The 140,578-nt window shown below is 43.2% G+C and overlaps 1 long non-coding RNA gene across 1 annotated transcript; it reads right to left on the reverse strand.

Moving 5' to 3' along the window:
* Positions 1 to 13,631: 13,631 nt before the first annotated feature.
* LOC142140353 (uncharacterized) lies at positions 13,632 to 78,549 on the reverse strand. The gene is made up of 3 exons (XR_012688429.1): positions 78,326 to 78,549; positions 75,439 to 75,537; positions 13,632 to 13,715 (listed from the first exon to the last, which is right to left on the reverse strand). It is a non-coding gene; the product is annotated as an uncharacterized LOC142140353 (long non-coding RNA).
* Positions 78,550 to 140,578: the final 62,029 nt, after the last annotated feature.

Genomic DNA, 140,578 nt, shown 5'->3' on the forward strand with positions numbered 1-140,578 from the left:
TATATATATATATATATATATATATATGTAAAACTCAATAATAAAGTCCAAAGGCAGGAGCTGCCAGGCAAAGCAGCATGCAATGCAAAGGGCTTGCAGGCAGATCCTGATAGCTATTTTTAAAAGGGGCTTCTCACAGTACAGGCAGTAACCATTTTTTGATGGACTTCACTTTGTACACAGGAACATTGTCCTTCTGAAACAGGAAAGGGCTTTGCGGTGAACGTACATGTTGGCTATGGATACTGTACTGCAAGCTGCCATTTCACAAGTCCACATGTATACCGATGAGCTCCCTGTTGGATCCTGTGACAAACTTACCTGCTCCACGCTCCAACACCGTCCCATTTGTGCCAATCCCAGCATTTCCGGGTAACGGGTCAAATGACCTATTGGTCGGGGCGGGTGTTTTGAATTGCCTTCTCTATTTAGATGCTGCACTGACACTCAGCCTGTGTCAGTGCAATGGTTTTGCTGAGCATCTGACTCTATGCTTTGTTGCCCCCCTGGTTGTTCTCCTTGCTCCCTCTGAGTACCCTCTGTCGATTTCCTGTGTACCATCCCTCTGCCTGTCTGACCACGCATTGCTGTTCTCCTGTGTATAGGACTTGGCTTGTCTGACCAAGTTTCCCTGGATCTTCTGTGTACCGAACTAGGCTTGTCTGACCACGCATCCCTGGATCTCAAGTGTACCGAACTTGGCTTGTCAGACTACGCATTACTGGGACTCCTGTGTACCAAAGCTAACCTGTATGACCATTCTGTGCCTGACTACTCGTGTACCAGATACTAGCGTGTCTGACTACTCTGTGCCTATCCACTCGTGCACTAGATCCTTATCCACCCTGTGTTACACCCGGTGTTCCTGGCTTCAGCCGCTGCTATATCTCCTGTGCAAGCTTTCCACCTTTGGGCCTTGTGATACATCCTGAGACAGTTCAGGGGGCCACGACCTGAGAGTTGTCGGCAGTTATGTCCATCCGGCCTTGCAGTGTGTCACAATTATACACGAGGGATACCTGCTAACTTTGACGCAGCTTAAGTAAAATGTGCGTAGTCTAACGTGTCTCCTGGTCTTCTCCAGGAACCCCCACAAGGAGATATTTTTTTGTGCAGCAGGAGACGCGCAGGTCGCGGTCCTTTACTGAGCCGTATAGCAAGGTACCAGAGAGAGTAGTCAGGTGAGCCAGTTCGGTAACATGCTGGCAATAGAGGTACACGGGGAGGAATCCAGAAAAATGGTCAGGCAAGCCAGGTCGGTAACTTCCAAACAATATCCATGCACAGGAAGAATCCAAATAGAGTGGTCATACAAGCGGGGTCAATAGGAAACACAGAGGAACAGGAGAATGGTCAGGACAAGCCAAGAAACACACTGGAACACTGGAGCAGGGAAGACCCAATTACTCTGACAATAGCATGGTGACAGAGTCTGGTGTAAACAGAGCAGGAAGCCAATGAGAATGCCGGCGGCGGGAGGTCATCGGCCGCCGCTGCTGGAGATCCTGACAACGGGACGCGCATGCGCACCAGGGCCGGCGGTCCGACCAGAAGTATCGGCAACAAAATGCGAAGGGGATACTAACAGAAGGCCGTCCTGAAGGAGCAGTGGGACGGCGCCTGACACAGTGGTGAATACCACTGAATTCGTTTGACTCCGCGCTCCTGGTGTGCCAGCGCTAATTTGAATTAACCATCTGTCTTTCTGCTATCTCCCCATGGATGTCCCAACGCTACGTAAGGCTCATCACGTCCAAAACAGAACTTATTATCTTCCCTCCTGCCAGAGTCACCACATGCCCTCAAATCTCCTTCACTGTTAATAACACCACAATTTCCTCAGTCTCCCAAGCCCGCTGCCTTGGTGTCACACTTTACTCCGCCCTCTGCTTTTTTCCTAACATCCAGACTCCCTCCCAGTCCTGTAGACTTCATAAAACCATAAAAACCTTGTCCATTCTCTCATCATCTACCGTCTTGACTGTTGCAGCCTCCTAAAATAAATGATCAAAAAATAGTGTATAGGCGCTCCATTAGAACTGCAGAGGGTACTGTACACAGAGACTCCACTTAAAAATTCTAATGAATGGATATAATAAAGGAAACAGTATACTTACACCAAGCGCTGTATCTGTATCACAACTGGTACTGAAAGGTTCTCATATGTGGATCACATGGGATTCATATACTTAAGAGATGAATATTCCAATTTGATGAAAACTCATATGACATATATAAAAAAAGAAAAAAACACATATTACACATATAGTGTAATACATTCAACACTGAATAATCTAAAAGTCCATATATAATCCATCACCAATGCAGGACCAGAGGCTTATTCCACTGTAATGATAATCCAACACCAAGAAAACCTTCACTTATGTTCTGTCCCTTAGGACCTATGCTTACAGTGTATTAGAGATGGTCAGGCCTTCTAATCACAATCTCCTGCTAGCTCCTGGGTCCTTCATACAACCTTGGACTCCATCATCTACTGCATTATCTTTAATAAACATGCATGCTAAATTTCATAAAAACATGGTATGTTAAAACAAACATTGAGACTTGTACCGGATGAACAAAAAGCCAGGCATGGAAACAAGATGCTACTGCAATTACCGATCAGAAAAAACTTAAAGAACGGGTAAGTCCAACAATAGTCAATAACCAACGCGTTTCGACTCCTCCTAACAAAGTCTTTATCAAGGCTAATATCATACACAATCAGACTAAGATATATAGTCCCTTTCCGTGTATCTGAACCAATTGTGTGACGCCACACTTTCAAAACGAGGCTTGATGCGCTCCTGATTCATGCTTTCGGTATGGAGCTCCAAAATACTTCCTACTATCATACCAAGGCTTGATCACTATGAAGGTGTGCATCAAAATGGATCATTTCCTGATAACGTAGCGAGGCTTGACTCCTGATGGAAAATCACTTCCTCACTTCAGCTACGGTTTTGATAACATACATCAATATAAATTTACAAACATGAGCAAAAACAATATAAATAACATAAAAGGCTCGATGACATTAAAATGGTTATACAACTATATACTCCTTTCAACCGATATAATCCGGATCCTCGTTCCACATTGCTTTCTTCAGTGCACCTCAAGGGAAAAACATATGTCAATCATGTTAAAAATATAAAACATATACGGCATGACTTGTCTATCATACCAAACAAATATCTATCCTGACCTATATCATTCCATAAAATGAACATGGTTCTTACTATATAGATACATAAAATATATCTTGTAAGGAATAATTGTATTTGAAAAGCACAAGTTTCCAACAAGCCATAAGGAACCTGCCTTGGTGTCACACTTGACTCCGCCCTCTGCTTTATTCCTCACATCCAGACTCTCTCCCAGTCCTGTTGACTTCACCATAAAAACATTGTCCATTCTCTCATCATCTACCATCTTGACTGTTGCAACCTCCTGCTATCTGGCATTCCTGACACCCACAATTCAATCTATCCTAAACGCTGCTGCAAGACTGATCTTTCTCTCTCACCACTCCATATCTGCTGCAACACTTTGTAAATCCTTACACTGGCTCCCTGTATCCTCCAGAATCAAATTCAAATTACTCACCCTTACCTACAAAGCCCTCAACAACACTAGCCCTGCATACATCTCAAATCTCATATCAAAATACTCTCCCTCCTGCACTCTTAGATCTACCTCTGACCTGCACCTTGTCTTGTCTCTGGTAACCACCTGTCACTCCCGCCTGCAAGACTTCCCCGTGACGCTCCCCACTTATAACAATATAATTCCCTACCATGCTCAAGCAGACTTCCCCACAGCCTTCAAATCTTTAGATGCTCTTTGAAAACCCATCTCTTTTTTAGAGGTGACCCTAACCTCGATACCACTATTCACACTAACGCACCCTCACAACTATTCCTATCTCCACCCTGAGTCACATTTACTCCTCTTGTTTCAGTTGTGTCCTCTTCCACTTAGAATGTAAGTTCTCTAATGAGCAGGGTCCTTCATACCCTTTGTTTTCATGTCTGCATTTATTTTGTCTACCTTGTATGTCCCTGTTTTATGTATGTACTGTTTTCCCCACTGTACGGCGCTTCGGAGCACTGTGGCACCTTACAAATATGCAATAATAATAATTAGCACAGGTTCCTGTCCTACAGAGCGCAACATATCCTTCCCTGGCTTTACTTGGGCTTTTGTGATGGATATTAATGCAAAGGCATTTATCCATTTACTGACCCCACTGTCATCAAAGGATTGTGGAAATGTAATGATAATACTTTGAGATGGATGAGTGTTAGAAGCGGGACAACAGAAACTGCTCCTGAACCCTTTAAAAGCAAAATGTGGAGGCCGCAGACAGCTCTAACATTGAAGATGGGAATGCTTTATCATATTGTTAAAAATGTCTGAACTTTAATTACAGAAAAGAGGAATGTGATCTCAGACAGGTATTAAACTACAAGCATAGACTAAATACATGGGAGTTTTTATGCTTTCTTTATTAATCTTCTTCATCCTTCTCTTCACTTGGAGAGACTTCAGGTGAGGTTTAAATAAATTTTATAATTTGTATTAAAATGTCTCTGTCCTCAATGCCAAGCAAAGCTGAGGACTGAGTACAACAACCTTGGATTTTATGGTGTGCCAGTTACTTCTGTTACGAGTAGTTACTTCTGTTACGCGGCAGCTCGGCACCGGTGCGACTCTCTCTGGCCTCTCAGGCGCGTCCCGGTCGTCGTCATAACGACCCGGGCATCACTTCCGGTTTTCGTCACGGCCGTCACCATGACAATGGCTGCGACGCTCTGCACATACCGCCGCGACCTGGCCAGCTGGGCACATGCGCAATATAGGAGCAATTAGTCTCCACTTGGGGCTGATTGTCCTCATGTGCCCCTCCAGGTTCTATTGGCTCTTGCTTGTATTTAAGGCAGGGATGGCTTGGCCTCCCTGTCGGTTATATAGCGTGCAGTTCCTGGCTGCTGACCTGCTCTGTTCTCTGCTCCTGCATTGTTTGGGTTGACTCTTCTGTGTATGACCCTTGGCTTGCTTCCTGGACTCTGTTTGATTGATCGTGACCTTGACCTCTGCCTGTTCTCCTTATATTCTGTTCTTCTGTCGGCCCTGACCCCTGCCTGGACCTCACTCTGCTGCCTGCTTTTGCCCTCGGCCTGTTCTGGACTACGCTATCTTCTGTCATCAGGCCCTTGTCTGCGCTACGGTAAATTTATAAGCTTGTACTACTCTGAGATTAAGACATGGGGGCATCTGAGTACCTGTGAGCGTGTTTATCTCTACGGGAAAGGCGGCTGCTATAGGTGAAGACCTCTTCTGCCTGTTCTAATACTTTATGACATTTGCTGTTAACCCTAACAACTTCAAAGCCAGATTAAAGACCCAACCCTCTGTTCTTAGGGGTTTCAAGTGCTCAATGTCCTGATCTCCCATCTGTCCCCCGCATTGGAGTATCTATTCACTGTCCTGCATATCTGAGTGGCTGAGTGCACCTCCTCTGTGCTAAGCAAGGAACACCTTCAATCAGCCCAAGTACTCCCATTGGCTGGGCAAAGTTCTACAATTACTACCATTTGCTCTGCCAACCCATGCTCTTTGGTGGAAATTAAAAATAGCATTTTAGGCCGAATCTTGGCCATTTTATGCACCATAAATGATCTCCTATGGAGGCTGCCAAGTGTTTGGGTCATGGGTTTGATTCTAACAGAGAACTATCTCTGTGAAATTATTATGTTCTCCCTGCGGTTTGGGGGTTTCCTCCAGATGTTCCAATTTACCCCCACAGTCCTAAAAATATACTGGTATTTTAATTTGCTTAAATCAAATATGTTTGCTGTTATTTTGTATTTCAAAGTATTATGGTGTTGGCTTAACCATATACAAGCTCATAGAATGCACCTAAAGGCACTGGCCACGCCCCCTCTAGAAACATGTCGCTGCTTGCATTAGGCCCTTCATAATTTACAGCTCCAGTCCCATGTGGTCCTTAATCTGACACTGGCGTGAGGTCAGAAAATCCAGATACCACAAACGTAGACGTGCTTGTAAAAAACATTGCATTGATGCATTGTTTTTTCCATAGTAATTGTGAGGACACCGGGGTTATTACCAAAGCTCTCTAGATACCCGGTCCTCTAGGTTCACAGGTCACACAGGTAAGGAGACAGGAAAGAAATAATAATCCCTTTTATTAAACAAAGTGCACACACTTAGTAAAATACAACAGTGCTCCCCAAGGAGAAACTTGTTCCCCCCGCCAAATATATCAAGTGTCAGAAAATCACCAGTGCAAGTAAAACTCCCCAACAAAATCCCCAGCAGGTTACCTCCAAGCACAGAGTCCTAGCAGGCCCAAACTCCTGGTAATAAAATCCACAGCTGACAATCCAAGTGGGCCAGGGTTTCTGATCCTTAAGGTGGGTCTGTGTATCTTGCTGATCCCAGCCGCTCGGCCAACTCTCCACCAGCTTGGTGGGACCCTGGGTATCAGTCTCCCTACGGATGTAGGCTCACCAATTCCCCAGAATCTGCGAGTGTCTCCCGATGGAGTGGTAACAGAATCAGTCCTAGAGGTACACTGTCCGATCTCTGTCAAGAAGCTCCTGCCTCAAGCATTCCTTTAAGGCCCTGCGAGAATACGGTTACTCTCTAACAGGTACTTGCTGTCTCCAGATTCTCCAACAACACTCCCATCCCCCAGACAGCTCCTTTTTGGTCCCTTCTCACCACCCCCCCCCACTCACTGTCCTCTTGTGATTGGTGGTGTGAAGAGTTTGGGTGGTAACCGGGGTGGAAATAGTGCATGACATCAGTGGTCACCCCTTGCTGTGATGGTGCCATTCAGACTGTGTTGCAGACTTGCTAGAACAATAGTTAGCAAACAGGGAGAGACCCCCTACTGATTTTAGATAAGGTCCTGACCCTCCTTTTTTTAACCCGTTCCACTACTTTTTGATGTCACCGGGTCCACAGCTGATTCACACTTCCTGTGAGCTGCCTCTCCCCTCCCTCTCTGGACACCACAGTAATAACAGATCTGGCCACCGGGCGGCATTTAATAACAGAGTGGGCCATGGTTGTTCAATTGGCCCACTGAGGACAGACCGGGTTGGCACGATATTCTCAATATAAGGCCCGGGTCTGTCACATACCTCCCCCTTATTAAATCAAGGGGACAGTTGGAGTCTGGTGGTCGGGCTCCAGATGTTCTCCTTGGCACGGTGGGTTCCTTAATGAAGGGTTCTCCTCCTCTCTTCTGGAGAGTCCGTCCGCATTTGAGTGGTCTTTTCCCTTTTTGTGCGAGATAGTAAAGTTATAACCTTGTAATGCTAAACTCCACCGTAATAACCTCCCATTTTCCCCAGCAGATCTTTGTAACCAGTAAAGGGGGTTGTGGTCTGTAATTACTGTGAACTCTTGCCCATAAATGTAGGGTTGTAATTTCTTTAGGGCCCACACTATGGCCAGGCATTCTTTTTCAATGGTGGCATAGGCTACCTCTCTATCCACCAGCTTTCGGGATAAATAAACTACTGGGTGCTCATGCCCATCCTCCCCCACTTGGCTGAGCACAGCACCGAGTCCACACCCTGAAGCATCTGTCTGTACCAGAAATCGTTTCTTGAAGTCTGGGGCTGCTAACACTGGGACTGGGTCAATGCTGCCTTCAGAGCGTCAAAGGCTCCCTCGCACTCTGGGGTCCATTCTATACGTCTAGAGTATTTTTTCTTTGTCAAGTCAGTCAGGGGCCTGGCAACAGTGCTATACTGCGGCACAAATTTTCTGTAGTACCCTGCGATCCCGAGGAACGCTCGTACTTGCTTTTGGTTGGTGGGTCGGGGCCACTGAACAATGGCTTCTACTTTTGCCGGTTCAGGTCGTATGATTCCCCCACCAACACGGTGCCCCAAGTATTGCACTTCTGCCATGCCCATGAAGCATTTGTCTGGGCGAATGGTCAACCCTGCCTGCCTGATTCTCCTCAGGACCTCTGACACCTGCACTAAGTGATCCTCCCACGTCTGGCTGAAGATGGCAATGTCATCTAAGTAAGCCTGGGCAAATTCCTGACACCCCCCCAACAGGTCATCAACCATCCGTTGGAATGTGGCTGGAGCATTTTTCATCCCAAACGGCATTGTCGTACATTCAAACAATCCCAGTGGGGTTATAAAGGCTGACCGCTCCTGAGCCTCGGGGGTGAGGGGAATTTGCCAATAGCCCTTACTCAGATCCAAAGTTGACACAAACTTGGCTGCCCCTAGCCTGTCTAGTAGCTCATCTATTCGGGCCATGGGATAAGCATCAGTGGTGGTGACCTCATTTAGTTTACGGTAGTCCACGCAGAAGCGGGTGGTCCCATCCTTCTTCGGGACCAATACCACCCCTGCAGCCCATGGACTATTTGACTTCTTAATTACTCCTAAGGCCAGCATTTCCTCTATCTCCTTCCGTACTTGGGCCAGTACAGCGGGGGTCATGCGGTATGCTACCTGCCTTATGGGCTTCTCCTCCCCCGTGTCTACATGGTGGGTGGCTAGGTGGGTACGACCGGGCTTACAGGTAAATTGGGCCTGCTCCTTCTCCAGTACCTCCCTCATTTCCTGCCTCTGTCCCTCTCCTAGCTGCGTCCCCACTGTCACTGTCTCCACCCCCTTTTCCTCTCTCACCTCCCCTATCATCTCCAGTAGGGGGTCTACCTCTGTGGGACCCATGGGGGGACAACACACCACCATTGCTGCCACTTGCCGTTCCACATAACCTTTTAGTCGATTGATGTGGAAGGTTTTCAGCCAGGTTTCCTCATCATCCAGCGCTACTACATAGTTAACCGGCCCTACCTGCCTCACCACTTTGTATGGGCCATCCCAGGTGGCTTGAAGTTTATTCCGTCTCATTGGGATTAGCACCATCACCTTCTGTCCTGCGTTCAGCTTCCTATCCTGAGCGTGGGCATCGTACCACTCTTTTTGTCTTGCCTGGGCTCCTTTTAAATGGCCTTGCGCCAGCTGCGCTACTCTCTTCATCCTCTCCCTCATCTTCTCTACATATTTAAGGATAGGCTGCTCATTGGCCTGGAATGTTCCTTCCCAGCTCTCTCTAACCAGGTCTAGGGGGCCTCGTACCCTCCGGCCATACAGAAGTTCGAAAGGAGAGTATCCGGTGGACTCCTGGGGTACTTCCCTGTATGCAAACAGGAGCTGCTGCAGGGCCCTGTCCCAGTCTCTCCCTTCAGACTGTACATATGCCTTCAGGAGGTGTTTCAGCGTTCCATTGAAACGCTCACATAACCCATTGGTCTGGGGATGGTACGGGGTGGTTCGTAGGGGCTTAATGCCCCACTTTTCCCATAGGGTCTGGACTAGGTCCCCTTGGAATTGGGTCCCCTGGTCAGTAACCACTTCCCTGGGATATCCTACCCGGCTGAAAATGTCCACCAGAGCCTGGGCCACATGCTCTGCGTCTATGGACGACAGGGCTACTGCCTCTGGGTATCTGGTGGCAAAGTCCACCAGGGTGAGGATGAATCTTTTTCCGGTGTAACTGGGGATGGCTAATGGACCTACGATATCTATAGCCACCCGGGCAAAGGGCTCCTCAATTATAGGCAGGGATTGTAGTGGAACTTTCTTAGGGGCTCTCCCTATTCTCTGACAGGTGTCACAGGAGGCTTTGTAACGTTTCACATCCTGGGTGACTTGAGGCCAGAAAAAAGTCCGCAACAACCGGGCCAACGTTTTTCTGGTCCCAAAGTGCCCCGCTGCTGGAATGTCATGGGCCAGCGCTAATAAATGGGTCCGGTAAGCCCATGGTACTACCAACTGCTTCACTTCTGTCCCTGAGTCTTGATCTAGGGTGGGGGTGACTACCCTATATAACAGTCCTTTGTCCCACACTACTTTACTGCCTGCCACTTCCCCTCCCCCAGCGTCTGCTGCACTCCTCAGTTTGGCTAGGGATGGGTCAGTCTGTTGGGCCTTCCTAAATTCCCTTCTGTCCTCCTCCCCCAAATCAATTTCTGGTACAACATCAGATATTTCTGGGTTACTCACCAACGGTGCTGCCTCTGGCTCCTTGGTTCTGGTTGCCGGGGTTAATCTTGGTGGTCTCCTTGGCGTTGCGGCTTCTTGTGCTGCTGTGGCTTGTGCTCGGCTCTGGCTGCGGGTCACAGCTTGCACAAAGTGAGTGACCAATCCCTGGCCCAAATCATTCCCCAAAATCACTTTTGCTGGTAGTCCATCCAGAATGCCCACCTCCACCATTCCAAATCCCACCCCCCAATCCAAATGTACCCGGGCCACCTGAATATCTGCAAGATGGCCCCCCACCATGGAAATCCGGACCTGCTGTCCCTCCATAACTTGGGATCTTTTAATTATATCAGGCTCCACCAGGGTCAGGGATGCTCCTGAGTCTCTCAACCCCTGGACCTTGCAGTCCCCCACCCACACGTCCTGTAGATGACCCTGCATATTCCTAGGGCTCTGCCTCCCCTTCCCCAAAATCAGGTTCACCACATACACCCCGTCCCTTGCCTCTGGCACATCAGGACAGGGTGGCTCGGCCTCAATGCCGATTTCAAAATCTCCTGGGGCATACTGTACAGCGGCCACTGGTGCAGCTCTGGCTCCTGGGATCGGACTTCTGGTACGGGGGCAATCTCTCTGGAAGTGCCCCACCTGGTTGCACCGAAAGCACCTCTTTGGATTCAGGTCCCAGGGTCTGGATCGGGCTGGTTCATCTCTTGGATTCCGGGCAGAGTTCTCTCTAATAAAGGGGGCTCCCGGTGTCACTAGACCTGCTGGAATTGTTCGGCTCCCCCTCCCTGCAGCTGCTTGACTAGGCATACTAGGGGCTCTCCATCTTGGTCGACTCACCACATACTCATCAGCTAGCCCTGCTGCCTCCTCCAGGGTCTCGGGTTTTCTGTCCGCCAGCCATTCCCGGATCTCTGGGGCCATTTTTAGAGTCAGCTGCTCCAGCATAATGAGCTCTTTAATTTGCTTAGCGGAGCGGGCCCCTTTCCCTTCCATCCATTTCTCGCAGGCCCTCTGTAGCTGGCTGGCAAATTCCTGGTGCGACTGTGACCCTCCTTTATTCAAAGTCCTGAACTTGTATCTGTAGGTCTCTGCATTTAACTGGAATTTTACCATCAGTGCCTTTTTCACTGTACCATAATCCCCACATTCGTGAGGGCTTAGAGCCTGGTAAGCTTCCAGCGCTCTCCCAGTCAGGCTGGGTCCCAGATATTTGGACCACTCTTCCTCCTCAATCCCATGGACTCCCATCAAGTTTTCAAAAACCTGGAGATGGGTATCAATGTCTGTGTCTGCCTCTTTAAAAATTGGGACTCCACTATATCCCAGCTGAGGTCTCAACCGGGCCTCTCCCCGACCTTCTACTCTCTGAATCTGGGGTACCTCATATGCTACCCCCAACATTGCTTGGAGTACGGCTGCCCTTTCATGCAGGGTTGCCCTTTCCCCCAGTGCTGTCAGCCAATCTTGCAGCACTGCTGGAGTGCCGGACGGTGGTCTGGGTTGTGTCCCACTAGGGGGTCTCTGTGGCTGGTCTTTGGCCTCCTCCTCTTCCACCTCTGACTCTTCCATCTCCTCAGGGTGGGCCTTTTCCCATTCCATTAGTTTGGCCACCAGAACTTCACGCACGTCTGTGTCATCAAAGTCCACCCCTTTGGTTCTGCAGAACCCCTGCAAGTGTTGTTTCCTTGCTTTCATATAGAATCTCTCTGTGGCTTTTAAGCTGATCTGCTCTGCTTCTGTGGCCATTCCTGCTGACTTCCTAGCTAGGGTTTTTTTTTTTTTTTTTTTTTTTTTACTAACACTGGTGCTGACAGACTGTTGCCTTGTGTCCTTACAGAGCCTGACCGTATCTGGATACGAGTCCCTGCGCTCTACCCAAACGTTGGGACTGTGTGACCCCACTGCTTGCCACCAAAATTGTGAGGACACCGGGGTTATTACAAAAGCTCTCTAGATACCCGGTCCTCTAGGTTCACAGGTCACACAGGTAAGGAGACAGGAAAGAAATAATAATCCCTTTTATTAAACAAAGTGCACACACTTAGTAAAATACAACAGTGCTCCCCAAGGAGAAACTTGTTCCCCCCGCCAAATATATCAAGTGTCAGAAAATCACCAGTGCAAGTAAAACTCCCCAACAAAATCCCCAGCAGGTTACCTCCAAGCACAGAGTCCTAGCAGGCCCAAACTCCTGGTAATAAAATCCACAGCTGACAATCCAAGTGGGCCAGGGTTTCTGATCCTTAAGGTGGGTCTGTGTATCTTGCTGATCCCAGCCGCTCGGCCAACTCTCCACCAGCTTGGTGGGACCCTGGGTATCAGTCTCCCTACGGATGTAGGCTCACCAATTCCCCAGAATCTGCGAGTGTCTCCCGATGGAGTGGTAACAGAATCAGTCCTAGAGGTACACTGTCCGATCTCTGTCAAGAAGCTCCTGCCTCAAGCATTCCTTTAAGGCCCTGCGAGAATACGGTTACTCTCTAACAGGTCCTTGCTGTCTCCAGATTCTCCAACAACACTCCCATCCCCAAGACAGCTCCTTTTTGGTCCCTTCTCACCACCCCCCCCCCACTCACTGTCCTCTTGTGATTGGTGGTGTGAAGAGTTTGGGTGGTAACCGGGGTGGAAATAGTGCATGACATCAGTGGTCACCCCTTGCTGTGATGGTGCCATTCAGACTGTGTTGCAGACTTGCTAGAACAATAGTTAGCAAACAGGGAGAGACCCCCTACTGATTTTAGATAAGGTCCTGACCCTCCTTTTTTTAACCCGTTCCACTACTTTTTGATGTCACAGGGTCCACAGCTGATTCACACTTCCTGTGAGCTGCCTCTCCCCTCCCTCTCTGGACACCACAGTAATAACAGATCTGGCCACCGGGCGGCATTTAATAACAGAGTGGGCCATGGTTGTTCAATTGGCCCACTGAGGACAGACCGGGTTGGCACGATATTCTCAATATAAGGCCCGGGTCTGTCACAGTAATGTATGTAAACAATGTTGACACACATTGCACAATGATGGATTCATGTTTCTTGTTTACGTTAAAGTATGATGACTAAAAATGTCATAATTTAATATTAATGCAATGTCGGGTCCCTGCAGGGACACTGTTTAAACGGGGTCCCGCATTAAATTTAAAGGCATGAAGGGCGCACTGATGTCACACAGTACTGCCGGAGAGCTGGGCAGTCGGAAGGAGGTCCTGTCAGCCTTCTGTTGCCATCAGAGATGTGCACAGTCATTTTTAAGGTAAGTCTGTTAATATATCTGTCGTTTTTTCATTCAATCGTTTAAAGACCTCAAACTGATAACTAATGTCAGGAAGGAAGAACAACAGGCAATTAAAGTGTCACAAGATTGTAAGGATAACATAGTGAAGCCCTCAGATATTGATGGAAATTTCATTCTCTGGCAGATGGATTTTCAATCCCATTATGAATTTCCTAAACCGTACTGGTATCAATCATGACACTAGAGTAAAAACTACCAAGTACTTTTTAGATATGAATGTTAAGCAACAATTCAACATATTTTTGTTGCAACTGTTAGATTTTTTTATACTTACTAAACTCTTCTTCACATTTTATGAAATATTATTCCTTCAGGTTAGGGGATAGCCATGGAGACCCCTTGTGCGTCCATCTACACAAAAATATATTTGAGGTGGGGGAAACTAGAATATGTGTTTACTCATGCGAATGAGAGATATACTGACCACATATTTATGTAGCTCAAGTACATAGATGACATTTGTCATGAATCGGGGTCTTAGCCCTGTTTATGCCACTCAGCAGTATCATATCATCGTGCATCTCCCTCCTGTCAGAATACAGCATTCCAAATCCTGGTACAAAGTGTGACTTCTATCTGCTGCACTAGAGGCTACCATCTTGGGTGAAAACATTTTGATACATCTTGCCTATTCTGAGCACCTGACTTTATCCTCCGATTAGCTCCCTCTGCTCTCCTACTCTCAACAATTTACGTGGCTCAGGTATATAGATGATATGTTTATTATATGGGAAGTTGAGAAAGAGTCATTAGAACAAATCACAGGTATTTTAATCTCTAACACTTTAAATCTCAAGCTGACAATGGGTATGAGTCACAAATTTGTCTATTTCCTGAAAATTTTCATTAAAATTTTTAATAACTAACAGGAACTGTTCTAAAGAAGAGGTTTTTCAAGAAAAAGCAACTGTTTAAAGTCAAATACTAAATACCAGATGCTATAGTCAAAGGACCTAGTCGCTTATTTTTATGTTTAACAGAACCTAAGAAAAAGAGAACAAGAAGTTTAGATTTGTTGGAACTTTCTTGTAAGAGTGGAATGAAATGTAAAGCTCATTACAATATCATTGGCACATCCTTCAATCTGATGCTGACTTGTAATTGTTAATTGGTGTTAAAGTCCTCATGAGCTGGAGGAGATCACCTAATCTTAGAGATTGCCTGGAACATAGCCACTATACTCCTGAATGACTCAGCATGAACAAAAGTTTTAAGTAATAAAAGAAGGACTAGTAGCAAGGGAGCAAATCCTAACAATACCACATTAAAGGTATTGGCAAAATGCCTAAATTTGTGAGGGACAGAAGAGGGTAATAGTTTTGTTGTCAGAGGGAAACATTTGCATGTATGGTGTCATCACACTGTACATGGGTCAGGGAGGAAACTCAAACTTCCTGCATTGCTGCTATGTGCTATATTTGCTTTTTAAGAGTTAAGAAAGATGGGGAAGGGGATTTTTACAGTTCTTAGCTGATAGGGACTCAGCTAAAATATGTGAGGCTAGCTTCTTTAAAAATGTATCTAGTTCCTGGGGTGGGAAACATATGAGAAACAGACTCAAATAGGCTATTTATGAGTGTGTAGATTTGGTCCCATAAGGGGCTAATAATAGGGCATGACTGCCAGATATGGACTAGGGTTATTATTATTATTATTATCGTTTATTTGTTAGGCACCACAAGAGTTCCGCAGCGCCGTACAATGCACAAACAGTAGACAGTACAGGGTATTACATTACTGAACAGTAAACAAAAAATACTGACACTTCAGGAGCTCTAAGCAGGCTAATGCGGTAGAGATGGAGCAGAAGAGCTGGTAAGGACACAAGAGGGAGGAGGGCCCTGCTCAATGAGCTTACATCCTAAGGGAGGGTGAACAAAACACAAGTACAGAGGGAGTGAGTTGGCGTATAAAGGAGGGGAGGCAGGGTTAGGTAGAAGGTGGGTAGGCTTTGAGGAACAGGTGGGTTTTTAGTGCCCGTTTGAAGGAGCTAATAATGGGAGAGAGACGGATGGAGCGAGGCAGGTCATTCCAGTGAAGGGGGGCAGCGCGGGTTGCTTTAGGGTTGCTTTATTGCCACAATTTCTACAACTTATATATAGTACTACTATAGTATACTTTGTAGGAGGTTTCCTTGATCTTGGTAGAGATTGAACTTTTAGTGATTCCCACTCTCATGTCCTCTCAATCCTCCTCATCCAGCAGAGGACCAAGGTGTCTTTCCCATTCCGTCTCATGATAGCTCTGCAAAGGCAGTGTAGATTCAATCATTTCCTTGCATGTAGGATGACGTATGCAGATGAGTTTAAAAGGGGGGAGATCTGTAAGAGTATGAACTGGCATAAGGGGTGCAATAAATGATGTATCTGCAGATATTAGAACAGGTTTAGCGTGAGAGAAGGTTACCTCTGCTAGAGGCTAGAGGCCAGCAAGGGAAAGCCATTAGCCCTGTCTACTGAAATCAGGGTTGATTTTAAGATCAGCTTGTAGCCAGTTGGTAAATTTAGCTGTATATGCTTCCAGTGAGAAAGTTGGGTTTCCCCAGATATTCAATTTCAACACATCCTAGAGTTTGGTTGAGAATTTTAACGTTGGGGAAAGATTTGAAGTTGATGGTCTTTGCTGTTTACTTATGCCCCATAAGGTAACTAAACTCTGTATAGCCAGTAGAATGTATCTGCAGGTACATATGATGCAGCAACTTGAGAGAAGTGCAAAGCTAGATAATATAATTTTATGTCAGGAAGTCCCTTCCCTCTTCTAGGGATAGATATTTTTTTGAATATTAGTCGAGAGTCTCTGGGCTCTATTATTCCAGATAAAATTAACCAGAGCCTTCTGGGCATTGTTTAACAAAGAGAGAGGGACCGTTACCTGGAGAGTCTGGAAGCCACTTAATGATAATATTAATTTTGACTGCTATGATCCTGTCCGGAGCAACAGATTAGTAGGGTAATGGTAGTGGTTGGAGAGTGGTTTGTGGAAAATCAAATATAATAGTGCTTGTAAAGGGCTCACATAACAAACAATTACGAATGATGCAGTAAGGTAAAAAAAAATGTTGAACGTATCAGCCGTTAAATGCGCTTTCAGGTGACATCCCAGCATCAGATTGGGTAGGTGTAGTGCTAAGCCATCTCAAAGGAAATTTGGTAATCTGCATGTAATCTATGTATTTCATATAGTTATGCTGTCACTAAGGGAAAGAGTGTCGAAGTCAGCAAATTGGATAAAGGCATTTCAATTAAAGTCGAGCAAACTTGGTTGTCTTTGTCTGAAAAGATGCGTACGGTACGCTACGACGTACATGGGCACGCTACGGCGTGAAAGGGCGTACGCATCCACTACACGTGGCAGCAACAGTAAATTGGTCTTTTACCATACATTCGCACAAACACGCATACTTATAAAATAGTACACGTTAATGGTAGTTGCAACACATAGTCAGTTATGTTGAAATATATTAGTATTTATATGTTATATTAAAGTTACATGTATATTAGTGAAATACACAGAACAGGTTGAAGGAATCATATCATGAGTGGTATCATAATGAACCTCTTTACATATCCTACTGTTTGGTTCACTCTGCGAGGGAATCCCAGAGTGCATACACAAGTTATGAATGATAGGGAATTATGATCTACTTAAGACTAAGGAATCTTGGCGGGAAGAGCCGAGCATACCCCCTGGAGAGATGACCCCCTCCTTTGGATTCCTTAGGATGAACTAGCCAATGATTGACAACCCCTTGGACCTTCCTGAGACTTGGACCAATAGATGCAAGCTATACCATCTTCATTGTATTACTGTATTTCATTGTGTATATAAGCAGCAGCTTCACATCTAGTGTTCAGACATCTTGTCCCCAGACTTCAGGATTGAATGACTGCACACTGGATCCAGAGCGCCTGCGATAAGTAACGGCTGTATTTATTATTACTTCGCTTGAGCATTTTATTCTACTTATTGCGAATAAATCTTTGAGCATTGGAAACACAAATCGAGGTTCGACAATCGTTATTGGTTAGCGACAATACGCACATAACAAGAGGAAGAGGAGGATCCGGAACATTTAATGATCATATTCTGAAAATATTTCCAGGGCACAGGGTAAAGTTAGGATGTATGCGAGTAGGCTGTTGAAAAGCAGTATTGTACTCCTTCCCTATACTCACTGATGTAATGAAAAGTGTGGTATACTTAACCCTTTATTTGCAAGCATTCCAAGAAAATGTTTTAGGTACTTGTATTAAGTAAATGCAACTTCCAAAATGGTGTTACATGTTTTTAAAAATTTATTTTTATTACATATGGAAAATACACCACGTTAATTGTAAGCAATATTACTCATACAGGATCAACCTACAGCATTTTATATGGAAAGCCCTAAAAAAATTCCTGTTGGGAACAAAACACAGAACTAAATTGCATTTACTGAATCTTACAGTTGAATACACTTTTTATAAAATCGGCATCAGCCTTTAGACTTATTTTTCAGGTCATTTGTAAAAATGACATATCAAATACTCTGTACTGGAACTGGAACTGTTGCCTTCTTCTTTTTACCATCCATCCTTTTCTCTGCAGCCATCAAGTCACTGGCAATATTTGTCCTAAAATTTTTTAGACACATTTGCATGTATGCTGTCACCCACCGATGTAATTACCACACATTCACAGTACACAAAGCCAATACATATCCAAACAGCCATAGGTACCAATATTTGGATTTGAGTGGTGCACTATATAGCTCAGTCAGCGTGCCAGCCAAGTTGACTGCAATCATATGTTTATTCTACTATGTGACAATGTTAGGACAAGGCAGGTCAGTTTACTTTATCTCTGCACTAATCCATCGCTTTACTGTGGACATTGGCTCAATACCACAGAAGGAACTTGATAGGCAGACAACCATATTGTCTACCCATCTTACAAGAATAAGACCAGGGGCTAGATTAGAAGGGCAGTTTGATGGAATCGTGGGATTTTGGAACTGCCAGTAAAATGTCCAGAATGAACATATTTAAAACCCACCACTTTTCAGATTGCTATCCTGATTTTAACAATGTTGAACATACAACAATCAGATTGTAATGAACTTACCTGTTCCATGCTCCCGCGCTGCTCCATCCCGAACCCGGCACTTCTGGGTGGCAGGTCACATGATCCACCTGTCAGGGCGGGTATTTTGAATTGCCTTCAGTATTTAGACGCTGCACTGACACACTGATTGTGTCAGTGAAATGTAGTTGCTGAGCGTCTGACTCCTGGCTTCTGTTAGCCCTTCTCCATATGAGTGATTCTCTCTTTTTGGATCTCCTGTGTATAGTTCCATGCCTGTCTGACCACGTATTATTGGATCTCTTGTGTACTGTTTCTTGGCTGTCTGACTACACTTTGCTGGAACACCTGTGTACCGAACTTGGCTAGTCTGACAACGTATTGTCTCACTACCCGTGTACCTGATCCTAACTGGGAAACTTGTTAGATTCCGCACCCCTGGTCTGCCAGTGTCAATTAGGGTTAGCACAGGTCTTTCTACTGCAGAGCATAACACAGATTTACTAAGCTGGCGTTTGTAAAACCGCCATCATACCACCATCAAAACAGCCAAAAAAAAATAGGAGAGATTGAAGAAATCACATTGAATTGGCCTGCAGTTAATCGTGAAGCTTATAAAAAGGGCCAAACAAGTGTTTGTAGGTGTGGATTTGTTGGGGAAGGGCAATTTCAGGAAATTTAGTACATTCATGCTACTGCATGTATGCAGCATTGCATATGATGGAGATAAAAAGGAGGAATGAGGCGGAGGATGAACACCAGCCCCAGATTCCACGGAAGCCACGCAGACCAGGTGTTTTGGTGTTTGTTTGAACCTGGACTTCCTGCCTGATCAGGAGGTAATGCAAATGTTTTGCCTTAACCACACTAACCTCCTGAGCCTTTACAAAGCAGGTGAGAATTGATTTGGAGCCAGAAACGTCATGTTCCCATAAAGTGTCTGGGCTGCACAAATTCTTGTGTTCTCTTCACTTTATGGCCACACTCTTTTCAGTCTGTGATCTCAAGAGTTGTAGGCATAACACAGGCAACATTTTCCAGGCACTTTTCTTAGATATTAAGTGTCCTAGCGAGAGTGTCCCATACACCCATACATCTAGCTACTTCCCCAGCCTGGAGTCATAGTGGCATGATTTAAAGGTAGCTTTCTATAGACTCTCAGGACTACCTAATGTCTTGTGAGCTATAGTTTGCACACATATTAATCTGAAACCACCTCACCACAGGACAGAAGTGTTCATTAATTGCCACCACTATGACTCCCTGAATGTGCAGGTGATCTGTGATGCCAACATGCGTATAATTTTGGCTGGTTTTCCTAGGTCATGTCATGACACTGTCGAAGTCAGCAAATTGGATAAAGTCATTTCAATTAAAGTCTAGCAAACTTGGTTGTCGCTGTCTGAAGAGATGCGTATGGTACGCATCTACGTAGAAGGGCACGCTACGGCGTGAAAGGGCGTACGCATCCACTACACGTGGCAGCAACAGTAATTGATCTTTTACCATACATTCGCACAAACACGCATACTTATAAAATAGTACACATTAATGGTAGTTGCAACACATAGTCAGTTATGTCGAAATATAGTAGTATTTATATGTTATATCAGAGTTACATGCATATTAGTGAAATACACGGAACGGGTTGAAGGAATAACATCATGAGTGGTATCATAATGAACCTTGTTACATATCCTACTGTTTGGTTCACTCTGCGAGGGAATCGCAGAGTGCATACGCAAGTTATGAATGATAGGGAATTATGAACTACTTAAGACTAAGGAATCCTGGCGGGAAGAGCAGAGCATACCCCCTGCAGAGATGACCCCCTCCTTTGGATTCCTTAGGATGAACCAGCCAATGATTGACGACCCCTTGGACATTTCTGAGACCCGGACCAATAGATGCAAGCTATACCATCTTCATTGTATTACTGTATTTGATTGTGTATATAAGCAGCAGCTTGTGATCCAGAGTGCAGACATCTTGTCCCCAGACTTCACGATTGAATGACTGCACTGGATCCAGAGCGCCTGCGATAAGTAACGGCTGTATTTACTATTACTTCGCTTGAGCATATTATTCTACTTATTGCGAATAAATCTTTGTGCTTTGGAAACACAAATCGAGGTTCGACAATCGTTATTGGTTAGCGACAATACGCACATAACAATTTGGGGGCTCGTGAGCTTTGGAGGTTTCGTTGCCGATGATACGCAAGGCCAACGGATTTCGGTTCCTCAACAAAGGGTGGAGACGCGTCATAAACGGGTAAGAACGCATGGTGTTCCAAACCTGATTTTTACTCTGTGTTGCGAAACCGAATGTCCGTTTTGCATTATCTAGGGCACGCTAACTAGAACCTAGGGACAAAAGAGAAAACTGTTTCTTTTTTCTGTCATTGTGCGTTTTAACTGTATTGCATTGCTTAGCGTATGTGTATTTCCTGCTGTGCGTACGCGAACTTCCGGTAGATTTGCCACGTGGTTAAACAATCGTCTTGATAGTTATTACATGTGCATAATATAATTACTTGTGAAAACCTCTGGGACATTATTACTATTGTTGGGAATTCTTTTATTTTCTGCGCAGAAAAGGTGTATGTCGTGTGATTTGTTGACTTTAAATACACTAAGGTTTATCTATTGCAAAATAGAGTGTCAGTTGCTGTTTGACGAGGCAGGTGCCCAACTGGTGTACGGTATACAAGGCAGGTATACCGGGGGGCGGAAACTGAATAAGTTTTCGCGACGTGCACCCAAGGGTAATCGCATCGCTTACAGACTAGCTTTAAGCGTTGCGATTGCACCGCACGGAAAGCCGTGATTGCGACTTGGGGGTAACGGGGAGGAATTATGTTGGTAAGGCTGGTAATTGACTTTACCGGATGCTACCAGTTGTAATAAACTCAACAGATTTTGTTGGAGAGTCAGGGGTAATCGAGGAGCTGATAACCCTTTAGTCCGCATTGATATTTCTGTATTAGGGGTCCTTGTTTAATACAAGAGGAAGCGAGTGGACGCGGCTTGTTGCAAATACGTCCACAGGCCGGTAAAATATCTCTAGCGGTAGTGTTGAAAATTAGTGGCTGAATATTGTGTTATTTCTGGAAGCCTTTGTGGCAGGATATTGTGATATTTCTGGGACCCTATTGTTCAATATGGGTGCTAAGCAAACGCTAGAGAAGGCCAAGGTACTGCCTAAGGAAGGTCCTATTGGTTCAGCGAGATTTCTTATGTGTAAGAAATATGGTGCATACGCAACTGCGTATTGTGACACGTGGGTCAAGATGACCAAAGGTTGTGATAGGCCTTTCCCAACAATAGGGAGTTTTAATGCAGAGGTACTAAATACTGTAAAAGATAAAGTATGGTTGATTACCTCAACGAAAGTGAGGAATAAACATAATGATTGTTTAAAATTATGGCAAATGGAAGGTAACACGTGGCACAGCAGCGAATGCAAAGCGGAAGTAGGCGTGGCTAAAAGCGCGCGCACAACGGAAGTAACCGTCGAGAAGAGTGGCGAACTCAGCGCAAGCGCGCCCCCGCCACCTTATGTGGCGGGAGGGGTAAGTACAGCCGTTGTTAAAACTGAAAATAGAAAAATTGCTAAGTTGTATCCTGTTTTAAGCCAGTTTAAATCAAGTGTATCTGAAAATGAAGATGAAACCACTGTGATTTCGGCCATTGCCCATGCCGTTAGTGTACTAGAGGCTCAACGCAAGTATGAGAAAATGGCTGAGATAGGTGAGAGTAGCGTGATCACTAGGAGTGAAAGCGTTCTAAATCTAGAACCAGCAAATGCTGTAGTGTCCCCTGAAGTCAGTGTACCAGAGGGTGCGTTCCCAGTCCGCACAATATCAGTTCCCAATGGGAAACCGGATAAGGATGGTGTAGTTCCTTTAAGAAATGTTACAATGCATTGTCCCTGGACTAGATCAGAATTACGTTCCATTATGACTGAATTCCCAGATCCTAGAAAGGAGTTAGCTAAATGTCAGAAATTTTTTAAAGACTTAGGAAATGCCCACAAACCCACCAATAAGGATTGGCGTGTAGTGTTGAGGGCGTGTCTTCCTCCCAATACTAACATACAAAAATTTATTGAAGATTGTTTGTTGGAGGAAGATGACACCTTGACTGATGAGATTAACCAAAAGAATATAGAAAGAATAGTCAAACACTTAGCCATATATTTTCCAGTAGTGGTAAATTGGAGTAAGATTTTCACCATAAAACAAAAAGACAGTGAAACTGCAGCGGATTATTTTGGTAGAGCTCTTGCATCAATGACACAGTTTACGGGGATATCAGTTATAAGGGAGAACCCACATCATAGGGAAGTAGCGGTAACAGTACTGATGGATGGTTTAAAGAAAAATCTAAAAACAAGAGTACAAACCTCAACCCCTGGTTGGAGAGGCAGCACGGTAGATTCTCTTAGAGAAGTTGCTGTGGAACACGACAAAAATATCTTTAGGAAAAGGGAAGAGAAGAGTGACAAGTTGATGACGGTGAGTATACAGGCATTAGGGGAAATGCATACACGACCACCAGCATATAACCCACATAACGGGAAACGCAGAATGATCAGATGTTACAATTGCAAAGAAGAAGGACATATGAGAAAAGATTGTACAAAGGGAAGGTATAATCCTAATGAAGGGTCACATAGATATCCTCCAAGGAGGGATTCACATAGACTAGAAGACTCACATTTACCCGCGCTTATTACAGCAGCAAATGCTGCGCGGGAAATCAATGGTCAGCGCTAGGGGTCAGGTCATACCTGTAGTCTACAGCCAGTGAGGTTAACTGAGAGTCAGAGTGAAGAACCAACAATGATAGTTGACATAGCTGGTAGGAAACAAACCTTTCTTGTAGATACAGGGGCGGCCCGATCTGTGATAATCTCTCCTTTCAATCTACAGGTGACCAGTAAAACCATTCCAGCTATGGGGGTAACGGGAAAAGTGTTACATTATCCTCTAACTAAACCCGCCGAAGTTACTATCGGGCCTCTGCATACTAAGCATTCGTTTCTCTTGGCTGCAGCGGCTCCTACTAACTTGCTAGGGAGAGACTTGTTATGTAAAATGGGATGTGTCATATACTGTACTTCTGATGGTGTGTTCTTAGATATACCGGAGAAGGTCGCACATGAGGTACAGGATATATTGGACACCCCTCAAAGGTTAATGTTACACTCTCCTGTTATAGAACAAAGTCCATCTCAAGTAAAGGGGATGTTGCTGGAAATACCAGGTTCCCTATGGACCAGAGATGGACAGGACACTGGACTGATGGCAAACGTAGCCCCTGTCATGGTCAATCTAAAAAGTGGTAGGATAGCTCCAAAAATCCCACAGTATCCATTAAAACCGGAGGTGGAACTAGGGGTATATCCTGTTATTGAGAGGCTGTTACAACAAGGGATTCTAATTCGTACAGCTAGTACAGCAAATAGTCCCATTTTCCCTGTGAAGAAGAATGGGGGGAGGGGCTATAGATTAGTCCAGGACTTAAGGGGAATTAACAAAGTTGTTGAGAGCCAATTCCCCGTAGTGCCGAATCCAGCTGTCATCCTCATACAGATTCCACCGTCTGCCAGTCATTTTACTGTCATTGATCTATGTTCTGCTTTCTTCTCAGTCCCTCTTCACCCTGACTGCCAATACCTTTTTGCATTCTCCTACAGGGGAGTGCAATACACATGGACCAGACTACCCTAGGGGTTCATTGACAGCCCCAGTATTTTCTCCCAAGCCTTACATGACTGTTTGCAATCCTTTCAACCCCACAATGGGTCTGTTCTAATTCAATATGTGGACGATTTGTTGTTGTGCTCTGATTCTTTTATGTCATGTTTACATGATACTAAATTGTTGTTGCTTCATCTTTCACAAACAGGGCACAAGGTGGCAAAGGATAAATTACAGCCATGTCAGACTAAGGTCAAATACTTAGGACACTGCCTCACTAAGGGGCTAAGACACCTGACAACCGACAGAAATGAGGCCATACAACACATGACTCTGCCGCAGAGCCAGAAGCAGATTCGTACTTTCTTAGGTATGTGTGGATACTGTAGATCCTGGATCCCAGGTTTTTCTATTCTGGCATTACCATTGCAGGAGCTAGTCTCTTCCTCAAAACCAGAACGTGTTGTACACACAGAAGAGTCAGAGCAAGCGTTCTTTAATCTTAAAGATAGTCTGACTAGAGCACCTGCATTGGGAATACCTGATTATGAAAAGCCTTTTAAGCTATTTTGTACAGAAGCTGATGGTTGTGCAGCAGGTGTCCTCGCACAGAAACATGGTGATGCTAGCAGACCGGTAGCATACTACAGTGCACAATTAGACAATGTGGCAAGATCACTCCCAACATGTCTCAGAAGTGTAGCAGCAACGGCTCTTCTGGTGAGTAAGAGCGAGGACGTAGTATTAGGACATAATTCAACTATCTATACACCCCATGCTGTATCAGCTCTGTTAAATTCAGCCCAAACCAGACATGTTTCTTCAGCTAGATTCACAAAGTGGGAACTAGCCCTGATGGCACCCTCAAACATCACCATCAAACGATGTAGCACCTTAAATCCAGCTACATACCTTCCGTATGTGTCTCTAGAGACACAAAGGGTGGGAGGTGAGGAGACCCTGGTTGATGATGAGTTAGGCAAGAATACTGACACGCATGACTGTATGGAACACCTGAATCAGACCTTTACTGCAAGGCCCGACATACGTGACACCCCCTTAGAAAATGTAGATTTTATGTTTTATACAGACGGAAGTTGCCTTAGACAGACAGAGACAGGACAGCTATGTACTGGTTACGCTGTTGTAGACGATCAGGATGTGGTAGAAGCTGAACCCCTTGGCCCACCTCACTCAGCCCAGGTGGCGGAACTAGTAGCACTAAGGAGAGCGTGTGAATTGGCAGAGGGTAAATCAGCCAATATATATAATGACTCTAGGTACGCCATCGGGGTAGTGCACGATTTTGGGGCCCTTTGGCGTCTTAGGAACTTTACGACAGCAGCAGGTACACCAGTGGCACACTCACAACACATAAAAGGACTTCTGACAGCGATACAGTTACCCAGAACAGTAGCCGTCATAAAGTGCAAAGCCCATACCTTTGAAGAAGACCCAGTGTCATTGGGCAACAACAGGGCAGACGAAGCTGCTAAATGGGCAGCAGGGCAACCTATGACTGTATCGACCGAGACTATGATGGTTTTTCAGACATTAGACACACAGAAATTAATTGAAATGCAAGATTTGTGTTCCCTGCAGGAAAAGGCAGTCTGGAAGGCGAAGGGATGTGGTCAAGAGTCCTCAAGACTCTGGAGGGATGGACAAGGTAAGCCTGTAGCTCCCCGAACATACTATCCAAGCCTGGCTGAAGCAGCACACGGCCTGACTCACCTGGGTAAAGAAGGTATGTGCAAACTGGTGAGAGCATACTGGTGTGCTCCCGGATTTTCCTCTCAGGCTGGTAAGAAAGCAATGTCATGTCTTACTTGTTTGAGGAAAAATGTTGGGAAAACTATTCCAACTGAGCCATCCCACATCCCTCCTACAGACGGACCTTTCCAGGTAATACAAATTGACTATATCCAATTACTACCGTGCAGGAATCTAAAGTATGTGTTAGTGTGTATTGATGTGTTTTCCGGTTGGGTAGAAGCATATCCGGCAGCCACTAATACTGCTGTGTTCACTGCAAAGAAAATTGTACAAGACTTTGTGTGTAGGTTCGGTATCCCTAGAATCATTGAAAGTGATAGGGGTACCCATTTTACTGGTGATATCTTCCAAAATATGTGTTAACTCATGGGAATCGGTAGCAGACTTCACACCCCTTACCGACCACAAGCCAGTGGTAAGGTGGAGAGAGTAAACGGTACTATAAAGAACAAGCTGGGTAAGATAATGGCTGAAACTGGGTTGGCATGGCCTGAGGCTTTGCCGTTGGTCCTACATAGCATTCGAACCACTCCTAGACCTCCTCTTAATCTGTCCCCCTTTGAGATACTGTTCGGACGACAGCCTCATTTGATCGTGAGTCCACAAGACGACTTGAAGTGTAATAATGAAGTGACTGTACAATATCTTATAAGAATGAGTAGACAGCTAAAACAACAACAACAAAAACTAAAAATGCTGTCACCTGGTATGCCAGAGACGAACTGTCATGATGTTGAACCTGGAGACTATGTTATGATCCGCAATTTCTTACGTTTAGGTTGTTTAACAGACCGTTGGGAAGGCCCGTACCAAGTGCTGCTGACCAGTACTACATCACTGAAGGCTGCAGAGAGAGACACTTGGGTCCATTCCACCCACTGCAGGAGAGTCCATAATCCGAGGAAAGTGCAAGATAAAACTAAGACCGACGACATAGAGCTGTCACTTGTGAGCCTGTTCCGGGAGACCTAAAAGCCTGCAGTCGAGACACCTAAACCAGAGACGTTGCCTCAGAACTATCTTTCCAGCGATGGAGTGGCGGTTTTTGTTTTTCTTTTGTTTCAGGATTTTCCTTGTTTTTACTCTTTCTAGGACATTCTATTTTTGTGAAGGAGGATGGAGGACGGAGGAGAGTTCTGGGAGTGATACGGATGAAATGGAGGCCGAAGAAAAGTTAATAGGATACTCAGAGCAGCCCATTATCAAACTTGGTCCAGGGGTTATGAAAAGGTCTGCTAGCTCAGGAACTCGGAGGCAGTGTGAGGGGCTATTGTCTGATGAGTATTGTATCTGCAAATTCTGCGACTCCCTAGTTGAAGAGAGATGCATCCAACGATGCCAGTCCCCCAGTACTCTGAATATAGGCGGGCATCCTTTGGAGGATTATCACTCCCTGGTGGGTAAGGTGCTAAACCAAACCGAGTGTTGGGTGTGCTCTCACGTGCCTCAAGGGCAGCATAATATAGGACTAGTGCCATTCCCTCTAAACATATCTGAAGTACTCGAATTGAGGGGTGGGAGGCCCATAGAAGGGAGGTACAATAATACTAGGTTCCCTAGTCTGACGCTTCGACAATACTCCATAGGCAGATCTTTGCTGTGCCTAAACATATCTCATGCACAGCGCCTGGAGAATTGGGAGGCTGACCTATCAGATCAGACAATGGCTCGCCACACTCATTTTAGAGGGAGACTAACAAGGTCACTACTAGGCAGGAATGTTGATGGAGGTCACAAATTAGGGCGTATTAACAAACATAAGAAGGTATTCATTGGAAAAGTCTCTACAGATAAATGTAAAAATGTCATTAATGCCGACACGTGTCTAGAACAAATGGAGACACTAGACATGGGTAGTTTTATCAGAACTCTGTGTGATATAATTCATGGGCATACTGCTCCTTATGTTCTCCCTGATGATGTGTATTTTGTTTGTGGGAGGAAAGCTTATTCCTGGGTGACTCCGAGTTCCAAGGGCTTTTGTTTCTTAGCTAAACTGGTTCCTGAAATCATGACTATTACTCATGAAGAAATGGTTGATATTCACAAGACTACATCACCACCATACATACACACACAGTATGAACACCGTGGCAAGAGAAATATGATTCCTGGTGAGGAACCCATAGCTACAAAATCGATTAGTGAAACTGCTGGTTTCCAAGTTATGGTTGCTCTAGATCTCACCAGGACCGCTCGGGGAACATTAAACTTTAAATATATCCAAGACATGCATATTAGTGAAATACACGGAGCGGGTTGAAGGAATAACATCATGAGTGGTATCATAATGAACCTCTTTACATATCCTACTGTTTGGTTCAGTCTGCGAGGGAATCGCAGAGTGCATACGCAAGTTATGAATGATAGGGAATTATGAACTACTTAAGACTAAGGAATCCTGGCGGGAAGAGCAGAGCATACCCCCTGCAGAGATGACCCCCTCCTTTGGATTCCTTAGGATGAACCAGCCAATGATTGACGACCCCTTGGACATTCCTGAGACCCGGACCAATAGATGCAAGCTCTACCATCTTCATTGTATTACTGTATTTGATTGTGTATATAAGCAGCAGCTTGTGATCCAGAGTGCAGACATCTTGTCCCCAGACTTCAGGATTGAATGACTGCACTGGATCCAGAGCGCCTGCGTTAAGTAACGGCTGTATTTACTATTACTTCGCTTGAGCATATTATTCTACTTATTGCGAATAAATCTTTGTGCTTTGGAAACACAAATCGAGGTTCGACAATCGTTATTGGTTAGCGACAATATGCACATAACAACACCTATATCTTAAGGCAGTAAGCCTTTTAATCCTGTTTGAAAGGGTAGAAATTCAGGAGGGATGGCTTTTGGGTATGTAAAACGGAAATTTTGATGCAACCTCATCCTTGGTTAATATGCCTCACATGTGCTAACTGCTATAGATGTGCATTCAATGTTAGCTAACATATGTTTCTAGTTTCAGGTGATTGAGGATATGGGTGTCGCTCCTGATGGATGAATCCTCTGCTGCGTCTGTAGACTCCTGCCCAGCACAAATATAATGAGGCGCACATAGCCACTAGAGGTATGATAGAACGTACCTATGGACTATTGACCAGGTTCAGGTTCTTTGATAAATCAGGTTGGTGTGCTTCTCTATGCCCCTGTAAATGTCTCTGATATTATGCTGATTTGCTGTCTGCTACAGTGATCAAGTAGGTATCCGTGTAGCATCTGGTGATGTGCAGATTACAGAGGACGGGAGGCATATTAGAGACTGATTAATAGCACATTATATTACATGTAAGTTGTTAATAATAATAATAATAATAATAATAATAAAAATGAATGGAAATTTGTGTAATGTGTTAGCAATGCAATCTAATATAAGTCTATATTTTAGAGTAGGAATTGTTTGAGCAGAGGGTAGTGTGTCCTCTTCATGTGCACCCTTGAATATTGTTTGGCAAGTGACATAAACATTTACATTTTTTTTTAATTTTTTTTAAAAACACAGTTAATTATATTTGTCCACAATACAACTAATGTTAAGGTAACACAAACAAATGTTTGCAATTGGAAAAACTATTTTATTTTTTGGTTGGTAAGATCAATTATCAGATAAAAATTCCTCAGCACATGTTCACACTATATTGATGGCAACATAAATGTTAGCCTAACATAAGTAAATTTAAAAAACAGCATAAACATAAGAATCCCTAAGGAAGCCTGTAAAGGTGAGACACGTAGGAGATGAATGGAAACATACACATAATCAAGCAGAACATGCTAAAGACTATACAAGTTGTGATGGAAGGCAGAGACGTGCATGCGCAATCAAACCAATTGTCGAAACAGGAGGTTCGGTATTTGGAACGCAAGAAACCCAGAAGTGAGTACCGCATGTAGGAAGCGGTCTCCCGAGCTCGGCTACCAAACAGACAGCCAGCTAAGGATATCCAGTCCAGGGAGAAACACTGCACTACAGAAAGGATCATCTTTAATACCACAGGAGAAAGTCAACTAACCTAAGGTATACGTGAGTACTCACGCAACTGAGGATACGTTCATATGTTACGTGCACATTTTATACAAAGAATCACAGATTGTATCACTGATGAGTGTACAATGAACTAAGAACTGATTAGGAATTGTTATACTCAGGGGAGTTCCTCAGTCAGTATTAGCACCAGCTCAGCAGAGCGCGGAGACTAACTGCCTCTCAGGTTTTCACCAAGAACTGCCGCATGGCAGGATGGGCTTGGCTGCTGAGAAACTGCAGGTCATGGCCCCTACTAAGCTTACAGATGTGAGGGATAGGTAGACATGTGGAAAAATAATACTGGAAAGGTACCTGACAGAAGTTTGAAGTACAGTGGAGATTCCACCAAAGTTGGAGAGGTACAGCCGGGTCTGGTACAAAGTAGCAGATGTCTGTCATGCCAAGGGAGATCCAATAGTAATGAGAGCAAAGTTGGGTCTGGTACACAACAGCAGATGCATGTCATGCCAAAGGAGGATCCAAAAGGAGTAGTCTGTTCAATCTGGATCTGGTACAGTAGGAAATCTCAGGAGATGCAGGGAAGACTACAGGAAGAAAGTGTAACCTGTTGTTCTCACACAGGGCTTGTGTCAGAGTGCGATTTATATAGAGAGGACAGGTGGAGTTTTGAATTCCCCGCCGGAGGTCACATGAACGGCGCTGCCCGCAACCCGGCAGTTACAAGTGGCTGGCTGCACGAGGATCGTGGAGCGGTGAATATTATAGTACCCCCCCATTTTAGTGGTGGACTCTGGACACCCTAAACGGCTTATCGGGAAATCTCTTGTGGAAACGTTTTAGAAGAAGGGGTGTATGAATATCCTAAGCCGGATTGTAGCCCTTCCAATCAATTAAGGATTGCAGAGTCCCTTTGGAAATGTGAGAATTAATAATCTCTTTGACCTCGAATTCCTGATTTTGTACAGAGGTGGGACAATGAATCTAGGAGAGAACTTCCTAGAGGGTGCTCATAGTCGCAAATTTCATGTGGACAACCACGCCATATGTCCCGTTTTAAAAAGAGGTGCAGGCAATCTCCTCCTGTCAAAAATTTTTTACTCGAAAGGGAGGCTTTAGATAGATTTTGTTTAACTTGTGCCCAACGAGAGGAACAGTCTTCAAGTAAGGTATCTACTACAGGAACTCCGGAAGGTAGGAGATCAGCGAATGGAGGGATATGTGGGTGGAAGCCCTGGAGGGTGAAAAAGGGAGACACTGAAGACGATTTGTGAGATAAGTTGTTGTGGGCGAATTCGGCCCATGGTAATATATCGACCCAATTGTGTGCTGGTGATATTCAGCATCTTAGGAATTTCTCCAATTCTTGATTTGTTCTTTCCGTTATGCCGTTGGTCTGAGGATGGTAAGAGGAGGAGAAGTTTAGCTTAATTCTGCAAAGACGACAGAAGGCTCTCCAGAATTTGGTCACAAATTAAGTACCAGAGCTTGAAACGATCTCATAAGGACATCCATGTAAGCAGAAAATCTCTTTATTGAAGAGTTGAGCTAGGGAAGATGCAGATGGAAGAGCTTTTCGGGGTACAAAGTGGGCTGCTCGGGAAAGACGGTCAGTGACTACCCAAACCGCAGAATGTCCTTTAGATAATGGAAGATCAGTAATAAAATCCATAGACAAATTGCTCCAAGCTCAATCAGGCACAGGAAGGGGGTGAAGGAACCCGTACGGGCCATGTCTAGGAGTTTTATTCTGTGCACAGATGGTGCAGGATTAGACAAATAGTCGAACATCCGAGAGTAAGGATGGCCACCAATAGTTGCGAAGGATGAGCTCTTGGTTTTATTGATGCCAGCGTGACCAGAGAAACGTGAGGCCATTTAAGAAGGTTGTTCTGAAAAAATGAAGAAGCACAAATAGCCATTAGCTTGGCTGATGGGTGTAATAGCCAGAATACATTTAGGATCAAGAATGTGTTTTAATGTATCTGGATCATCCTGATCGTTGGCATCAAAGGAATTTGCAAGAGAGCGTCTGCCTTGGTGTTCTTAGCTCCTGGTCGAAAAGTGATCTGAATATCAAAGCGAGAGAAAAACAGAGACCATCTTGCTTGTCGTGGGTTTAATCAAGTAGCAGTGTCACTCACCGGACCGTGAGTGCCTCTACGCTGGTGCGTGGCTCCCTAGCCTTCCTGCCGGCACCTATCTTGAACCGCGGCCGTCCACCATCCTGATGGACTGTGCATGCGCAGCACCCAAGAACTCTTGTGACTGTTGCTTTTAATCTAATTGGTTGATCAGGCAACTCCCTATTTAAGGCACCTGTGCTCATTACCTCATTGCCTGTTCTTGAGTCTCATTCCCTGTGAGTCTCTGAAGGTGTCTCCTGTGTTCTACTAGTGTCTTCAGTTTTCTGCTGATTCCTCATGTTACTCATCGCTGGTTTCCATACCCGCTATTGTCTCCTGTGTACTACTAGTGTCTTCAGTTCCTGTGGATTCCCTGTGCTACTCATCGCTGGTTTCCATACCTGCTACAGTCTCCTGTTTCCTGCCTGTGTCCTCAGCTAGACTCTGATTACCGGATCTACTCACCCGTGGTTCCTACACTCGTCTCTGCCGTCCAGCGTCTCTGCAGTCCCTGCATCTCCCTGTGGACAGACTGTTCTACTGAATAGCGGTATGCCTATCTGTTATTGACTTTCTACGTTTACTCTGCATATCCGCTAGGACAAGTTTCCACTCTCAGCAGCTTTATCCATACCCGCTATAGACTGTTATTGTTACGCTGCATATCTGTTTGGAATTAACCGTACTACTCAGTCGTTATATGCATAATTGTGATTGACTATCCTTTATTGGCCTGCATATCTGTGCTGAGCAAGTCTCTACCAAGCAGCGCCACACATACCGTTATATAGACTTTGCTGGATACGCTGCATACCTATTGGGATCAAGTTCCTCTGTGCTCTCAGTGTCTGCATCCTATTATCCTTGTATGCCTCTACTCATCGACACCTGTACACATCCTCACCTATTAAGCAGTGGTACAACTTGCTGTACGCAGACCACTGACTTCCCCGCTACCTACTTGCACCTGGACAAGTCTTCTCACCATAAGCAGTGGTACAACTTGCTGTGCGCAGACCACTGATTTCCCCGCTACCTACCTGCACCTGGACAAGTCTTCTTATTATAAGCAGTGGTACAACTTGCTGTACGCAGACCACTGACTTCCCTGCTACCTCCCTGCATCTGCTCACGTCCATCCTGATCTCCGTGTTCAAATCTGCCTTTCCTCTATATCAGCTAGTCGCTGACTCATTGATCAAGATTGCTGCAAGTCACTGACTTTCCTATTCTTTATTGGCATTCTCTCTCCATCTGCTGTGATATATGTTCCGCTAGTCACCCTGCTACCAGAGGACCGTTGTATTAACTTCACCACTCTGGTAAGCCCAGTTATCTGGTGAATTCCTGGGCAAGACTCCTAGTGCCTGTGACAGTAAGATCAGGCCATGACAGACCCAGGATCGGAACCAACAGCTAAAGAGATGCTACAGTATCTGGTCACCCGAATCGAACAACAAGATGTTCGCCAACAACAGTTGTTGCAATATTGTCAGGCTTTAGCCTCCCAAGGAACCCCTGTGCAAAATGTAGCAGCTACCGTTGATCTTCCAGTATCTCCATCTCCTTCCCCAGTGCCATCCCAGGTGTCCATCGCTTCCACGCTACACCTGCCTACTCCTTCTAAATATGATGGAGATCCCAAAACCTGTAGGGGCTTTCTTAATCAATGCTCCGTTCATTTTGAACTTCAACCTCATAACTTCTCTACTCATCGTTCCAAAGTGGCCTACCTCATCTCTTTGTTTTCCGTACAGGCTCTCGCATGGGCCTCCCCTCTGTGGGAAAGAAATTACCCTTTATTGCAAGATAGTGCCATGTTTATTTCTACGTTTCAAAGTATTTTTGACGAACCTGGTCGTGTTATCTCTGCAGCTTCCAGTATCCTCCGACTACGCCAAGGATCTCGGACAGTAGCTCAGTATGTCATTCAATTTCGGATACTTGCCTCTGAACTTCAGTGGAACACTGAGGCATTGATTTCCGCCTTCTGGCAGGGGCTTTCCGATGAAATTAAAGACGCACTGACCTCTCAAGAATTACCCTCCTCCTTGGATGATTTGATTTCCCTTTGCCATCGTGTAGACATGAGATTTCGTGAGAGAGATTCCGAGAGAATAACTTCCTGCAAAGCGCCTCTTCGCTCAGTATCATAAGTTCGTCATTCTCCACCTCCAGTAGAACCTATGGAGGTAGGTCGCTCTAAACTAACATCAGAGGAGAGAGAACGAAGAGTGACAAATAGACTCTGTATCTATTGCGCTGACTCTACCCACATGCTGAACTCATGTCCTAGGAAGTCGGGAAATGCCAGGCCCTAACCAGTTCTGGATAGGTAAGGTTAGGGTCCCTGGAGTCCTCTCCATGTTCTACGAATGTAAAAGTTTGTGCTTTTGATGTCACCGTTTCCTTTGCTACCAAATCCTTTGTCTCTCAAGCACTTATAGATTCTGGAGCTGCCGGAAATTTTATCTCTAGTTCCCTAGTGAATCAATGGTCTCTACCAGCGATTTCCTTAAAGGTCCCCATTGCCGTTACTGCTATTGATGGATCACGTATAATTAATGGTCTCATTACTCAAAGTACGTCTCCACTGACTCTTCCAATTGGAGCCTTACACCAAGAAAAATTTTCTTTACTGATCCTTCCTGTTACTACCAGTCCCATCGTACTAGGCCTTCCATGGCTTCAACTTCATTCCCCTCAGATTGACTGGAACACTCCTTAAGTCACTTCCTGGGGTCCCGAATGTCGTCATCGTTGTCTCTCTCAAGTTGTTCCACTCAAAATACAGCAGTCTTTTATTTCACTGTGTCCACCGGGCCTCCCTCCACAGTATGCTTCCTTTGCGGATGTGTTCGATAAGGTTCAGTCAGAACGCCTTCCTCCTCATCGGGCATGGGATTGTCCGATTGACTTACAACCTGGCAAGAGTCCTCCTAGGGGCCGTGTGTATCCACTTTCATTACCTGAGACTCAAGCAACATCTGAGTATATTAAGGAGAACCTCCAGCGAGGATTTATAGGACCTTCTACCTCTCCCGCTGGAGCGGGGTTCTTTTTCGTAAAGAAGAAAGATGGATCATTACGTCCCTGTATAGATTTTCGTGGACTCAATGTCATTACCATCAAAAATCGGTATCCCATTCCGTTAATTACCAAGCTTTTCGATCGCATTAAGGGAGCCCGGATCTTTACCAAGTTGGATCTTCGAGGTGCCTATAATTTAATCCGGATCAAGTCCGGAGACGAATGGAAGACAGCTTTTAACACCAGGGATGGTCATTACGAATATCTAGGTATGCCCTTCGGGTTGTGTAACGCCCCCGCTGTCTTCCAGGGTTTCGTGAATGAGATCTTCCGGGACTTGCTGTATGTCTGTGTCGTCGTCTATCTGGACGACATATTAATTTTTTCCCAGGATCTGCCCACTCATCATCAACATGTGGCAGAGGTCCTTTCCAGACTCCGAAGAAATTCTTTATTTTGTAAATTAGAGAAATGTTCATTCGAGTTATCCCAGATTCCATTCCTGGGATATATTGTCTTCGGAGTCGGTCTTAAGATGGATCCAGAAAAGGTGAACGCTGTATTACGTTGACCCCAGCCAACTACTCTCCGAGCAATCCAACGTTTTTTAGGTTTTGCGAATTATTACAGACGCTTCATTCAAGATTTCTCGTCCATTGCCTCTCCTATAGTGGCCCTGACCCGCAAGGGGGCTAACACTAAGCTATGGTCCTCCGAGCCCCTTCAAGCTTTCCATTCTCTCAAACAGTCCTTCTCTTCTGCTCCTGTTCTTCGACAGCCTTATGTGACGCTTCCCTTCTTCCTAGAGGTAGACGCCTCTAATGTTGGCTTAGGGGCCATATTATCCCAAAAGTCGGAGCAACAAAAATTCCATCCTTGTGCCTTTTATTCCCGAGGTCTTCTACCTGCGGAGAGGAATTATACCATTGGGGACAAGGAGTTGTTGGCCATAAAAGCTGCATTGGAGGAGTGGAGATATCTACTGGACGGAGCTCGTCATCCTGTAACCATTTTTACGGATCACAAAAACCTGTCATATCTACAGTCAGCTCAATGTTTGAATCCCCGTAAAGCAAGATGGTCTCTTTTCTTTTCCCATTTTGAACTTATTATAACCTTCAAACCGGCTTCCAAAAATAAAAAAGCAGACGCGCTGTCTCGGGCATTCGTGACGTCCTCAGACGTTGAAGATGGTCCTAACCATTCTATATTAGACCCCAAATGTGTGTCTTTGGCCACTTCGTCCACCAAGGTGCTACCATTTGGGAGAACCCTCGTGCCTCCATCTCTTAGGAGGAAAATTCTGTCTTGGTTTCATTCTTCACGTTTTTCTGGACATTCGGGTGAACGCAAGACCTTAGAAATCCTTTCTCGAAGCTACTGGTGGCCCTCTATGAGGAAAGACGTCAAAGACTTTGTGGCCGCTTGTGAGCTGTGTTCCCAGTTTAAATCTCCCCGCAGAACACCAGCGGGATTACTGCAACCACTACCCATACCTTCCAAACCTTGGACCCATATTAGTATGGACTTTGTCACCGATCTTCCTCCAGGTAAAAAGTGTAATACCATCTGGGTAGTGGTGGATCGATTTTCGAAAATGGCACATTTTGTTCCTTTGACCGGTTTACCTTCTTTATCTACTCTGGCTGATCATTTCATCAAAGAGATTTTCCGAATTCATGGATGTCCTTCTGAGATTGTTTCGGATAGGGGAGTGCAATTCGTTTCCAGATTCTGGCGAGCCCTTTGTAAGACCTTGGGTATTCGATTATCACTCTCATCTTCCTACCATCCTCAATCAAACGGACAGACCGAGAGAGTCAATCAAGATCTTGAAACTTTCATTAGGATGTTCTCTTCAGCCAACCAAGACAACTGGGTAGATTTACTCCCATGGGCTGAATTCGCCCATAACAACAGGTATCACGAGTCATCTTCAAGAAGTCCATTCTTTGTGGTTTACGGTCACCATCCGTCTTTCCCGGAATTTCCTGCCCTCCCTCCCACCCAAGTTCCTGCTGTGGAGACTGTTTGTCAGACCTTCAAAGATATCTGGTCTCAGGTTAAGACCTGTTAAAAGAAGACATCGGCCAGATACAAGTCCTTTGCGGATAAAAAGAGGCGGGCTATTCCACCACTTAAGATTGGAGATCGTGTATGGCTTTCTACCAAAAATATTCGCTTGAAGGTTCCATCTATGAAGTTCGCTCCTCGTTTCATTGGTCTATATAGGATCACTCAAGTGATAAATCCAGTCTGCTTCAAACTTCAACTACCTAAGAACCTTCGTATCTCCAACGCCTTCCATGTGTCTTTACTCAAGCCTCTTATCATCAACCGTTTCTCTGTTCCTCCTTCAGCACCTCGGCCAGTTCAAGTTCATCAAGAGGAGGAGTTTGAGGTCACTCATATATTAGATGCAAACATTTCGCGAGGAGTTCTTCGTTTCCTTGTGCACTGGAAGGGCTTTGGTCCTGAGGAGCGTTCCTGGATCCGGGCTGATGATCTCAACGCCCCAGCTCTCGTGAAAAAATTATATTCCAAGAATCCGGGCAAACCCGGCTCCATGTGTTCTGTACCCACCTTTAAAAGGGGGCTACTGTCACTCACCGAACCGTAAGTGCCTCTACGCTGGTGCGTGGCTCCCTAGCCTTCCTGCCGGCACCTATCTTGAACCGCGGCCGTCCGCCATCCTGATGGACTGTGCATGCGCTGCACCCAAGAACTCTTGTGACTGTTGCTTTTAATCTAATTGGTTGATCAGGCAACTCCCTATTTAAGGCACCTGTGCTCATTACCTCATTTCCTGATCTTGAGTCTCATTCCCTGTGAGTCTCTGAAGGTGTCTCCTGTGTTCTACTAGTGTCTTCAGTTTCCTGCTGATTCCTCGTGTTACTCATCGCTGGTTTCCATACCCGCTATTGTCTCCTGTGTACTACTAGTGTCTTCAGTTCCTGTGGATTCCCGTTGCTACTCATCGCTGGTTTCCATACCTGCTACAGTCTCCTGTTTCCTGCCTGTGTCCTCAGCTAGACTCTGATTACCGGATCTACTCACCCGTGGTTCCTACACTCGTCTCTGCCGTCCAGCGTCTCTGCAGTCCCTGCATCTCCCTGTGGACAGACTGTTCTACTGAATAGCGGTATGCCTATCTGTTATTGACTTTCTACGTTTACTCTGCATATCCGCTAGGACAAGTTTCCACTCTCAGCAGCTTTATCCATACCCGCTATAGACTGTTATTGTTACGCTGCATATCTGTTTGGAATTAACCATACTACTCAGTCGTTATATGCATAATTGTGATTGACTATCCTTTATTGGTCTGCATATCTGTGCTGAGCAAGTCTCTACCAAGCAGCGCCACACATACCGTTATATAGACTTTGCTGGATACGCTGCATACCTATTGGGATCAAGTTCCTCTGTGCTCTCAGTGTCTGCATCCTATTATCCTTGTATGCCTCCACTCATCGACACTTGTTCACATCCTCACCTATTAAGCAGTGGTACAACTTGCTGTACGCAGACCACTGACTTCCCCGCTACCTACCTGCACCTGGACAAGTCTTCTCACCATAAGCAGTGGTACAACTTGCTGTACGCAGACCACTGATTTCCCCGCTACCTACCTGCACCTGGACAAGTCTTCTCACCATAAGCAGTGGTACAACTTGCTGTACGCAGACCACTGACTTTCCTGCTACCTCCCTGCATCTGCTCACGTCCATCCTGATCTCCGTGTTCAAATCTGCCTTTCCTCTATATCAGCTAGTCACTGACTCATTGATCAAGATTGCTGCAAGTCACTGACTTTCCTATTCTTTATTGGCATTCTCTCTCCATCTGCTGTGATATATGTTCTGCTAGTCACCCTGCTACCAGAGGACCGTTGTGTTAACTTCACCACTCTGGTAAGCCCAGTCATCTGGTGAATTCCTGGGCAAGACTCCTAGTGCCCGTGACAAGCAGATTCTTGTTTTCTGTGAAAATATTTATAGGAAAGGAAGCTTCTTCTAGTAGAAGTCTCCACTCCTCTAAGGCCAGTTTCATAGCAAGCAGCTCATGGTCACCTATTCGTAATTTTTCCCGGAGAGGATAGTTTCCGGGAGAAGAATCCACAGGGGAAAAGTATTCCAGTAGAAGATCTTTGGGACAGGACAACCCCGACCCCAACTGAAGAGGCATCTACCTCCAAAATAAAAGACCGAGAAGTATCTGGTTGTTGTAAAACACGGGCAGAGGTAAAGGCTTTTTAATCCGAAGGAAGGCTTCCACTGCTTCGCTTGGGCAAACCTTGAAGTTAGCAGTCCGATTGGTCAAAGCTGTAATAGGAGCTACCAGAGAAGAGAATCTCTGAATGAACACGGTCTATAATAATTGGTAAAACCTAAAAATCTTTGGGTTGCCTTTAGGCCACGAGGCTGAGGCCAGTCCAGGATAGCCTTGAGTTTTTCTGGATCCATTTGGAGTTCTGAACCGGAAGCAATTAGGGATGTGCACCGGCGACTTTTGAGGTCTCGTGTTTTGTGTTTTGGATCCGGATTTTCGTTATTTTTGAGGTTCGGATTTGTCTCGCAAAACACTTGACGAAAGGTCTCGGTTCGGATTTAAGGTATTGGATTCGGATTTTTTTTGAAAAAAACATAAAAAGTTTAAAAATCAAGTTTTTGGGCTTATTTTCACTCCTAGGCTATTATTAACCTCAATAACATTCAATAACAAGCATTTCCACTAATTTACAGTGTATTCTGAACACCTCACAATATAGTTATTAGTCCAAAACGTTGCAAAAAGGTATCTTTCTGGACTGCGTAGAGGAGTGGGTCACCACAATATATATTAAAAACCCTGAACTTTTATGATTCGCAACAATAATTGTACCTGGACTGCGTAGAGGAGTGGGTCACCACAATATCTTAAAAACCCTGAACTTTTATGATTCGCACCAATAATTGTACCTGGACTGCGTAGAGGAGTGGGTCACCACAATATCTTAAAAACCCTGAACTTTTATGATTCGCACCAATAATTGTACCTGGACTGCGTAGAGGAGTGGGTCACCACAATATATTAAAAACCCTGAACTTTTATGATTCGCACCAATAATTGTACCTGGACTGCGTAGAGGAGTGGGTCACCACAATATATTAAAAACCCTGAACTTTTATGATTCGCACCAATAATTGTACCTGGACTGCGTAGAGGAGTGGGTCACCACAATATCTTAAAAACCCTGAACTTTTATGATTCGCACCAATAATTGTACCTGGACTGCGTAGAGGAGTGGGTCACCACAATATCTTAAAAACCCTGAACTTTTATGATTCGCACCAATAATTGTACCTGGACTGCGTAGAGGAGTGGGTCACCACAATATATTAAAAACCCTGAACTTTTATGAATCGCACCAATAAATGTACCTGGACTGCGTAGAGGAGTGGGTCACCACAATATATATAATAAGAAAACCATCAACTTGTTTGATTCGCACCAATAAATGTACCTGGACTGCGTAGAGGAGTGGGTCACCACAATATATTAAAAACCCTGAACTTTTATGAATCGCACCAATAAATGTACCTGGACTGCGTAGAGGAGTGGGTCACCACAATATATATAATAAGAAAACCATCAACTTGTTTGATTCGCACCAATAAATGTACCTGGACTGCGTAGAGGAGTGGGTCACCACAATATATTAAAAACCCTGAACTTTTATGAATCGCACCAATAAATGTACCTGGACTGCGTAGAGGAGTGGGTCACCACAATATCTATTAAAAACCCTGAACTTTTATGAATCGCACCAATAAATGTACCTGGACTGCGTATAGGAGTGGGTCACCACAAGATATCTTAAAAACCCTGAACTTTTATGAATCGCACCAATAAATGTACCTGGACTGCCTAGAGGAGTGGGCACTGGGCACCACAATAAAATATATAAAAAACCTTCAACAGGTCTGCATTACACTACACATACGGCTGCTCCTCCATCCTCTCCATCATATACATGTTGGAGTTTTAGCGTGTGACAACCTCTTGTTTTTGATAATGTCAGTGCATTTTTAATATTTTTCAATTTGCCCCACACCACTGAATGTACTTTATCTATGATACGCATCTATCTATCTTGACTGCGTAGTGGGGTGGCCCCGGTACCCAATTTGATACCGGGGCCACAATAAAATAAATACACCCTCCACGTGTCAGAATTCCACCAAACAAGTATCTGGACTGCGTAGTGGGGTGGCCCCGGTACCCAATTTGATACCGGGGCCACAATAAAATAAATACACCCTCCACGTGTCAGAATTCCACCAAACAAGTATCTGGACTGCGTAGTGGGGTGGCCCCGGTACCCAACTTGATACCGGGGCCACAATACCTCCTCCAAACATGCTACAGACAATTCGTCATTGAGATCCCATCAAGTATGTTAAAGACAGACAGGGTCCAAGTGTTATTAGTTGACTTTGTAAAGAAAAAAACTGTCCCTGTTGCACATAGTCGTGCAATGAAGACTGACTTTTTCATTTAAAGGCACGATCTTTCAAGTGTAGTGTTTGTAAGTCTAAGTCATATTATACTTTTGGTAAAATTGGTTTTTTTTGTTCCTTTTTATGGTAATTAATTAGTAATAGAATTAAAGTAGGAAATAGAATTAAATAGAATTAAAGTAGGAAATAGAGTGGTATAGAGTTGTAGTGTGGTATAGATAGAGTGGTCCACACAATATAATAATAAAACCCTCAACTGGTCTGAATTCCACCAAACAAGTATCTTGACTGCGTAGTGTGGTGGCCCCGGTACACAATTTGGTACCGAGGCCACAATATAATTAAAAAACCCTCCACGTGTCGGAATTCCACCAAACAAGTATCTGGACTGCATAGTGGGGTGGCCCCGGTACCCAATTTGATACCGGGGCCACAATACCTCCTCAAAACATGCTCCAGACAATTCGTCATTGACAGACCCCAGACAGACAGGGTCGTAGTGTTATTGTTTGACTTTGTAAACCCAAAAAAATGTCCCTGTTGCACTTGCACATAGTCGTGCAATGAAGACTGACTTTTTCATTTAAAGGCACGATCTTTAAAGTGTCAGAAAGAGAGAGAAGACACAGGAGAGGAGAGTTGTAGCTGGGGACCTGGGGTGGAAGCTCCCAGGCTCCCCCAGCATTGCCTGGAAGTCTGAGCGTGGTGACTGAGCCAGGGCAAGGAATGTGTGCCCTGGATGAGGGGGAGAACTCCATGCCACTATAGTGAACCCAAGAGAGAGGGGGACACTGCACATGGAAGAGGCCCTGGAGTGAGGGCTGCTACAAGAGGCATGGTAGCTGTAGTGTCAGATCCTGAGGCTGAGAGTACACAGAGTGACGTGTCAGAGCACAGGAGACATTATCCCCGCAGAGGAGGGATGAGCTGCAGTTGAGAGGTCTGTTGTTGAAATAGGACATGCACACTTTAACAAACCAATCATTTCAGCGACAGGGCCTACCAAACAACTTTGACTGAAATGATTGGTTTGTTTGGGCCCCCACACCAAAAAAGCTATTCATCTCTCCCTGTACAGACTAAACAGGCTCTACTGAGGCAAGATGTCGTCCTCATCCTCAACCTCTGATTCCTCTCCCCCTACAGTGTGTACTTCCTCCTCATCACACATTATCAATTCGTCCCCGCTGGACTCCACAACCACAGGTCCCTCTGTAGTATCTGGAGGGCAGTGCTGTACTTCATTGAGGAATTGATTATTCATTTTTATAAACATCATTTTTTCAACGTTGTGAGGAAGCAACCTCCTTCGCCGCTCACTGACCAGGTTCCCCGCTGCACTAAAAACTCTTTCCGAGTACACACTGGAGGGGGGACAACTCAGGTAAAATAGAGCCAGTTTGTACAGGGGCTTCCAAACTGCCTTTTTTTCCTGCCAGTAACAATATGGACTGTCTGACATGTCTACTTGGATGGTGTCAGCAAAGTAATCATCCACAATTTTTTCTATTGTCACAGCATCCAATGCAGCGAGAGTAGACATGTCTGCAATGGTTGGCAGGTCCTTCAGTCCGGACCAGATGTTATCAGCATCCCGGCCAGTGCCTCTTTTGGGAAAACTGAGCTTTTTCCTCGCAGCCATAGATGTGGAAGAAAATGAGCTGTTGGCATGTCACGGTCCTCTTCAGAGGACAATCTCCTGACCAGCAGGTCTTTGCACCGCTGTAGATTTGTGTCCGCCGGAAACAGAGACACAACATACGCTTTAAACCGAGGATCGAGCACGGTGGCCAGAATGTATTCCTCTGACTTTAAAAGAGTGACCACCCTCGGATCCTGGCAAAGCGTACGAAGGGCTACATCCACAAGAGCTACATGCTTGCTGTAATCGCAATGGCTTACCAGCTCCTCCCTCACTTTCTCCAGCTGCTTCTGCAACAGCCTGATCAGGGGAATGACCTGACTCAAGCTGGCAGTGTCGGAACTGACTTCTCGTGTGGCAAGTTCAAATGGCTGCAGAACCTTGCACAACACGGAAATCAGTCTCCACTGCGCTTGACTCAGGCGCATCCCCACTCCTTTGCCTATGTCGTAGGTGGCTGTGTAGGCCTGAATGGCCTTTTGCTGCTCCTCCATCCTCTGCAGCATATAGAGGGTGGAGTTCCAGCGCGTCACAACCTCTTGTTTGAGGTGATGGCAGGGCAGGTTCAAGCTTTTTTGATGTGCCTCTAGTCTGCGGTAGGCACTGGCTGAATGCCGAAAGTGTCCAGCAATTTTGCGGGCCACCGCAAGCATCTCCTGCACACCCCTGTCACTCTTGAGGTAATGCTGCACCACCAAATTAATGGTGTGGGCAAAACATGGGACGTGCTGGAAATTGCCCATATTTAATGCCCGCACAATGTTACTGGCATTGTCTGACACCACAAATCCCCATGAGAGTCTAAGTGGGGTAAGCCACTGGGAGATAATTTCCCTCATTTTCTCTAATATGTTGTCAGCGTTGTGCCTCTTATTAAAGCCTGTAATGCACAATGTTGCCTGCCTTTGCATGAGCAGCCATTTTGTAGATGCTGCTACTGATGCAGCTGTTGCTGTTGCTGCGGAAGGGGATGCATCTACCCAGTGGGCTGTCACAGTCATATAGTCCTTCGTTTGCCCAGAACCACTTGTCCACATGTCCGTGGTTAAGTGGACAGTGGGTACAACCGCATTTTTAAGAGCACTGAGGACACTTGATCGTACTTCTCTGTACATTTTTGGTATCGCCTGCCTAGTGAAGTGGAATCTCGAGGGGATTTGGTACCGGGGACACAATACCTCCATCAACCCTCTAAATCCCACTCCACTGATGGCGGACACCGGGCGCACGTCTAACACCAACATTGCAGTTACAGCCGCAGTTATACGCTTTGCAATAGGGTGACTACTATCGTATTTGGTGGTCATGGCAAACGACTGTTGGACGGTCAATTGTTTGGTGAAAGACTTAGCGGTCTTACGACTTCCCCTCTGGGAAGATGACCGACTAACAGCAGCAACAGCAGCAGTGGCAGTAGTAGGCGTACCGCTGCAGGATTCCTCGGATGAATCCCGTATTGAGGAGGACTCAGTCTGGCTGGTGACTTGGGCTGCAGGACTGAATCTGATGGAGATTGTGGAGGAAGTTGACGAGGAGGGTGTTGCTGGTGTGTATCCAACTGGACCACGGGATTTAGGTGTCCCTGTACCGATGAGGGTCCTAGCCCCAGTTCCTGAACTAACCACTGAACTATGAAGGTTATTCAGGTGACGTATAAGGGAGGATGTTCCTAGGTGGGCAAGATCCTTACCCCTGCTTATTTGAGCTTTACATAAGCTACATATTGCCATACATTGGTTGTCTGGATTTGGATAAAAATAACTCCAGACCGAAGAGGTGCATTTTTTGGTCTTCTGACCAGGCATGACGATGGGCTTTTTCATCCCATGGACATCAGCTGTTTCCCCCCCTGGTGCCTCATTTACAATAACCACATCACCATCCTCATCATCAAGTTCCTCCACAGCGCCAGCTACATCATCAATAGCCTCCTCCCGAGCCACCTCTTCCCGTACAGTGATGGGAAGGTCAGGCTTGACAACCACCAACACCCTTGGACTCGCCTTGGGGATTTGTGATAATTTCTCTTTAGAAGGCAGAGTTGTTTGCTGTTTTGTTGCTGACAGCATAACTCTCTTCAATTTTTTGTAGGGGGGGGAGGAGGAGGAGGGCTAAGATCCGTGGGTGAAGCTGAACCACTAGTCATGAACACGGGCCAGGGCCTAAGCCGTTCCTTGCCACTCCGTGTCGTAAATGGCATATTGGCAACTTTACGTTTCTCCTCAGTTATCTTAACTTGGGCTTTTTGGATTTTACATGCCCGGTACTACGAGATTGGGCATCGGGCTTGGAAGACGACGTTGATGGCATTTCATCGTCTATGTCATGACTAGTGGCAGCAGCTTCAGCATTAGGAGGAAGTGGGTCTTGATCTTTCCCTACTTTATCCTCCAAATTTTTGGTCTCCATTATATGTAGCACAAGATACTGCAGAATGTGTGAACTTGGTAATATTGCAGTACCAATGGACTTATACTGCTGGATTGGTTTTGCAAATTTGGTTATAATTATTATATATTTTTTTTATTTTTTATTTTTTTTTACTTTTTTTTTATTTTTAAAAAACTTGGGAATAGTGGGGAAATAACTATGCCCTTAGAAGCACAGAGCACAGGACACAGCACCACTGGACTGAACAGGACACGGCACAGGACCCAGCAGCACTACGGAACTCAGCAGGACAGAGCACAGGACACAGCACCACTGGACTGATACTGCAGAATGTGTGAACTTGGTAATATTGCAGTACCAATGGACTTATAATGCTGGATTGGTTTTGCAAATTTGGTTATAATTATTATATATTTTTTTTTTTTTAAATTTTTTATTATTTTTTACTTTTTTTTTATTTTTTAAAAACTTGGGAATAATGGGGAAATAACTATGCCCTTAGAAGCACAGAGCACAGGACACAGCACCACTGGACTGAACAGGACACGGCACAGGACCCAGCAGCACTACGGAACTCAGCAGGACAGAGCACAGGACACAGCACCACTGGACTGATACTGCAGAATGTGTAAACTTTGTAATATTGCAGTACCACTGGACTTTTACTGCTGAATGTGTGAACTTGGTAATATTGCAGTACCAATGGGCTTATACTGCAGGATTGGTTGTGAAAATTTTGTGGTAATTAAAAAATATTAAAGTAGTTTTTGGTATTTTTTAAAAAAACTTTTTTTTATTTTTTTAAACACAGGGGAATATTGGGGAAATAACTATGCCCTTAGAAGCACAGAGCACAGGACACAGCACCACTGGACTGAACAGGACACAGCACAGGACCCAGCAGCACCACTGACCTCAGAAGGACAGAGCACAGCACACAGCACCACTGGACTGATACTGCAGAACACAGCACAGCACAGCACAGCACAGCACAGCACAGCACTAAACAGCACAGCACAGCACAGCACTAAACAGCACAGAACTAAACAGCACAGAACTAAACAGCACAGAACTAAACAGCACAGAGGACCACCTAACACACCCTCCCTCTACCCTGATCAATGCCCGAGTGAAGATGGCGGCGACTAGCGGGGAATTTATAGGATCCGAGTATCGCGAGATCCGACAACGGGATTATGAGTCAGAGCCTCAGTTTCACTTTTGAATTTGGCGCCAATACCCGGATCTGTCTCGGATCCGACTCGGATCCGCAACGTTCGGGTGGGCTCGGATTTCAGAAATCCGAGCGCGCTCATCCCTAGAAGCAATATAACCCAGGAAAGGAAGCTGACTGGATTCGAAAATATATTTCTCTACCTTCCAGAATAATTTATTCTGCCAAAGTAGTCTCAGGACAGTAGAAACATGTTCACGCTGGGTTCTTAGGTCAGGAGAAAAGATAAGGATGTCATCCAAATATATTACTATGGAGTGATAAAGTAGATCTCAAAAGATCTCCTTCATGAAATGTTGGAACACCCCTGGGACATTACACAACCCAAAAGGTATTACATTGTATTCAAAGTGAGCATCCTGCATATTAAAGGCCGTCTTCCATTCATCACCTTTCTTGATCCAAATTAAATTATATGCGCCTCGAAGGTCTTGTTTCGCAAACACAGAAACTTATTTAATTCTATTGAAGAGTTCAGAGATGAGAGGCAAGGGGTACCTATTTTTAACAGTAATTGCATTCTGACCCTGATAATCGATGCAGGGGCAAAGATCCCCATCTTTTTTTTAACGAAAAAGAGGCCGGCACCCTCAGGGGAAGTTGATTTTCGAATGAAACCTCTCTTCAGATTGTCATCAATATTGGTTGACATAGCCTGTGATTCAGACAAGGAAAGAGGATATACACGACCACGTTGGGGACACTTCTCAGGTAACAATTCTATAGCACAATCCCATGGACGGTGTGGAGGTAACTTGGAATCTTCTTGTTCACAAAATACATCTGAAAAAATGGCATATTGAGGCAGAATATCCCGAATGGAAATATTAGAACAATGGGAGTGGCTAAGCGGAAGGACCTTCTGGAGACACTGGTAGTGACAGGTGGAACCCCAGGATTGCACTTGGGCTGATATCCAGTCCAGGACAGGAGAGTGGGATTTAAGCCAGGGAAGACCTAACACCAGAGGATTGATAGCCTTAGGAATTACCTGGAAGGAGATGTTTCCAGAAATGAACTATAGTTCTGAAGGAGGGGATTATTGCGCTCCCATTATGGCGAGGCCCACGTCAGAGCTTGCCCAGACAATAGGGAAATAATATACCATTTTCTTCTCAGTGGGAAAGTAGGCCGCTTGCAACTCGAACTGAATCGCACATTGGTTTAAGAACCTCCTGCAAGGTTTAGGGTCACCATCAAACTTGGAGGGATTGGGTATGCGTAGTTGCAAGGAAGTAGAGGGAGAGACAGGAGCACCGGCCCCTGGAGGAGCGGAAGGTGGAGGGTTAATCTGAGTTGCCAGAGTGTTTTGCAGGGTATCCATATGAGTGGAAAGGCCTCTAAGGAATTATAAGAGCTGGGCCTGGATTTTCTCCTGTTCCGCCGCTTTGAATTTTTAGTGACAGACGTCGCAATGACGTCACCCTGCACTGCCAAACACTTCTTCAATCAGAAACACTTACTGTCATCATGCTGATCCAATCGGAGATCTCCAGCGTCAACTTGAAGGTAAGTCTTTGTATTTTCCATTCGGTTTTGCAGCTTTTTGGATTTGCTTTGTAGGGCTTATCCATGTCGGCATATTCACAATACTGTAGTTTAATCGTATCCAACTCATTAGACTAAAATTACACACTATACAATACCATTTCAGTGGCGCACGGAGGATTGTCGGGGAGGGGGTTTCTCCCCGCCGACCAAAATAACCCCCAAAAAACCCGAGAGAGAGCTGCTGCGCATGTGCCCGCACATGTGCAGCAGCTCCGTTTCGCCAGCGCTGTCCTATACAGCAGCCACGGCGCTGTCTAAGAAGCGTCTGCGGCGGTGCTGTATACAATACAGCACCGCCACGGACGCTTCTTTGACAGTGCCGCGGCTGCTGTATAAGACAGTGGCCACTTAGTTAGCGCAGGGGGGGGGTTTCTAGAGACTCAGAAACCACTTAATTGAAATTAAATACACTCAGTCATGTGTTCACCCTCTTCTAGACTGTTGCAGGTGTTTGTTTTCAAAAACTATTTTCGACAAAATATAGGAGACTTTTTTTGGCAAATTTGAGCAGACTGATCCCTATTGCTCGCCTCCTTCACATATGTGAAAACCTTGTTTTGTGTTTCAGAAAGAAAATGATGGAGGTTTTGTACAAATCAAAAGCCTTATGAAGCTTATGAGTCTGTAGATGGAGGAATTCCTTGGATTGGAGAACTCCTCGCATGCTCCAAGTCAACGGTTAATATAAGTTTGTACCTTATATATATATATATATATATATATATATATATATATATATATATATATATATCTATCACCATGCAACTAAAATTTTACTCTCCAAAATGGTGTACACATGCTATTCCTCCATTAATTAAAGTAACTGAAGACCTGAAGCAAAGGAGAGTTAAAGAGAACCAGAACATGTGGTCCTGGAGATAAACATGTGAGCTGAATGGTGGAATAATAAAAACTAATAACAGCAGAATACTAGCGCACTAGGAACCAGCGACGGAGGTATGACACCATGATGTCAGTACTTGGCAATGAATTGATAGGACTGACTGATTTTATGTTTATTAATATCAGCACAGGGACTGTCACAGTGCCCTCCCTGCCAATCCAACCAATTTCTCTTATGTAATAGGCCATTTGTGGCCTTGAGAGGTTTTGTTTGTAAGATGCGTTGGACTAAGGTCAGAGCACCTTTTTGTTATTAATCTTCATCTCCTGTGCCCTAAGTTTTGATGTGGGAAGGGATAAAACAACCTGTAGCTAATTCAAACATCGCAATGAGAGGAGTGTGTTGATCTTGTAGGACGTAGTCAACTATCCATTAGAGATTGAATTAATTAGGATAGGGCTGCATGTGACATGTGATGTGTCATGACGTGAGGTAGGAAATGGAGATAAGCCTGAAGCTACAGATAGTTAGATAGTGGAAGGAACATGGGCCTCTAACAGAGTATTGTTACGAGGTGCCTGAACTTGTGCAGGAAAACTGTGGTATTTAACACCCCTGTTTATAAAATAAAGTCCATGTATTAAGTTTATTGTAGTTCGGTGCTTTTTTTTAGCTATTCTAGTATTTGTGGAGATACCCTTTGTCTGGACCTATGGAAGCAAGCTACATCATTTGCATTGTTCTCTGTAACACTGAATGAATATATACGATCACAGCTGCAGCTGCTAGTCCAGTCTACTCTGACCACAGTTATCTAAAAGATATACTGTTCCATTGGGACCCATGGAAGCGCAGCGATTGCAGCGGTATGTATGTATTTATCTTTTGGTATTGGCTGTGCTGTACTGTACTTTATCATAATATAATAATGTATTGAATTGTTGACTATTTACATCTACTAAAAATAAACCACCATGTGCTTTGGATACACATACAATTGATTGGGCAATGCTTATTTGAAAACGATAGAATTACTTTAATAATTGGGGGCTCGTGAGTTTAGGAGTTACGTTATCGGCAGGTATGCAACGCTTACGATATTCGGTTCCTCAACAAAGGGTGGATTGACGGACGCGTCGCATAGCAGGAAAGAACGCATTGTGTTCAAGACCTGTGGTTCACTTTGTGTTGAGAGACCGAATGTCTGTTGTTGCATAGACTGAAGTAACGCTAATTGGAATCTAGGGACAAGAAAGAAAAATGTTTCTTTTTATTGTCGTTTTACGTTTTAAAGTGTATTGCATTGCCTAGTGTATGTGTGCTTCCTGTTTAGCGTGTATGTACTTCCGGTATTGTTGTCACGTGTGTAAACAGTCACGATCATAGTCTGTTAGCTATGCATAGTGTAATCACTTGGTAAAATCTCTGAAAAGATAGTGCCATTGTTTGGGAAATTTATTTTCTGTACAGAAAACAAAGGTTATGTGTGTGTATGTGAATAAATACATAAAGGCAAAAATATACTGGTAACTATAGGCAACTATAGGTTTTTGCACGTGCACCCAATACTAATCACGACATTCACTGATAAAGGGTATTGTTTGCTGGAAGGGACAGAGCATTACGGTGTTATCTGTGGTCCGCATAATGAATCATTGAGCTGTGCAAATCGACCGCATGGCAAGGCCGTGATTGAGTATTGAGAGGGCAGTGTGGTACTATTTAAAATTGATAGCGCTTTAGTTCAGGTGTGTCTGATGGGGCATGGTAAAAAAGGTGACCTGACAACAAAGGTTCTGTTCTAGGGCTGAGCAGGATATAAAGAAACCTTTGTGTGAGTGGTGTTCTGTTCTAATAAGAGCAGGTGATAAAGAGACACCAAAGAGTATGCATGGCATACTCGAAGCGAAAATAACAGGTTTTCGCGGCATTCCCAAATATTAATCGCAAAGCTTACTGATAGTTAGTATCCGTAAGCGGTGTGATTGGACCGCATGGTTGATTTAGTGCAGCCGTGATTGCGACTTGGAAGATGTGGGAGGAAATACGCTGCAACCACTGATATTCTTGATTGATATCGGGTGCTAACAGTGGTAAAGTACTGAAACTAGGAAGGGCATTGATATCTTTAAGGGGACGTGCCTGTTGAAAACGTCCACAAATAAAAATGTCTAGTAGGTTCTGTTTTGCGTAGCGTTGAGAAATAGGTTGTTTTTACAATGGATACGAAGCAAACGCTAGAGATAGTTCATGTTGTGCTGCCTAATGAATGGCCGGTTGGTTCGGCAAAATATGTTATGTAAAATATTGCGACAAATGGGTCAAGATGACCCGGGAGTGTGTGAAACCTTTCCCAAACATAGGTAGTCTTGATTCAGAGGTGTTAAATAATGTTAGAGATAAAGTGCAGTTGATTAAATCAACAAAAACGAGAATTGAACATGATGACTGTTTAAAATTGTGGCAACAAGAAGGGTACACGTGGCAAGGAAACGCGTGTTCAGCGGAAGTAAGTGTACCGGAAACAAGCATTCCGGAAGTGTGCATTCCGGAAGTGTGCGTTGCAAAGCGTGGCGAACTGAGCGCAAACACGCCCCCGACAAATTCGGTCGGGGCGAGAAGTACAGCCAATACCAAAAATTTAAAAACTGTAACTAGTAAGTTGTATGATGTCTTAAGTAATGTTTTAAAGGAAGAAGATGTACCCACAGTCATTTCAGCCATTGCCCATGCCAGTAACATATACAGACAAGGAAAGGGAATGGTTCCAACAGCAGGGGCAGTAGCTGAAATTGGTAAGAATAATGAAAAGGTTATCGAAGGGGGAAACATTCATTGTACTGCAACAGCGATTCCAGCAACTAGTTCAGAACATAGTGATTTGGTAGGCTTATATCCTGTCCGCACAACAGCAGTTCCCAATGGGAAAGCGGACAGAGATGGTGTAGTTCCCATGAAACAGGTAGCAATGTATTCTCCATGGACTAAGACGGAACTATTTACAATTATGTCTGATTTCCCTGATCCTAGAAAAGATTTGGCCAAGTGTCAGAAATTTATTAGACATTTAGGTAATGCACATGAACCTACTAATAAGATTGGCGAGTGTTGTTTAGAGCTTGTCTTCCTCTCGATACTGATATACAGTTCATTAAGGGTTGTAGTTTGGAGAAGGATAAACCCTTAACTGAGGATGACAATCAGGATAATATTGGACGTATAATCAAAGAGTTGGCCATATATTTTCCAGTGACTATGGAATGGGGCAAAATATACAACATCAAACAAAAAGGTAATGAGAATACAACTGATTATTTTTTAAGGGCTCTAGCGGCCATTATTAAGTACAGAGGAATATTGGATATAAGGGTAAATCCACATTACAGGGAGGTAGCTGTTGCAGTACTAATGGACGGCCTCCGGGAGGATCTAAGAACCTGGATACAAACCTCTTTTCCTAATTGGAGAGGTCTCACGGTAAATGAAATTAGAGAGCATGCTATAGAACATGATAAAAATATATGTAAAAAGGAAAAAGCGCAGAGTGATAGGTTAATGATGTTGAATATCCAGGCATTAGAAAAAATACATCCACAACCTCAGAATTAAAAAAAAACACTATAAGGGACGAAAGAAACAGAAATCTTTGAAGTGTTTTAACTGTCTTAAGAAGGGACATTTGAGGAAAGATTGTAAAGAAAATATTAGAGCCAAGGCTAGGAAATTAGGACCAGGCAAGGCAAATAATAATCTGTGGTAAGTAATAAGGTGCAAAATGTAGAAAGAAACTTATTTTAAAAGTAATCTTTGTTGAGTTTGTTTGTTTGTTTTATGTTGTCAAATGTTTGCTTTCCTAAATCGCTGGCCGCTGGAAAAGAATGGAAATGTTTGTTTTGCTTGCTGTTTTAAGATAACTATCTTGTTTTTCTTCTCACAGATAAGGGTACACAGAAGATATATGAACTTAGTGTTTAAAAGGGGTGAGATAGAGAAATAGAAGAATTACTCTTGAAAGACTAATTAACAATAGACAAATGGAACACTCTTTCTTTTAGGCTGCAGTGTCTCATGATAATTTGTTTGGCTGAGAATCAATATCCAACAATGAAGTATATACATACTTTGCTCCAAAATATCGTAGGTATCTCAGAGTAGTCATCAACAGTTAATTTTTACATTTCTCTATTATAAGTTAGGAAAGTCCGTTGAAAAGGTATGTAGTCAATGAGATACCGAGTTCTTAATGAACAAATGACGGACGACACTGGATTGCACGGTTAAGACCCCCTAGTCATTTTTGGGAGGCATCATAGTTAAATGAATACAGCCATTTCCCCATAGAGTCAGAGTCCAATCCAGCTGTCATTTTGTTGTAAAAATCTCCCTTTCTACATGTATGTTTGTATTGAAATCTTTATATTCCCATCATTCATTGCTTTCCTATTTCTCATTCTTTACACAAATGCTAGTACCTCTCTCTCTCTCTCTCTCCCTCTCTCTCTCTATCTCTCTCTGCTCTGGTAGAGATAAAATCAGGCACAGGGGTAAATGTATCTGTCACGGGCACTAGGAGTCTTTACCCAGGGATCACCAGGTGATAGGCTTACCAGAGCAGTATAGGTGGTAATATGGTACTCTGGTAGCAGGGTGATCACGGAACAGGAAATAGCAGATGATGAGATGCTCAGGAAAGTCTATGACTAGCAGCACTGGCAATATGGAGGTAGTAATACACGAGGAACTGTATGGACAAAGGACACGTGAAGGTAGTCAGTGGTCTGCGGTAGCAAGTTGTACCACTGCTATAGTGAGGAGGAATGTCCAACAGAAACGAGGAGGTGATGAGAGTCAGCGGTCTGCGGATAGCAAGTTGTACCGCTGTCTGAGTGAAGGAATGGAATCCAAGTGGAGGTATCCGGGGAGTCAGTGGTCTGCGTTAGCAAGTTGTACCACTGCTATGTGAGAGGATACTGGAACAGGTGAAACTGTAAACAGGAGTCAGTGGTCTGCCACTAGCAAGTTGTACTACTGAATATATATGTGAGGAGGTGCACGGGGAGAGACTGCAACACAATATATACACGGGCACCTTGACTTTGATCCACAGTAATATGCACAATATAAATGTATAAATGACTGAACAACACTGCCAATATAGAAAGTCTCTTGAAGTAATCCGGCATGAGATAACACAGTCAATGATGGCAGTAGAGTCAGCAGATAGTACACTCCAGAGGAGAACCAACACAGTCAATGATGGCAATAGACTCAGCGGATAGTACACTCCAGAGGAGAACCAACACAGTCCAGCAAGGTATGCAATACACAGCACAGTCAATGGGAAGTATGCATACCGTGGTTCAGGAGAAGGCAGTCAGACAGGAGTGCAGAGATACCTGAAGGGCAGGAGGCCAGCAGGATACAAGTCCCTGGATGGGTGAAGCAGGGGTCTAGCAGGTGCAGCGCACAGGTAGGTAGACCAGCAGGGAACACAGGAAGGCGTGGAGAGCGGATCAGCAGTAGATGGATGAGTAGCGCTGAGAAGTAACAGCAGCGGGTCTCTGCGGGAACACGGAGGTAACCAATAGCAACCGGCAGGTGCAGTAACGATGGGACACCGGAGCAGAGTTGAACTGGAACAGATGATCACGGAGAGTAGCGGGTAGCAATAGTGGCAGCAGACTCAAGGAAACACGGTAGAGTAGACAAGGACTGAAGACTGAAGCGCACAGAGGCAGCGGATAGGAATCAGCTAAACAGTCACGATGAAACACAGACGGGTTGCAGGTTGAAGACTGTAGTGCACGGAGGCAGCGGATAGGAATCAGCTGGCAGTCACAATCATGAACAGGTGAGTGGATGTGGTTGAAGCCTGTAATGCGCGGAGGCAGCGGATAGGCATCAGCTAACAGTCCCAATGATACATGGTAGAGTTGAAGTGATTAGAAGACTGTAGTGCACGGAGGCAGCGGATAGGAATCAGCTCACAGTCACGATGATACAGTAGATGGTAGAAGTGGTATGGGAACCACAGTAGCAGAAGTGGTTTGGAAACCACAGAGGTAGAAGTGGTTTGGAAACCACAGGAATCAGCAGGGCTGAATAAACAAGGAAACACAGGAACACCTTCAGAGACTCATGGGGAATGAGACTCCAAGATCAGGCAACGTGGTGTTGACCACAGGTGCTTAATATAGGGAGGTTGCCTGATCTGCCAATTAAGTTAAAGGAACATACACTGAAGGTTTGGAAAGGGCTGCGCATGCGCAGTCCCTCAGGATAGAGGACGTCCACGGTTCCTAATAGTCCGGGAAGAAGCACTCACAGTCCGGTGAGTGACAGTACCCCCCCTTTTAAAGGTGGGCACAGAACGCCTGGAACCGGGCTTGTCCGGATTTTTGGAATAAAACTTCTTCAGAAGGGCAGGAGCATTAAGATCTTCAGCTTTGATCCATGAACGCTCTTCAGGACCAAAGCCCTTCCAATGAACGAGGAAACGGAGGACTCCTCGCGAAATTTTTGCATCCAATACCTCAGTAATCTCGAAATCCTCCTCCTGATGAACTTGAACTGGCTGCGGTGCTGAGGGAGGAGTCGAGAAACGATTGATAATAAGAGGTTTGAGTAAGGACACATGGAAGGCATTGGAAATCCGAAGATTCTTAGGAAGAAGAAGTTTAACACATACTGGATTGATAACTTGAATGATCCTATATGGACCAATAAAACGAGGGGCGAATTTCATAGATGGAACCTTCAAACGAATATTTTTGGTAGATAACCAGACACGATCTCCAATTTTTAGTGGTGGAATAGCCCGCCTCTTCTTATCTGCGAAAGACTTATATTTGTTAGATGTCTTCTTTAAACAGGTTTTGACCTGAGACCAGATATTTTTGAAGGTCTGACAAGCAGTCTCCACAGCAGGAACTTGGGTGGGCGGGAGGGCAGGAAATTCCGGAAAAGACGGATGGTGACCGTAGACCACAAAGAATGGAGTTTTGGATGATGACTCATGGTACATGTTGTTATGGGCGAATTCAGCCCAAGGGAGCAATTCTACCCAGTTGTCTTGGTTGGCTGAAGAGAACATCCTAATAAAAGTCTCAAGATCTTGATTGACTCGTTCCGTTTGTCCGTTAGATTGCGGATGGTAAGACGATGAGAGTGCTAATCGTATGCCCAAGGTTTTACAAAGGGCCCGCCAGAATCTGGAAACGAATTGTACTCCTCTATCTGACACAATCTCAGACGGACATCCATGGATGCGGAAGATTTCTTTAATGAAATGTTCAGCCAGAGTAGACGAGGAAGGTAAACCGGACAGAGGGACGAAATGAGCCATCTTCGAAAATCTGTCTACCACTACCCAAATAGTATTGTGATTCTTACTTGGTGGCAAATCAGTAACGAAATCCATACTAATATGGGTCCAAGGCTTGGACGGAATGGGTAGTGGTCGCAGCAACCCTGCTGGAGTTCTGCGGGAGGATTTGAACTGAGAACATAAATCACAGGAAGCAATAAACTCTTTGACGTCTCTCCTCATTGAAGGCCACCAGTAACTACGAGAGAGAATCTCAAAGGTCTTATGTTCACCGGCGTGTCCAGAAAAACGAGAGGCATGGAACCACGAAAGGATTTTCCTCCTCAGAGTAGGAGGCACGGGGGTCTTCCCAAATGGTAGCATTTTGGTGGATGACGCAGCCAGAGAAATACATTTGGGGTCTAGAATAGCATGGTTGGGAACCTCTTCTACATCAGAGGACGTCACAAAAGCTCGAGATAGAGCGTCAGCTTTCTTGTTCTTAGCAGCTGGTTTGAAGGTTATAATTAATTCAAAACGGGAAAAGAAAAGAGACCATCTTGCTTGACGAGGGTTCAAGCATTGAGCAGATTGCAAATATGACAAGTTCTTATGATCCGTGAAGATCGTCACAGGATGGCGAGCTCCTTCCAACAAGTATCTCCATTCCTCTAATGCAGCTTTGATGGCCAGCAACTCCTTGTCCCCGATAGTATAGTTTTTCTCTGCGGGCAGAAGACCCCGAGAGTAGAAGGCACAAGGATGTAATTTTTGTTGCTCCGAGCGTTGGGAGAGAATAGCTCCTAAGCCCACATTAGAGGCATCTACTTCTAGGAAGAAGGGGAGTGTCACATCAGGTTGTCGCAGAATGGGAGCAGACGAGAAGGACTCTTTGAGGATTTGAAAGGCTTGGAGAGCCTCAGATGACCATTGCTTAGTATTAGCCCCTTTCCGAGTTAAGGCCACAATGGGAGATGCAATGGATGAGAAGTCTTGAATGAAGCGTCTATAGTAATTGGCAAAACCTAAAAAACGCTGGATGGCACGAAGAGTAGTTGGCTGAGGCCAATGTAGTACAGCATTTACTTTGTCTGGATCCATCTTCAGGCCAACTCCGGAAACTATATACCCCAAGAATGGAATCTGGGGTAACTCGAATGAACATTTTTCCAATTTACAGAACAATGAGTTTTTCCGTAGTCTGGAGAGGACCTCTGCCACATGTTGGTGATGAGAAGGCAGGTCCTGTGAGAAGATCAATATGTCGTCCAGGTAGACAACGACACATACATATAATAAGTCCCGAAAGATCTCATTGATGAAACCCTGGAAAACCGCGGGGGCATTACACAGCCCGAAGGGCATTACTAAATATTCGTAATGCCCATCTCTGGTGTTAAACGCGGTCTTCCATTCGTCACCGGAACGGATTCTAATTAAATTGTAGGCACCACGAAGATCCAACTTAGTAAATATCCGAGCTCCCTTGATGCGATCAAATAGCTCAGTGATCAGCGGAATGGGATACCGATTCTTGATAGTAATGGCATTGAGTCCACGAAAATCTATACAAGGGCGTAATGATCCATCCTTCTTTTTGACGAAGAAGAACCCAGCTCCAGCGGGAGAGGTGGAAGGTCGAATGAACCCACGCTGGAGATTCTCCTGTATGTACTCAGATGTGGCTTGAGTTTCAGGTAACGAGAGAGGATAGACCCGACCCCTGGGAGGAGTCTTGCCAGGTAGAAGGTCGATCGGACAATCCCAAGAACGATGAGGAGGAAGACGTTCAGACTGAGCTTTATCAAACACATCGGCAAATGAAGCATACTGAGGAGGGAGTCCCGGGGAGGACGATGAGATGGAAGATTGCTGTACTTTAAGAGGAATAACTTGAGAGAGACAACGATGGTGACATTCAGGCCCCCAAGACGTAACTTGAGGGGTGCGCCAGTCAATCTGGGGAGAGTGACATTGAAGCCATGGAAGGCCTAAGACAATCGGACTTGTCGTAACAGGAAGAATTAAAAACGAAATTTCTTCATGGTGTAGTACACCAATCTGAAGGGTTACTGGAGACGTACTCTGGGTGATGAGACCATTGATGAGACGTGATCCATCTATAGCCGTCACAGTAATGGGTGTTTTTAAAGTGATCACTGGTAGGGACCATTGATTCACTAGTGATTTAGAAATGAAATTTCCTGCTGCTCCGGAATCAATCAATGCCTGTGACTCAAAGGATTTGGTAGCAAAGGAAATCGTAACATCGAAAGCGCAGACTTTAGATTTCATAGACAATGGAGAGGACTCCAGGGACCCTAACTTCACCTCTCCAGAACTAGTTAGGGCCTGGCATTTCCCGATTTCTTAGGGCAAGAACTGAGCATATGTGTGGAATCAGCACAATAGATACAGAGTCTATTCTTTACTCTTCGTTTCCTCTCTTCTAAAGATAATTTGGAACGTCCTATCTCCATGGGAATCACAGAAGGTGAAACTGGACGAAATTGAGGGTTTAAACGAAGAGGTGCTTTAGCAGAAGTTGTTTTCTCAGATTCTCTTTCACGAAATCTCATGTCTACACGATGGCAAAGAGAGATCAAATCTTCTAGTGACGAAGGAAGCTCTTGGGTAGTCAGTGCATCTTTAATTTTATCGGAGAGCCCCTGCCAGAAGGCGGCAACTAATGCTTCAGTGTTCCACTGAAGTTCAGAGGCTAAGATCCTAAATTGAATGACATACTGTCCTACTGTATGGGAGCCTTGTCGCAAACGAAGAATGCTGGAAGCAGCGGAGGTCACACGACCTGGTTCATCGAACACACTTCGGAACGTGGAAATGAATTTGGCACTATCTTGTAGAATTGGATCGTTTCTTTCCCACAGAGGGGAGGCCCAAGCCAGGGCTTGTCCAGAAAACAATGAGATAAGATAGGCCACTCTGGAACGATGGGTAGAAAAATTTTGAGGTTGGAGTTCAAAATGGACTGAACATTGGTTAAGGAAACCTCTACAAGTTTTGGGGTCCCCGTCATATTTTGACGGAGTAGGCAGGTGAAGCGTAGGAGCTGTAGACACCTGGGATGGCACTGGGGAAACGGAGGAAAGCACAGGAGCTTCAATACTAGCTGTAACAGTCTGTCCAGATGTTCCTTGGGAGGTTAACGATTGGTAACATTGAAGTAACAGCTGTTGGCGAGCATCCTGTTGCTCCACACGGCTGACCAGATGCTGCAGCATCTCTTTAGCAGTAGGTTCCGTATCTGGGTCTGTCATGGCCTGATCTTACTGTCACGGGCACTAGGAGTCTTTACCCAGGGATCACCAGGTGATAGGCTTACCAGAGCAGTATAGGTGGTAATATGGTACTCTGGTAGCAGGGTGATCACGGAACAGGAAATAGCAGATGATGAGATGCTCAGGAAAGTCTATGACTAGCAGCACTGGCAATATGGAGGTAGTAATACACGAGGAACTGTATGGACAAAGGACACGTGAAGGTAGTCAGTGGTCTGCGGTAGCAAGTTGTACCACTGCTATAGTGAGGAGGAATGTCCAACAGAAACGAGGAGGTGATGAGAGTCAGCGGTCTGCGGATAGCAAGTTGTACCGCTGTCTGAGTGAAGGAATGGAATCCAAGTGGAGGTATCCGGGGAGTCAGTGGTCTGCGTTAGCAAGTTGTACCACTGCTATGTGAGAGGATACTGGAACAGGTGAAACTGTAAACAGGAGTCAGTGGTCTGCCACTAGCAAGTTGTACTACTGAATATATATGTGAGGAGGTGCACGGGGAGAGACTGCAACACAATATATACACGGGCACCTTGACTTTGATCCACAGTAATATGCACAATATAAATGTATAAATGACTGAACAACACTGCCAATATAGAAAGTCTCTTGAAGTAATCCGGCATGAGATAACACAGTCAATGATGGCAGTAGAGTCAGCAGATAGTACACTCCAGAGGAGAACCAACACAGTCAATGATGGCAATAGACTCAGCGGATAGTACACTCCAGAGGAGAACCAACACAGTCCAGCAAGGTATGCAATACACAGCACAGTCAATGGGAAGTATGCATACCGTGGTTCAGGAGAAGGCAGTCAGACAGGAGTGCAGAGATACCTGAAGGGCAGGAGGCCAGCAGGATACAAGTCCCTGGATGGGTGAAGCAGGGGTCTAGCAGGTGCAGCGCACAGGTAGGTAGACCAGCAGGGAACACAGGAAGGCGTGGAGAGCGGATCAGCAGTAGATGGATGAGTAGCGCTGAGAAGTAACAGCAGCGGGTCTCTGCGGGAACACGGAGGTAACCAATAGCAACCGGCAGGTGCAGTAACGATGGGACACCGGAGCAGAGTTGAACTGGAACAGATGATCACGGAGAGTAGCGGGTAGCAATAGTGGCAGCAGACTCAAGGAAACACGGTAGAGTAGACAAGGACTGAAGACTGAAGCGCACAGAGGCAGCGGATAGGAATCAGCTAAACAGTCACGATGAAACACAGACGGGTTGCAGGTTGAAGACTGTAGTGCACGGAGGCAGCGGATAGGAATCAGCTGGCAGTCACAATCATGAACAGGTGAGTGGATGTGGTTGAAGCCTGTAATGCGCGGAGGCAGCGGATAGGCATCAGCTAACAGTCCCAATGATACATGGTAGAGTTGAAGTGATTAGAAGACTGTAGTGCACGGAGGCAGCGGATAGGAATCAGCTCACAGTCACGATGATACAGTAGATGGTAGAAGTGGTATGGGAACCACAGTAGCAGAAGTGGTTTGGAAACCACAGAGGTAGAAGTGGTTTGGAAACCACAGGAATCAGCAGGGCTGAATAAACAAGGAAACACAGGAACACCTTCAGAGACTCATGGGGAATGAGACTCCAAGATCAGGCAACGTGGTGTTGACCACAGGTGCTTAATATAGGGAGGTTGCCTGATCTGCCAATTAAGTTAAAGGAACATACACTGAAGGTTTGGAAAGGGCTGCGCATGCGCAGTCCCTCAGGATAGAGGACGTCCACGGTTCCTAATAGTCCGGGAAGAAGCACTCACAGTCCGGTGAGTGACAGTATCAAGCTGAGAGTTTTCTGGCGGGTTTGAAAAGTGGAGATATTGCCTATAGCAACCAATCAGATTCTAGCTATCATTTTGTAGAATGTACTAAATAAATGATAGTTAGAATCTGATTGGTTTCTCAAACCCGCCGGAAAACTCTCAGCTTGATACATTTACCCCACAGTCTCAACAATGGGGCTAAAACATTTTTTTTTTTTTTTTTACATAAGACAAATTCAGAGATACACACACTAGATTGACATGAGTTACAGAAACAGTCAGGGGTTTTGTTTTCATGTGTATAGAAACTGCTGATTTTTAAGCAGAAAGGTTCTGTTGTGGAAATACGATTCATGTTTTATAGATTGCATATCTGTTTTGTTTTTTTTGTTTTAAGATTCGTGCCTCCTGTACAAAAATGTGCCTTTATATGGAGGCACAAAGGGTGGATAGGAGATTGCTGGAGGTTAGGCATACAGATATGCATCTCTGTATAGAACATTGGAGTAGGATTTTTACCACAAGATACGACATAATGTGTAACCCTAGAAAATGTAGAATTTTCATGTTTTATATTAATTCACTGTTAGACAGGCATGTACTGGATACTGTTATATTTGAAGGAAGTGTTATAGAAATAGACCCCTTTGCCTTTCCCACTTAGTCAAGTAGCTGAATGTGAGGTACTGAGAATGACATGTGAGTTGGCAGAGGGAAAATCGATTGATATACATTGGTCTTCAGCATTTTTCTAGTCTAGGGGGCGATGTTGAGGTGACTGAGAAATCGTTTTATAGCAATACCAGCACATGATTAGGACACTACATAGAGGACTTTATACAGTGACACAGTTACCAACTGAAGTAGCTGCTAGTAAAGTCAACACTTACACACACGACCATACATGGCTGTCACACCAGGGAGAACATAGCTGTCAAATAGACAGCAGGGTTTTATGTGACAGCTAACAAATCTATGTTTTGTTTTGTTTTTCGTTGTATTGTTTTAGTTTTAAAATGTGAACACACACACACACATGCACGCATACACATATTGGTTAATATAGGAAGATTTGTGTTACCTGAGGGATAAACTGTCTGGAAGGTGAAGAGATGTGGTGAGGAGTCTGGTGGACTCTGGAGAGATGGACAAGGTAGACCAATAGAGCCATCCCATATCCCTCCTGCTGATGGGTTTTCCTCCAGGTAAAACAAATACACGTCATCCAATTACCACCATGCAGGATCCTCAAGTATACACTGGTGTATGTCACGGGCACTAGGAGTCTTTACCCAGGGATCACCAGGTGATAGGCTTACCAGAGCAGTATAGGTGGTAATATGGTACTCTGGTAGCAGGGTGATCACGGAACAGGAAATAGCAGATGATGAGATGCTCAGGAAAGTCTATGACTAGCAGCACTGGCAATATGGAGGTAGTAATACACGAGGAACTGTATGGACAAAGGACACGTGAAGGTAGTCAGTGGTCTGCGGTAGCAAGTTGTACCACTGCTATAGTGAGGAGGAATGTCCAACAGAAACGAGGAGGTGATGAGAGTCAGCGGTCTGCGGATAGCAAGTTGTACCGCTGTCTGAGTGAAGGAATGGAATCCAAGAGGAGGTATCCGGGGAGTCAGTGGTCTGCGTTAGCAAGTTGTACCACTGCTATGTGAGAGGATACTGGAACAGGTGAAACTGTAAACAGGAGTCAGTGGTCTGCCACTAGCAAGTTGTACTACTGAATATATATGTGAGGAGGTGCACGGGGAGAGACTGCAACACAATATATACACGGGCACCTTGACTTTGATCCACAATAATATGCACAATATAAATGTATAAATGACTGAACAACACTGCCAATATAGAAAGTCTCTTGAAGTAATCCGGCATGAGATAACACAGTCAATGATGGCAGTAGAGTCAGCAGATAGTACACTCCAGAGGAGAACCAACACAGTCAATGATGGCAATAGACTCAGCGGATAGTACACTCCAGAGGAGAACCAACACAGTCCAGCAAGGTATGCAATACACAGCACAGTCAATGGGAAGTATGCATACCGTGGTTCAGGAGAAGGCAGTCAGACAGGAGTGCAGAGATACCTGAAGGGCAGGAGGCCAGCAGGATACAAGTCCCTGGATGGGTGAAGCAGGGGTCTAGCAGGTGCAGCGCACAGGTAGGTAGACCAGCAGGGAACACAGGAAGGCGTGGAGAGCGGATCAGCAGTAGATGGATGAGTAGCGCTGAGAAGTAACAGCAGCGGGTCTCTGCGGGAACACGGAGGTAACCAATAGCAACCAGCAGGTGCAGTAACGATGGGACACCGGAGCAGAGTTGAACTGGAACAGATGATCACGGAGAGTAGCGGGTAGCAATAGTGGCAGCAGACTCAAGGAAACACGGTAGAGTTGACAAGGACTGAAGACTGAAGCGCACAGAGGCAGCGGATAGGAATCAGCTAAACAGTCACGATGAAACACAGACGGGTTGCAGGTTGAAGACTGTAGTGCACGGAGGCAGCGGGTAGGAATCAGCTAGCAGTCACGATGATGAAACACAGACGAGTTGCAGGTTGAAGACTGTAGTGCACGGAGGCAGCGGATAGGAATCAGCCAAACAGTCACGATGATGAAACACAGACGAGTTGCAGGTTGAAGCCTGTAGTGCACGGAGGCAGCGGATAGGAATCAGCTGGCAGTCACAATCATGAACAGGTGAGTGGATGTGGTTGAAGCCTGTAATGCACGGAGGCAGCGGATAGGCATCAGCTAACAGTCCCAATGATACATGGTAGAGTTGAAGTGATTAGAAGACTGTAGTGCACGGAGGCAGCGGATAGGAATCAGCTCACAGTCACGATGATACAGTAGATGATAGAAGTGGTATGGGAACCACAGTAGCAGAAGTGGTTTGGAAACCACAGAGGTAGAAGTGGTTTGGAAACCACAGGAATCAGCAGGGCTGAATAAACAAGGAAACACAGGAACACCTTCAGAGACTCATGGGGAATGAGACTCCAAGATCAGGCAACGTGGTGTTGACCACAGGTGCTTAATATAGGGAGGTTGCCTGATCTGCCAATTAAGTTAAAGGAACATACACTGGAGGTATAGAAAGGGCTGCGCATGCGCAGTCCCTCAGGATGGAGGACGGCCACGGTTCCTAAATGTCCGGGAAGAAGCACTCACAGTCCGGTGAGTGACAGTACCCCCCCTTTTAAAGGTGGGCACAGAACGCCTGGAACCGGGCTTGTCCGGATTTTTGGAATAAAACTTCTTCAGAAGGGCAGGAGCATTAAGATCTTCAGCTTTGATCCATGAACGCTCTTCAGGACCAAAGCCCTTCCAATGAACGAGGAAACGGAGGACTCCTCGCGAAATTTTTGCATCCAATACCTCAGTAATCTCGAAATCCTCCTCCTGATGAACTTGAACTGGCTGCGGTGCTGAGGAAGGAGTCGAGAAACGGTTGATGATGAGAGGTTTGAGCAAGGACACATGGAAGGCATTGGAGATCCGAAGATTCTTAGGAAGAAGAAGTTTAACACATACTGGATTGATAACTTGAATGATCCTATATGGACCAATAAAACGAGGGGCGAATTTCATAGATGGAACTTTCAAACGAATATTTTTGGTAGATAACCAGACACGATCTCCAATTTTTAGTGGTGGAATAGCCCGCCTCTTCCTATCTGCGAAAGACTTATATTTGTTAGATGTCTTCTTTAAACAGGTTTTGACCTGAGACCAGATATTTTTGAAGGTCTGACAAGCAGTCTCCACAGCAGGAACTTGGGTGGGCGGGAGGGCAGGAAATTCCGGAAAAGACGGATGGTGACCGTAGACCACAAAGAATGGAGTTTTGGATGATGACTCATGGTACATGTTGTTATGGGCGAATTCAGCCCAAGGGAGCAATTCTACCCAGTTGTCTTGGTTGGCTGAAGAGAACATCCTAATAAAAGTCTCAAGATCTTGATTGACTCGTTCCGTTTGTCCGTTAGATTGCGGATGGTAAGACGATGAGAGTGCTAATCGTATGCCCAAGGTTTTACAAAGGGCCCGCCAGAATCTGGAAACGAATTGTACTCCTCTATCTGACACAATCTCAGACGGACATCCATGGATGCGGAAGATTTCTTTAATGAAATGTTCAGCCAGAGTAGACGAGGAAGGTAAACCGGACAGAGGGACGAAATGAGCCATCTTCGAAAATCTGTCTACCACTACCCAAATAGTATTGTGATTCTTACTTGGTGGCAAATCAGTAACGAAATCCATACTAATATGGGTCCAAGGCTTGGACGGAATGGGTAGTGGTCGCAGCAACCCTGCTGGAGTTCTGCGGGAGGATTTGAACTGAGAACATAAATCACAGGAAGCAATAAACTCTTTGACGTCTCTCCTCATTGAAGGCCACCAGTAACTACGAGAGAGAATCTCAAAGGTCTTATGTTCACCGGCGTGTCCAGAAAAACGAGAGGCATGGAACCACGAAAGGATTTTCCTCCTCAGAGTAGGAGGCACGAGGGTCTTCCCAAATGGTAGCATTTTGGTGGATGAAGCAGCCAGAGAAATACATTTGGGGTCTAGAATAGCATGGTTGGGAACCTCTTCTACATCAGAGGACGTCACAAAAGCTCGAGATAGAGCGTCAGCTTTCTTGTTCTTAGCAGCTGGTTTGAAGGTTATAATTAATTCAAAACGGGAAAAGAAAAGAGACCATCTTGCTTGACGAGGGTTCAAGCATTGAGCAGATTGCAAATATGACAAGTTCTTATGATCCGTGAAGATCGTCACCGGATGGCGAGCTCCTTCCAACAAGTATCTCCATTCCTCTAATGCAGCTTTGATGGCCAGCAACTCCTTGTCCCCGATAGTATAGTTTTTCTCTGCGGGCAGAAGACCCCGAGAGTAGAAGGCACAAGGATGTAATTTTTGTTGCTCCGAGCGTTGGGAGAGAATAGCTCCTAAGCCCACATTAGAGGCATCTACTTCTAGGAAGAAGGGGAGTGTCACATCAGGTTGTCGCAGAATGGGAGCAGACGAGAAGGACTCTTTGAGGATTTGAAAGGCTTGGAGAGCCTCAGATGACCATTGCTTAGTATTAGCCCCTTTCCGAGTTAAGGCCACAATGGGAGATGCAATGGATGAGAAGTCTTGAATGAAGCGTCTATAGTAATTGGCAAAACCTAAAAAACGCTGGATGGCACGAAGAGTAGTTGGCTGAGGCCAATGTAGTACAGCATTTACTTTGTCTGGATCCATCTTCAGGCCAACTCCGGAAACTATATACCCCAAGAATGGAATCTGGGGTAACTCGAATGAACATTTTTCCAATTTACAGAACAACGAGTTTTTCCGTAGTCTGGAGAGGACCTCTGCCACATGTTGGTGATGAGAAGGCAGGTCCTGTGAGAAGATCAATATGTCGTCCAGGTAGACAACGACACATACATATAATAAGTCCCGAAAGATCTCATTGATGAAACCCTGGAAAACCGCGGGGGCATTACACAGCCCGAAGGGCATTACTAAATATTCGTAATGCCCATCTCTGGTGTTAAACGCGGTCTTCCATTCGTCACCGGAACGGATTCTAATTAAATTGTAGGCACCACGAAGATCCAACTTAGTAAATATCCGAGCTCCCTTGATGCGATCAAATAGCTCAGTGATCAGCGGAATGGGATACCGATTCTTGATAGTAATGGCGTTGAGTCCACGAAAATCTATACAAGGGCGTAATGATCCATCCTTCTTTTTGACGAAGAAGAACCCAGCTCCAGCGGGAGAGGTGGAAGGTCGAATGAACCCACGCTGGAGATTCTCCTGTATGTACTCAGATGTGGCTTGAGTTTCAGGTAACGAGAGAGGATAGACCCGACCCCTGGGAGGAGTCTTGCCAGGTAGAAGGTCGATCGGACAATCCCAAGAACGATGAGGAGGAAGACGTTCAGACTGAGCTTTATCAAACACATCGGCAAATGAAGCATACTGAGGAGGGAGTCCCGGGGAGGAAGATGAGATGGAAGATTGCTGTACTTTAAGAGGAATAACTTGAGAGAGACAACGATGGTGACATTCAGGCCCCCAAGACGTAACTTGAGGGGTGCGCCAGTCAATCTGGGGAGAGTGACATTGAAGCCATGGAAGGCCTAAGACAATCGGACTTGTCGTAACAGGAAGAATTAAAAACGAAATTTCTTCATGGTGTAGTACACCAATCTGAAGGGTTACTGGAGACGTACTCTGGGTGATGAGACCATTGATGAGACGTGATCCATCTATAGCCGTCACAGTAATGGGTGTTTTTAAAGTGATCACTGGTAGGGACCATTGATTCACTAGTGATTTAGAAATGAAATTTCCTGCTGCTCCGGAATCAATCAATGCCTGTGACTCAAAGGATTTGGTAGCAAAGGAAATCGTAACATCGAAAGCGCAGACTTTAGATTTCATAGACAATGGAGAGGACTCCAGGGACCCTAACTTCACCTCTCCAGAACTAGTTAGGGCCTGGCATTTCCCGATTTCTTAGGGCAAGAACTGAGCATATGTGTGGAATCAGCACAATAGATACAGAGTCTATTCTTTACTCTTCGTTTCCTCTCTTCTAAAGATAATTTGGAACGTCCTATCTCCATGGGAATCACAGAAGGTGAAACTGGACGAAATTGAGGGTTTAAACGAAGAGGTGCTTTAGCAGAAGTTGTTTTCTCAGATTCTCTTTCACGAAATCTCATGTCTACACGATGGCAAAGAGAGATCAAATCTTCTAGTGACGAAGGAAGCTCTTGGGTAGTCAGTGCATCTTTAATTTTATCGGAGAGCCCCTGCCAGAAGGCGGCAACTAATGCTTCAGTGTTCCACTGAAGTTCAGAGGCTAAGATCCTAAATTGAATGACATACTGTCCTACTGTATGGGAGCCTTGTCGCAAACGAAGAATGCTGGAAGCAGCGGAGGTCACACGACCTGGTTCATCGAACACACTTCGGAACGTGGAAATGAATTTGGCACTATCTTGTAGAATTGGATCGTTTCTTTCCCACAGAGGGGAGGCCCAAGCCAGGGCTTGTCCAGAAAACAATGAGATAAGATAGGCCACTCTGGAACGATGGGTAGAAAAATTTTGAGGTTGGAGTTCAAAATGGACTGAACATTGGTTAAGGAAACCTCTACAAGTTTTGGGGTCCCCGTCATATTTTGACGGAGTAGGCAGGTGAAGCGTAGGAGCTGTAGACACCTGGGATGGCACTGGGGAAACGGAGGAAAGCACAGGAGCTTCAATACTAGCTGTAACAGTCTGTCCAGATGTTCCTTGGGAGGTTAACGATTGGTAACATTGAAGTAACAGCTGTTGGCGAGCATCCTGTTGCTCCACACGGCTGACCAGATGCTGCAGCATCTCTTTAGCAGTAGGTTCCGTATCTGGGTCTGTCATGGCCTGATCTTACTGTCACGGGCACTAGGAGTCTTTACCCAGGGATCACCAGGTGATAGGCTTACCAGAGCAGTATAGGTGGTAATATGGTACTCTGGTAGCAGGGTGATCACGGAACAGGAAATAGCAGATGATGAGATGCTCAGGAAAGTCTATGACTAGCAGCACTGGCAATATGGAGGTAGTAATACACGAGGAACTGTATGGACAAAGGACACGTGAAGGTAGTCAGTGGTCTGCGGTAGCAAGTTGTACCACTGCTATAGTGAGGAGGAATGTCCAACAGAAACGAGGAGGTGATGAGAGTCAGCGGTCTGCGGATAGCAAGTTGTACCGCTGTCTGAGTGAAGGAATGGAATCCAAGAGGAGGTATCCGGGGAGTCAGTGGTCTGCGTTAGCAAGTTGTACCACTGCTATGTGAGAGGATACTGGAACAGGTGAAACTGTAAACAGGAGTCAGTGGTCTGCCACTAGCAAGTTGTACTACTGAATATATATGTGAGGAGGTGCACGGGGAGAGACTGCAACACAATATATACACGGGCACCTTGACTTTGATCCACAATAATATGCACAATATAAATGTATAAATGACTGAACAACACTGCCAATATAGAAAGTCTCTTGAAGTAATCCGGCATGAGATAACACAGTCAATGATGGCAGTAGAGTCAGCAGATAGTACACTCCAGAGGAGAACCAACACAGTCAATGATGGCAATAGACTCAGCGGATAGTACACTCCAGAGGAGAACCAACACAGTCCAGCAAGGTATGCAATACACAGCACAGTCAATGGGAAGTATGCATACCGTGGTTCAGGAGAAGGCAGTCAGACAGGAGTGCAGAGATACCTGAAGGGCAGGAGGCCAGCAGGATACAAGTCCCTGGATGGGTGAAGCAGGGGTCTAGCAGGTGCAGCGCACAGGTAGGTAGACCAGCAGGGAACACAGGAAGGCGTGGAGAGCGGATCAGCAGTAGATGGATGAGTAGCGCTGAGAAGTAACAGCAGCGGGTCTCTGCGGGAACACGGAGGTAACCAATAGCAACCAGCAGGTGCAGTAACGATGGGACACCGGAGCAGAGTTGAACTGGAACAGATGATCACGGAGAGTAGCGGGTAGCAATAGTGGCAGCAGACTCAAGGAAACACGGTAGAGTTGACAAGGACTGAAGACTGAAGCGCACAGAGGCAGCGGATAGGAATCAGCTAAACAGTCACGATGAAACACAGACGGGTTGCAGGTTGAAGACTGTAGTGCACGGAGGCAGCGGGTAGGAATCAGCTAGCAGTCACGATGATGAAACACAGACGAGTTGCAGGTTGAAGACTGTAGTGCACGGAGGCAGCGGATAGGAATCAGCCAAACAGTCACGATGATGAAACACAGACGAGTTGCAGGTTGAAGCCTGTAGTGCACGGAGGCAGCGGATAGGAATCAGCTGGCAGTCACAATCATGAACAGGTGAGTGGATGTGGTTGAAGCCTGTAATGCACGGAGGCAGCGGATAGGCATCAGCTAACAGTCCCAATGATACATGGTAGAGTTGAAGTGATTAGAAGACTGTAGTGCACGGAGGCAGCGGATAGGAATCAGCTCACAGTCACGATGATACAGTAGATGATAGAAGTGGTATGGGAACCACAGTAGCAGAAGTGGTTTGGAAACCACAGAGGTAGAAGTGGTTTGGAAACCACAGGAATCAGCAGGGCTGAATAAACAAGGAAACACAGGAACACCTTCAGAGACTCATGGGGAATGAGACTCCAAGATCAGGCAACGTGGTGTTGACCACAGGTGCTTAATATAGGGAGGTTGCCTGATCTGCCAATTAAGTTAAAGGAACATACACTGGAGGTATAGAAAGGGCTGCGCATGCGCAGTCCCTCAGGATGGAGGACGGCCACGGTTCCTAAATGTCCGGGAAGAAGCACTCACAGTCCGGTGAGTGACAGTGTACCAATGAAATATGTCTGGGTAGAGGTGTATTGAAATGTGTCTAATGTATTACTGTGTCATACTCAAAACTTTTGTTATTTAATGTGATAGTCCTAGAGTTATAATAGATGATAGGGGTATTCATGTTATTAATAATAGATGTATAATGTATGAGTAGTGGTAACAAATCACATACTTTCAATTAGCCATAAACCAGTGTGAACATAAAGTAGTGGTACTCGGTAGAACGAATTGAATAGAATAAGAGTTGGAACTTGATTGAAGGGACAGATAGCTTCGGCCACTAGTCCTATCCCGCTACCAAAAGATCACTCCTGGGCAGACTCCTAACCTGTCAGCTTTTGAAATGTTCTTGACCTCTCATGAGATGTGATTGTAACTGGGAGGCTAGGTTAGATCTTGAGAGAAGGTGAATAGTGAGACAGCAACCAAGAACGTCCAAAACACTGTTTCCTGAAAGGTCACACTAACTGTCAGGATGTTGGATCGGGAGAGTAAGTTGTGGAGCAGTCATTTCTTAGGCTCAGGTTATTTGACAGACAGGTACCAGGTGTAGGCTACCAGCATCACGGCTTCAAGGGTAGCAGAGACACACTGGTGCCCATTACACCTACTGCAGAGGGGCCAACATTTAGAGAAGGGTCCAAGGGCACTCATGAGTCTGTACTGGAAGGCCTCGAATGCAGTTAGTAGCACCTGAGCCAAAGGCTAAGACTGTTGTCCAGCATGAAGTTGTAGTTTTCCTGTTTTGTGTTCTCTCATTTCATTCTCTTCTCAGGGTGGTTAATTCTTTTGATTATTAGCAGGTGACAGAGACTGGTTCAGGTAATGATAAGGAGGTATTGGGGATGAAGGAGAAGTTAGTAGCATAATCGGTCCAGCCAATTACTCTATTCAATTCAGGGGTAAAGGAAAATTTGGAAACCTTGGAGCTTGGAGAAAGTGCGAGGGACTATTGTCTGAGTAGCATTACGTCCGTAAGTACGGCGACCCCATGGTTAGAAAAGAGATACACCCAGCGATGCCAGTCCAGTAATATTCGGACTTGAGCAGGCATCCTTGAGAATGATTATCATTCTTGGGAGGGTAAGGTTTTAGGCCAAACAAAGTGCTGGGCGTGCTCACACGTGCCTCAGTGATTATATCAAGTAGGATTAGTTCTCTTTCCACTAAATATTCTTGAGGTACCCGAACTATAGGTGGGAGGTCACTAGGGAAAAAAGTAGGACACCTAGGTCCCTTAGTCTGAAGTCTCACAATGCTTTGCAAACCGATCACTGTTCAATCTGAGTATTGGGGTACTGGGAAGAACGAACAGACAATAGCCCGCCCACAAGTGTTGATGAAAAGAACTGATGACATTATTAGGAGTGTGTATATTAACGCAAGCTGAAGGAGATTGCATATGACATTATTGATAGACATAGGATGATGCTATTGATGAACATGAAGTGTTTACATGTATTCTGAGCTTAAAGACATGCGTTGGACAGAAGAACCTGTTAAACTTGAAGAACTGTAGTAGAGAATTCTGTATAGCTGATACATGTTCTATTGTACCTTGTACCTTTCCAAATAATGTATTAAGTGTTTTATTGCACCCTTGAAGGGCATGCAAAAGGTTATCTCCAAGCTCCCGAAGTGTACGGTTTATAGTAAAAGAAGAAATCGTTTAGAGGATTAAGACTCTCTCTTATGATAACTTGTTTAGATCTACAAACAGCGTGGTCATACACCAAGGGGGATTTGTATTACTTAACAATGAAACGTGGTACTGAGATCCTGCATATAACATCTTTAAGGTGATAGTTTATTATACTATCAAAGGGTGAAGGTGGACTGTTGAAGTCGTATAATTGGATGAACGAAAGTATATTGGTTTAATATTGGTTTGCCGTGCTTATTGCGAAGCGTACGCCATGTAACACGTGGCGTGATGCGACCGCACGGTAAAATACGCACGCACACAACCGCATTACAACATTTAGTTAATTATACAATTCATATTCATATTGGTTCCGTTACACTGTAATTTATGAGCAGATAGCATTTGATTTATTATTAGTTTATATATATATATATATATATATATATATATATATATATATATATATATACATAGACATTGATTATATGTACACTTCAGTGTTATTAAAGGTTTAGGTTATAGGAAAGGTGTCATGCCTAATATCATATTGAAGCCCTAATCATCAGCAGCTGTCCGGTGCAGTCGGCGAAGAGAGCACATTTTATACTTTAGTTATTTATATTAGAGAATAAACCTTTTGTATGATGCTGGCTATGAAAGGAGCAGACCCCCTGGAGAGACGACTCCTTTGGATTCCTTAGATTGAATCAGCCTATGAACTGTTTGTCCTGGAGATACCCTTTGTCTGGACCTATGGAAGCAAGCTACGTCGTTTGCATTGTTCTCTGTAACACTGAATGAATATATACGATCACAGCTGCAGCTGCTAGTCCAGTCTACTCTGACCACAGTTATCTAAAAGATATACTGTTCCTTTGGGACCCATGGAGGCGCAGCGATTGCAGCGGTATGTATGTATTTATCTTTTGGCATTGGCTGTGCTGTACTGTACTTTATCATAATATAATAATGTATTGAATTGTTGACTATTTACATCTGCTAAAAATAAACCACCATGTGCTTTGGATACACATACAATTGATTGGGCAATGCTTATTTGAAAACAATAGAATTACTTTAATATAGGTAACAGCGTAGAGAAGTTTTTGGCTGTCTGCTTAACACACAAGTACTTTCAAGCTCCACTGAGGAATCAGATTTCATTTTTTTTCTGGTTTAGCTGACAATGCAAGGAAAGACCTTGCTAGGGTTTTTGTCTTGTTTTTCATTTAAAAACAAAAATCAGAGTCCTGAATTATATTGTACTGAGCACTTGAGCTAGAGAAAACTGCAAGCAACATTGAAATTGAGTGAAGCCACAAACAATGCAATTAGTGAGTTTTTAGTGGCAATAGAAATTGTGGAATTTTCCCAGATTAAACTCATTTCATCAGTAGCCTTTCTGGATACTGTAAAAGTGAAGGGTTATCTATTCTATCCACTGCTGGTGGAGCCAGGGTGGGCATTTGTGCAGGGTCCCCCATGTCATGCAGATCCCTCCCATCAATGAATTTTCAAATGCGTTAAGTGGCCAACAAATCCCACATCCCACATATATTTATGTTTACAGTAATTCTGGGTACTGTACTGCCATGTATGCGGGGAGGAGGGAGCAGCGTGTGGAAGGCAGCAGAATAGACTAACTGTGTGCTTGAGACCTACCCCATGTCACCAGGCGATGCCCAGCACACAGCTAAGAGAGCAGGGGATTCTGCAGAGCAGAGGAAAGAGGGATAGTTATGTCATTATATCTTCTCATCCTGTTAATGAGTAAGTAATGTTGATTTTTGATGCAGAGTGACATTCCACCACCAAGCATGGGACGTCAAGTCTAAGTTTTTAGCTACATAAAAATGTTTTTAATAACCAATATTGACTGAGTTTACCTTTAGGGGTGGGAGAGAATTATATTAATTTGGAGAATATGCAGTTGAATTGGTTTGTGGTTTTTTGGATGTGTCCATTTGAAGGGCTCAAACACACAGAATGTTTATTTTTGATGTTTCCAGTGCTTCAGTGACCTGGAGGATGTGCTCATCATAAAGAGCTCTATGATAACAAGTGCTATCACCTTCTGGTGGAAACACTAACTAATCTGCAGGTAAAATGCCATTTTATAGTGCGCTATAGTCCATCTTCTTTATAAATTGTAGAGTATTGCTACTTTGTTTAGTAGTGGGTGAAACTTTTATGTGCAGTATTCACATAAGTCTTTCATCTTTGTCCTGAGCCCTATCTACTCAACAAAAACCCTACTGGCTGGTATTTGTACTGGTTAACAAAGGAAGCCAATGAGTCTTCAATGCAGCTAATAGGAATCATTCCTGGGACTGCCACATTTTTACAGGGTCTATATGTAGACTACCACCTATGGTCAACAGCAGTACCAGGAGTGAAGGCGAACCAAGGTCTTACTTTACAATGCTGCCAATACCCATAGTGAAACTGGCAGATTTTTTGCTTGAATCAGGCCCCCTAACTGTCCTTCATAACTCCCATCTGTCCAAGGTGAAGAGGGGTAAGAGTGTACACTTTGTGGTGTGGCCACTGCTAACTGGGGGTGTGACTTGGTGGATCGGGCTGTGGCTTATTTTGATTTTCCATTTTAAAATATTGCGCTGTATGTTATCTGTTGCAGAATATAAGCATAAACATTTTAAATTTACTGTAGCACAATTTGATCAGTGAATTTATTTCTACACACACCCCGACAAAGAGCATTGCTAAGAGGATTTGACCAACACGAGTAGCTCCAGCGTGCAATGTTCCCATGATAGGTCCTCACCTGTGACATCTTCGATTTCATCCTTCTCATCCTTCAAATTACTTCCTTCATCAGTCTCCTCCACTAGGTCAACAGTCAGTATGTTGTCATTGACCTCACCTATACAATAAAATTCAAATTTATGAGCACACATTTGAAAGCACTGTTATCACAGGAACGTGCTCTGCTTAAAATGTAATACACTGGAAACATAGGTCACAACATTTCACATAGTATTTATGTATGGACAATGCCAAATAAAGTATATATTCTATACAAACACATGGAATCTAACAAACACATTTTAAGATGGAAAATCTGATGTATCCTGCACTCTTAAATAATAGGGTAAGAATAATGGCCAAGCACTGTTCCTCCCAACTTGCTGATCCCTTCCTTCTCATCTTCTTTGTCTGAAATTCATTCTCCTCTGCTGGTTGCAGAAATACACCAACCTCCTGGATCTACTTTCCAATTGGTGGAGCAGTTCTCTGCCAGGCTCCTACTGTTCCTTTCCACTGATATAGTACAGGTAATATGGGAGACTTCTTTTCACTGAACTCCTAACTTAGTGATTGTACTACATGTGTACAATTGATTTAAAAATAAATACACCTGTCAGTGAGAGGTCCCACAATTGACTAGTGCATTTCCAAATGAGAGCTTCATCATGAAGATCAAATAATATTCAAAGCAAACCCCAGAAAGATTATTGAAATGCACCAAATTGAAAAAAAAATAATATATATATATATATATATATATATATATATATATATATATTTATATTACTGGAGCACTGCCAAATCCATCATAAAAAAATAAATAAAAATATAGCATAACAGTGGATTTATCTAGAGTAGGCCATCCTCAGAAACTGAGCATCGTTGCGAGACGGACACTTGTTGGAGAGGCCCTAAGAGGTCTATGGAAACTTTGACAGAGTTATAAGTTTATATGGATGAGATGGGGGAAACGGTCACATAAAGCCAAGGAACTTAAAAAAACCTGCTCTTCATGATAGGGTGGCAAAGAGAAAACTATTGTTGAAGAAACCTCACTTGAACGATCACCTAGAGCTTACCAGAACGGAAGACCCACACCAAATGTAAGAAGATTCTATGGTACGACCAAGACTGAACCTTTTGGCCTTAAGGCTATGTGCCATGCTTATGCAAACCATAGAGCATCATCCCAAGACCACTATCCTTACTGTGAACCATGGTGCTGGTAGTATCATACTATGGTTATGCCTCTCTGCTTCAAGAAGTGGAAAACTTGTCAATACAGGAGGCAAAATGGATTGAGCAAGATATGGAAATAGTGGTAAAAAAAAAAAAAAAACTTTGCTGTAGTCTGCAAGAGACCTTTAAATGGGGTCCAAAAATTAATATTTCTACTCGACAATGATCCAAAGCGTGCATGCGTGTGTATATATATATATATATATATATATATATATATATTTATATATATATATATTCTTACCAGGGCCTGGTAAGAATATATATATCTGTGTGAAGTTTGTATGTTTTCCACATGTTTGCATGGGTTTGTTCCGGGTACTTTGGTTTCTACCCACTCTCTAAAAAAACATAGTGGGAGGTTTATTAGAGTCTGACAAAATGGACCCTAAATATTCACTGTACAGCACGGTGTAATATGGTAGCGCTATATTATCAACTAAAAACATGCCTAGCGAGACTTTGGGAAGGCTCTCTCTACTGCAAACTTAAGCTGTTCTCCTCTCTTCCTATTTCTACCACCATGTTATCAGTGGCAGGTTTATCATCCGTGTTTGTCCTCTCTCTGTGAGCGAGACCCTTTCTCAATACATGAAAAGTTGGTCAGCTTATTAAAGACGTTCTCCAGTTAAAATATCAATTCTATATTGTGGTTTTAAGTCTTCTGCAATGTCACATCTTCTAACATCTCCTATCTCAGCTCTGGTTCTATCCTTCTTCAAACTAAAATGTAAGGTCTCATGAGCAGGAGACTCGTCAGCCTTTGATTTGACAAGCACTTGGACACCTTTCAGATCAACAACAATAATAACAGTAGGATTGTAATATTTATACCAAGCACGTACACTCTTCTTACACTCAGCATCACAGTAGATGCATTCGAAGTATAAAATAATAAAAAATATTACACAAATGGCATGAATATATGTAAAATACCCTATAATAATGTAGTCTTAAAGTTGTTGAGTACTAAGGTCATCACTGATGTCACATGATTCATTGTGAAAATGTTACATAATGGGATGTAAAACTGTCAGTGAAGGCAAAACATACCTGGATATAAGGATCACCTTGTACAAACACCTTGTTCTATTTCAAAATAAAAATAGTGTATTATAAGGAATAAAACCCTGTACTGCAAATGAAAAAGGATATTAGAAATCCCTTTGAAGTTCCCTAACTTCCATATGGCCCCGAACTCCCCTGCGGCTTCTAATATGCTTAGATTTTACAGCGGGCAGTACATTATTCCAGAGATATTATTACAATATACCTTATTTAAAATAGGTATGCTAATGTTAATGTAGGACATACAATTTTTACATTCACACAGCTGACCAACTTAGAATATATTTCTTGGCGTTACACAAAAAGGGAGACAAAGTGACTATTTCAAGTTCACTGAGCGGACTCTAGGGGGTAAATTTATCAAGATGCAGATTTGAAAAAGTGAAGCTGTTGCCTATAGCAACCAATCATATTCTAGTTATCATTTATTTAGTACATTCTACAAAATGACAGCTACAATCTGATTGGTTGCTATAGGCAAAATCTCCACTTTCAAACCTGCAGCTTGATAAATTTACACCTAGGTTTTGAACCAGGGTTACAATAAGTGTCTTAAGGTCATTGGTATGCAGTTCATTGCACCTTACACTACACACCTTGTAATTAGGATACTGTTTAACAAAAATGGCAGATATATTCAATTTTCTTGACGATTGAATGCTCTAAGGAGGAGATTCAATTGCCCGCTGGGACGCCAATACGGGGGTTCAGGGGGTACTGGTCGTGTGGGGCCTGGGCTTACCATGGAGGCTCACTGTACCTGATGGTGGCTGTCCCCCTCTGCGTCCCTGCTGCTGCATGCCTGCTTCTGTGAGCCTGGCAGCTGTTAAACAGGATCGCAGGGCACTAATAGCTCCGCCCCTGCGATCATGTGATCTGCTCGCTCTCCCTGTTAGTTACTGGTGTTGCCTGACATCACACTTATGTTCCAGTTGCTGCTTTAGGAAGAAGAAGAGAGGCTGCAGCAATCAACAGTCTAAGTAAGAACATTTATTTAAAAAATATATATATATTTTAAAAGAGATTACTTTCTGGGATTTTCAGAACTAGCTGTTGCTGTATTGTTTCCTTTTAAGAAAACATAAATAAGTGGTTTCTAAAATTGCAAAGATTCTAAATTTGGAACTCTAAATTTTGGGACAGCACCATCAGATAGGAAAAAGGGTATCTTTCTGTGTGCTTCCTCTCGGAAACATCTGAGAACATAGTCTTACTGGAACGTGGTACCAGTAAGTGGTATACTGGATTTAGCTGTCCTGATCTATATATCTGACTAGTCCTCCGGGTCCAGGGTATCTCCAAGGTCTGTTTCCCATTTCATTTTATAGGAAACTTTAACATCCGCATGAGACAAAAGCAAGGAATTGTATAAAGTTTGGGATCAGGTTCTACTAGGAGTGGTTGCCAAGACTGTTACACCAGATCTAGTGAGCAGTATGGTAGTGATAAGTTTTTGTTAGAATGGAAAATATTCTTATTTGCAAGTATTAGGGAAAATATGTATTAGGGAGGCCAGAAGATGCCTGCAGTTGTTTGATCAGGGAGTAGATACCAGACCTATTCAGGTAGCACCAGCCCAAAAATGTGATGAAAGAGATGCCAATTCAACAACTCTGCAGATGCTGTGATTTAAGCCCAGTGTTTTCTTGGACCATATGATTAGGGAGAGTACATGTTATAAATATACATGATGTGCAACAATTGGATCTTTCCTTTAAGAGCTAATGTGTGAACCAAAATCTGACAGTTGTGCTACATTTATACATAGCAAATGAGGCTGGTCTTGAAATCCGTCCAATTATGTCACATATTATTCTTTATATTGGGTTGTACAGATATATTCCCGGAGATCTTCATGGAGGATTGGTTGCTTCAATTATTTGGAAGAGATACTACTCAATTGATCATTGAACGGGCACACCGTATTTCTAATCTGAGACCGCCACCTGGTGCTCCCCCGTGCACCTTTATTGCAAAAATTCTTAATTTCAAGGACAGAGATACTATTCTTCATCTTGCCTGGACCAAGGGTCCATTGATGTGCCACGAACAAAGGATGGTTGTTTTTCCAGATTTCTCTATTTACATATAGAAGAATCGAGCTTAAATTTTACAGGTCAAAAGACGAAGACAGGATTTACAGTTACTCTATGCCATGTTCTTTCCAGCCCAGCTGAGGGTGGTCTTGGATGGCACCACTCACTTTTTGAAATCCCCACAGGCTGTTGTTGACTGGCTAGACCGCAATGTTCATTGCTGATTCCTATCTGGATGTTTTGCATTCTGCTATGTTATTACTGATGGACGGTAGTGGCATCGTATAATACTGCCTTAAGTTAAAATTTCTGTGATTCACTCTAATGGTGTTTTATATATGTCTGATATTATCTATGTCCATCTGTTGTTGTGTTTTATTTGCTGTTTGCAAAGCATTTTGAATCATTTTCTATTATTCACTTTGACCATTTTACTTGAAATACCATGATGTCAGGGCCTACCACCTCCTTCCTTCTCCCCCTTTTTCTATTTCTAGTCCCCTTTTTTTCAGGTTTCTTCTTTTTTGTTTGACTCTGCCCCCCTAGGAGAGTTTTTGTTGGAAGATATTTAGTTGGAATGTTTGGGATCCATGTATGCCATAGTTGGTTTCGGGTATACAGGGTGGGATTGGGAAACAGTTTGGATGTTTAATTTTTTATGTCTGTTTGTGGAATTAGGTAATGTGTCATGTACTGCATTTTTTATTTTTCTTTGCTGTTTCTTTTGCTGGAAATGGGTGTCAAGTTGTCTGTGTCAGCTTGGGTTAGCAGTGCTTGTAGCACGGCCTTTCATGTGTTCCCCCCATATATTATCTTCTACTATGGCGGAGCCACCTGGGAGCAGGCTCCTCCGTTTATTATCTTGGAATGTCAGGACCTCAATGACAAGGTTAGGAGATCGTTCCTTATAACTCAACTAAAAAAATATGATGCAGATGTAATTTGTCTTACTGAAACTCAATTGCTTGGTGGTAAATAGTGCGCACTTAAAAAGCAGTGGTTTGGGTGGTCAGATCAAGCAATCCATGCCTTTAGCTCTAGGGGAATGTCACTGTTCATTTGGAAACAAGTTCATTTTATTCTGAATACAGTCCAATCACACCCACTTGGCCAATTTGTATACATAAGGGGTATGTTTAACTCTGCCCTGCTGCCTCTCCTGGTGATATATTTTCCACCTCCTTACAATCGTGATTTGTTTTAAAAACGTAGTGACTTTATGTCCTTAAGCCCTGAAACTCCATTACTCTGCTTTGATGACCGTTACTATTAGATGGCAGGAGTGACGGTGGTCTGTCACTCGGGGGGAAAACAAAAAATATGTCCAATTATTGTGTAAGATGTGGTTGGAAGATGTCATCTAAGACATCTGAGGGATGACCAGTTCTCTTGTTTCACAGCCTCTTATCATGCCTTCTCCAGCATTAATAAGGGCCTCTTGTCCACAGGGCTGGTGCCGGCCGATGTTGATGTGATTTATTTACTTCGGGGGATTTCTGACCACTCCCCACTGGCCCTTGCTATCAATCTCCACAGCTCCAAGAGACAAACATTTTGGAAATGTAATCCCTTCTGGCTAACTCTGCTGGGTCATGGATCTGATCTGGTGTCCCAGTGGGACGAATATTTTGCTACTAATGTACATACAGTGGGTAACCCCATTCTTTAGGATGCTTTTAAAGCCTTCCTGAGGGGATCCCTTATCTCTAGTGTCAACTCCTCTACACGAGGATCCAGACTGAAAGGTGAGGAATTGGAACGGGAGGACCAACACTTGGAGGAAGTATATATAACCTCCCATTTTTAAAACTGATAAACTTCAATGGTTGTCTGCCCAGAGGGAGAGGTGGGATTACCTCTTGGATAATTAGAGGTGCTGGTCGAATTTCAAAATTATAGCAAAATACCCCCCTCTCTGTCTTAAGAGCTAATATCACAGAGACAGTATTTTTTAAAGTAAAAATAAATGAAAAGGCCATTACATGTATTGGGAACCGATCAGTGGAAAACACATTAGCAGGTGCATGCAGCCATCAATTTATAACAGTTCTCAGTGTTTTTGTGTTCCAGACTCCTGACAGAAGATCACAGCTTTTAGTAGGATTGTGAAACATTGTGTGTTGGCCCCACATTATCAAATAAACATATAGCACGAAGTACATAAGAAAGAAGGAAATGTGTGAAAAGAACTGGTATGACTTTAGTGAATATTTACTATTGCTTTGTTTGCATTGATTCATTTTTGTCTATTGCTGCTGGGTATTCCTCCATAAACCAGCATTATATGATAACATTGTCCTTTAGTAGCTACCTTACTTTAAATTGTATACTAATCAGGAAGTTATATAGGGTTCAGTTGCCACATTGTTTGTCTGCTCAGCAAGATCTGCTGTAACATCCTCTGTCTTTTAATTGATAATTGATTTTTAGTTTATTGATTATATGTTGATGTATGCATTTGGTATTTTTATGCTGTTTCATGTCACATATTTATACATCACTCTGAAGCTATAGGCTACCTAAACCCCTTCTCTTACATGATAACACCATTGCACATCTACAGGTGAGTGGGACAAAACTCACAATATTCTAAGCAATCAGGACCTCCTAATACTGTTCTCTAATACAAACATTTTCTGGCCATTCACTTGTGTAGCTATTTCTTACACAGTATATTGGGAGGTATCAGGAGGTCCTTGTCTGCCTCAGAGTATTTAAACTCCCACCAGGGTAGCCAGACACATTTGATGTACACATCTCTGCCCCCTATATGTGATTTCTGCTATCTGCATAGTAAAGTTTATTTTGGAAATCCACTCCGTTATAGTTGGACTAGTTTTAAATTTCCAGTATTTTAGGATCTCTGCTTCTGCAGTATTATAATATGTCAGATAGCTCTCTACTTATACTTAGGGGGTGGGGCAGAGGCGGAACTAGTGAGCTGTGGGCCCTGGTGCAGGGGGCCGGGGAAGAGGGAACAGCGGGCCCGACCCTCTGCATCTGCCATGAAGGGGCTCCATTATCTCTATGGGCCCCGGTGCACAGCACCTGCCTCACCAATAGTAGTTCCACCACTAGGAGGGGGAGAGGAACAATGTAACAAACACTTCCTAGATGGTCAGATAAAATAATGAGATGTGTTTCACAAGTATTAAAACTCTTTTCCTAGAGAGTAGAGAGTAAGCAGTGATGGCACAATGCCACCATATTTCTACAGTACCCCATACTGTATGGCCAATTATATATTGCTTTCCCATATCTTCTAATTAAAGATGCACTTTACTTGAGTGCGCCGGCATCTACTCCTGTTGTCAAGTTTCTGTCCCTATGATCTCTAACCATAGTGTTCAAAATGAATAATATGGACGTGATTTAGAGTTGGACATAAATATGTCTGTGCCTTATAAAATATTCTTTGATGCACTGCACATGAGCCAAAACTTATACCAATATTAGATTTACACTTTATTTACACTTACAGCGCCTTGCATCTGGAGAGGTGGATTAGAGCATTCATGTGCACATTCAGTACTGTAGAGGCATAAAAGGCAAGTCAAGCATACCCCCTTTAGAGATGCATCCTAGTAAAGTGGGTTGTCCCCCTGCTTTAGTGGGAACCAGCCTCAGGCTTTAGTACTGATGCTAGTCATTGATTGGATTCTTTCTTAAATTATTTACTTATTTCAAACATTTAAAGAAACTGTGCTTTGTATGCCCTTCCAAAATCGGTTGCCAATGGCAGCTGTCTTATATTGCTACATTATAGGTTCACACCTCCAGAACTGTTTCAAGGGGCAGATGGTCCGGACAGGAGTCTGGGGTTGAGAGTTGTAAGGAGTAGTACTACTTGCTCTGCCCCTTGTCCCTTCCTCTCCACTTTTCCCTACTTGTCTCACTTATCCAGCCTTGGCCTGTTTGTTTCCTGGGATGAAGACTGTATGGGACAGAGTGATGAAGATGATGCCAGCACAAGTGGGAGAATTACAATCACCTATCTCCCACAGCCCCACAGCTCAGGAATATGAACAGGCCAGGCATAGAGGTGGCACTTTGGCAAATAGAGGAGGTGGGAGAATAAGAAATGGGTAGACGTGGGAGTGCTCCCCACTATAACACTCCACAAAATAATGTTAACACTGAGGTAACATAAATAATTAATGGGTGGTCATGGAGGGCAGATGACAGGAGGTGGTAAGGAGGTAGGGGCACTAGATAGACACAAGACATGAGGAAATAATGAAGGAAGGACAGATAAATGGAGGTTGGGGGTGAACATAAGACAAGGGAGTAGCAGATTTTAATGACATGGGTTTAGTGTTGCCATTCGTAATATAAGGGGCAGGGGTGACAAGAGCATTATGATACTTTGGAAAAGGCAAGTTTTGTAGGACCAAGTAGCTGGGAGCCATATATGATTTATGTGTGTGTGTTCAATGTTATGTCTGTGGTGTTTGTATGTTTGGTCAGGGCAGGGTCACCATCAGGGGGTCTGATGGGTAGGAGCCACTGACAAGGGGCCAAGACTGCCAAGGGAGCCCATTTTGACTCTCTTGCCCACCCCTTTGAATTAAACTTTAAAAAAAAAAACCAGCTTTGCGACAGATCCCAGTCTCTGATAGGCTGTAAACACACCGCTCAGTGACCTCATTAGCATGCAGTGCGCTACCAGTCTATCAGTGAATGGTTGCTGCTGCATCACATCAAAGAGGGAGAGAGCTGTAGAGGAAGAGCGCAGGCAAAGAAACATCAAGATAAGTGAATTGAGGGGTATCTGCTCCTTTACATGAGGAGCAAAAAAGGGACATAGCCAGGTAGTATCTGGATCCACTCATGGTTCTGAAGTCTCTTGTTTGTGTAGAACGTCCTGACATCACTGACACTGGTATTGTATTACACTGCCTCGTTACTACCAGAACACACTGTTTTCTTGGCGTATTAAATACACAAACCATGGTATTATCAACAGCTGGCTCCTAACTGCTCATTTTCTATCTATATGCAGCCCAAATTTAATGGAGATCATTATTATGGACTGTGGTTATATTTACTGAAGAACTAAATACTTTTGCAAATTAATAGAATGTATATATACACCATTCAGCCATAACATTAAAATAACTTGCAAGTGATGTGAATAACGTTGATTTTCTTGTTACAATGACAACTATCTTTAACATTTCTGTTCATTGCTTGTGTTTTTTCTGTGGAATAAAAATACAAATAAAAAAACTACAATCAATGCTGCGGTAAAAGTCTAAAAACGATATTTATTTAACTATTTTAACTGGTAGTTTTATGAAATAATATTATATTAGGACTGATTGGTAATATCTTTTATATTATATTTATGTCTTTTATATTATCTTTTATATTGGTCAGTCATCATCTATTACTATGACATCATTAATAATTGTATAGCCTTTGGATTGTGTTGATTGAGGAAATTCCTTTGTTTTCCTGGTGCCAGCGGTGTAGTTGGGCATCTCAAGTATTTTCATGTCAGGACTCGTTTGATTGGTCTTATGAGAATGAGAAGTGAACTTAGAAGAAGGTGCATCTCTCTGGCAACACAATTGGTTTGTTTGCTTTCGATTGGTTTCCTCTTATTTCCATGAACTGCGGATATATAAACAGTAGAAAACCATCATTGATTTTGAATTAAGTTGATCAGTCTCAAAGTTGTAAATCATTTTTAAGGCATAAACAGGCAATCTGTGGTTCTCCATCTGTTGCAGAATTACATGTATCATAATGCTGGCACTTTTACAATTCTACAACAATTGGAAAACCGCGGGTTACCCAAGCCTGCTTTAAGGAATAAACTGTTAAAAGAATATAAGTGTCTTTTCCTCACCTCCAATGGTAACAATTTGTCTACTCTCTTTGGTTCATCATTAAGAGTATGGAAATCTTCATATGTATTTAGGAACATATCTCTGTCTAAGAATGCTGGTTTGATGTTTTCTTCAACCTAGGAACAGATTAATAATCACTGTGTAAATGTCAAGACTTGATTGGTTCGGGTAGATATGAATGTATCTAGGACATAGTCATCATAATCATCATCTATTTATTTATATAGCGCCACTAATTCTGCGGCGCTGTACAGAGAGCTCACTCACATCAGTCCCTGCCCCATTGGAACTTACAATCTAAATCCCCTAACATACACACAGAGACCGAGAGAGACTAAGAGCAATTTAATAGCAGCCAGTTAACCTACCTGCATGTTTTTTAGAGTGTGGCAGGATACCGGAGCACCTGGAGGAAACCCACGCAAACACAGGGAGAACATACAAACTCCACATAGATAAGGCCAAACTCATGACCCCAGTTCTGTGAGACAGAAGTGCTAACCACAAAGCCACTGTTCTGTCCAATAGTCAAGAGGGTGTCAGGCGCTGTCCCCAACTGTCCATACATGCCAGAGATGTCTCCTGTGCCGAGCCACGTTAGTCTACGGGACGTACTTCTGGCTTTCGCTGTGTGCGCATGCACAGTAGGTCCTTCTATCTGCTGTATGTCGGCGGTCAGGTGCATCTGACCGCCGAAATCATGTCCTTCCAATCAGGGGCCACATATTGGTATATAAGGACCACTTTTCACCATTCTGGTGCCAGATGATTGGTTTCAACAGCTCCAGCGTTCCTGACTCCAGTTTCCTTGTTCCTGTTGTTTGCTACTTTGGTCCTGACTCCTGGCTTGTTCCGGACTACCCTCTTGTCCTACAATTTGATACTATCTGCTATCTGGATCTTGACCTTTGGCTCGCCTCTGACCTACTCTTTGGATTTTCACTGTGTACTACGCTATTCTTTGGTATCTGAACCAGATTGCACGACCATTCCTGTTTTCTATCCGCTGCTCTGATAACTAACTTGGAGAACTGCGACCTGCGCACCTCACGCAGCCAAGACCAAACCTCCTTGTGGGGGCCCCTGGTGAAAACCGGGGGTGCTTTAGACGGGGGCACTGACAAGGGGCCAAGACTGCCAAGGGAGCCCACTGTGACCTGCCTTTGAATTAAACTTAAAAATATCCCAGCTTTGCGATATATCCCAGTGTCTGATAGGCTGAAAACATACCAGCCTATCAGAGACTGGGTAGTATAGATTAATAGTATAAATGAGCTTCTAGGATATTTCACTTTTAGTAGATGCCTGGAGAGTCCCTTTGCCCACTCAAAATTACATTATATTTACATATAGGCAGAGGTGGGGAACAGATGTCAGCCTGTACTTTCAATGAAAAGACTTTTGGTGAAACTGGGTATATTTTATGAAGAACAGAACATTTTTATAGCCACAAATAACAAGATTAATAAAAATGAAAATATACAAATGTGATACAAGTCATAGAGAATTTCATGTATCAGAATGCTGGCACTTATAGTTCTACAACAATCAGATAACCATGACTTTCTCAAGCCCACATTAGGGAATAAATTGTTATAAGTTAAAAACATTTAAGTGTCATTTCTTCACCTCCATCGGTAACACGTCCTCTTCTTCCTCCAGTTCATCAATGAGGGTCTGGAAATCCATATCTATGTCTGGGGACAGATCTGTGTCTAATAATGCCGGATGGATGATTTCTTCAACCTAGGAACAGATTCATAATCACCGTGTAAATGTCAGGATTTAACTGGTGCGAGTACACATAAATGTATCTTGGACATAGTAATTAAGGATTATTTACGAATGTGCAAAGCTGCGGCCCTGCAGACATAATACCGTTATGATGTCATACACCTATGATTGCGCCTGTTTATACAGGTTCTCCTAGTGATTGGTGCTACTAGATGGTGGTTACTGCAGGGGTGTATTACTGTGCTCCTTCTGATACCAGGAGCTGGGGGATTGGGAAGTTCCATTTTCAACAAGGACTGAGTATAATACAGCACTTCAATCTCCTCACATGTATGTAACACCCCCCTAGTGGTGTTTTAGTTAAACCTTTACCTCAGTGAATAGAGGAGGGGTCACCTAGAGGGTAAGATAGAAGTTTCTGAAAAGTTACATAAACTGGTTACCATGGTGATAACCCAGCCCAGCCTGTGAGACTAAGTGAGAGGAAGGAGGGGCTGTCATTAAGGGGGGATAGGAACTGAGAAGGGAGACACAAGAGGAGAGTTGTAGCTGGGGACCTGGGGTGGAAGCTCCCAGGCTCCCCCAGCATTCCCTGGAAGTCTGAGCATGGTGACTGAGCCAGGGCAAGGAATGTGTGCCCTGGATAAGGGGGAGAACTCCATGCCACTATAGAGAACCCAAGAGAGAGGGGGACACTTCGCATGGAAGAGGCCCTGGAGTGAGGGCTGCTACAAGAGGCCTGGTAGCTGTAGTGTCAGATCCTGAGGCTGAGAGTACACAGAGTGACGTGTCAGAGCACAGGAGACATCATCCCCGCAGAGGAGGGATGAGCTGCAGTTGAGAGGTACACAGAGTGTGTCAGAGCTGCATGGAGGAGAGGCTGCCTGCCTATTAGCATCCATGCATGTGCCCCTGCAGAAAGGGTATCTGCAGTGAGTATGGAGTGTAAGAGAGACCAATGATTTATGTTACATAACATCTGGATAACATTAAGAACTGTGCAGGAGGAGTAATGAGATATATTTGCAACCATATTCGTATTGCTCATTAAGAACTGTGCTGGAGAGAGTAAGGAGCTGTACATATATTTCTTTATTGCTGCAACCATTATGATTATCGTGCTGGAGGAAGAGTGTAAATAAAGAGTTGAGTTTGTTATAGAGATGGTCTGGCGCCCAAATTATTGTGACTTCTATTACACTGCACCAAAGTGACATTACCTGTGTCCCACTAACTACAAAGAAACACCTGCATGTGCAGGGACCCCCTGATCATTTACACCCATGCCCATCAGCTAGCCAGGGCTTGAGAAGGAGGTGCACTGTGTACCCTTTGCACCCCACACTACACACAGTGACAGGGGGTTACATGTAAAACCAGATATATATCACAGAATACTATATTTAAATGAATAGTAATAAAGAACCAATGTCCTCTTACTATTATCTCCTCTTACTAAGATGGAAATGAGTTTTCAAGGAGATAAACATTGTAAAAGTTGTTATTAAATACGGGAGTGATCCAGAAATTCAATGTTACGTCTGTGCTTATTGTATGTTTGGTCAGGGCAGGGTCACCATCAGGGGATCTGATGGACGGGGGACACTGACAAGGGGCCAAGACTACCAAGGGAGCCCACTGTGACCTGCCTGCCCACCCCTTTGAATTAAACTTTAAAAGAAATAAAAAAAATATCCCAGCTTTGCGACAGATCCCAGTCTCTGATAGGCTGAAAACATACCAGCCTATCAGAGACTGGGTAGTATAGATTAATAGTATAAATTTCACTTTTAGTAGATGGCTGAAGAGTCTCTTTGCACCCTCAAAATGACATTATATTTACATATAGGCAGAGGTGGGGAACATATGTCAGTCTGTACTTTCAATGAAAAGACTTTTGGTGAAACTGGGTACATTTTATGAAGAACAGAGCATTTTTTACCCACAAATAACAAGATTAATAAAAATGAAAATATACAAATGTGATACAAGTCATAGAGAATTTCATGTATCAGAATTCTGGCACTTATAGTTCTACAACAATCAGATAACCATGGCTTTCCCAAGCCCACATTAGGGAATAAATTGTTAAAAGTTAAAAACATTTAAGTGTCAGTTACTCACCTCCATTGGTGTTTCAGGTGAGTCCTCCGATGGACGTCCTTCTACTCTCTTTGGGAGCTTTACACCACGTGGCCAAATTAGTGTCTCCATATAGCCTGGGGCGATCTTCCGATGTTGTCTATAGAGATGTCTCTTCAGCAATTTCTTCTGTCTTTCATAGCATAGATGACGTCTTTTATGTTTTATTTTCCAGTTATCTGTTGGGAGAAGAAGAGGGTCTAGAAACAGATTAGTGAAGATCTGTCAATAAAACTCTATACAGTCACAGTACACAGGATGTAAAAGTCACTTCTACATAAACTCATTGTAGGGCCCAGGTCAAACACTTGATAGGAGAATTCTTCTTTCTACATACCTGCTCGCACACGTCTATTAGTGTGCACAGTGCTCATTTTGTTGATACTAGCCTGTACTGGACTCTCAGAGTTTGCATTGATCTTTATTTTCATCACTAATTGTGCTTTGTTTTTAGCTTGCACGTCATAGATGTCCCCTTGTACAGCAGTTTCAGTCCTTGCAGTTATCTCTTCATGTATGCCAGCTTCTGTCTCCATATCATCATCATATGGTTTTCTTGCTTCTGCCTGCCACTGGATAGATGCCTCCATCTGCTTTGCTTCCTCTTTCTCCAATTGTTTGAGCCTAAACCACACAAAATCAGTTTAGAAATGGGGTAATAAAGCGGATAGCCTATTGTTATGCTAGTTTAGGGAGAAAAACTTACTTCTTAGCCATCTTGTAGATCTTACGATCAGCTTCACTCGATTTTATCCATTCTCTTACAGTATAGCGCACACAATCCTTTAGCTTCATATCGGGACGAAGACTGTGAATAATAAAATTAGATTACAGTTTAGTTTAATATTATTTATACAAACATTGTTGTCCTTCCAAACATGTGTTACTAGAACAAAAACATCACCTGTAATGTGAATTGAGATATGATTAGAAAACAATTTATTTACTATCCCATCACTATTTTCATTTGGGGCTTTAAAATTAAATGTTTTTTGATTCACTGTCATTGGTTCTTCACTATTGTTAGCAGTTTGTAATTGCAGGGACATAGGGGCTGTAGATATTATATTTAAAATATCTAACTGACACATAGTGTGGGGCATGTGATTCTGGTAATCATATTCTAGCTGATGTGAATATCCATGTACAATAATTGAGATTTGGAATGACAGTACTCTGCGCATTTCACTTTTCCAATATTTAAATTCTATTGAAAAATGTAGATTTTTTAACTATAATACTGTAATACTGATAATGGTAATGGGACCATCCCCACCCTAATAGACATCATTGCTGGTCCTGGCTTCAAAGGACCATTCACTTTAAAATAAAGAAGTGGGCACCCTCTCAATATCTTGCAATAGCCCCTGTGCTAGACAGCTTGGGCTAATTTCCTCTAAAAAATGGGAGATCACAAACACTTATGCAATAAAAATCTCTAAAAAAAAACTTCTGCTTTTTACTTCTTTAAAAACTTTTTTGGTGTAATGGACAAGGGTCTTAGTCTCTCATGTCCATTCTGTTGGATCACTGAGATGTCAGAGTTGGCATTTTGGGTCGTAGCCTAGGGCGATCAGGAGGAGCGCCATTATTGTTCAGCAGGGAGCTGGTACCCTCTGGGAGGGTAGGGATGCTGTTTTTTATAACTTCCCCATAAAGGTACAAGCCATTTGCTGAACTGATGAAATATAATATCTGGAGTTTCATACACCTCTGATTGAAGCCACATCAAGGAAACCTTTATATATATATATGTTTCCTGTAGGCTGGCGCCCCATATGGTTTTTGGACCTTTTGAATTTGAATGGATTGTTATGTCTACAGTTGTATTCTTGAACACAGCATCTCAGTATAGAGGTTCACGCACAAATTAAACATTTTAAAGTGCATCCATCATCTACAGACTTTGAAGGCCATTATGATAATGTGCAGAGTGCTGTCACTGGCTCCTACTAAATTGAATTGATATTCAAGAAATATTTGTCTCATTCCGACATCTGTCTATGCATTTGAGCATGTTTTGTTTTACCCCAATCATACCAAACAGCAGAATGAATTAACTGTCTTTCTGATATATCTATAAATTTGGCAAAATGTTACTTTGTAAATACAATGTAACATTACTTTACCATGAATAGGGAAAAAAAGCAAAACACACAGATTTTATCATTGTTACTTTGGTCTTTTGCAGAAACTCCTGTTGAAATGTGAAATTCAATTTGTGTAAAATTTAGCTGTAAGTTCATCCATATCTAGTTGATAAGCCTCATGAATAATGGTTCTGCTACAAAATAGCAGCTTCCTCTGTGTGTAGCTAATAGGTGCACTTTAATGATAATGACTAACTCATTTTACACAGTGCCTAGTTTTGCAGGGAGGTGAAGATTGTACAAACGTGTGAACATTACATCAAAGTCCAACTTTCTATCCCTTTATGACCATAATTTTCATTGCAATAAACTTATTAAGCTTTAATAAAATGTATTAATAAAGTAATAGAATGCCAATACAAATCGATATAAATAATATAACATAAATTCTATGTCTAAATCCAAATGTCAAATAGAAGATATAATATGGTACATACATATCAAAAATCTAAATCTAAATAATAGATCAATAACATGCATTCTGTGATAATTTATAGATGTATATTAATACATGTACATATAGTGATATATGCATTCTATGAACGGGAAGGGAAAATGTTTCACCATATTCAAAATATAGATACAACCTATTATTTTTAACCTTTACATCTGGGAGATATGTGACTTGCTGGTTTCCACACTTTAGGCTGAATTAATCTGGTATTCGTTGTCATGTTCCATCAACTAACTAACTGAGCCCAAGTTAAAGCTTCGCCCCTCACCTTCACTCAGTGGAAGAAGCAATTTGATAAAGATTATGGCTGGGAGTCAGTAAATATGGAGTTTGTATTCTTATTAGTGTTAGCTTAGGTCACACAATGGATGCATCCATTGTATATCATACCTCTCAATATTGTGAAAATAAAAATAGGAACAAAATAAACCATTCCCCAAAAAAGCCCAAAGCACAATTCCGAATTACCTAAAGCCCAGAATTTGCACATTACATTTTAAATGAATTAATTAGGGATATAATGTACCAGACAAATGTATATTTTATGGAACAGGTCATACTAGCAAATATGCATTAATAAATTGAGAGATTAATATTCTATTTAGTTACAATGAACTTAAGTAATTTTAAATGTCTTTGTGGCAGAATAACGTGGAGTGACAGTATTTTTCTTTATAATCATAGAATACAAGTTGCATAATATAAAAATACATTTTGTAACTTTCACAAATGTGTATGAAAACATTCCCATTGTGTATGAAAGCATTCCCATCTAATGTCAAGGTTTAAGTTGTCTGACACCTGTATGTAACCAATACCTCACTACAAGCTTTTACCCTCTTATATCAACCAGTAAGGAGTTTGTTCCATCCCAGGCTATCATTTGTAGTACCAAGGATAGTCTTGTTGGAGTCATTTGGCAGAATAGTCACACTATTAGAGGTCACAACACACACTGGTCTTAGTATCTCATTGCCCCAAATAATTGTGGATGGAACATAAGGGCTCAATACTATGGATTGATGTGAGTTGATTTCCTTTTTATTGAGGAAACTAACTGATAGTGACCTTGAAAATAACAATAATTGTGAGTTAATATTTACAGAAATATTCTTTATAACATAATAAAACATTGTTCATACAATATCATCATTACATACGCCATCTTTCATATAAGTTGTGGTACATTTTCTATCTTTAAATCAAGCAATAATAATGTGTTTGTTTCAATTATGGTAAATGCTTTTGGGAACTTCAGTATTTATAATATGAAACAACAGTTTAAATACAAAAATTATAAAATGCCTATTAAGAGTCATCTGTGTTTACATTGGTACAATAGGTCTTGTCTATTCTATGTATGAACCCAGTAAGATTGAGCTGTGGACCATATGTCTGATTAGATATATAGACAGTGTCTGTGTCCAGGGGCGCTGAGAGGGGGGGTAGTGGGTACAAGCTAATGGGGCCCGGCCTGCCTTGGGGCCCCAGGCCCCAGAGTTGTATATATAGTACCAGCAATATATGCTCTATCTATCAAAACAATTTCGGCTCATGTTATTTCTTTAAATCAATCCAGCATCCTACCTTTACTTTTCTATAATAACCAGGTTGTTAAAACTGACAAATCTTAAAATGCTTATTAGGACTTACCTGTATTTTTACTGGTACAATGGAAGTAGTATATATAGCTACAGGTGTTATATATTCTGTGACTAAAGCCACTTGGATTCAGCTTTGGACCGTATATCTGATGATAGACAAGGAGCTGGTGTCTCTGTGTCTGATCACTTCCACGATGCTCATCAGATATGAGGCAGTTTGAATATCTCAGGTGGGATGATGCGTTATGTTCTAGAACACAATTCAAAAATAAACAGCCTCAGCTACTGGCATGTGCCGAGACCAGTACATCAGTTACTGGTTTATTTCCATAGGGTGTTCACTTGACTATACTAGTGAATAATTCAAATTTGGTAAAACATGTATAGATTTACTAGCAGTAGTAGACCTTTTCTCTGGGTTCTCATGATTTCAATTCCTTTAGTTTTCCGTGACACAGTTTAGATTATAATATTATATGCAACAATATTAGACTTTAAGAGGGGTTATGGAGTTAAGGAAGAATTATGGGTGATAAATAAATCAAGAATAATTAACTTTTAACTCTTTCTATTACTAGTCTGGTTGGTCTTTATCTGGTGTCATGGAAGCCAAACTAAGTTTCCTCCACCTCTGTTTTTGTGTAAATTTTAAACTTCAGTACCAAGTAAACATGAGGTGCATTGTAAGAGATATTGGAGGGGGTGTCTGCGCTAAACAATAACAGTAAGAGTGTAAAATATTAAAAAGTCACATTCCTTATTTAATAAAACAATATACCAAATTTAATGATATATAAATATAATACATTCATAAAAATTAAAAAATAGAAACATAAACAAAAAGATTATCGAAAAATAATGCCAAGTCTATCTCATAATGACAGCAAACATATGCATCTATATGTTCCTTAAAAATATACACATAGTGATAGAAATGAACCAATCAGCTGTATATCACTTGCAATACATGACAATAAAGTCAGATTGTATGAATAACTGTAGCCGGATTCTTAGTCACCAATGGTTGTAAATAATAATCGATAATCGCAGAGAGATTTGATGTTATACTATTGATCCCAGAAATCTGATGAGAATTGTAGCTGATACAGACGAGGTATTACAGATTACGATATATAAAGCAGGAATGAAAGGAGGATATTGCCGGCTGTAAATATTGTATATGATGTGGTTCAAGTTCTAAATGATATGATTCTTGACGCGTTTCAGTGCTACTGAGCACTTCCTTACAGCCGGCAATATTCTCCTTTCATTCCTGCTTCATCTATCGTGGACTATGTAACACTGCAAATTAGTACCTGCAACATCAGGAGTTTACATCTACATCCTTGGTATCGGTAATTATACCTCTCCCCTCCTCTATACCATTCTCTCAGCGGTTTTTATATTCAGATGACAGGCTAATAAAGGGTCATCTACACGGCCGTTATTATCGGTAATACCTCGTCTGTATCAGCTACAATTCTCATTAGGTGACTCAGTGCTTCATTAAGTTTTGTCTTTCCATATCGATATACAGGATTTGGAGACCTATGAATGCTACTATAACATCTATGGGCTCATTGTTTCTTTACAACTTCACTGAGTGTCAATACACTCGTTGCACAGTGCACTTTTTCAGTTTCATTCACCAGTGACTGTTTTATTATTGCTAGTAGCCGGCTACAGTTATTCTTACAAACTGACATTATTGTCATGTATTGCAAGTGATATACAGCTGATTGGTTCATTTCTATCACTATGTGTATATTTTAATGAACATATAGATGCATAAGTTGTCTGTCATTATTAGATACACTTGCCATTATTTATCGATAATTTTTTTGTTTATGTTTCTATTTTTCATTTTTTAATCTTATTTTTATGAATCTATTATATTTATATGTTACTAAATTTGGTATATTGTTTTATTAAATAGGGAATGTGACTATTAATATTTTAAGGCGAAGTATGAGCTGCTCTTTAGTACAGTTTGCTACTCATGCAGGAACGACTCATTGCCTCTGCTGTGCTCCAATTGGCTGATGTCACACAATCACTCAACCAATCGGAGTATACACACGCCCCCTATTTACACTGCAACAGAGGAAGATGGAGGCAGCACAGCAGGAAGAGGTAAGTGTATGGGAGCTAGAGTGTCGGTGTGTTTGAGAGCAAGTTCGAGTCAGTATGCGTGAGAAATGTGTCAGTGTATGAAAAATGTATGTGTATGTATATGAGAGATGGAGTGTGTTTGTGTTCCCAGGTGTATGAGAAATGTGTACTGTAAATGTGTCAAAACCATAGTGCCAATACTTTATACAAGCAGAATGTCTTCGGTAAACTGTAGGCATTCTTGAACATCTACCACACATACCTGTGTCTATGCAATCACATCCCCCTTTATTCATATAGGCCTAGCTCTAATTTCGTAACATATTAGCTGTCATTCTTGATGTTTGCCAAAAGCTGATTTTTATCTTTGTACTATCTTGTATTGATTTCTAATCAGCAGTGATTTATTATACTTCATCTCTTTAGGGCCGTGTGGGGTACCTTTTTATTTTATATTGATTATTCACTGGGTACAGATGACACTCCATTCTTCAATAGGTACATTTATTGTCTCAATGGGACCCCAGCTGGTTCTCTTATACTCACTGGCAACAAAGTATAGGTCGCCCCCAAATGTCATCACACTCATCCTAACTTAATTCTTCATCAGCTGAGCAGTCAGTGTGTGTGAGACAGTGAGTGTGTGTCAGAGTTAACCTTTGTTTGACAGGTACTATAGAGTTGTAAGTTTGGTCATCTGATCTGTACCCATGTGACCACTTTTGGGGAATACACAGTCCACAGGCTCTCCCTTATATCTATATGTTCTCCCTCTCAGGCTGCTCTACATTGTAGTGTTCTTCCCCCTTATATGTATATGTCTCGCCCAACCAGACTGTACATTGTGGTTTTCCTTCTTATATTTATGTGTTCTTACACCCCATCTGTCACCCCCCCACCCTGCTGTGTTGCGAAATACCCTCTCTGTCATACTCCCCCTCACTGATGCCAGACACCCCAATATGACACAACTCCCTCCACCCCGCCCATACTGCCAAATACCCCCTCTGCCACACCCCCCACACCCTGCTGTCAGAAAACCCATCTACCACAACTCCTCCCTCAACTGCTGTCAAACATCTCATCAGCCACATTCCACGTCCCTGTTGCCAAGCACCCAATTTGCGACAGTACCAACCCCCCCCTTCCTTGCTGCTGTCAGATACCCCATCTTCTTCTCTCCCCTCCAATCTCCCAGACAACCCATGCTGCCACTGGCCCCACCAACACATTGATCCTCTCTTCTGCCAGAAGTCCCCTGTTGCTGTATCTCATCTGCGACCATTCTCCCCTATCAAACACTACACTGGTCTCCATGCACAATTTTCAAAGCTGCACTGGAGACATTAGAATAGAGAGAGAAAAAAGAGATTGCTTTCACAATCTGATATAGGTAATCTATATATTACTATTATTATCTAATATATAAATGTCTAGTGGCGTGTGTTAGTCTGTCTGTCTGTGTGTGTGTGTGTGGAAAAAATAAAACCAAGCTGCAGCGCCACCTGCTGGACAGAGTTATACACTGACCTATATATTTCTTGAAGGAGAAGTGACAGTTGGGAGTGGTTGATGGTTGCCGGGGGTGACAGTGGGGAGTTTTTAACACCTTAAGTAGCTTGATTTGACTAAAATGCATGAGTATCATGCACAGGTTAACTGACCTACTAAATTCTTAGTGTGTGTGGAAATAAAACCTCAAAAAGGGCTGAAATTTGGTATACTGACATTATTGACGAGTTGAGGGGTCAAACTCATTTTCGTGAGATAATTTTACCTCATGAACCCACATGTGTACAGTGGCGGATCCAGGGGGGTGCGATCGGGGCAATCGCCCCCCCCTAGCAGGGGTTTGCTGCCGATGGCTGCACAGTATGTGCAGGTCCGTTTGGCAGTGACAGTGTGCTGCCCGGCTGCTCTGATTGTGTTTTAAACACAATCAGAGCAGCCGGGCAGCACACTGTCACTGCCGAGCAGACCTGCACATACTGTGCAGCCCCCGGCAGCCTCAGAAGTCGGAAAGGGGGCGGGGCCTAAATCGCCCCACCCTAACATCCCCCCAGGGAACAAACATTTTCTAGATCCACCCTTTCATGTGTAGCGGCGTGTGTTAGTTTGTGTGTGTCTGTGGATAAAACCATTTTTCTCAGAAAGGGCTCATCCGAATGACCTGAAATTTGGTATACTGACATTATTTGACAAAAAAAAGTATCATGCACGGGTTAACTTGTAAGTATATAATTGTGTTAAATTTTTAGGATTCAGGTGCTTATATGTATATGTCTCGCCCTCCCAGCCTGTACATTGCGGTTTTCCTTCTTATATTTATGTGTTTTTACACCCCATCTGTCACCCTCCTCCAGCCTGCTGTGTTGCCAAATACTCCCTCTGCCATACTCCCCCTCCCTGATGCCAGACACCAAAATATTATTACACAACTCCCTCCACCTCGTCCATACTGCCTAATACCCTCTTTGCCACACCACCCACATTCTGCTGCCAGACAACCCATCTACCACAAATCCCCCCTCAACTGCTGTCAAACATCCCATCAGCCACATTCCCTGTTGCCAGACACCCCATTTGCGACAGCTTCCACTCCCCTTGCTGCTGCCATACACTCCATCTTTTTCACTGCCCTCCCAGCTGCCAGACAAGCCATACTGCCACTGGCCCCACCAACACATTGATCCTCTCGCCTGCCAGAAGTCCCCTGTTGCTGTATCTTATCTGCGACCATTCTCCACTATCAGATACTACGATGGTGTCCATGCACAACTTTCAAAGCTGCACTGGAGACATTAGAATAGAGAGAGAGAAAAAAGAGATTGCATTCAATCTGATATTGGTAAGAGCACGTATAGCATTTCTATATATTGTTATTATTTTTATTATTATAAGTATATAATTGTGTTAATTTTTTAGGCTTTAGGTGCAAAATATTTAAATGATAGATAATATAAAAAGTAAATCCTAACATGTTTTTGTTTGAAGATTTTGGTATGAGTGCAGTCAACCTTGTCAAAATGATCTTGCAGCCAAAGTTCTTGTATGTTTTACAGAAGGCACCAGTATATATACGGTATATCTTTAAAAAAAATAATCTTTAAAAATAGATCATTATTTTGTCATTGCTTGTATGGGCAGACAAGCGGGCTCATATTAAGTTTACCACTTAATGTAGATCCAGGAGAACAAGAGGACTTGCTCTACTGAACCTTCGTTTGTATTACTGTGCCTCACAAATGGTGCATATAAGGCAGTGGTTGATGTCAAGAGACCATACTGATCTTTATGACTATTTTCTTAATGACATAGAATCCCCACAGTCCCGGGTACATATTCTCATTGCTGGTAGACATACTGTGCTGGATCCGCCTCTGGTATCTCAGGCAATTAAAATCTAACACCTTTTGGTTAAGCTTATTACTGACTCTGGATATGATTCGGAAGCTCAATAATGGCTTAATAATGACTGGGTGAGCAACAGCATATGGATGGGGCAGCTGCCTGGTACAATTTTGGGGTTCATTACTTTGGGAATTTGTATGAAGAAGGTGTTCTGTGATCCATTGACCAAGTTAGATTGTCTCATGGTGTTCCCAGGGGTTATTTTTATAGATATTTACAAATCAAGCATGCTCTTGATTCAGTTTCATGGGACTGTTCCCCATCCCCTTGATAACCAACTGAGACTAATGTTGGTGAGATTTGGTCCCCAACACCTTACCTCATCCATATACTGATTCTTTTAGATGGCTTTGGTGTCAGCAGCCTCCTGAGATTGCAAATTGTCTGATTTGGACTGTTACTGATAAGGACTGGGGTAAAATACTTAAGAGTGCCTATAAGGTGACTGCATCTTTGAAATTTAGGCATATCCAGGTCTTTATCCTCCATAGGGTATATCTCACTCCTCTATGGCTATCTAAATTTGGTGGAATGACTTGTCTCAAGTGTGAGAGCCAGCTGAGGCCTTTTTTTTAATGATGTAGATAAATCTGTTGCATATATGATGAAACTGTACGAGTCACTCCTCCATTTTCAGTTTTAGTTTATAAGTATACTGTGTGCATACTTCTACAAAATGCCTCGTAGGTGTATAAATCATCCAAACAATTTTTGTTACGTGTGTGATGAATTAACATTCAAGTCACAAATAAAGGCAAAACTTGCCTTTAGAAGCCATTGCTGCTTTAAATTACCCCAACAGAGTCGCCGATATTCGGAGAATTGCTAAATGCTCAGTTTCATATATTTTCCCCCCAGGAATGCTAAATCACCAAATTAAATTAAATACAATCTTTATAGATATATTTCATTTCATAAATCTGATAGTAGACTTAAGTAGCTTTCATCAGAAAGAGATGAATCGCTTAACATGTGAAAATTCTCTATCAGTTATAACAGAGCCAGTTCCTTAAATTGTTGGTTATACGTTTATCTGATCTAAGGTATCTGTCAAGATTGTGCAATATTAATTGAAAGTAATTAGAAAAGCTGGGCACTCTCAGCAGCTGATTTGCAGATATTCATGCTGTTCCTCATCCCCATATTGACATTTGCGATCCTCCCTCTATTACCACCAGCGTTTACTGGCTTGAAGGGCGGGCTCTCTGGCTCCCAGTTCACCCTACAACCATTCCCCATGGGCCTTTCTTTCTTACCTATTTTTACATTATTTAAAATCTCAGCAGACATGTTGGAGTCTACTTGTTTTACCCTGATATGGATTCTTGTTCTGTACTTTCAAATTATAATTTGCATATATCTTGAATCATGCTGTGAATCAACACTTTCTGCTTTTTAAAAGTTGTCCTAATAAATGTTTTTTCAAAAGAACAAAAATGTGTTTGCTTATGGGTCAGAGGAAAATTCTCTGTCTGAGGCTATTCTCTCACCTTTAGGCAACCTTTCAGAAAATTGATTATCTATCTTGTGTTTTTTGTGACAGTTTTTCCTAAATTCCTAGAAATGGTGTATACCCCGGCGCGGGGAGGGGAAGAGGTACAGGGAAAAAAGCTAACAGTAAAGGGACAAACCAACAACAACAAAAAAAAAATAAAAAAATAAAAAAAATCACAGAAAAACAACACAAAAACAAAAATGATTTCAGACAAGTAGGCCAATCCGCGTACTTGATTTTAATGCTGAAAGTGGAGTACACTTACTTCATCATATAAAAGCAATGTAGGTGTAAGAAAAAAGAATTATTGTAGAAAAGTACAGTCTAATAGTAAAAACGTCTTATGTTGGAAGTGAATAACTCCTAATATTCAAAAAAGCCGGCTGAATAGCTGGATGATTCCAAACAAAAATCAGAAAGTTTGTATGGTGCTTGTAGTTGAGTCCGTGAACCGGACTGTCAAAATGAATGTATAAATCCGTATAAGAAATTGTCCAGAAACAACTGGGAGTATGGAGTATAAGTTTAAGGGCAGTGCACTTACCCTATCCGGGAAAAAACATATATCCTTCGGGTGTCCAGTTCCTTAAAGCTTTCCTCCCAGTCCGTTGCTCATACAGGGCGAGCCCGCCAGAAGTATGAGGAATTAAAGAGCCGGATTTCCGCGCATGCGCGCTGGAGGTGATGGCACTGGAACGCCGCAGAGACAGAATAAATGTATAAATATAGCGATATCGCAAAAAGATGTAATTTTGTAATTTCCTACGCGTTTCACCCAAAATAGGGCTTCTTCAGGGAAGGCTGGCAACACAGTAATGAGTGTGGTAAAAAACCAGGACCTAGATATGCTGTTCATGTTAGTAAATCTCCTTGTTGATAGGATAGATTCTTAATTGACACGCTGAGGACACGCCTCCAAAATTCGCTAATTGTCAAAAACAAGCAACCAACGAGATAAACAAACCAAACAAAAATTGTACAGTTATAGGAATGTATTTAATTCGAAATCAATATTCAAGCCACTTGGTACTAATGTCTTCAGGTTGTAAATGTATTTGGCTTCCTCCTGTGAGATTCTCTTGACATAATCCCCTCCTCTCCAGGGTTTGTTCACTTTATGTATGCCTATGAATCTCAAAAGGGAATGATCATGCTGATGGTACTTAGAAAAATGTTCGGGGACGCTATGCGTCTTCAACTCCTTTCTAATATTCCTTTGGTGCTCCGCTATTCTAGTGGAAAGCTTCCTGATCGTCCTCCCTACATATTGCTTCCCACACGGACACTCTAAAAGGTAAATAATTCCTGCCGTATCACAAGTCAATTTTTCTTTAATTTGAAATTCTTCACCAGTGCTATTTGAAATGTACGAGGTGATTGGTTTTGTGCTTATAAGCTTACTATTTTTACAGGCTGTGCATCTATTGCAAAAATAAAAACCTTTTTTATTTTCGTTAAGCCAAGTATCTTCTCCCTTCTTTTTTGGGGCAATAGTACTGCTTACAAGTTGGGTTTTTAAATTGTCCGATTTTCTGTAGACAAAATGTGGTTGCAGGGGTAGGATATTTCTCAGGTCTTTGTCTCCCAGCAGGATGTTCCAATGTTTCTTGAAAATATTCTCAACTTTTTTTGCATCTTTACTGTATTTGGTAACAAAAGGAAGAATAGGTTTGTTGCTTAGGTTCTTGTTGGCTGGTGGTGCCTTTCTTTCAAGAAGGGTATCCCTATTCAAATTCCTAACTTGAATGTAAGCAGACTCTATGTCCTCTGATCTATATTTTTTCTCTAGGAATCTCTCTTTTAGGGTAAGGGCCTGTTCATCGAATTGTGCCAGGTGTGTACAGTTACGTCTCAATCTCGTGTATTGTCCCTTTGGGATGTTTTTTAACCAATTAGGGTGATGACTACTGGATGTATGGATGTAGGAATTACAATCTACTTTTTTGAAGAAATTCTTAGTAGTAATCTGGCCATCTTCGATATAGATTTCAAGATCAAGAAATTCTACATTTGTGGCACTAGCATGGTAGGTAAATGCCATATTTAATTGGTTATCGTTAATGTATTGGAGGAATGATTCAAGTGTAGTATGGTCTCCTTTCCAAATACAAAACACGTCATCTATATACCTCAGCCATAGATGGACATTATCACGAAAGGGGTTATTGTTGAAGATGTATGATTCTTCCCAGTGGGCTACAAACAGGTTCGCGTAACTTGGCGCAAATTTTACGCCCATAGCAGTCCCGCGAACCTGTCTGTAGTAGTTCCCACTGGTCCAGAAATAGTTATGATGAAGTACATAGGATATGCTATCAATAAGGAAATCTATCTGGTCCGGAGGAAGGTCTGATAATTTTTCTAGAACCGACCTAGTGTGCTCACACCCCACCTTATGATCGATAATAGTATAGAGGGAAACTACATCACATGTTAGGAGTAGGAAGTCGTTTTCCCACTGAATATCTTTGAGGGCTTCTAAGAGATGGCCAGTATCTCTTAAATAGCTCTGTTGTTGAACAGGCCGAAAATTATAAAGCAGATATAGTACCTAATGGTGTTTTCAATCTGAGTAAAGTCAAACTATCTACCCCACAAAGTAAAGCTTTAGAAAAAGGTCTTAAATTTGCCCCTAAAAAGGAACTTAACAAGTTTGACACTTTTATAGACGTCCATAAATATATTAGGCAACTTACCATCAAGAAGTTTTTCGCAGATCCCTCCAGATCTATTGCTACAAATACTCCAAGTCCTGACACTAATACATATAAACATACTCAACTTAAGAACCAATCTACCTTTTACCCAAGGTATGTAAAAGGTCCTCTTATTAACGCTTTCGAAAAACTAGTCGAAAAAGATCTGGAGGAGCTGAAGATTCAGAAGGTTAGAACCAATTCTAACCTTACAAAATCAGAATCACTGACTATCAAACAACTGAGGGAAAATTCAGATATCATTATTAAATCTGCTGATAAAGGAGGAGGGATTGCCATTCTTAATAAAGCTGATTACCTTGCTGAACTTGATAGGCAACTCAAGGATACCTCCACGTATGAATTACTACCCACAGACCCTACTTCCTTATACCTTAAAGATTTGGAAACACTCCTTAGTGAAGCTGCTTTGAAAGGTATTCTAACCAAAAATGAATATCAATTTCTGTCTACAAAATACCCACGAATCCCAGTTATATACCATATGCCAAAGTTACATAAATCTCTCAACAACCCACCTGGCCGACCGATTGTATCCGGTATTGGATCCCTTACAACTAATTTATCCAGCTATATTGACTGTTATTTGCAACCACTAGTTGTTCAACAACAGAGCTATCTAGGAGATACTGGCCATCTCTTAGAAGCCCTCAAAGATATTCAGTGGGAAAACGACTTCCTACTCCTAACATGTGATGTAGTTTCCCTCTATACTATTATGTGAATGCTATTTTAGAAATCACAGAGCTAAGAACGGGACAAAACTTTTATTGGTACTAGATATATAGGAGATATATAAAATAAGATCTCAATATCTCTTGAATACCAAAAAGTTCCTGTTCATGGGTAGCTTCACAGATGATCTCTCATATCAATGGACCTTATCAATAGGCACCAGGTGGAATTCCACATGTAAGCAACCACAGGAAAATATATATAGTGTAGTTTGTTTGTACATTTGTTCAAATTGTATCAGATTGCATCTATAAATCCAATCACCACATGCATTTATTAGCCCAATGACCCCTCAGATGCAATATGTGACAATTTAAAAAATATTTACTTCTTAAACCACCATTAGTGGAGCAAACAATCTTCTGGGATTAAATAGCCCCTTTGTGGTTATGCTTACGTTACAGTATTTGGTTGTCTTGCTTTCAAAAATCAGAAGAATCTTCTATGGGCTCAGCTAGCTGGAAACCGCCATGGTTACATGGTAAATATGTGTAGAAAAAAGGAGGGGGTAGCAACTAACCATTTATTTGTTACGAGCCGCGGCGGCTCGCTCCGGGTCCTTTAAACGCTTCATGGCCATCGTCTTGACGACTGGGGCTCCACTTCCGTCCTTTCATCCTGGCTGTCACCATAGCAACAGCCGGATGCTCTTCTTATCACCACCGCAACCCGACCGGGTGGCAGCCAAGCGCATACGCTATACTAGTTATGAATTAGTATCCTGCTGGGGCCCAATTCTCCCTCGTGTGCCTCCCAGTTTTTCATTGGCCCTTCCATGTATTTAAGGCAGGGAGTGCTTAGATTGCCGGTTATAGCATCTGCTGCCTGTGTGTTGCTGTCTGCTGGTTCCATGTTCTACTTGTTTCCTGACATTCTGATTGATTCCTCGTTATGACCTGGATTTTGGATATCGCTTCTATGCCTGTGACCTTGACCTCTGCCTTAATTTTTGGATATCGCTTCCTTGCCTGTAACCCTGACCTCTGCCTGAACTTTGGACCAGTTTGTTTACTGCCAGCCCTGACCTTTGACCTGTTGTCTGTCCCTTTCTCTGGCCACGACACCACAACCTAAGTCTGGGAAAGGAGGCTGCTAAAGATGAAGACCTCTACTAGCTTGGTTCTAAAGGCTTATCAGTAGCTGCGATCCTAATATTATAACCAGCCAAAGCCTTGGAAGACCTGGCCTTATGGATGAGAGCGGGACTAATCCAACTACAGCACAAGTGTTGGCTGGCCAGATCTAGACTCTGTCTCAGATGGTCAAGAGATTGTCGCACCGTTTATTTGCGGGCAAGTAAACTTCTAGAGCCTCATCGGCCACCGGGAATCCGGCGGTTGAATGTAAGCTAAATCTGCCTGGTCTAGAGTATGCAATGTGCGATCTCTTCACCGAATGCACTGGACAGCTGCTGATGTAAAGGGGATTAATATGATATCAGACATGACACCTTTCCTTTAACGTGAACCATATGCATCACTAATATGCATATAGCTTATAATATTACACATAAACACTACTATATTTCAACATAAATAACTATGTGTTGCAACTACGATTACTGTGTACTATTTACAAATGTGTGTGATTGTGCAAATGTATACAAAAGTGTAAAAACTGTTATTGCCACGTGTTGCGGATGGATACGTCCTTCCACGCCACAGCGTGCTCTATGCACAATTTCAGACAAAGACAATCAAGTTTGCTCGATATTAATTGAGATGACTTTATCCAATTTGCTGACTTGGACAGCTCCACCCTTTGATAGTGTTATAAACTATCACCTAATCACCGTCTCAAGTTCAGGATTATACAACACTTCTTCACAGACCATGATCTCGGTATCTCTCACCACCCTTTCAGTCTCTTTCTCAGTGATTCTCTCAGATGACTGTTTTCGACACTTCAACACAGTAGGAACACATTTGACACCTAAACCAATTGCTAAGATGACACCCAGCATAAGGAGAAAGAGCTTACCTACACTAGCAACCATTTCCTGTACCTACTCTCCCAGACCAGAGAACCATTTCACAAGATTCAACCACGAGAACCAACCTGCCACCTTTTCCCCGACCTCATATAACGAAGAATTATGGTTCCTTCGAAATTCCCATTTCAGTTGCAGAATTTCTTCCATCTTCCGGTCTATAACCTCTTTGGGGTCGTCCGTATTATTGGTGATGTACGCGCAACACTTGACACCAAACTGGGTGGCCAAAGTCACACAGTATCCACCAGTAATAGAGGTGAGATAGTTCAGTACCAACCTATGTTGCACCAACCCCTTCTTGTACACTTGTAGCTCCCTTCCAGTATACCTGAAAGTGTCATCATACATCTCGGTGATATTGTCTATTAATTTAGCTAAGTCTTGAATATAGTTAAAATTTAACGTTCCCCGAGCAGTCCTGGTGAAGTCTAGAGCAACCATAACTTGGAAACCAGCGGTTTCACTAATCATATTTCTCTTGCCACGCTGTTCATACTGTGTGTGTATGTATGGTGGTGATGTAGTCTTGTGAATACCAACCATTTCTTCATGAGTAATAGTCATGATTTCAGGAACCAGTTTAGCTAACAAACACAAACCCCTGGAACTCGGAGTCACCCAGGAATAAGCTTTGCCCATTAATTATATCACATCAGGTTTTGACAAAACTACCCATACCTAGTGCCTCCATTTGTTCGAGACACGTGTCAGCACGGATGACATTCTTACAATTACCTATAGAGACCTTTCCAATGGATACTTTCTTATGTTTAGTTACACGCCCTAATTTGTTGTGTCCATCAACAGTCCTGCCTATTGGTGACCTTACAAGTCTCCCTCCAAAATAAGTGTGGCGAGCCATTGTCTGATCTGATAGGTCAGCTTCCCAATTCTCCAGACGCTTTGCATGAGAGATGTTTAGGCACAGTAAGGATCTGTCTAAGGAGTATTGTCGAAGCTTCAGAATAGGGGACCTAGTGTTATTGTACCTCCCTTCTATGGGCCTCCCTCCCTTCAATTCTAGTACCTCAGAGATGTTTAGTGGGAATGGTACTAGTCCTATGTTATGCTGTCCCTGAGGCACATGTGATCACACCCAGCACTCAGTTTGATTTAGAACCTTACCCACTAAGGAGTGATAATCCTCCAGAGGATCCCTGCCCATGTCCAGGGTACTGGTGGACTGGCATTGCTGGATGCACTTTTCTTCAACTAGGGAGTCACAGAACTTACAGATACAATGCTCATCAGACAAAAGCCCCTCACACTGTCTCCGAGTTCCCGAGCTAGCAGACCTTTTCATAACCCCTGGACCAAGCTTGATAATGGGCTGCTCTAGGTATTCTAATAACTCCATCTCATCTGTATCACTACCAGAACCTGCCTCTGTCCTCCATCCTCCTTTACAAAAATCGAGTGTCCTAGAAAAAGTAAAAACAAGGAAAATCCTGGAACAAAAGAAAAACAAAAACTGCCACTCCATCGCTGAAAAGATAGTTGTGAGGCAACGTCTCTGGTTCAAGTGTCTTGACTGCAGGCTTTAGGGCTCCCGGAACAGGTTTACGAGTGACAGATCAGTGTCGTCGGTCTCAGCTTTATCTCACACTTTCTCCGGGTTACTGACTCTCCTGCAGTAGGTGGAATGGACCCAAGTGTCTCTATCTGCAACCTTCAGTGATGTGGTACTGGTCAGCAGCACTTGGCACGGGCCTTCCCAACGGTCTGTTAAACAACCTGAGCGTAAGAAATTGCGGATCATAACATAGTCCCCGGGTTCAACATCATGACAGTTCATTTCTGGCATACCAGGTGACAGCATTTTGAGTTTTTGTTGTTGTTGTTTTAGCTGTCTGCTCATTTTGATAAGATATTGTACAGCCACTTCATTATTACACTTTAAGTCATCTTGCAGACTCACGATCAAATGAGGTTGTCGGCCGAACAGTATCTCAAAGGGGGACAGATTAAGAGGAGGTCTAGGAGTGGTTCGGATGCTATGGAGGTCTAGTGGCAAAGCTTCAGGCCACGCTAACCCAGTTTCAGCCATTACCTTACAAAGCTTGTTCTTAATAGTACCATTTACTCTTTCCACCTTACCACTGGCTTGTGGTCGGTAAGGGGTGTGAAGTCTGCTACTGATTTCCATGAGCTTACACATATTTTGGAAGATATCACCAGTAAAGTGGGTACCCCTATCACTTTCAATGATTCTAGGGGTACCGAACCTACACACAAACTCTTGTACAATTTTCTTTGCAGTGAACACAGCAGTATTAGTGGCTGCCGGATATGCTTCTACCCAACCGGAAAACACATCAATACATACTAACACATACTTTCGATTCCTGCAAGGTGGTAATTGGATATAGTCAATTTGTATTACCTGAAAAGGTCCGTCTGTAGGAGGGATGTGGGATGGCTCAGTTGGAATAGTTTTCCCAACATTTTTCCTCAAACAAGTAAGACATGACTTTGCTTTCTTACCAGCCTGAAAGGAAAATCCAGGAGCACACCAGTATGCTCTCACCAGTTTGCACATACCTTCTTTACCCAGGTGAGTCAGACCGTGTGCTGCTTCAGCCAGGCTTGGATAGTATGTTCGGGGAGTTACAGGCTTACCTTGTCCATCCCTCCAGAGTCCTGAGGACTCTTGACCACATTCGCCTTCCAGACCGCCTTTTCCTGCAGGGAACACAAATCTTGCATTTCAATTAATTTCTGCATGTCTAATGTCTGAAAAACCATCATAGTCTCAGTCGATGCAGTCATAGGTTGCCCTGCTACCCATTTAGCAGCTTTATCCGCCCTGTTATTGCCCAATGACACCGGGTCTTCTTCAGAGGTATGGGCTTTACACTTTATGATGGCTACCGTCCTGGGTAACTGTATCGCTGTCAAAAGTCCTTTTATGTGTTGTGAGTGTGCCACTAGCGTGCCTGCTGCTGTCGTAAAGTTTCTAAGACGCCAAAGGGCCCCAAAATCGAGCACTACCCCTAAGCGTACCTAGAGTCAGTATATATAATTAGCTGATTTACCTTTTGCTAACTCACATGCTCTCCTTAATGCTACTAGTTCCGCCACCTGGGCTGAGTGAGGTGGGCCAAAGGGTTCAGCTTCTACAACATCCTGATCGTCTACAACAGCGTAACCAGTACATTGTTCTCCCGTCTCTGTCTGTCTATGACAACTCCCGTCTGTATAAAACGTAAAATCGTCATTTTCTAAGGAGGTGTCACATACAGGGCTGCCGAGAGGGGGGGGAGCGGGTACTAATTACCCGGGCATGTCAGGGGTCCCGGCCCGGGCCCTCGCACCGACGATTTTTTTTTTTAAAAAAAAAAAATCCATTTTTTCAAAACTACTTTTTTTTCTTTTCTTTTTTTTTTCCGGCGGGAGGGGGGGGGGGGGTGGGGGGGAAGGGCGTGCTCGGTCATTGGTGGGGGGAGCAGGGTAGTAAAAAAAAACAAAAAAACATACTCACGTGATTGCGGCGCCGGTGTCCCTCCTCTATGCTGCTCTGTGCTCCATTGCTCCAGACTTACTGAATGCCGGGTGTGACATCATCATGTCACGCCCAGCATTCAGTCAGTCTGGAGCAATGGAGCACAGAGCAGCAGAGAAGACAAGAAAAAAGAGAGAAGTAAAGGTAAGTGAAGGGAGGAAAACGGGGGGGGGGGTTAAAAAAAACAGGAGGGGGCAGCATGACACAGAGGGGTTAAAGAAAGGAGGGACAATAGCAGCATGACACAGAGGAGTTAAAGAAAAGAGGGACAAGACAAGCAGCATGGCACAGGGGGTTAAAGAAAGGAAGGAGAAATGCAGAGAGGCACAGGGAGTTAAAGAAAGGAGGGACAATAGCAGCATGGCACAGGGGGTTAAAGAAAAGAGGGACAAGCAGCATGGCACAGTGGGTTAAAAAAAGAGGGACAAGCAGCATGGCACAGTGGGTTAAAGAAAAGAGGGACACTCAGCATGGCACAGGGGGTTAAAGAAAAGAGGGACACGCAGCATGGCACAGGGGGTTAAAAAAAAGAGGGACAAGCAGCATGGCACAGGGGGTTAAAGAAAAGAGGGACAAGCAGCATGGCACAGGAGGTTAAAAAAAGAGGGACAAGCAGCATGGCACAGGGGGTTAAAGAAAGGAGGGACAAGCAGCATGGCACAGGTGGTTAAAGAAAGGAGGGACAATAGCAGCATGGCACAGGGGGTTAAAGAAAAGAGGGACAAGCAGCATGGCACAGGTGGTTAAAGAAAGGAGGGACAAGCAGCATGGCACAGGGGGTTAAAGAAAGGAGGAACAAGCAGCATGGCACAGGGGGTTAAAAAAAAGAGGGACAAGCAGCATGGCACAGGGGGTTAAAGAAAAGAGGGACAAGCAGCATGGCACAGTGGGTTAAAAAAAAGAGGGACAAGCAGCATGGCACAGGGGGTTAAAGAAAGGGGTAAAGGCAGCATGGAGGGCGCAGTGTGATCATAAGGGGGCATAGCATGGTGATGATAAAGGGGCACAGTAATGTGTGTGTGATGGCACGGAGCTTTTGGCAATGTAGTGTGTGTGAGGTAGATGGTGGCTAATTAATGGCTGCTATTTTGTTTGCGGGGTAATGGGAATACTATTTTAATGTTGGGGCTGGAGGAAGGCCTAAATATTAATCATGGATGTTATTGATTTAACGGTGGGGCTGGCTGTAATTTTCTAAATGTAGCCATTTTGTTTACAAATAGGTCCTCCAACATTCCAGGATCCGGACAAGCCGCAACTAAAGAAATCAGCAGCCACATGTGGTAAAAGTGAGAAGAACAGGTAGGACAGAGCAGCATAGTGTATGAAATGTTGTGATTCTAGTAGGGACAATGCCAATGTTTGGTGAGCCCAGTGGGCACAGGCCAAGACTGAACTCTTTCTGTACACACTGCATTCTTCCTATACTACACAAGGGTGCTAGATGTCCTGAAAGTCAGGAGTGCTTGGACAAATGTCACACTCCGGGGAATTCAGGACCTAGTTATTTTATTGTGCTAGCCACGCCCCAATGGATCATTGCCACGCCCCCAATTGTGTGACCATACCCATGAAAAATTTTGCGCCGCCCCAAATTTTTTTTTGCTTACTCAACTATAAGGGGGGGGGCATGAATTTGTTGTACCGGGGCCCTGAATTCCTCTTGGCAGGGCTGGTCACGTATGTCGGGCCTCGCAGTAAAGGTCTGGTTCAGGTATTCCATACAGTCATGCGTATCAGTACTCTTGCCAAACTGATCACCCAGTGTCTCCTCACCTCCCACCCTTTGTGTCTCTAGAGACACATATGGAAGGTATGTAGCTGGATTTAAGGTGCTACATCGTTTGATGGTGATGTTTGAGGGTGCCATCAGAGCTAGTTCCCACTTTGTAAATCTAGCTGAAGAAACATGTCTGATTTGAGCTGAATTTAACAGCATGGGGTGTATAGACAGTTGAATTATGTCCTAATACTACGTCCTCGCTCTTACTTACCAGAAGAGCAGTTGCTGCTACACTTCTGAGACATGTTGGGAGTGATCTTGCCACAGTGTCCAATTGTGCACTGTAGTATGCTACCGATCTGCTAGCGTCACCATGTTTCTGTGTGAGGACACCTGCTGCACAAACATCAGCTTCCGTACAGTATAGTTCAAAAGGCTTTTCATAATCAGGTATTCCCAATGCAGGTGCTCTAGTAAGACTATCTTTAAGATTAAAGAACGCTTGCTCTGACTCTTCTGTGTGTACGACATGTTCTGGTTTCAAGGAAGAGACTAGCTCCTGAAATGGTAATGCCAGAATAGAAAAACCTGGGATCCAGGATCTACAGTATCCACACATCCACAAGAAGGTACGAATTTGATTATGGCTCTGCGGCAGAGTCATGTGTTGTATGGCCTCAATTCTGTCGGTCGTCAAGTGTCTTAGCCCCTGAGTGAGACAGTGTCCTAAGTATTTGAGCTTAGTCTGACATGGCTGTAACTTGTCCTTTGCCACTTTGTGCCCTGTTTGCGAGAGATGGAGCAACAACAATTTAGTATCATGTAAACATGACATAAAAGAATCAGAGCACAACAAGAAATCGTCCACATATTGAATTAGAACAGACCCATTGCTAGGCTGGAAAGTTTGTAAACAGTCATGTAAGGCTTGAGAGAAAATACTAGGGCTGTCAATGAACCCCTGGGACAGTCTGGTCTATGTATATTGCACCCCCCGGTATTTCCAGCAACATCCCCTTTACTTGAGATGGACTTTGTTCTATAACGGTAGAGTGTAACATTAACCTTTGAGGGGTGTCCAATATATCCTGTACCTCATGCGCGACCTTCTTTGGTATATCTAAGAACACACCATCTGGGGTACAGTATATGGCACATCCCATTTTACATAACAAGTATCTCCCTAGCAAGTTAGTAGGAGCTGCTGCAGCTAAGAGAAACGAATGCTTAGTATGCAGGGGCCTGATAGTAACTTCCGTGGGTTTAGTTAAAGGATAATGTAACACTCTTCCCGTTACCCCCATAGCTGGAATAGTTTTACTGGTCACATGTAGATTGAAAGAAGAGGTTATTACTGATCTGGCCGCCCCTGTATCTACAAGAAAAGTTTGTTTCCTACCAGCTATGTCAACTATCATTGTTGGTTCTTCTCTCTGACTCTTAGTTAACCTCACTGGCTGTAGACTACAGGTATGACCTGACCCCTAGCGCTGACTATCGCTTTCCCGCACCGCATTTGCTGCTATAACGTGCGCGGGCAGGTATGAGTCCTCTTGTCTATGTGAATTCCTCTTTGGAAGATACTTATGTGACCCACCCTTATGTGTATTGCATCTCTCCTTTTTACAATCTCTCATGAAATGTCCTTCTTCGTTACAGTTGAAACACCTGACTATTTTATGTTTCTTGTTATGTGGGTTGTATGCTGGTGGTCGTGTATGCATCCCCTCTAGAGCCTGTATACTTTCCATCATTAACCTATCACTTTTCTCTTCCTTTTTTCTAAAAAGGTTTTTGTCATGCTCCACAGCAGACTCCCTAAGAGAATCTACTGTGATGCCTCTCCAATTAGGTAATGTGGTTTGTACCCTCGTCTTTAAATTTTCTCTAAGGCCATCCATTAATACCCCTACAGCTACCTCTCTGTGATGTGGGTCCTCACCTATGTTTGATATCCCAGTGAACCGTGCTATCGCTGTTAGAGCTCTAGTGAAGTATTCTGATGCTGTTTCACTATCTTTCTGTTTAATGGTGAAAATTTTACTCCAATTCACTACTACAGGAAATAGATGGCTTAATGTGTGACAATTTGTTCTATATTTTCTTGATTAATCTCATCGGTCAAGGTGTCATCTTCCTCCAACGAACAATCTTTAATAAATTTTTGTATGTTAGTATTGGGAGGAAGACACGCTCTCAACACTACACGCCAGTCCTTATTGGTTGGTTCGTGTGCATTTCCTAAGTCTTTAACAAACTGCTGACACTTAGCCAACTCTTTTCTAGGATCTGGGAATTCAGTCATAATGGAACGTAATTCTGATCTAGTCCAGGGACAATGCATTGTAACATTTCTTACAGGGACTACACCATCTTTATCCGCCTTCCCATTGGGAACTGATATTGTGTGGACTGTACCCACCGGTTCACTGTCTTCAGGATTATCTACGGGAGTAACTACTTCAGTACTTTGGATGTTATCCCTCCTAGTGGTCACACTACTCTCACCTATCTCAGCCATTGCCCCCTTTCCATACTTACGCTGAACCTCTAGCATATTAACAGCATGGGCAATGGCTGAAATTACAGTGGGTTCATCTTCTTCATCAGAAACACTTGTTTTGAACTGACTTAAAACAGGATATAACTTAGCAAATTCCTTTTTTTCATTTTTAATAACGGCTGTACTTTCCCCTCCCGCCACATAGGGTGGAGGGGGCGCGCTTGCGCTGAGTTCGCCACGCTTCTCAACGGCTACTTCCGTTGTGCACACGCTTTTCGCCACGCCTACTTCCGCTGTGCATTCGCTGCTCTGCCACGTGTTGCCTTCCATTTGCCACAATTTCAAACAATCATTATGTTTATTTCTCACTTTTGTTGACTTAATCAACCACACTTTATCTTTTACATTATTTAGTACCTCTGAATTAAAACTTCCTATTGTTGGGAAAGGCCTAACACAATCCTTGGTCATCTTGACCCACGTGTCGCAATAAACCGTTGCGTATTCACCATATTTATTACACAAAAGAAACCTCACTGAACCAATAGGCCCTTCCTTAGGCAGTACACTGGCGATCTCTAGCGTATGCTTAGCACCCATTTTGAACAGTACCAATATCTATGTGGACCACAAATATATCGCAATACTTTGTCTCTTCCACAAACACTTTCAACCCTGTTGCTACAATCAATCTACCGCTAGAGATCTCTAATGCCCGGTGGACGTATTTCCACTAGCCACGTCCACTCGCTTTTTCTCGCACCAGGTGAGGACCCCTAACACAGAAATATCACTGTAGGCCCCCAAGGGTATCAGCTCCTCTATACCCCGGCTCTACTACAAAATCTGTTGAGTTTATTATCGCTGGTAGCGCAAAGTCGATACAATCAACCTGCCTTTCCAGTATAATTCCTCCAAGCTGCTCTCCCACTTCACACTCACGGTTGTCCTTACCATGCGATCGGATCGCACCGCCTACTAATACTAATATTATCAGTAAACCATGCGATCTATTGGGCGCTCTTGACGAAAACTTCTTTTGTTTTCGCCTTCGGTATATATCTGCCTAATATACCGGTTACCAGTTGGGCACCTGCCTCGTCAGACAGCAACTGACACTCTATTCAATAGATCACAACTTTAGTGTATTGAAATCACAAAATCACACAACATACACCTTTTCTGCGCAGAAAATCAACAAAATTCCCAACAATAGTAATAACGTTTCAGAGGCTTTCACAAGTGATTATACTATGCATGTATAACAACTATCAAAACAATTGTTTAACCACGTGGCAAATCTACCGGAAGTTCACATACGCAAAGCAGGAAGTACACATACGCTAAGCAATGCAATTACAGTTAAAATGCAATATAACAATAAAAGAAACAGTTTTCTCTTTTGTCCCTAGATTCAAGTTAGCGCACCTTAGATAATGCAAAACCGACATTCGGTTTCACAACACAGAGTAAAATTCAGGTTTTGAACACATTGCGTTCTTACCCGTATATGACGCGTCTCCACCCTTTGTTGGGGAACCGAAATCCGTTGGTATTGCGTATCGTCCGGCAACGAAACCTCCGCCGCGAGCCCCTAAATTGTTATGCACGTTTTGTCGCTATCCAATAACGATTGTCAAATCTCGATTTGTGTTTCCAACGCACAAATATTTATTCTCAAAAAGTAGCAGAATAATTCAAGCAAAATAATAATAAGTACAGCCGTTACTTATCGCAGGCGCTCTGGATCCAGTGAACAGTCATTCAGTCCTGAAGTCTGTGGACAAGATGTCTGAACACTACATGAAAAGCTCCTGCTTATATGCAAACAGAAATACAGTGAAACAATGCAGATGGTGTGGCTTGCTTCTATTGGTCCAGGTTTCAGGAAGGTCCAGGGGGTTGCAGATCATAGGCTGGTTCAATCTAAGGAATGAAAAGGTGGGGGTTATCTCTCCAGGGGATGAGCTCTGTTCTTCCCGCCAAAACTCCAATTACAACCAGTCCATTAGCATTTTACAGTCAGCATCATATTAAAGGTTTATTCCCTAACATCAATAACTAGAGTATGCAATGTGTGATCTCTTTGCCGAATGCACCGGACAGCTGCTGATGTAAAGGGGATTTATATGATATCAGACATGACATGTTTCCTTTAACCTGAACCATATGTATCACTAATATGCATATAGCTTATAATATTACACATAAACACTACTATATTTCGACATAAATAACTGTGTTGCAACTACGATTACTGTGTACTATTTACAAATGTGTGTGATTGTGCGAATGTATACAAAAGTGTAAAAACTGTTATTGCCACGTGTTGCGGCTGGATACGCCCTTCCATGCCGTAGCGTGCTCTACGCACAATTTCAGACAAAGACAATCAAGTTTGCTCGATATTAATTGAGATGACTTTATCCAATTTACTGACTTCGACACCTCATACCTGGGCTTTGTTTACCTGCTGATAGTCCCACCTTAAAGTCGGTGAATGCGTTATTTAATGCATTAGGTCTCTTGTATGATGTCCCAGACAGTGTGGCTTCTGTCCCACCTGAGATCTTTGAAGCAAGGCAGACATTCCACGTCAGAATACTCAGCTAAGTTCCGGTTGTGGTCCACTGACAGCGAGTGGAATAACCCAGCTCTACGTAGCCAGTTCCGCTAGGCTTGTCCGACCAAATTAAGGACTCTTTGGTTCAATACCCTTCATCCACTTCATTGGAAGGAATGATACAGCTGGCCATCAAGATTGATAGACCTACCAAGGAGAGAAGCTGAGAAAGAAGCTCCTTCATTCTATACACCTCTTTTCTCATCTACTCCTACAATGGAACCTACAGAGCCAATGCATCTAGGGGCTTATCGGCTACCCCAGGAAGAAAGAACAAGGAGACGTACCTTGGGCCTTTGTTTATATTGTGGAAACAAAGGTCATCTTCTCCTCTCCTGTCCTAATAAGTCGGGAAACAGGCAGGCCTAGAGAATGAGGAATAGGTTCATCTAGGTCTGCAGATCATATCTTCCAAAAATGCCCTTTTGGTCCCAGCCTACATTTATTTGGGTGCTCACTCTTTCCATCTCTGCCTTCCTGGACAGTAGTGCAGCAGGAAACATTTTGGACATTGAATTTGCAGCTCTATGGGAATTAGTCCCGTGAAGATTGATCCAGTCATTACTGTATGCGGGCTGGTTGGTGGTCCATTACCTAGAGGCGAGATTTGCTTTTAAACGTCCCCTTTGCTACTCACTGTTGGGGTCCTGCATTCTGAGTATTTGATTTTCTATTTAATCAAGTGTCCTTCCATTCCTTTAATTCTGGGGCATCCCTGGCTCCAGCTTCATAACCCAGTCATTAATTCGAGCAAAGGAGAGATTGTTCAGTGGGCTTCTACTTGCTCATTATCCTATTTTTCTCTGCCCGTTCGGGTGATCCAACCTATTCCAGACCCACTACCTCTGACATATCATGACTTCCGGGATGTATTTTCCAAAAAAGCTCCTGATACATTTACCTCCTCATCGCAATTACGAGTTTGCCATAAATTTTGGTATCTGACTCCAAATTTCCCAAGGGAAGATTGTACTCGCTTTCTATGCTTGAAACCCAGGCTATGGAAGATTATGTGAAGGAGAACCTCCTGAAGGATTTCATCAGGTCCTCTAAGTCTCCTCTGGGAGCCAGATTCTTCTTTGTTTCCAAAAAAGATGGTACACTTCGGCCGTGCATTGTTTTTCGCGGCCTAAATGAAATCACCATAAAAAACACCTATCCGCTTCCACTCATATCTGTTCTATTCGTTCAGCTCCAGTGTGTTTACTAAAATTGATCTGTGTGGGGCATATAATCTCGTACGCATTCGGAGAGGTGACGAATGGAAGACTGCCTTCAACACCCACTCAGGTCATTATGAGTATCTGGTAATGCCTGTCACGGTTCAGAAGGGTCGGATTCTAGATCTTCCTAATTTAGCACTACTTCCAGCAAGGTGCGGAGTCTAACGCACGGGCGGTATTCACCAGGGACAGCAGCAAGGTGGTTTGGTCTTAGCTGCGTTCGCACCGCAGGTCGCGGCCATTGCCGGAAGTGTCAGAAGAGAACTATAGGGTAATGTAGATAGAAGAAACTCTGCAGATGAAAGGTTACAACAGGAGTTGTAAAGTGTCAGCTTTGCGGAACACAGGTTTACCACTGGCATAGTGTGAAGTACACAATGAAGTGTCAGTTCTGCGGACAACAGGTTATAGCAGGAGAGATGAAGTGTCAGCTCTGCGGACAACTGGTTACCACAGGGATAGTGGTGAAGTACACAATGAGCTGTCAGCTCTGCAGAGACCAGGTTACAGCAGGAGTGATGAAGCGTCAGCTCTGCGGACAACTGGTTACCACAGGGATAAGGGCGAAGTACGCAATGAAGTGTCAGCTCTGCAGACAACAGGTTACAGCAGGAGTGATGAAGCGTCAGCTCTGCGGATGACTGGTTACCACAGGGATAGTGGTGAAGTACACAATGAAGTGTCAGCTCTGCAGACAACAGGTTACAGCAGGAGTGATGAAGCGTCAGCTCTGCGGACGACTGGTTACCACAGGGATAGCGGCGAAGTACATGATGAAGTGTCAGTTCTGCAGACAACAGGTTACAGCAGGACAGATGAAGAGTCAGCTCTGCGGACAACTGGAATACAGCAGGAAAAATGGAGCCATGTCTAGTACCTAGCAGGTAACTTGATAAACAGGCACTGAGCTGCAGGGGGAAGTGCCTTTTAACCTTTGGAGCCAAAATTGAGTAGCCAATGGGAGAGAGGCAGAGGAGATAAACGGATTGAGTCTGTGCATGCGCAGATCCGAGAAGATGCCAGATGGACGGACGGAGCGAGGCGGTCAACGGAGAGCAGGTAAGTGTGTCAGGCCTCGGTTATAGAAACCAAAGGCCCGGCGTGTGACACTGCCATTCTGCCTATGTAATGCTCCCGCGGTATTCCAAGATCTGATCAATGATGTCCTCCGTGAATTTCGGTGTCATTTCGTAGTAGTATACTTGGATGACATCCTCATTTTTTCTCCATTTCTTAAGCAGAATCATCTCCATGTTAAGCAAGTTCTCTTAAAACTCAGGGAAAACCAACTTTTCGCTAAAATGGAGAAATGTGAATTTGAAGTCCAAAAGGTGTCGTTTCTTGGATACGTGATTTCTCCTCCGGGTTTTCCATGGAGCCTAGTAAAGTTCAGGCAATAGTGGAGTGGGTGCTGCCAAACAATTTTAAAGTCATGCAAAGGTTTTGGGCTTCACAAATTATTATTGAAGATTTATTCATGATTTTTCAGATTTGGTAGCACCAATAACTGCCCTGACCCACAAGGGAGCTGATACCATTATTTGGACTTCCGATGCAATTAACCACTTTGAGGCCCTGAAACCTGCGTTAATTTCTGCCCCTATCCTGAGACACCCTAATCCGCATCTACCTTTTTGGTGGAGGTAGATGCCTCCGATATAGGTGCGGGAGACAAATTGTCTCAGAAAGACGCTTGTGACCATAAACAGCATCCGCGTGCCTATTGCTCCTGGAAATTCTCTAATGCCAAGTGGGTAACCGTGAACTCTTAGCCATAAAATAGGCATTTGAAAAATGGAAACATTGGCTGGAAGGAGCAAAGGATACAGTCTCTGTCATTATAGATCACAATAACTTGTTTACTGAATCTGCTAAACGTCTGAATCCCAGACAGGCTCGCTGGGCTTTGTTCTTCGCTCGCTTCAGATTTTTCATCTCCTAGTGGCCAAGTAGTAAAAACGTCAAGGCTGATGCGCTTTCGCCGGAATTTAATTTGCCATTCTCCACCGGCAGAATCTCTTTCTATTATTCCTTCAACTCTAATTCATGCCGGATTGACCCAAAGACTTGGGGAAAATCTTCGACATCTTCAGAAGATAGAACCTCCAGAGACCCCTAAAGATAGTTTGTTTGTGCCTGTCCATCTTCGGGAGGTGGTACTATCTGAAGCCCATGAAAGTAAGACTGCTGAACATCCAGGAATTTCCAAGACTACTGAAATTCTTTCTCGTACTGTCTGGTGGCCTTTCTTATCCTCTGACGTTAAAGATTTTGTTCTTTCTTGTGAAGATTGTGCCAGAAATAAATCTGTCAGAAGTTTTTCCTCAGGTCCACTGATGCCTTTACCTAGTCCAACTAAACCTTGGTCACATCTCTTGAAGGACTTTATCATACACTTACCTTGGTCATCTGGACACACCGCCATCTGGGGAATGGTAGATAGGTTCAGCAAAATGGAAAATTTTGTTCCTTTAGCCAAGCTGCCCAGTGCTCAACCTTGGCTTTATTATTTGTTCGGCATATCTTCCGCCTCCATAGTCTCCCTAAAAACATTGTTTGGGACCGTGGCTCAAAATTTGTCACCCAGTTTTGGAGATCTTTCTGCACACTCCTAGGTATCAACATCAGCCTACCATCTGCATACCATCCACAGTCTAATGGACAGACAGAAATAGTCAACAAGTCATTGAAGCAATTTCTACAGTTATACATCTCTAAGTTTCATGACAACTGGGCTTCTTTACTCCCTTGGGCCAAATTTGCGAATTTGCTTATAATAATTCTTGCCATTCCTCCACACGCATGTCTCCATTCTTTTGTAATTATGGCTATCATCCCAGGGCCAACTCTCTGTCTTTGATTGCTCCCTCTGGTTTGCCTGGAAAAAGAGAAAAAGGTCCACTCCGGACTCCAGGTCTCTCTTCGATCACATTTTTTAGCAGACTGCCATCGCAGGAACTGTCTTTTCAAACTGGGTGACAAGGTCTGCCTTTTTCACCTGAAATATTAGGCTCAAACAACCCTGCAAAAAGCTTGGACCTAGGTTCATTGGACTTTTTGTTATTATTAAAAAGGTTAATTCTGTTGCCTTTAAGCTGAAACTTCCATCTTAATTGGAAATTCCAAATACATTCCATTGTTCTCTCTTGAAACCCGTTGCTTTACCTAGTAAGTTAAGGTCCCATGAGCCACGAAAACCTCGGTCAGTTCAGGTACATGGAACGTATGAATATGTTGTGGAAAAAATTCTTGAATCTAAGAAGGTGCAAGGATAAACCCATTTCCTAGTTCACTGGAAGGGCTATGGCCCAAAAGAACGTTCTTGGGTTCCTCTGAGACACCTGCACGCTGAAAAACTCCTCAAGGAATTCTTTAAACAATTCCCTGGGAAACAAGGATGTTGAGGTTCCTTGACCCCCTCCTCAAGGGGGGGGTACTGATATGAGCTGCGGTGGTGCAGAGCCGCCGCGACTCGTACCAGTGCCGAGCCATGGCTCGTAACAGTACCCCCCTTTGACGCATCCAGGCCCCTTAGACGTGTCACTACCGGTTTTCGATCCGGCTGTCACCATGGCAACGGTCGTGACGCTCTTCTTATCACCACAGCAACCCGACCAGCTGGCAACCGGGCGGCTGTGCTATACTAGTTATTAATTAGTCTCCTGCTGGGGCCCAATTCTCCATCCTGTGCCTCCCAGTTTTTCATTGTCCCTTCCATATATTTAAGGCGGTGAGGGCTTAGCTTATAGCGTCTGCTGCTGTGTGTTGCTGACCTGCTGGATTTTGGATATCTCTTCTTTGCCTGTGACCCTGACCTCTGCGTGAACTTTGGACCAGTTTGTTTGCTGCCAGCCCTGACCTTCGCTTGTTGTCTGACCCTTCCTCTGGCCACGGCCCCACAGCCCAAGTCTGGTCCCGGACTCCTCCTCCAGTCTTCCAACTACCTTATTCCTAGCCGTGGTTACCCTGAAAGCCTCTATTGCCATAGAGATAAGTCCTGGGGGCATCCGAGTACCGGTGAACGTGCACATTTCTATGCTAAAGGTGAAGACCTCTACTAGCTCAGCTCTAAAGGCTTAGCAGTAGCTGCGATCCTAACATTATTGAGTAAAAATAAATAAAGAACATTCAAAAACTTAAAAACAACAGATAGGGCCCCTTCAATTGTATTGGGTGCCCCCGTAGCAGAGTTAGAAGAATGTCTGGCTCTCAGAAAGTTCTTTTTCCATGGGCAAAACAAAATCCTTCAATAGTAGATGGCAATCCAGTGATTGGAGGAAAGGTAGTCACCGACTCTTCTAAGTCAATCGGTATTACAATGAAAGATAAACAGAGAAAGTTCCATCACATGATCCCCGATGGCCAATCACCATCCTTATAGGTTCCAATCACGTGATCGTCAATTGAGATTTCTATAACTCATTCCATCTAATTTCTATGTTGTTAAACAATAATCACCATATTATGAAATATGAGCCTGTAAACATTTATATAATACTGATACAGTTCTACATCCCTTTCAAGTAAATTAGGTCTGGAATTTATATCAAATTAAAATTAAATATTACTTTTGAAATAACCTAAAATGAATAATATATACTTGTCAAAAATCCAAAAACTGTTTGACTTGGTTTGTACGTTGGAAAAAATGGCGAAACCTCCAAGAGTTCCAATCTTATGACATATCTCAACATACAATATTCATTGTGTGAAATCAATACATTTAAGGTAAAATACATAATTATACATTTCATCTGTTACACTATATCATACTTCAAATATAATTCTCATGTTGATAGAATATTATCCTATCATGAAAAATATAATACATACTCAAATTCCAACATATATATTAACATTTCTAAAAACCAGTGTAGCTCAAAATCAGCTTTCAGCCAATTAGTGAGCATGGTGTCTAATCTGTAAATACAAGTCCTCTCCATTCTTGCCAATTTAGTTACAGTATCCTTATCCTTCCAATCAGATTCCATTTTTGCAATGCCTATAAATTGTACCACACATTTTTCAGAGCTTTTAAGTACCTCAATAAGATGATTCAATAATGGACGTATTTGATTTCCCTTTCTGATGTTGTATAAATGCTCTGACATACGCATTTTAAGAGGACAAGTGGTGCTTCCCACATAATTTTTATTGCATTTGCAAGTATATAACATTTTTGGTGTGGCAGGTAAATGAACTGATGTACAGCAAATTTCTTTCCATTCACATTAAATTCAGTAATTTTACTGACTACTCTTTTGTGACATTTTTTATACATTGCACAAACTCCGTACCTATGAAACCCTTTACTGTTCTTAGACCACCTTCTTTTATATCAGGCAATGCTCCATTTACCAGTTTCTCCTTTAGATTCCTCTGCCTCCCCTCTCTGCCTTGCCTAACACTGGCTCCCATTCCCCTACAGAATCCTTTTCAAACTCCTCACCACCACTTGCAAGGTTCTCTCCAACTCTACTGCCCCTTATATCTCTAACCTCCTCTCCATTCACACTCCTGCGCTCGGCCAACGACCGCCGCCTCTCCTCTACTCTTATCACCTCTTCCCACTCCAGAATCCAAGACTTTTCCCATGCAGCCCCCCGTCTCTGGAACGACCTCCCTCGTTCCATCCGTCTCTCTCCTACTCTGTGCTCCTTCAAACGTGCACTCAAAACTCACCTCTTCCTCAAAGCCTGCCGACCATCTACTTAACCCCCATCTCCTCCCTTTGCTCGTCCTCCCTTCTCTCCTCTTGCCTCAACTGGCTCCTCTTGTGCCTGGTCTGTTTACCCTCCCTTAGGATGTAAGTTCGTATGAGCAGGGCCCCCTCCCCTCCTGTCTCCATACCTGTTCTTCCGCTTCGCCTTTACTGCATATGACTAGCCGGAGTTTCTGAAGTATTGGTACTTTTTGTTTATTGTTCTGTATGGTTTCACCCTGTATAGTCTACTGTTAGTACTGTGTGTGGCGCTGCGGATACCTTGTGGATCCTAACAAATAAATGATAATAATAATAATAATAATAATAGATTCTTTGCTTTCCTAAAAATACATTTCGAGTTTGTGGGAAGACTGGAACCAATATTATCTTTTTTTAAAATTCCCCAAAATTTAGCTATTGCTATTTTTCAATATTCTTGTATTGACAATTATGTCTAGTAATAAAAGACCATTCTATATTTTCTTTCATGTTCTTCACTTTAATCTCCCCCTTTTTCTTCAGTAAATCCTTTCTATCTAGGTTGATAGTTTTGTCCTTAGCTTTTTCTATTCTAGCATTTGAATAGTCCTTTTTCACAAATTCCTCTGAAAATTTGTCCACCTGAGTAATAAATTCAGCATTTTCTGTACAATTTCTTCTATGGCAGACAAATTGACAAATATGCACACTCATAATTACTGTTAGCAAAGTGACACGTTGTGCGAATGCGATTAGTATGCAACAGCAGACAATGGTTAAATATGCAATCACATAGAAAAAACACAGTAAATACATCTACATTAGCACCTACAGTTGTAAATGGTTCACTTTTAATAAAGTTTCAACTCACATTCTTCTTCTTTATTAAGAACTTAGAGATTTTATTACACAAAGATAAACCTACCTTAAATATATTCATGGTCCAGGTAATAAGAAATGTGTTTGCCATTATATTAATCCACATTTCACCAGCAGGAATCCGGTATTATCAGATAAGTGATTGCACATTTTGATTGCTAGTTTTGATTAGTATAATATTGATACTTAAAATACTCTGAGATACAAAATAAGTGAATAATTCTGCGCTGTATATCCCCCAAATAAAAAAGCAGTAAAAAGCTAAAAATACTAACATTTTGGAATTTTGACATACGCTGGTTCTTCTTTGGTCCTCAATAGGTTGTATATATAAAAGAGAGATAAAGAATAATAGTGCAACACTGTATATCGGAATAATCTAATACAGAGGATTATAAGCATGAGATGTATGCTTCCACCAGACGACTATACATATAGGTGCACATAAAAGGTATTGTGTCAATCACCGCTTCACAGGGTAAGCACCCCCTGAGAGGCCCTACTCACATAATCTTATTATGTGGTCATGTGACCTTCATATGATGACTTCTTATTGGAGCACACATTACATGTTTCAAATTACAATAATTTGATCTTTGGTTTATGTAAATACCACATTGTATCATTATCTATGTTGAACACCTTATTTTATTTATGGAATGTGTGGTAGTCTTAATATGTGGTCATGTGACCTTTATATATGATGACTTTTATTGGAGCACATATTATATGTTTCATAATTGCTATCTTTATCCAATCTCGATTATATTTTGGCCAATTTTGAGAACGAGGCTTGGTTCCGTTTATGTGGAATTATCGAGGTGAATAAAATTGGGCTTAGATATGTATTACTTGTTTTTTTTGTTCAAATTGAGTCTTCATAACCGTTTAAAGTTGTTCTAATTTGTGTAATAGACTTACCATTATAAAATGTGAAGTTCATGTTTTTTGATGCCGACATGCGATCATGTGACCATTTGTAACTATATAGTGTGACTGCAAATTGATTTTAATATGCGGTCATATGACCATTACATATGATGACTTTTCATTGGAGCATATAATACATGTTGTAGAGCCCACTTATCATTATTGTTTTATTTTAATATTCCTATCTCGATTATATTTTAGTTATTTTTGAAAACAAGGCTTGCTTCCTTTCTTGTGGAAGTACAGCTTCCGAGGTGAATCATAGAATTGTGCTATAGGACTTCTGCCTGTTCGTGACCAACATCTCTGAGGAATATTAGCACTGTCTTTGCGGCATGTAGCATCTGATTTCTCAATGCTTACTGTTCCTGTTGTTCCGGTAGGAGTACTCATGTACCTTGTTTTATTTTATTAAAACTTTTAAATGTACTGCACTAGATTCTTTCTCTTTGTTTTTTGACCCTATTTGTTGATTTTGGCAGCCAATCTACTGGGATACTGATAAAGAACAGAATCTATTTGATATGAAAATCTGAATGAAAGCAACTTGTGAGTAGGGCCTCTTAGGGGGCGCTTACCCTGTGAAGCGTTGATTGACAAATACCTTTTATGTGCACCTATATGTAGAGTCGTCTGGTGGAAGCATAATTGGATGAAATACATCTCATCCTTATAATCCTCTGTATTAGATTATTCCGATATACAGTGTTGCACTATTATTCTTTATCTCTCTTTTATATATACAAGCTATTGAGGACTTCAGAAGAACCAGCGTACGTCAAAATTCACGAATTTTAGTATTTTTAGCTTTCTTCTGCTTGTTTATTTGGGGGATATACAGCACAGAATTATTCACTTATTTTGTATCTCTTTCATGTTTTGACTTGTGTGGTAGTCACTTGTGAATATAACTGTTGCAGTTGATTGTGAAGCACTAAAAGGGTTATTATATATTTTTTTGGCATATACTCTTTAAATTGGGTTAGTTTAAACCAGATTTTCGGCAGCTCCTTGAGGCAAGACACTTACACAGCTGTTGGAGTGAGTTGCCCCCACCTTTGTAGAACCATCGTTTGAGCTGACCTATGACCCATATTGTACTGGATCTAAAACCCTGAACCAATGAAGAACTATCTTATTGTTATCTCTGTGTACATTGTGACATCATCACTGCTTTTTTTTTAAACCAAACTGTATAAAACCAGGTCACTGGTATAGATTTCCCTCTAAGGAAATTACTTTTATGTGATGAAATAAGTCAGGGCATTTTTATTATTTCAGTGAACCCTGTTTGGATTATTATTTATGAGAGATCTCGCAAGGTAACATGAACATTCATTACAAACATCTTTGAAATCAAATCCTTTCTCGGATACGAGTGGACTACATTAATACCGCAGCATTGTGAGTTTCACACCCCATCAGATATACAAGCAGAGGACACATTTTGTCGTAACCAATCACATCAGTCTTAGTAATTTCACATATGTGCACAGACTTTACTTAGCGCTTGGAGCAATTTTGGAGCTATGATGGATTTTGCACTACAGGTTTATAACTGACTCAAAGTGTCATCTGCATCTGTTGTTGGCACACTAGGGATCCAAGTGAATTTACCGGCTTGACAGGTTGGAGCTGCCGGCTGGTTCTTTCCGAGTGGTCCCCGAGGCTGTCTCATATGCTAAGCTGCTTATTAACATCCACATGCAGCCTCTTTTATTTACTATCAGGATGTCTATTTTGAAGCTGTCTTTGGTGAGGCTTGGATATTATATTTAGAACACAAATATCACTTTGAGGTGTTTATACTCACTAACTAATGAGATTCCTATTATTACTGGAAAGATCCGCTCTTGCATACTGGACTTACCCACCATGTTTTATATTGGATTGAATCATATATGAATACAAGTTTACATTGGGTGGCGTGCGTACCAGATATATAAAATCAAACCGCTTATCTGTAGAGTAGCTCCTTAGAAATCCCGGAGTATGATCTGCAACCAAATCTCCTTAGCGATGGATAAAATGTATGTTCTAAAACAACCGCAACACCAAACTTATCCGCTCATCATAAAAAGGAAATATATAAAAAGCCATATGGTGTTGTATTTTATAAAAACATTTTAATCAAGTATAGCATTTAGAGTGCAAACTCACAATATATATACTTTAAATAGGCTTATCTGTAAGTAACTGGTCTGCAGTCTCATCCCCTTAGGTAGTAGAAATCTCTCAGCAGGCTCCACACAGAAGCTCGGTGCAGGATATTCTAAAGGTATGTGTCTCAGGGTGTAGCAGTATAGCCAGTAGTCTTCCAGATATGGTATAGAGGCTCAACGCGTTTCGTTCATTCAAAGAACTTCATCAGGAGTAATAACATTAATTATGTGAATATTTGGGTCTAATATATGCGATGCGTGGCGCCATTTTTATATATATATATTTTAGCGCTACATTTTTTTTTATACTGGTACAGTAACAGCCTCTTTGACAACACTGACTTCAGGATTGATGAGCTGGATCCAGTTGTTACAGTGCACAGGCGTATGTATCGGTTATACTTTGTTATATTTTGCTATTAAATCTCTTTGTGTTTTGAAGTGACGCTAATCGCATCAGACAATCCCTTCTGCTCCATGGGAGGTTTCTGTCCTCCCTGAGCTCGCCTTGGTGACGATAGTTGTGAACATTACAATATTTATTAAAAATAAAATTAATCGAAGAATGACATAAATGTGCATGCGAGTCATTGACACAATCGGAAGGACTTGAGGTGCCCGAAGTGCTTGCCCAGTTTGACACTACCCCTGTTAAGGCGGGGAGTCCAATGGAGAGGGAGGCTTTCACAAGGGAGTATGGACTTGGCGGCTCCCTAACCACAGGTCGTGGTCCTCTCTGAAGCTAATGGGCGAAACCTGAAGGAGAGCCTGGTGAACGGAGAAACTGTGGAGGAGGAGAAGTCCAGAAGCTGAGACTGCTGAAGAATCCCTGTGGGGATAGTAGGGCCTGAGTTAGGAGCACAAAAAGATAAGAGGTTCTGTAGTAGCTGTTGATGGTGAGATCCTGGGGAACGGGGTTAGCGCCGATGAATCAGGAGCACAAATAGACAAGAGGTTCTGCAGTAGCTGTTGATGGTGAGTTCCTGTGGAGCTGGGTTAGCGCCGATGAATCAAGAGCACAAATAGATAAAAGATTCTGCAGCAGCTGTGGATGGTGAAATCCTGTGGAGCTGGGTTAGCGTCAATGAATCAGGAGCACGAATAGATAAGCAGGACTACAGGATCCAGCACTAGAACACTTCTAACCAGGAGGAGAGACCTGAAGATCTGGCAACAATACCATGTAGGAGGTACCATGTGGGCAGTACAGTGGCCTAGTGGTTAGCACTTCTGCCTCACAGCACTGGGGTCATGAGTTTGATTCCTGACCATGGCCTGTGCGGAGTTTGTATGTTCTCCCTGTGTTTCCGTGGGTTTCCTCCGCGTGCTCCAGTTTCCTCCCACACTCCAAAAACATACTGGTAGATTATTTGGCTGCTATCAAAAAATTACCCTAGTCTCTGTCTGTTTGTCTCCCTCTCTGTCTGTGTGTGAGTGTGTGTCTATATTAGGGAATTTAGACTAAGCCCCAATGGGGCAGAGACTGATGTGAATGAGTTCTCTGTACAGTGCTGCGGAATTAGTGGCGCTATATAAATAAATGATGATGATGGGGAACCTTTTAAAGTGAGGCTGTAACTGATTGATGCCCGGAATCTGAAACGAAAACACCAGGTCCTGGCAAGATGGTGGCCACAATGGAGACCGTGGTGTTTGTCTGGAGGAGAGCCGTCGAGGAGAAAGGTAAGTAAGCGCCTGTCTGATCAGTAGGTCTGAGCGATGACAGTCATTTAGAGTTGGATGCATTTGCGCACCGAAGGTATGTAGAAAAATGAGCATGCAGGAATACATGTATTATTATTATATGGTTATGTCGGAGTAATCTCGAAATGTATCCAGCTCAAAAACAGTAATATTGGCTCCAGATGTTCAAGTATGTATACATACGCCCCACAATAACAGAGATGTGGCATGCCTGTGATATTAATACTAAAGTTACCATATTTATACACCACATAACAAAATAATGAAGTGTGATATATTAAAGAGAGAGAATAATGTCTTGAGAGTTACTAATAAATGTGAATTATAATAGCCATATAAAATGTAATTAAATCCAAACACCTCCATATCTAATATTTACCTCTTTAAAGATCAAATGGGTAGTCCAAATGGAAATGCCACGTAATGTGAATAGATGGCCACTACTAGATATAATATAACGACCACGCTAATGATCAGTGGCTAGATAATTCTGCTGATAATTCAACATCATCATCATTGCATATGGTTGCAGCAGCCCTCCAGTACTTGAAAAGCGCCCAGATCTAATTATTTTACAGTTATGTGATCATGTCATTACTGTACTCAGCCTGCATTTTCTTGACTCTGCAGGTGAAAGGGGCAAATCTTGATATGAATGCATGCACAGGCTTCTTTTGTGCACATGAACAGTATGAAAACACGTGTCCTATACAGAAAAAAATGTACACTCAACTCTGTGAATAGATGGGCGGACTACAAAATAGCCACAATGTTAATGTATTACATACTTTCAGCTGGAGGTGTCAATATGCAAACAGGAAATCAGCAGCTACTAGATATTACTGCTGTCGTCATCTTCATCATGGAGTCCCTGCACACCAGACCTCCAATACCCGCAAAAGACTCATTAGGGTCACATGTCCAGGGGGCATGCTACAATTACACAAACAGATCCATATTGCACTAAACTTACAATTGCCCGCCCCATTCCTCCTTTGCAGATGTAAGGGGACACAAATCAAATAGATAGACGTTTTGGGACGCATTCACAGTACGCAAATGTGTATATGTAGACCACAAAAATTGACAAACAACCAACTCTAAAATAGCTCTTACAGTTTACCAAATGTGGAATTGCCACTTAAAGTTCCTAAATGATGCCAAAAAATAATTAACTTTTGTTGTCAACTGCCACATGTCACGGTCACTAGGATTCTCGACCCAAAGTTCTGCCACTAGTTATCACTACACTCAAGGCGCAAGTCTAATGCAGCAGCTGGTCTTCTCCAGGGACTCCCGCAAGAGGGTTTGGGTTTTTGCAGCACCACTGCGCAGGTTGCGGCCCTCAAGAGAGTGTGGCAGAGCAACGGAATACAGCTTAGATATAGGAAGCTTGGCAATTCAAGCAATAGAAGGTGATGCGTTGCTCCAGGAGACAACCCTAAAGGCAGAAGAATAACGCAGACGGTAGGCAGCTGGCAGACACCACAATACTGAGAATAAGATTAGGTAATAGGAGACATGCTAAAGTTCATAGGAGTTCAGGTATATACCACGGATGAGACTATGAGAAGTCCAGCCAACAGGTAAGATCTAACGGGTGCTCAGGATGATCAGCTGGAGGCAGATTTGCCACAGATGGGGCTATAACTTATCCGGCCGACAGATGAGGTATAGCGGAGGCTATGGAGATCAGCCAGCAGTATATTTACCACGGATGTGGATGAGAAGTATCCAGCTCACAGGTAAGGTAAAGCAGGTGATATGATGAACTGCGAGCAGTAGATTTACTACGGCAGGTTTACCACGGACGTGGCTGAAGGGTATCCGGCCAACATGTAAGAGACAGCGGCACCATGGAGTTCAGTAAGAGGCAGGTTTAACACGGACGTGGCTGAAGGGTATCCGGCCAACAGGTGAGAGACAGCGGCATCACGGAGCTCAGTGAGAGGCAGATCAATAATAGGGAAGGAAGCGCACTACAGGTTTATATAGGTGAGCAGCAGAATAGCAAGGAAATCCAACCTGATACAATACGTAAATACAGAGTATTCCGCGCTTACACCTAAATAATGGATAATTCGGGAGCTATAAACAAGATAGTTTTATCAGAAAATGCAACACTAAGTCATATGTTGAATTGCGCAAACAAAAACAATAAAATACATAAATCCATATGTGGGTTAAGACATGTACATAATGATGGTCATAGACCTCAGTGTATTGGGTAGAAAACTGATAAGTACAACGATCAATGTCCAGAATAAACCTGCATGAACAGAGAAATAATGACTTGGTTACAGTCCTGGAGGATGTCACGGTCCAGTGTAACTTGACTATATGTCCAAGATGGAAAATGGGTTACAATAGTTGCGCTTAGTAGCGGTCCATAGATCCAGGTGTTGTCCTGTAAATCCAATGCATAAAGTTGATAGTGAGCGGGCGGTCCGAACGATGGTAAGTATATATTGTCCAAAGTCCAGTGAAACGATGCTTAGAATACCAGAGTCACGGTTAAACAAATCTTAAGGGCGGCGTGTGTCCTAGCTTGGAACACATGCCTAACCGGATGTGACGTATCGGGTGTAAAAAAATCCGGAAATAAATGCTGATTGGCTGACGCGTTTCGTCACCTAGGTGACTTTCTCAAGGCAGTAGTTTGGTATGCGAGGGAGACGAAGTATTTATACTGAGTATAATGTTGATTGACAGTTAGTCCTGAATGCCAAATTGATCCGGTGTGTTGCGAGTCTTCATAAGTTGTAAATAATGACTTGGAGTCCCATCAATTTCACATTTGTGGGATATAAACATCATTTATAAGAAACTAATAAACAAACAAACATTAGCATATGGATAAAAATCCTATAATGGCAACAGAAGTGATATACGTAACGTAATAAATACATGAATAAGTAGATTGGTAAACAATTTATCTGTAAAGCTTGGTTGTTGATAACAATTGTATCAATGGAGAGATAGAGGTAATGGATTTGTGCGTGTGCATACATATGACAGTGAGCTTGGTTCATTAAACGCTATTTGCGTCATGTACATAGTAAATATATACACATCAGAATCCTGTGTGTATCAAATGAAATATATTAAAAATGTTAAACTCAGTGAGAGGCAGGTTTACCACGGAAGTGGTTGAGGAGTATCCGGCCAACAGGTGAGAGACAGCGGCACCACGGAGCTCAGTGAGAGGCTGGTTTACCATGGATGTGGCTGTGGAGTATCCGGCCAAGAGGTGAGATGTTACAAGTGTAGATGATCAGAGACCAGTCTGGAGATGCTGAAACGCTGAGAGCAATAGGAACCACAGGAATGTAGACCACGGCTGTCACAGGAAAGTGAGAATCAAGAACAGACAATTAGAGAGCGGTCAAAGGTGCTTTAAATAGGGAAAGGCTAATGGATAGCCAAAATCTAGTAAGGAAAGGTTATAAAAGTCTATCTAGGTCTGCACATGCGCAGAAGCACAGTCAAGATGGCGGACAGCCACAGCGCAACAAAGGCACCGGCAAGAGAACGAGCAGCCTGGCTCTAGGTCTAGAAGTCTGGTGAGTGACAGTACCCCCCCCCCTCCTTTAAAGGTGGACACAGAACACTTAGATCCAGGGTTACCATGGAACTTGGTGTAAAATTTCTTCAAGAAAGTAGGGGCATTGATGTCCTCTGCATGGATCCAGGAACGTTCCTCAGGACCAAATCGCTTGCAGTGGACTAAATATCGAACACCTCCTCTGGTCCTTCTTTGAATCAAGGATATGCGTAATCTCAAATTCCCCCACCTGTTGAAATTGAATGGGAGGAGATATTGAAGAAGAAGTAGAAAAACGATTGATAATGAGAGGTTTGAGTAACGAAATATGAAATGAATTAGAGATACAGAGGTTTTTGGGAAGTTGTAACTTGAAACATACCGGATTTATCACTTGTAGAATCTTGTATGGGCCGATAAATCGTGGAGCCAATTTCATTCAGGGAGCTTTTAACCGAATATTCCTGGTGGACAATCATACACAATCTCCTACTCTCAATGCAGGAATAGCTTGCCTCTTTCTATCGGCAAATAATTTGTATCTGGAAGATGCTTTCTTGAGAGATGACCGGGCTTGGGCCCAGATAGAGGAGAATCTCTGGCGTAGAGTATTAACTGCAAGAACCTGAGTAGGTGGAAGAGCAGGAAATTCAGGGACAGAAGGATGGTGACCGTATACCAGAAAAAATGGAGTGTTAGCTGATGATTCGTGATAGGAGTTGTTATGAGTGAACTCAGCCCAGGGGAGAAGATCCGCCCAATCATCCTGGTTGGCCGAAGAAAATATTCTTAAAAAGGTCTCAAGATCCTAGTTAACTCTTTCAGTCTGGCCATTTGACTGAGGGTGGTATGAGGAGGAGAGACACAGACGAATCCCTAGAATCTTGCATAGGGCATGCCAGAACCTGGATACAAACTGAACACCTCTGTCCGACACGATCTCAGAAGGACATCCATAAATACGAAAGATCTCTTTAATAAAGTGATTTGCCAATTTGGGAGAAGAGGGTAGTCCCACCAGTGGTACAAAATGGGCCATTTTAGAGAATCTATCTACTAGTTCCCAAATGGTGTTGAAGTTCCTGCTAGGTGGAAGATCGGTGATAAAATCCATACTTATATGGGTCCATGGTCTGAAAAGGAATAGGAAGGGGTTTCAAAAGACCAGTTTGAGCTTGATGGGAGGATTTACATTGAGTACAGATGTCACACGCGGAGATAAACTCTTTAACGTCCCTCCTGATGGTAGGCCAGCAATAATTCCGGTAAATAATCTCCAAAGTCTTCCGAACTCCAACATAAGCAGAGAAATGAGAGGAATGATGCTAAGAGAGAATTTTCTTCCAAAGCAGAGAAGGTACAAAGGTCTTCCCTGGAGGTGGGGTGGTAGAGGAGGAAGCAGCTAAAACTACACATTTGGGATGCAGTATAGGACGCTCTTGTAGATCTTCAGACTCTGAGACAGACATGAAGGCTCGAGAAACCGCATCAGCTTTTTAGTTCTTGAGAGCCGGTTTAAAGGTGACAATCAGGTTAAAACGGGAAAAAAATAATGACCATCTGGCTTGCCGTGGGTTCATACACTGAGCAGACTGTAGATAGAGTAAGTTCTTGTGATCAGTGAAGATAGTTATAAGATGATGGGCTCCCTCTAGGAGATATCTCCACTCCTCAAAGACTACTTTAATAGCTAACAACTCTTTGTCTCTGATGGTATAATTTTTTTCTGCGGGTAGAAGACTTTGAGAATAGAAGGTGCATGGATGGAGTTTCTTTTGTGCAGATTTTTGGGAAAGTACTGCTCCGATACCAATGTTGGAGGCGTTGACCTCAAGAAAGAAAGGGAGAGCAATATTGGATTGTTGAAGAATGGGCGCAGTAGAAAAAGCTTCTTTAAGGAATTGAAAAGCTTGGAGGGCCTCAGGAGACCATTGCTTAGGATTACCACCCTTACGAGTAAGAGAAACTATAGGTGCAACAATGGAGGAGAATCCTTGTATGAATCACCAATAGTAATTGGCGAAGCCCAAAGAGCACTGGATCGCTTTGAGACATGTGGGCAAGGGCCAGTGCAGAACAGCTCTTACCTTCTCCGGATCCATCTTCAGACCCACTCCAGATACTATATACCCCAAAAATGGAATTTGGGAAAGTTCAAAGGAGCACTTTTCCAATTTGCAAAACAATTGATTTTTTCATAATCTGGAAAGGACATTTGCAACATGTTGTCGGTGGTTAGATAAATCTTGGGGAAAAATCAGGATGTCATCCAGGTAGACAACCACGCACACATAGAGCAAGTCCCCGAAGATCTCTTTTACAAACCCTTGGAAGACAGCTGGGGCATTGCATAGCCCAAATGGCATAACCAGATATTCATAGATCCATCGTGGGTGTTAAAAGCTGTCTTTCATTCATCTCCAGCTTTGATCCTGATAAGGTTGTATGCACCACGGAAGTCCAGTTTAGTGAATATCTGGGCGCCTCTGATACGATCAAAAAGTTCTGAGATCAACGGAATAGGATATCGATTTTTTTATAGTTATGGCGTTTAGACCTCGATAATCTATGCAGGGTCTTAATGTACCATCTTTTTTTTTTTTACAAAAAAAAACCCTGCTCCAGCAGGAGAGATGGAAGGACGGATGAATCCTTGCTAGAGATTTTCTTTAACCTAATCTGACATTGCCTGATTCTCGGGTAGAGAAAGAGGGTACACCTGACCCCCTGGGTGGAATTTTACCGGGTTGAAGATCCACAGGACAACCCCAGGTCCAATCAAGAGGAAGTTGTTGAGAATGCTTTTTGTCAAATACATCCGCAAATGAGGCATACTGCGGAGGGAGACCAGATGAGAGAGGATTAGAGAAAGACTTGGATATCCTAACTGGTAACACTTTAGATAAACATTTGTGGCGACAAGATGAACCCTGGGACAAAACTTGAGGGGACTTCCAATCTATTTGAGGTGAATGAAGTTGGAGCCAAGGGAGTCCCAGAACGATGGGACTGGTGATAGCTGGGAGAATCAACAGAGAAATTTGTTCTTGATGTAGAGTTACTACTTGGAGAGAAAGAGGAGTAGTACATTTAGTAATGAGTCCGTTAGGAATCCGCCATCCATCAATAACTGATGGCAATGGTTTTCTCTACAGGCATAATGGCCAAGGAGCACTCAGTTACTAGTGATTGAGAAATAAAATTTCCAGCAGCTCCGGAATCCAACAGGGCCTTTGATGTAAAGGAACCAGTGGGAGTAGAGATGGAAACAGGAAATGAACAGCTCCTAGAATGGAAAGTACTTGGAGAGGGTTACGAAGACCCCATCCTGACCTCTCCTGAACAGGTTAGGGTTTTGCGTTTCCCGACCTTCTGGGACAGGAATTTATTACCTGACTAGGATCCGCACAGTAGATGCGCAATTTATTCCTCAAACGTCATTCCCGTTCCTCAGGTGTTAATCTAGAACGGCCCAGCTCCATAGGCTCCGCTGATGGATGAGAGTGACGAGATCTGGGTAGAGCACGAACAGATGTATATGATGAAGATTCTTTCTCTGACGTTCTTTCCCGAAATCTCATATCCACACGGTTACATAAAGATATCAAGTTGTCCAGAGATGTAGGTAATTCTTGGGAGGCCAATACGTCTTTAATTTTTTCTGAAAGTCCTTCCAAAATGCTGCTACAAGAGCCTTGTTATTCCACTAGAGTTCCGAAGAAAACGTGCGAAACAGAATTACATATTGAGTAACTGTACGAGAACCCTGTCGTAACCAGAGAATACTTGAGGCAGCTGAAGTAACTCATCCAGGTTCATCAAAGATTCTTCGGAAGGTGGCTAAAAAGAAGGAATAATCATTCAACAAGGGATCATCTTTTTCCCAAAGCGGAGAAGCCCATGCCAGAGCTTGTCCCGAGAATAGGGAAATAACATAGGCTACTTTAGAATGTTGGGTAGGAAACTTTTGCGGTTGGATTTCAAAGTGAATGGAGCACTGATTGAGGAATCCTCTGCAGGTCTTTAGGTCTCCATAAAATTTAGAGGGCGTAGGTAGATGAAGAGATGGAGAAATAGACACTGGAGACCGCTCAGTATACTGCAGCATTACTAGAGGAGGATGGGTGGGGGTGAGGTAGTAGTTTGTAGAGAATCCACCCGAGATACTAAAGATTGAAAACACTGTAGTAAATGTCATTGAATAGCATCTTGTTGCTCCACCCGTCCCACCTGGTGTTGCAGCATATCTTTGGCTGTAGGTTCCGTTTTGGGGCTTTCATGGTCTGTTCTTACTGTCACGGTCACTAGGATTCTCGACCCAAAGTTCTGCCACTAGTTATCACTACACTCGAGGCGCGGAGTCTAATGCAGCAGCTGGTCTTCTCCAGGGACCCCTGCAAGAGGGTTTGGGTTTTTGCGGCGCCACTGCGCAGGTTGTGGCCCTCAAAAGAGTGTGGCAGAGCAACGGAATACAGCTTAGATAGAGGAAACTTGGCAATCCGAGCAATAGAAGGTGATGTGATGCTCCAGGAGACAACCCTAAAGGCAGAAGCATAATGTAGACAGTAGGAAGCTGGCAGACACCACAATACTGAGAATAAGATTAGGTAATAGGAGACATGCTAAAATTCATAGGAGTTCAGGTATATACCATGGATGAGACTATGAGATGTCCAGCCTACAGGCAAGATCTAACGGGTGCTCAGGATGATCAGCTGGAGGCAGATTTACTACGGATGTGGCTATAACTTGTCCAGCTGACAGATGAGGTAAAGCGGAGGCTATGGTGATCAGCCAGCAGTAGATTTACCACGGATGTGGATGAGAAGTATCCAGCTAACCGGTAAGGTAAAGCAGGTGATATGATGAACTGCGAGAAGCAGGTTTACCACGGCTGTGGCTATAGAATATCCGGTACACAGATGAGATACGGCAGCCACTACGGAGCTCAGCGGAAGGCAGATTTACCATGGACGTGGCTGAAGAGTATCCGGCCAACAGGTGAGAGGCAGCGGCACCACGGAGCTCAATGGGAGGCAGGTTTACCACGGATGTGGCTGAGAAGTATCCGGCCAACATGTAAGAGATAGCGGCACCATGGAGCTCACTAAGAGGCAGGTTTACCATGGACGTGGATGAAGGGTATCCGGCCAACAGGTGAGAGACAGTGGCAGCACGGAGCTCAGTGAGAGGCAGGTTTACCACGGATGTGGCTGAGAAGTACCCGGCCAACAGGTAAAAGATAGCGGCATCATGGAGCTCAGTAAGAGGCAGGTTTACCTTGGACGTGGCTGAAGAGTATCCGGCCAACAGGTGAGAGGCAACTGCACCGCGGAGCTCAATGGGAGGCAGGTTTACCATGGATGTGGCTGAGAAGTATCCGGCCAACGCGTGAGAGACAGCGGCACCACAGAGCTCAGTGAGAGGCAGGTCTACCACGGATGTGGCTGAGGAGTATCCGGCCAACAGGTGAGAGACAGCGGCACCACGGAGCTCAATGAGAAGCTGGTTTATCACGGATGTGGCTGAGGAGTATCCGGCCAACAGGTGAGATGTTACAGGTGTAGATGATCAGAGACCAGTCTGGAGATGCTGAAACGCTGAGAGCAATAGAAACCACAGGAATGTAGACCACGGCTGTCACAGGAAAGTGAGAATCAAGAACAGACAATTAGAGAGAGGTCAAAGGTGCTTTAAATAGGGAAGGCTAATGGATAGCCAATACCAAGTAAGGAAAGGTTATAAAACTCCCTCTAGGTCTGCACATGCGCAGAAGCACAGTCAAGATGGCGGCCAGCCGCGGCGCATCCCAGGCGCCGGCAGGGGAACGAGCAGCCTGACTCTAGGTCCAGAAGTCCGGTGAGTGACACCACAATTATCTCTTGCAGACATTTCCAACCAGTCCACATGAAAGTTCTTTTTACAAGTGCAGTCATAAGCTAAATGACCTTAAATTCAGGTGATAGGGTTAATGTCTGGTGCTTACCCATTTGCGGTTAAGTCCACTGCAGATCCAAACCAATAGGAAGTCCATGGGAGTGTTCCTAAGGATAGTATATAGCTCCTCCAAGGGCATGCTGGATCCTATTTCTCTGCTGAAAATCCCTCCCTCCCTCCCTCCCTCCCTCTAGTCAATTTTGCAGTGTATGCATGTCATGTTTAACCAATTTCCCCTCCATACAGAGCAGGCACAGTTGGCAGAAAGGCATTACTGAGTTAGTGACCAGTTCATACGGTGCTATCGCTAATTGGCCACAGATCACTGCCCTCTTCGAAGTACTTTGGCTCTTGTTCGTCTTGACCTGCCTTCTGCGGCACATCATTGTGAGTCCGGAGGAGGCATAGTCACTCTGATGCCAGATTTAGCACCGGCCAATCGTAAAGGACTTTGGTCCTGGGACCAGTGGTTAGTGCCGGATGGCCATACACTGTTTGGTTATTGCTATTGGTTGTGCTGCCTTGCAATTTGTCTTCTCCACTATTTATCTTGGATAAACTGTGATCTATAATTTTGCCAATAAACTCTGGTGTTCTGTCTTTATTTTAGTATAAGCATTTAGGATTTAAGGTGTATTTGGGGTTTATAGCAGCGAAAGTGACATACCTTCAATCTACAGTTTAAAGATTTTGAAGCCAGAAATGGCCAAGAGCTGTCAGTGAAGAAAGGAGACAGTGTAAAGGTAAGAAATTATCTATGAAAAATTTGTAGTTATATCAAAACAATTCCAGAATGTTGTAAACTAATTTTCCACTTTAATTCACATTTGTTTTGTATTCGAGATTACAGTGGTTTTAATTATTTGTTTTAAAGGTTGATCATTGGGATTAATGAAATTGATTATTTTCATGATTTTAGTTATTTTGGAGACAATTCAAATTAAATTCATAAGACCGATTGCTATTTAAATTCAACTGAGGAGCCTTGTTGACAGTTACTATGCACACTCATAATTGCTTTCAGCAAAGTAACACGTTGTTATATCTATATCTAATAAACACAGTGGAGTGATTCAGCCTCATAATCAGACAAAGCAAGAGGTTAGATTGGATGTTACATAAAGCACAAGGGACAATTTGAGCGACTATTACTTTGTTTGTCTATCAGTTTGCCAACCATAAAATATGTGTTTGAAACCCAAATCATGAATTGGATGCAGCACTAATGCATTATTTATTTACATTTTATACATGTATTATTAATTTAATATATAAGTAATAATAAAATGCACATATAGTACACCACAACTTAAAGCTTGATTTCTTATTTGCTGTCCTTCATTGCTCCTTCATCACACTGAACCCCCTCCGTTCTTTACTTACTATGATCCTCTTTTCTTCCTATTTTCTTCAATGCCTCTTCTTCGTCTTCTGGCTTCTCTCCTCACTAACAGTGCTAACACGCTCGACAGTCATAGAGGACGGAGCAGGGAGAAGTAAGGTTTTACAGGCCCGGTGGACAAGCGTCCCATGGCCCTGGCTGCATGCAAGGAAGTGCTGGTATATTATACCAGCACATATTGCTCTAATTCGAGCACTGGGATTCAGTGAAAAAAAGGCAACCAATGTAGAAACTGACAGAGTGAATCAGCAGTGGAATGAATTTGGGATTTTCAAGGAAAAGTCAATCTAGCTGCTGCTTGCAAAATAGATGGTAGAGGCGAGTCTCTGATTTGGGGAAGACCAGTAAGGAGGAAATTGAAATAGTCAATGCGGGAGATGATGAGTACATGAATTAAAGATTTTGCAGTGTCTTGTGTGAGATATGTGTGTATTCTGGAAATGTTTTTTAGATGTGCGCAGCATGATTTAGATATAGAGTCAATGTGGGGAACAAAGGACAGATCTGAGTCAAGGATCACACCTAGGCAGCGAGCTAGTGGGTTGGGATTATTGTCATGTTAACAAAGCTAGAAATTACAGGTAGATAACGGCTGT

The sequence above is a fragment of the Mixophyes fleayi genome, chromosome 2, assembly GCF_038048845.1.
Source record: "Mixophyes fleayi isolate aMixFle1 chromosome 2, aMixFle1.hap1, whole genome shotgun sequence".
Lineage (NCBI taxonomy): Eukaryota > Metazoa > Chordata > Amphibia > Anura > Limnodynastidae > Mixophyes > Mixophyes fleayi.